Source organism: Anolis sagrei, chromosome 9 (assembly GCF_037176765.1).
Source record: "Anolis sagrei isolate rAnoSag1 chromosome 9, rAnoSag1.mat, whole genome shotgun sequence".
Taxonomy (NCBI): Eukaryota; Metazoa; Chordata; class Lepidosauria; order Squamata; family Dactyloidae; genus Anolis; species Anolis sagrei.
In genome coordinates, this window is record NC_090029.1 from 1,650,928 (window position 1) to 1,790,248 (window position 139,321).

Here is a 139,321-nt window from a genome sequence, read left to right on the forward strand (position 1 = left end):
TTCCCTTCCCTCCTTCCTCCTTCCCTTTCCTTTTCTCCATTGCTCCTGAAAGGAAAGGCAGGAAAGAGGTAAGGAAGGAAGGAAGGAAGGAAGGAAGGAAGGAAGGAAGGAAGGAAGGAAGGAAGGAAGGAAGGAGGGGAGGGAAAAGGAAATAAAAAGTGAAAGAAGCAAGAAAACAGTGAAGGAAGACATGAGACAAAGGAAGAAGTAGAGAAAGGGGGAAGGAAGGAAGGAAGGAAAGAGAGGAGGAAGGATGAAACCAAAGAGTGAAATAAGGAATGAAAGAAAGAGGTAGAGAAGGAAGAAAGGAGAGAAAGGGGAAGGAATAGGTAGGTGCCTCTCTTTCATAATAGTCCAGATATCTACCTCTACTTCGAAAATTCTTACTATAGGCCACAGCAACGCGTGGCAGGGTACAGCTAGTGGGGTTTATATATCCACTAGCTCAGTGTTTCTCAACCTTCCGAATGCCGTGACCCATGTTGTGGTGACCCCCAACCATAACATTACTTTCGTTGCTACTTCACAACTCCCATTTTGCTACTGTTACGAATCGTCATGTAAATAAGTATCTGATCTGCAGGATGTATTTCCATTCACTGGACCAAATTTGGCACAAATACCCAATACACCCAAATTTGAATACTGGTGAGGTTTGGGGAGGGATTATTTTTGTCATTGTAGTTGCTGGGATTTATAGTTCACCTACAATCAAAGAGCATTCTGAACTCCACCAACAATGGGAATCAGCCAAAGTTGGCATACAGAATTCCCATGACCAACAGAAAATACTGGGAGGGTTTGGTGGGCATTGACCTTCAGTTTGGGAGTTGTAGTTCACCTACATCCAGAGAGCACTGTGGACTCAAACAATGATGGATCTGGACCAAACTTGGCACAAGCACTCAATACGCCCAAATGTAAACCCTGGTGGAGTTTGGGGGAATAGACCTTGACATTTGGGAGTTGTAGTCACTGGGATTTATAGTTCACCTACAATCAAAGAGCATTCTGAACTCCACTAACAATGGAATTCAACCTGTCTTGGCACAAAGAATTCCCATGACCAACAGAAAATACAAGAAGGGTTTGGTGGGCATTGACCTTGAGTGTTGGAGTTGTAGTTCACCTACAATCAGAGAGCACTGTGGACTCAAACAATGATGGATCTGGACCAAACTTGCCACAAGCACTCAATACGCCCAAATATGAACACAGAGGGAGTTTGGGGGGGGGGGGGGGGATAGATCTTGACATTTGGGAGTTTTAGTCAACTGATCACTTTGATTAGCATATAATGGCCTGACAGTGCCTAGAGCAAACGTTTGTTGAGAGGTGATTAGATGTCCTTGTTTGTTCTGGCCATTATATGCTAATCAAGGTGGTCAGTTGAAACATTCACACCTAGCTCCATCAGGCAAGAGTCCTTTGTCCCACCCTGGTCATTCCACAGATATATAAATCCTTTTTTCTACTTCCAACAGACCTCACTACCTGAGGATGCTTGCCATAGATGCAGGCGAAATGTCAGGAGAAAATGCCTCTAGAACATGGCCATATAGCCCGAAAAGACCTACAACAACCCAGAGAGGAAACGATCAGGGACATCTAATCACCACTCAGTAAAAGATTGCCCCAAGCACTGTCAGGCCATTATATATGCTATTCAAGGTGGTCAGTTGAAACATTCCCACCTAGCTCCAGCAGACAAGAGTCCTTTGTCCCACCCTGGTCATTCCACAGATATATAAACCATTTTTCCTAGTTCCAACAGACCTCACAACCTCTGAGGACGCTTGCCATAGATGCAGGCGAAATGTCAGGAGAGAATGCCACTAGAACATGGCCATATAGCCTGAAAAAACCTACAACAACCCACTAATTAAGGTGGTCAGTTGAAACATTCACACCTAGCTCCAGCAGACAAGAGTCCTTTGTCCCACCTTGGTCATTCCACAGATACATAAACCCTTTTTCCTAGTTTCAACAGACCTCACTCCCTCTGAGGATGCTTGCCAGAGATGCAGGCGAAACGTCATTAGAGAATGCCTCTAGAACATGGCCGTATAGCCCGAAAAAAACCTACAACAACCCAATCAGGGACATCTAATCTCCTCTCAACAAAAGATTGCTCCAGGCACTGCCAGGCCATTATATGCTAATCAAGGTGGTCACTTGAAACATTCACACTTAGCTCCAGCAGACAAGAGTCCTTTGCCCCACCCTGGTCATCATTCCACAGATATATAAACCCTTTTTTCCTAATTCCAACAGACCTCACTCCCTCTGATGATGCTTGCCATCGATGCAGGCGAAACGTCAGGAGAGAATGCCTCTAGAACATGGCCATATAGCCCGGTAAAACCTACAACAGCCCAGCTTCCCATCTAGTTTGGAACTTTCCCTGCTTGTGTACAATTCTATTACAATTCTCTATCTGTTTGATTGTTGTTGTTGTTGTTGTGTGTCCTTTCCTTTGCCTTTTTCTTGTGCCTCCTCCACCCGGACCAACTCATCTTTCGATTCCAAATTTTCATTGTTTTTGTTGCAGGTTTGTTCCCCTTTTTCCTTCAATGAGTTTACTCCGTGTGTCCCCAAAATCTCTTCCTTTTTTGACTTGAGTGTCACAATCGTGGGAAGTCCAAAACACCTGGAGAAGGGGGACTGCAACTCCCACCATTCCGAATAGCCTCGGACCCTTTACTTTCCCCCCCACCGCTTAAGGAAGGGGCTGAGGCTGTTCGGAGTGGTGGGAGTTGTAGTCCAAAACACTTGGAGGGAGGGCCAAAGTTGGCCCATGCCTGAGATCAACGCAGCCGTACATTCCCTGCTAACGTCATGCCATGCCAGTCCCCTTTGACTCTATTGATCCCGGTGTGCCGCTTACCGACCTGCATTTGGACTTCCTCCTCGCACAATCCGGTCGAAGGAGGAAGAATAAAAACGCGGTTGGGAAAAAACAAACAAAGCAGAGTCTTTTCCTTTATGCAAGTTTGCAGAGAGTTTGCAGAGAGTCTCGCGATCCAGTCGCAGGAAAGGCGGCCTCCCCCTTCTCCCCGAAGTAAACGGGCTCCTCCGGCTGCGTTTCAGCTCCGTTCCGGGTCCCGTTCGTAGACATCAATGTGGCTCCCGACCCGCCCTTGCGGTAGATGTGTGTGGAAAAAAGAGGCTCGCCGCTCATAGCCGTGCGCATGGAGGAAGGGGTCGATTTCCTGGGAGCAAAGAACACGCTCTGTCACGTATCCACACTTAGTTGCCTAACCTAATTCCATTGCCGACCATATGTTTCGGAACGTTCACAGGGTCATAGACGGACCTTCATAGGGTCTTTTTTGGGGGTCAGGAGCGACTTGAGACATTATTTATTCATTCCCACCTAGCTCCAACAGACAAGAGTCCTTTGTCCCACCCTGGTCATTCCACAGATAGATAAACTCTTTTTTCTAGTTTCAACGGAACTCGCTACCTCTGAGGATGCTTGCCATAGATGCAGGCGAAACGTCAAGGACATCTAATCACCTCTCAACAAAAGATTGCCCCAGGCACTGTCAGGCCATTATATGCTAATCAAGGTGGTCACTTGAAACATTCACACCTAGCTCCAGCAGACAAGAGTCCTTTGTCCCACCCTGGTCATTCCACAGATATATAAACCCCTTTTCCCTAGTTCCAACAGACCTCACTACCTCTGAGGATGCTTGCCATAGATTCAGGCGAAATGTCAGGAGAAAATGCTTCTAGAACATGGCCATATAGTCTGAAAAAAACCTACAACAACCCACTAATTAAGGTGGTCAGTTGAAACATTCACACCCAGCTCCAGCAGACAAGAGTCCTTTGTCCCACCCTGGTCACTCCACAGATATATAAATCCATTTTCTTCATTCCAACAGACCTCACTACCTCTGAGGATGCTTGCCATAGATGCAGGTGAAATGTCAGGAGAAAATGCTTCTAGAACATGGCCATATAGCCCGAAAAGACCTACAACAACCCAGAGAGGAAACAATCAGGGACATCTAATCACCTCTCAGTAAAAGATTGCCCCAAGCACTGCCAGGCCATCAAATGCTAATCAAGGTGGTCACTTGAAACATTCACACCTAGCTCCAGCAGGCAAGAGTCCTTTTTCCCACCCTGGACATCATTCCACAGATATATAAACCCCTTTTCCTAGTTCCAACAGACCTCACTACCTCTGAGGATGCTTGCCATAGATGCAGGCAAAACGTCAGGAGAAAATGCTTCTAGAACATGGCCATATAGTCTGAAAAAACCTACAACAACCCACTAATTAAGGTGGTCAGTTGAAACATTCACACCTAGCTCCAGCAGACAAGAGTCCTTTGTCCCACCCTGGTCACTCCACAGATATATAAACCCATTTTCTTCGTTCCAACAGACCTCACTACCTCTGAGGATGCTTGCCATAGATGCAGGTGAAATGTCAGGAGAATCATAGAATCATAGAATCAAAGAGTTGGGAGAGACCTCCTGGGCCATCCAGTCCAACCCCATTCTGCCAAGAAGCAGGAATATTGCATTCAAATCACCCCTGACAGATGGCCATCCAGCCTCTGCTTAAAAGCTTCCAAAGAAGGAGCCTCCACCACACTCCGGGGCAGAGAGTTCCACTGCTGAACGGCTCTCACAGTCAGGAAGTTCTTCCTAATGTTCAGATGGAATCTCCTCTCTTGTAGTTTGAAGCCATTGTTCCGCGTCCTAGTCTCCAAGGAAGCAGAAAACAAGCTTGCTCCCTCCTCCTCCCTGTGGCTTCCTCTCACATATTTATACATGGCTATCATATCTCCTCTCAGCCTTCTCTTCTTCAGGCTAAACATGCCCAGTTCCCTAAGCTGCTCCTCATAGAGAATGCCTCTAGAGCATGGCCAGACAACAAAGGACTCTTGTCTGTTGGAGCTAGGGGTTAATATTTCAACTGACCACCTTGATTAGCATATAATGGCTTGACAGTGCCTAGAGCAAACTTTTGTTGAGAGGTGATTAGATGTCCTTGTTTGTTCTGGCCATTATATGCTAATCAAGGTGGTCAGTTGAAACATTCCCACCTAGCTCCAGCAGAGAAGAGTCCTTTGTCCCACCCTGGTCATTCCACAGATATATAAACCCTTTTTCCTAGTTCCAACAGACCTCACTACCTCTGAGGATGCTTGCCATAGATGCAAGCGAAACATCAGGAGAGAATGCCTCTAGGACCATGGCCATATAGCCCGGAAAAACCTACAACAACCCAATTATTTATTTATTTATTTGCTAGCCGTCCCCTGCCACGCGTTGCTGTGGCCTACTCTGGTGGTCATAGGGGTTCTGTGTGGGAGGTTTGGTCCAATTCTATCGTTGGTGGGGTTCAGAATGCTCTCTGATTGTAGGTGAACTATAAATCCCAGCAACTACAACTCCCAAATGTCAAGGTCTATTTCCCCCAAACTCTACTAGTGTTTACATTTGGGTATACTGAGAATTTGTGCCAAGTTTGGTCCAGATCCATCATTGTTTGAGTCCACAGTGATCTCTGGATGTAGGTGAACTACAACTCCAAAACCAAAGGACACTGCCCACCGGTTTTGGACTTGTAGTTCACCTACATCCAGAGATCACTGTGGACTCAAACAATGATGGATCTGGACCAAGCTTGGCAAGCATACTCAATATGTCCAAATGTGAACACTGGTGCAGTTTGGGGAAAATAGAATCTTGACATTTGGGAGTTGTAGTTACTGGGATTTATAGTTCACCTACAAATATCCAATATGCAGGATGTATTTTCATTCACTGGATCAAATTTAGAACAAATACCCAATACACCCAAATCTGAATACTGGTGGGGTTGCAGGGGGGATTGGTTTTGTCATTTGGGGGTTGTATTTGCTGGGATTTAAAGTTCACCTACAATCAAAGAACCCCTTGAAGCCCACCAACGATAGAATTGGGCCAAACTTATCACACAGAACTGCCATGACCACAGAAAATACTGTGTTTTCTGATGGTCTTTGGTGACCCCTCTGACACCCCCTCGTGACCCCTCCAGGGGTCCTGACCCCCAGGTTGAGAAACACTGCACTATACCATTATATTGTAGTGTTATTAGCAATATTATATGTAAATATATAATTATAATTATAATATTGTATTATTATTACTAGTATTATATTGTATTACATTATAGTATTATAAATATTATATGTATATACAATATACTATATCATATTATTAGTAAAGACAAGACAATTATTATTATTATTATTATTAGTAGTAGTAGTAGTAGTATGTTGCTTTCGGTTGGAGGCAGTGGGGCAGAACAGGGGCAGCTCAACCATTACGCAAAGTAAGCATTCACGGTATAGTTGATGTTGCCCAGGGGTGCTCTTGAGGCGCTCTTGGGGGAAAATAGACCTTGAAATATGCAAGTTGTAGTTACTGGGATGTATAGTTCTCCTACAATCAAAGAGCATTCTGAACTCCACCAATGATGGAATTGAACCAAATATGGTACACACAACTCCCATGACGAACAGAAAATATATATCAGTGATTGGTTGGGGGGGGGGGGGAATACTTGGGGTGCATGGCCTACCTTCTGGAGGCCCCTGAAGAGAGCCAGGTGTGACGGGGGTGTTGCAGAGGAGGAGTTTCCTGCAAATTCTGCCTGGAGCCATTGGAGGGGGGCGGCATAGAAGGCGTCCGCCTCGTCCTGGTAGTCGGCCCTTCCGTCCAGGTCCGGGGGGCATTGCAGGAAGCGCATCTGCAGCGGGCAGTGAATGTGGCTGGAAGAGGAGAAGCAGAGGGGCCCTCAGGGAAGGCAGGCAAGGAAGGTTTGGCCCCCTCCCCTCCTGCCCCTGGACCCCTCTGTGGCGAGAGAGGGAGACTATTTCTTTATTTAAGGAAAAACCTCTTTGCTCTTATACTGATTCAGTTTCCTCTTTTATCTTGGCTGGGACTTTCTGTGTGCTGTTTAACCTTTGTACAGGCACTGTACAAAGTTATAAATAAACTGTGTTACTTTGTTATACACACTTCTGTATAACAAAGTAACACAGTTTATTTATAACTTCTGGCTCCAACGCTTGTGGTTACATTTGCGTTTTGTTGCAATCTTGAGGCTTACAGTCAGTGTCATATACTTGGTTTACTTTTCTGAAATAGACTGTTTCACATTCACAAACATGTTACTTGCTTTACACACTCTTGACTGAAATTATATTTGGACTAAAGCACCACTGGCTTTCTTTATGTTCCTTAAAACTCATGCTCTATTTAACTAACTGCTTCTCAGAAGTCTTTAACGCATCTTCATAACTACTGATTTCTAACAGGCACTCAAAAACCAAGACAGATTCCTAACTCTTCTCTCAGACACACTTCTGTATAACAAAGTAACACAGTTTATTTATAACTTCTGGCTCCAACGCTTGTGGTTACATTTGCGTTTTGTTGCAATCTTGAGGCTTACTGTCAGTATCATATACTTGGGTTTACTTTTCTGAAATAGACTTTCAATGTTTCACATTCACAAACATGTTACTTGCTTTACACACTCTTGACTGAAATTATATTTTGACTAAAGCACCACTGGCTTTCTTTATGTTCCTAAAAAACTCGAAATCTATTTAACTAACTGCTTCTCTATATCAGAAGTCTTTAACACATCTTCATAACTGCTGATTTCTAACAGGCACTCAAAAACCAACACAGATTCCTAACTCTTTTCTCTCAGACACACTTCTGTATAACAAAGTAACACAGTTTATTTATAACTTCTGGCTCCAACGCTTGTGGTTACATTTGTGTTTTGTTGCAATCTTGAGGCTTACAGTCAGTATCATATACTTGGGTTTACTTTTCTGAAATAGACTTCCACTGTTTCACATTCACAAACATGTTACTTGCTTTACACACTCTTGGACTGAAATTATATTTTGACTAAAGCACCACTGGCTTTCTTTATGTTCCTAAAAAACTCGAAATCTATTTAACTCACTGCTTTTCTATATCAGAAGTCTTCAACACATCTTCATAACTGCTGATTTCTAACAGGCACTCAAAAACCAACACAGATTCCTAACTCTTTTCTCTCAGACACACTTCTGTATAACAAAGTAACACAGTTTATTTATAACTTCTGGCTCCAACGCTTGTGGTTACATTTGTGTTTTGTTGCAATCTTGAGGCTTACAGTCAGTATCATATACTTGGGTTTACTTTTCTGAAATAGACTTTCAATGTTTCACATTCACAAACATGTTACTTGCTTTACACACTCTTGACTGAAATTATATTTTGACTAAAGCACCACTGGCTTTCTTTATGTTCCTAAAAAACTCGTGCTCTATTTAACTAACTGCTTCTCTATATCAGAAGTCTTTAACGCATCTTCATAACTGCTGATTTCTAACAGGCACTCAAAAACCAACACAGATTCCTAACTCTTTTCTCTCAGACACACTTCTGTATAACAAAGTAACACAGTTTATTTATAACTTCTGGCTCCAACGCTTGTGGTTACATTTGTGTTTTGTTGCAATCTTGAGGCTTACAGTCAGTATCATATACTTGGGTTTACTTTTCTGAAATAGACTTTCAATGTTTCACATTCACAAACATGTTACTTGCTTTACACACTCTTGACTGAAATTATATTTTGACTAAAGCACCACTGGCTTTCTTTATGTTCCTAAAAAACTCGTGCTCTATTTAACTAACTGCTTCTCTATATCAGAAGTCTTTAACGCATCTTCATAACTGCTGATTTCTAACAGGCACTCAAAAACCAACACAGATTCCTAACTCTTTTCTCTCAGACACACTTCTGTATAACAAAGTAACACAGTTTATTTATAACTTCTGGCTCCAACGCTTGTGGTTACATTTGTGTTTTGTTGCAATCTTAGAGGCTTACAGTCAGTATCATATACTTGGGTTTACTTTTCTGAAATAGACTTTCAATGTTTCACATTCACAAACATGTTACTTGCTTTACACACTCTTGACTGAAATTATATTCTGACCTAAGGCAACACTAGCCTTCTTTATGTTCCTTAAAACTCGTGCTCTATTTAACTAACTGCTTCTCTATATCAGAAGTCTTTAACACATCTTCATAACTGTCTGTGCCTATTCTTCCCTACCTGCCATATGTAAACATAGAGCTATACACCAAAAAATTAACATAGAGTAGCAATTTCGCTACACCCTCCTCACCTGTAGAAGGGGGTGGAGTGGCAGGGCATCAGCATCATGACGGAGGGTGGATCCTGCTGCTCAGCTGAGGAGGAAGAAGGGCAGAGGTCCCGTAGGTGGGCCATGAGGTCCAGGGTTCCCCGCTGGTGCACCAGCCCCAGGTAGAGACCCAGCAGCGCATTGGAGGCCAGCAGGGCGCCGGCGGCCACCTTCCTCCTCCCCTTGCCCAGCCCGTGCAGCGCATGCCCTGCCAAAGGAGAAGGAAAGACAATCCGAGATGGAAGAGACCCCCGTGGGCATCCACTCCAACCCGCTTCTTTCTGCAGAAAATAAATAATAATAACAACAACAATAACACCCTCACATAGTCCTAAATGCTTGGGAAGTGTACGACTTGTGATTTTGTGATACGAAATCCAGCATATAGAGCTCGTTTGCTGTGACATACTCTGTTTTCGTGTCAGTAAAATAATAATAAAGGTACTGGGTGCAGTGCCTAAAGACCCTGGCCTGCACTTAAACACAATCGGCGCTGACAAAATTGCCATCTGACAGCTGCAGAAGGCCACCTTACTGGGATCTGCATGCGTTATTCGCCGATACATCACACAGTCCTAAACACTTGGGAAGGGATCCAATCCAATCCAACAGCCAGCAGAGTGATCTTGTTTGCTGTGGACTCATCTTGTTGTGTTTCAAATAAATAATAATAATAATAATAATAATAATTATTATTATTATTATTATTATTATATCTTTCTCCTTCCAACCTTCCCTTCTACCATTTTGTCCTTCCTTCTTTCTCGTTTTCCAACATTCCATCCTTCCATCCATCTCTCTTTCCTTTATCATTCCCTTCCGTCCTTCTCATCCTCCCTTCTTTCTCTTTTTCCTTCCTTCCTTCCATCCTTCCCTCTCTCCCTCTTTCTCCTTCCTTTCTTCCCCTTTGGCTTTCCTTCTCTTTCATTTATCCTTCCCTTCCATCCTTCTCCTCCCTTCCTTCCTTCACTTTTTCCATCCATTCTTACATTCCATCCTTTCGTCCTTCCTTCTCTTTCTCCCTCTTTCTCCTTCCTTCCCCCCCTTTGTCTTTCTTTCCTTCTCTTTCCTTTATCCTTCCCTTCCTTCCGTCCTTCTCCTTCCTTCTCTTTTTCCTTCCATTCTTCTATTCCACCCTTTCCTCGTTCCTTCCTTCTCTCTTTCCTTTACCATTCCCTTCCATCCTTCTCATCCTCCCTTCCTTCTCTTTTTCCTTCCTTCCATCCTTCCCTCTCTCCCTCTTTCTTTCTCCTTCCTTCCTTCCTTCCTTCCTTCCTTCCCCTTTGTCTTTCTTTCCTTCTCTTTCATTTATCCTTCCCTTCCATCCTTCTCCTTCTTCCTTCCTTCACTTTTTCCTTCCATTCTTACATTCCATCCTTTTGTCCTTCCTTCCCTCTCTCCCTATATCTCCTTCCTCCCCCTCCCTTTGTCTTTCTTTCCTTCTCTTTCCTTTATCCCTCCCTTCCGTCCTCCTTCCTTCCTTCCTCCCTTCTCTTTTTCCTTCCATTCTTCCATTCCACCCTTTCCTCGTTCCTTCCTTCTCTCTTTCCTTTACCATTCCCTTTCGTCCTTCTCATCAAGGTTATTTATTCTTTTACTCTGCTATTAGTATTATTTTATTACATTTATTATTTTACTCTATTATTATTCTATTTATTATTTTGCTCTATTATTACATTTAGAGTATTTTACCCTATTATTATTATTATTATTATTATTATTACATTTATTATTTTAACCTATTTATTATTATAATATTATTATGATTATTACATTTACAGTATTTTGCCCTGTTATTACTACAGTTATTATTTTACTTTATTATTACTGTTTTATTGCATTTTCATTATTTTTATTATATTTATTATTTTAATAAGTACATTTACATTGAAGGAGGTTAGAATAATGGTTTAATAAGAGTTGGGCAGTCTGATCTTAAATTACAGTTTTATGTAAATATTCAGAAACATTTAGCCTATTGATGCCTCAATTAATGTAATTTTATTGGTATCTATTTTTATTTTGAAATATGACCCATAGTGGGTGCATTTCCCACTCTCGGCTTATACTCGAGTCAATATGTTTTCCCAGTTTTTTGTGATAAAATTAGGTGCCTCGGCTTATATTTCGGTCGGCTTATACTCGAGTATATACGGTATATGTATAAACATCCCTTGCTTAGTTTCCAATACACCTCACAACTTCTGAGGATGCCCGCCGTAGATGTGGGCGAAATGTCAGGAGAGCATGCTTCCGGAACATGCTTGGAAAACACACAGCAGGGCAAAGTTTCTGGAGTTGAACAACGACTTTCAAAGTGAGGACCGCACAATTAAACAGGAACAGGAAAGACCTCACCTCTGAGGAAGCTTGCCATAGATGCAGGCGAAACGTCAGGAGAAATGCCTCTAGAACATGGCCATATAGCCCGAAAAAACCCACAAGAACTGAATTCCAATGTTGTTACACAGTGCATTTAAACCCAGCGCTTACCGCAGAAGAGCATGCAGAGCGGCAACACCGGGAGGAGGAAGCGGAACTCCTTGTGGCTCAAGGCGCTGCAAGCAAAGAGGGCGTACTGTGAGGGGCTGCCGGCCTCTCCCTGTTGCCCCCTCCGCCCCCAGCTTCCCCTTGCAAGGCCCACCTGTAAGCGGCCACCGTCCAGAGGATGAGGGCCAGGAGCAGGCGGTGGGGGGCCCTCCTCGGGGTCCGGAGGCATCCCAGGACGAAGAGGGGCAGGTGGGGCCCCAAGATGGCCGGCAAGCCCTGCGTGGCGTACCAGTGCCACGGGTGGGAGCCGTAGAAGGAGGCCGCACCCTGGAGCACGTTGAACCGCAGGAAGTTCAGCTGGACCACGACCCACTGCAGGAAGGAAGGAAGGAAGGAAGGAAGGAAGGAAGGAAGGAAGGAAGGAAGGAGGGAGCAAAGGGTTGAGAAGCCCATTTCTTCTTTGTGGTCTCTGTGAAATCGCACAATTTAGAGAAAACTACCCTAAAATATAGCTGGAGCTGACAGAGGGAGCTCATCCGCACTCTCCCGGGATTCCAACCTCCAACCTGTCGGTCTTCGGTCCTGCCGGCACAAGGGTTTAAACCCACTGCGCCACCGGGGGCTCGTATTTACAATAATAAGAAATAATTTCCGTTTAGAGAGATTGAGAACGGCCTTTCTTTGTCCATGTGGAAAATCGTCCTCCGGTAGCTCATGAAGCAAGAGCACACTCCAAACTCTCTCTCTCTCTCTCTGTAAGCACCTAAAAAATGTAACAGCAACCAAAACTCCCAGGCTCAGCTAGCTAGTAAAATATATCTTATTTTACAGTTGACACAGACACTAAATGATTTCTTACATGCGCCAACAGCCACCTTCCACACAGCTGAATAAAATACCACATTACCTGCTCTCAACCTGGGGGTCGCGACCCCTGAGAGGGTCAGGAGAGGGTGTCAGAGGGGTCGCTAAAGACCATCAGAAAACAGTATTTTCTGTTGGCGATGGGGGTTCTGTGTGGGAAGTTTGGTCCAATTCTATCGTTGGTGGTGTTCAGAATGCTCTTTGATTTTAGGTGAACTATAAATCCCAGTAACTACAACTCCCAAATGTCAAGGTCTATTTTCTCACATTACCTGCTCTGAACTGGAATATATGGCAATGTGGACTCAGAAAACCCACATCAAAGCAGATATTGTGGGATTTTCTGCCTTTATATTCTGGGTTATATGGCTGTGTGGAAGGGACCTGTGTTACATAGTAATACACGTTTCTCAACCTGGGGTTCGCGGCCCCTGAGGAGGTCACGAGGGGGTCTCAGAGGGGTCATAGAATCCTAGAATCCTAGAGTTGGAAGAGACCTCCTGGGCCATCCAGTCCAACCCCATTCTGCCAAGAAACAGGAACATTGCATTCAAATCACCCCTGACAGATGGCCATCCAGCATTTCCCAAAGGCGCGCTTACCTTGCCGTAGAATATCCGGTCAAGGACCAAAGAGCTGCCCAGAGTGACCAGGCTGTAAAGGAAGAGGAAGGAGGAGAAAATGGACCCTTGCTGTGAAGCAGCTAGAATCCCTGACCATTTGATGCAAAGTGTGGAGACCAAAATCCACATCTCAGCAACTGCAACTCCCAAATGTCAAGGTCTATTTTCCCCAACCAGTGTTCACATTTGGGCATATTGAGTATTTGTACCAAGTTTGGCCCAGTTCTATCATTGTTTGAGTCCACAGTGCTCTCTGGATGTAGGTAAGCTACAACTCCAAAACTCAAGGTTAATGCCCACCAAACCCTTCTTGTATTTTTCTGTTGGTCATGGGAATTCTGTGTGCCAAGACTGGTTGAATTCCATTGTTAGTGGAGTTCAGAATGCTCTTTGATTGTAGGTGAACTATAAATCCCAGTAACTGCAACTCCCAAATGTCAAGGTCTATTATCTCTAAACTCCACCAGTGTCCTCATTTGGGCATATTGAGTATTCAGGCGAAGTTTGGTCCAGATCCATCATTGTTTGAGTCCACAGTACTCTCTGGAGTAGGTGAACTACAACTCCCAAACTCAAGGTCAATGCCCACCAAACCCTTCCAGTGTGTTCTGTTGGCCATGGGAGAACTGTGTGCCAAGTTTGATTCAATTCCATCTTTGGTGGAGTTCAGAATGCTCTGTGATTGTAGGTGAACTATAAATCCCAGCAACTACAACTCCCAAACGACAAAATCAATCCAAAAGGCTGGACTCACCCCACGGAGAGGCAGCGGAGAAGGAGGAGGTGGAGGCGCCGCTCCGAGGTCTCGGTCCAGAAGTGCCAAAACAGCAATGGGGCCCAAAAGATGGCCGCTGTCGGGCGGATGATGAAAGCCACTGCTGCCAGGATCAAGTACCGGGCGCTAGGAAAGGAAAGGAGTTTGGGGTTGTTGCATTCTTTCTACGAGTGAGGAAAGCTAGCTCTCAGCCTCTAAGTAATCAGGAGGGACCTGGTTTCACAGCCTGCACAAACAGACAGCAGAGGTGTTGTTTTATTTTGCAGTGCTGTGTCATAAAATACCGACAGGTCTGTACAAAAATTACATTCTCTCTTTCCCTGACTCCCAGCAAATTCCCCGACCATTCGAGTGTGTTTACCTAAGGGTGAGTGGCTGGGACAGAACAGGAGTTCTTTTGGTATACCGTCCACCCCGCTACTCAACAGTCTCCATGCCTGAGCTAGCCTGGGCCCTGCCATATGCACAATGGAGGACCCTGGTAGGGCTGGGCGGTTTCGTTTCGTTAATTCGTAATTCGTTTAAAAAATTCTTTAATTTTTCAATTACAAAACGATAACGAACCAGTCTGGAGCAATTTTTTTAAAAAACGAATTTTTAAATCGTTTCGTAAATGTTTTGTATTTCATTATTGTATTCGTTTCGTTATCGTTTTGAGGTCGTTTCGTTATTATTTCCGCATGTCTGGGGCAAGTTTTATAGCTGTTTTTGGTTTAATTAAGCTTCAAAAGTTCCCCCTGTCCCATTTGGAGGTTTTTTAGCCTATTGCGCGGTCGCGTCTGCCATTAACGAATCGATTCGTTATTGTTTTGTAATTTTTTTCACATTTACGAAATTTCATAAATATAGGAAAATTTTGTAATTATTTTAAATAACGAAACGCAAAAACCCCCAAAAAATGAATAGATTTTAGAAACAATTTTTTCCGTTGTTACCCAGGCCTAGACCCTGGGTTTTGCTGCTGCTGGTAGACTATGCTACTATTATTTTACGGGGAGGGTCTTTTGTTTGCAAGCCCACTTGTCTTGCACTGCACCACGTCCAGAGCTTGGAAGCCTCGAGGCTATGACGAGGCAACCCTCCTGAACCTTGGACCATAATCCCCTCACCTGCTGCTCCCCGCTTTGGTGCCCGGCAAGGGATAGAAGGAGAGCGCGATGGTGCAGAGGGCAGCCTCCGTGGCGTTGGTCAGCGTCCGGGTGCAGCAGTACCAGGTGAACCAGGAGCAGAGCTGGCAGAAGACCTGCAAACCACGGCGGAGAAGAGATCAGTCTCTCTCTCAGAACGAAACCGTTTTCACCCCTGTGAGGTAGACCAGGTCTGGGCCAACTTGCCCCCCCCCCTTCCTCCAGGTGTTTTGGACTTCAACTCCCACAATTCCTAACAGCTGGGCTATACATTCAGACAGTCTCCTGCAGACTGCTTCAGACCTCAATCACACACTGGCTTGTAGGAGATTGCCCTAGAATCCTAGAATCCAAGAGTTGGAAGAGACCTCCTGGGCCATCATCCAGTCCAACCCCATTCTGCTAAGAAGCAGGAATATTGCATTCAAATCACCCCTGACAGATGGCCATCCAGCCTCTGTATAAAAGCTTCCAAAGAAGGAGCCTCCACCACACTCCAGGGCAGAGAGTTCCACTGATAAACAGCTCTCACAGTCAGGAAGATCATAGAATCTTAGAGTTGGAAGAGACCTGGTGGACCATCATCCAGTCCAACCCCATTCTGCCAAGAAGCACGAAAATTGCATTCAAAGCATCCCCGACAGATGGCCATCCAGCATCTCTTTAAAAGCTTCCAAAGAAGGAGACTCCACCACACTCCAGGGCAGAGAGTTCCACTGCTGAACGGCTCTCACAGCCAGGAAGTTCTTCCTCATGTTCAGGTGGAATCTCCTCTCTTGTAGTTTGAAGCCATTGTTCTATTGCGTCCTAGTCTCCAGGGAAGCAGAAACGAAGCTTGCTCCCTCCTCCTCCTCCCTGTGGCTTCCTCTCACGTATTTATACACGGCTATCATATCTCCTCTCAGCCTTCTCTTCTTCAGGCTAGACATGCCCAGCTCCTTAAGCCGCTCCTCATAGAGCTTGTTCTCCAGACCCTTGATCATTTTAGTCGCCCTCCTCTGGACACATTTCAGCTTGTCAATATCTCTCTTGAATTGTGGTGCCCAGAATTGGACACAGTACTCCAGGTAAAGTGGTCTAACCAAAGCGGAATAGAGCATGGGGAGCATGATTTCCCTAGATCTAGACACTAGGCTCCTCTTCATGCAGGCCAACATCCCATTGGCTTTTTTTGCCGCCACATCACGTTCCTGGCTCATGTTTAACTTGCCATCCATGAGGACTCCAAGATCTCTCGATCCAGGCCTCATTGTCCCCCATTCTGTCTCTTTGCATTTCGTTTTTTCTGCCTAAGTGGAGTCTCTTGCATTTGTCCCTGTTGAACTTCATTGTGTTAGTTTTGATAGATAGATGATATTCCCAGTGTGTACACACACACACACACATAATCCTTTGCAACTGTTAAAGCCTGACTCTCCTTTGCTCTACTGCTAAACCCCAGAACCTTCTAATCTGCTGAACTATTGCTGCTGATTTAGATTTGCAAGGGTGTCTCTGAAATTGCTCCACAGACCCTCCCACGCCACGCGCCACAAGAGAGGAAGGGACTCACCACCCACTGGGCCACTTCAGGGCCGTCCAGCCACTTCGCGAAGGAGTACAGCCTCACGTCGGCCACCGCCGCCAGCAGAGCCTGGGCGACACGAGGGAGCCAGATCTGCAAACAGGAGGCAAGGACTTAGGCACAACCTGCACAAGGCTGTAGCCCTCATCGAGGAGGACTGAGAGGCAGATGAGCAAGGGGAAAATCAATTGGCCCTTTTGCCTGCCACTCTTCCTCCCCTCCCATCCCCTCCCTTGTTAGCCTGATACTTCTAAAAGATATGCCTCTTTTTACCCGTGGCAAGGCTCTGCGTCCAGTTTGTTCTTCTCCTGTGAGCATGGAGAGAGGCAAGATGTCTGCTGTGAGTTAGTTAGTTCCTTAGGTAGCTAGGCCTTGTTGTAGTTTCCTATCTAGATATGGTGTTCTTTCACTAAAGTCTTTAAAGCTGGACTCTGCTTCTGAACTTCTGTTGCTCAATGACTCTACTGCTGGCATTAGAAGCTTCTGAACTGCCCCTTTTGGTCTTCTCTTGTGAACATGGAGAGAGAGAAAGAGGATGTCTGCTATGAGTGAGTGAGTCAGACTCAGTTTACCCTCCTATTTAATAATGCAGTTCTTTCAAAGATGGACTCTGCTCCTGAACTGCTAACACTCAATGGCTCTACTGCTGGCATTAGAAGCTTCTGAACTGCCTCTTTTGTTCTTCTCTTGTAAGCATGGAGAGAGAGAAAGAGGATGTCTGCTATGAGTGAGTGAGTGAGTCAGACTCTGTTTACCTTCCTATTTAATAATGCAGTTCTTTCAAAGATGGACTCTGCTGCTGAACGGCTAACACTCAATGGCTCTACTGCTGGCATTAGAAGCTTCTGAACTGCCTCTTTTGGTCTTCTCTTGTGAGCATGGAGAAAGAGAAAGAAGATGTCTGCTGTGAGTGAGTGAGGCCCTGCTTACTTCCTTATTGAACAATGTACTTCTTTCAAAACTTGACTCTGCTCCTGAATTGCTAACACTCCATGACTCTACTGCTAGAACTAGGAGCTTCTACACTGCCCGATTGCCTCTTTTCTTCTTCTCCTGTGAGCACAGAGAGAACATGAGGATGTCTACTGTGAATGAATCAGACCCTGTTTACCTTCCTATTTAACAATGTACTTCTTTCAAAGCTGGACTCTGCTCCTGAATTGCTAACACTCCATGACTCTACTGCTGGCACTAGGAGCTTCTGCACTGCCTGATTACCTCATTTCTTCTCCTCCTGTGAGCATGGAGAGAACACGAGGATGTCTACTATGAATGAATCAGACCCTGTTTACCTTCCTATTTAACAATGTACTTCTTTCAAAGCTGGACTCTGCTCCTGAATTGCTGATACTCAAAGGCTCTACTGCTGGCACTAGAAGCTTCTGAACTGCTGAACTGCTGCATTACTATTTTAGAATGCTTTTCTCCTTTTTATGGAAGTGACGCCATTCAGGGACCCTTCTTGCTCACTCACCAGGAGGTGGACGCTGTCCTTCCCGACGAGCTCCAGCCCCTTGTAGATGCCGGCAAAGAAGAGCGGGTAGAGAGCGCTGCGCAGGCCCTGGGCCCACTCCCAGGTCAGGAAGCCGTATGTGAGGAAGTCAAGGAAGGCATAGCTTCAGTGTGGCCTACCACGGACATTTGCAAGCAAGGGCAACTTAGCATCATCAGAACTCGGTGCTACTAAAAAGATACTGAATGCCTCAACACGCCTTTGGCAATGGAGCACACTTTTCCCGTGCTTTGGTGATAGAATCACCCAGATTACCTGTCTGAACGTATCTCCTGATATGAACCATCATGTAGCTTAAGATCGTAAGGAGAGACCCTGCTCTCGATCCCACCACTTTCGCAAACACGGTTGTCGGGGACGAGAGACAGGGCCTTCTCAGCAGTGGCCCCCCATCTGTGGAACTCTCTGACTAAGGACATCAGGTTGGTCACCTCCTTCTTGTCCTTCAGAAGACAACTGAAGACCTGGTTCTGGGGTCAGGCATTTGACTAGAGGGTAGCGGCAATATGGAAAGGAATTTTGGGATTTTTACGACATTGGATTCTTAAATGAATGTATTTATTTTATATTGAGCGAAGACAAGAGGGGAACAGAAGACATTTCCATATTGTCTTTACTAATAATATAATATAGTATATTGTATATACATGTAATATTTATAATATTATAATGTAATACAATACAATACAATACAATACAATATAACGGCGCTCCATGCAGTCATGCCGGCCACATGACCTTGGAGGTGTCTATGGACAACGCTGGCTCTTCGGCTTAGAAATGGAGATGAGCACCACACCCCAGAGTCAGACATGACTGGACTTAATGTCAGGGGACTACCTTTACCTTTACCTTACACTATAATACTAGTAATAATAATAATACAATATTATAATAATTATATATTCACATTACAGGTAATTCTACTAATAATATTCCAATATAATGGTATAGTGCAATATAGTAATCTATAATACTGATATTGTACTATGCTGATAATATAATATATTGTAATATAATATAATATAATATAATATAATATAATATAATATATCGTAATCCGCTCTGAGTCCACTTCGGGGTGAGAAGAGCAGCATAGAAATGCAGTAAATAATAATAATAATAATAATAATAATTTGAAAGGGTCTTTGAGTGAAATTTGCAAATGCTAAACAAGGCACTTTGAATGAAATTAACAGTAAAAGAGAAATATACCCTTTCTCGGTAGAAAAAGAGCAACACGGAAGAAAATGTTTTTGAGAGACAAGATGCGACATGTAGCGGTCATACAAAGTTCAAACTTACACAGTTGTGTTGTGGTTAAGCCAAAGGTTGTGGTTAAGCGCAGAGTCTGCAGGTACAAGAAGGTACTTTCCATCAAAAGGTCAAGGGAGAGGGGCTAGAAAGAGAGTACTTTCCATGACCAAAAAAAAAAAATGTTCTTGTTTACTTGAGGGTATATAACGGTGTACAAAAGCCAAGGGGGGTGCGGCAGTCTCTTGAAGGGTATCATCTGCGTGTGCTGCCAGGCTGTCCGCCTTCTTCATGAAGAAACTAAAATATATCTTGTTTTTTGATCTTTTTGGGGGGGGGGGGGGGACTGTCTCCTTCGTGACGTGGACCTAAGAAGACCCAATTTAGGGTCTCTAACAATTGAGTCACCAATAAGGCTGAGAAAGGCGGTATACAAGTATAGTAAGTAAGTAAGTAAATAAATAAATTAATAATTTAGTCACCGATAAGGCTGAGAAAGTATAGTAAGCAAGTAAGTAAATGTAACCGAATAAATAAATATATAAATATATAAAATTCAGAGGCTGGATGGCCATCTGTTGGGAGGGATCAGACTGTGACTTTCTTTCCTGAAGGCTTATTATTATAATATTAATATTATTAATAATAATTGAGTTGCCGATAAGGCTGAGAAAGTATAGTAAGTAAGTAAATATAATTGAATAAATAAATAAAATTCAGAGGCTGGATGGCCTTCTGTTGGGAGGGATCTGATTGTGACTTGCCTTCCTGAAGGCTTATTATTATAATATTAATATTATTAATAATAATTGAGTCAGTCACCGACAAGGCTGAGAAAGGCGGTATACAAGTATAGTAAGTAAATAAATAAATAAAATTCAGAGGCTGGATGGCCATCTGTCGGGAGGGATCAGACTGTGACTTGACGTCCTGAAGGCTTATTATTATTATAGTATTAATATTATTATTAATAATTGAGTCGCCGACAAGGCTGAGAATGGCGGTATAAAAGTATAGTAAGCAAATAAATAAATAAATAAATGTAAATAAATAAATAAATCAAGTAAATAAATTAATAATAATTTAGTCGCTGATAGGGCTGAGAAAGTATAGTAAGTAAATATAAATAAATAAATAAAAGTTAGAGGCTGGATGGCCATCTGTCGGGAGGGATCAGACCGTGACTGTCAACACCATCCCGGCCCCGCCCTCTTCCTAGCCTCGGCTCCCATTGGAGGAGTCATCCCTCCTCGGCCCCGCCCCCTTACTGGCCTCCGTTCCTATTGGCGGAGTGACACAATCCCGGTCCCGCCCCTTTCCTAGCCTCGGCTCCCATTGGCGGAGTAACAGTATCCCGGCCCCGCCCCTTTCTCAGCCTCGGCTCCCATAGGAGGAGTGATCCCACCTCGGCCCCGCCCCTTTCCTAGTCTGGCTTCCCATTGGCAGAGTAACACCATCCCGGCCCCGCCCCTTTCATAGTGTCGGTTCCCATTGGCGGAGTAACCCCAGCTCGGCCCCGCCCCTATAACAGGGGGCGTGGCCGGGATGGAGTGACTTCGCCCATAGGCGAGACTGGAAAGGGGGCGGGGCCGGAAGGCCCCGCCCCCTTTCCAGTCTCGCCTATGGGCGAAGTCACTCCATCCCGGCCACGCCCCCTTTTCTAGCCAAGGTTCCCATTGGTGGAAAAATCCGCCCATTTCCCCATCCTGAGTTCTCATTTGTGGAGCAACCCCACTGAGGCCCCGCCCCCTTCCTATCCCCGCTTCCCATTGGCCGCCTCAGCTAGGCCCCGCCCCTGGAAGGATATCCGAAGGCGGCCCGGTGCGCGACCTCCAGCGCCTGCCAGTACTCGTCCGGGACGAAGCTGGTCCGGACCAGGAAGCAGTTCAGGAGCCGCAGCGCCGCCAAGAAGAGGGCCAGCCTTACCCACGGCGTAGTAGGGGCGAAACTGGGGCGCTCCCCCTCAGGACCGCCAGGCGCGCACTTCCGCTTCCGGAGACGCGCTGCCGCCATCGCAAAGACTCAAAACTCAGATCTCGCGAGAGTTCAGAATCAAGGTGTACAGACTCAGATCTCGCGAGAGTTCAGGATCAAAGCGGTGAGAGCCTAACCAATCGCGATGGGGTGTGGGCGGAGCTTCTAAGACTCAAAACTCAGATCTCGCGAGAGTTCAGGATCAAGGTGTACAAACTCAGATCTCGCGAGAGTTAAGGATCAAAGAGTGAGAGACTAACCAATCGCGATGGGTCGTGGGCGGAACTTCCCGCAGCTGCTCCTGGTCGCCATCTTGGGTGTGTCGGGAGGAATCTATATCTGGAAGCCTCTCTTCCTGGAAGCGGCGAAGCGGAAGGAGAAAAGTCCTGACACGAAAGTGGAGCCCTAGCCCCGTGCACGTGTGAATGGCGTTCGTGGCCTATTTCGACGCGTGTCAGACGCCTGGGAGCTAGATTGGCCTGTCACGTGCCTCCCTGCCGCAAGGGACGCCGGGATTCGTAGTCCGGAAGCGACTGTCTCCTTCCTCCAGGCCTCTCTCTCTGCCCAAGGCGAATAAACCTATTCGGATGCTCTCTCTTTCTTTGCATTTTAAACACTATTAAATCCTGCTTTGACGTTTGTGATGTCTCTTTCTCAGATAATATTTATTTATTGATGGGTTGTTGTCGTTTTTTTTGGGCTGTATGGCCATGTTCTAGAGGCATTTTCTCCTGACGTTTCGCCTGCATCTATGGCAAGCATCCTCAGAGGTTGTGAGGTCTGTTGGAAATTGGGTTTATATATCTGTGGAATGATGTCCAGGGTGGGACAAAGGACTCTTGTCTGCTGGAGCTAGGGGTGAATGTTTCAACAAACAAGGCCATCTAATCTCAACAAAAGATTGCCCCAGGCACTGCCAGGCCATCAAATGCTAATCAAGGTGGTCAGTTGAAACATTCACTGTGTAATTCTGCTTTGACGTTTGTGTATTTTGTGGTGTGTCTTCCTCAGGTAATATTTATTTATTGATGTATTTCGTGTACTTTTACCCTGCCTTTCTCCCTTGGGGGACTCAGGGCGGCATCACACAAGCACCATACCATGCTGTCGAAGTAGAATTAAAGCATTAAAAACCATTACAATCCTAGAGTTGGAAGAGACCTGGTGGGCCATCATCCAGTCCAACCCCATTCTGCCAAGAGGCAGGAATATTGCATTCAAATCACCCCTGACAAATGGCCATCCAGCCTCTGCTTAAAAGCTTCCAAAGGAGGAGCCTCCACCACACTCTGGGGCAGAGAGTTCCACTGCTGAACGGCTCTCACAGTCAGGAAGTTCTTCCTCATGTTCAGATGGAATCTCCTCTCTTGTAGTTTGAAGCCATTGTTCCATTGCGTCCTAGTCTCCAAGGAAGCAGAAAACCCAAGCTTGCTCCCTCCTCCTCCCTGTGGCTTCCTCTCACATACTTATTCATGGCTATCATATCTCCTCTCAGCCTTCTCTTCTTCAGGCTAAACATGCCCAGCTCCTTAAGCCGCTCCTCATAGGGCTTGTTCTCCAGACCCTTGATCTGCTCCCTCCTCCCTGTGGCTTCCTCTCACATATTTATCCATGGCTATCATGTCTCCTCTCAGCCTTCTCTTCCTCAGGCTAGACATGCCCAGCTCCTTAAGCTGCTCCTCATAGGGCTTGTTCTCCAGACCCTTGATCATTTTAGTCGCCCTCTTTCTCTGGACACATTCCAGCTTAGAGTCAATATCTCTCTTGAATTGTGGTGCCCAGAATTGGACACAATATTCCAGGTAAAGTGGTCTAACCAAAGCGGAATAGAGGATGGGGAGCATGACTTCCCTGGACCTAGACACTAGGCTCCTCTTGATGCAGGCCAACATCCCATTGGCTTTCTTTGCCACCACATCACATTCCTGGCTCATGTGCAACTTCCTCCCCACGAGGACTCCAAGATCTTTTTCCCACGTCCTGCTCTCGAGCCAGGCCTCATCATCCCCCATTCTATCTCTTTGCATTTCATTTTTTCTGCCTAAGTGGAGTCTCTTGCATTTGTCCCTGTTGAACTTCATTGTGTTAGTTTTGGCCCCTCATCTCTCTAATCCAGGGGTCCTCAAACTAAGGCCCGGGGGCCGGATGCGGCCCTCCAAGGTCATTTTCCCGGCCCTCGCTCAGGCTCAACCTAAGTCTGTAAGCACACAACAACAACAACAATCCTATCTCATCAGCCAAAAGCAGGCCCACACTTCCCATTGAAATACTAACTGGAGGGAACCAAGGGATCTTTGCAGAGCTAATGGTCCGCCTGGTGACCAAAGCTATCTCTGTTCCATGACCAGGCTACGAGAGGTCAAGATAATGGGTTTCATCCAAGAATCCCTGGAACTGGGTGGCCACCACTCGCTCCAAAACCTTGTCCAGGAAGGGGAGACTGGAAATAGGCAGGTAGTGCTCCGGGATTGTGGGGCAGCTGGCTGAGTGTCAGCTGCATTAAGATCACTCTGACCAAAAGGTCATGAGTTCGAAGTCAGCCCGGGTTGGAGTGGGTTTCCAACCAATTGTGTAGCCTGTTGTCGACCTTCGCAACCCGAAAGACAGTTGCATCTGTCAAGTAGGAAAATTAGGTACCACCTTAAAGTGTGAGAAGGCTAAATTAGCTAATTTATGAGGCCATAAAGAAGACTCCAGCAAAGCATTCCAGCAGGGAAGCATGCGGGGAATGCGGAAGTGCTTCATCAGTGTCGCAGATGGACAAGGAAAGCGACAGCTCCCCTGGCGGCCAGAAAAAGTTAAATAGCCTCTGTGAATGTCTGTATATGTTTGTATGTCAAAAATTGGCACTGACTGTTTGCCATATATGTGTACACTGTAATCCGCCCTGAGTCCCCTGCCGGGTGAGGAGGGCGGAATAGAAAAGCTGCAAATAAATAAATGAAAATAGTTGTTAAACTGCCACTCTGAGTTTCATAGAATCCTAGAGATGGGAGAGACCTCCTGGGCCATCCAGTCCAACCCCATTCTGCCAAGAAGCAGGAATATTGCATTCAAATCACCCCTGACAGATGGCCACCCAGCCCCTGTTGAAAAGCTTCCAAAGAAGGAGCCTCCACCACACTCCCTCCGGGGCAGAGAGTTCCACTGCTGAACAGCTCTCACAGTCAGGAAGTTCTTCCTCATGTTCAGATGGAATCTCCTCTCTTGTAGTTTGAAGCCATGGCTCCCTTGCGTCCTAGTCTCCATGGAAGCAGTAAACAAGCTTGCTCCCTCCTCCTCCCTGTGGCTTCCTCTCACATATTGATACATGGCTATCATATCTCCTCTCATCCTTCTCTTCTTCAGGCTAAACATGCCCAGCTCCTTAAGCCGCTCCTCATAGGGCTTGTTCTCCAGACCCTTGATCATTTTAGTCGCCCTCTTTCTCTGGACACATTCCAGCTTAGAGTCAATATCTCTCTTGAATTGTGGTGCCCAGAATTGGACACAATATTCCAGGTAAAGTGGTCTAACCAAAGCAGAATAGAGCATGGGGAGCATGACTTCCCTAGATCTAGACACTAGGCTCCTCTTGATACAGGCCAAAATCCCATTGGCTGTTTTTGCCGCCACATCACATTCTTGGCTCATGTTTAACTTGTTGTCCATGAGGACTCCAAGATCTTTTCCACACGTCCTGCTCTCGAGCCAGGCCTTCCCCTTTCTGTATCTTTGCATTTCGTTTTTCCTGCCAAAGTGGAGTATCTTGCATGTTTCCCTGTTGAACTTCATTTTGTTAGTTTTGGCCCATCATCTCTCTCATCTGTCAAGATCCCTTTGACTCTTGCTCCTGTCCTCTGGACTATTGGCTATCCCTCCCAATTTGGTGTCGTCTTCAAACATGATGATCCTGCCTTCTAGCCCTTCATCTAAGTCATGAATGGAGACGTTGAACAGGACCGGGCCCAGGACGGAACCCTGCGGCACTCCACTTGTCACTTCTTTCACCACTCTTTATTTTCTCCCCCGTTGAATATTTCCAAACATTATTTCCTTGGGTTGTGGCGTGAGAGGGAAAGGGCCAAGGGGTCTTTGTGTTGGGCAAGCAGCGCAGGAGTCGAAGAGGAAGTGGTGCCGTAACACCAGAAGGAAGTGGGGTGACGAAGCAGCAACGGCAGCCAAGTCCCGGGGATGGAATGGTGTAGCCGCAACCTCTGCCTTGCATCCAATGGAGCCCTGCAGCTTTGGACAGGCCTCAGGCGGAAGGGAGCAGGGGGTGGGCGCGCAGGCAGGGCTGAGTTTCCACAGTGGTGGTGCTCCTCCTCTTGCTCCCCTTCCTTCCTCCCTCCTTTCCTGTGGTCAGAGGGAGGCCCCTTCTTGCAAGGGGAGGGCACTGGGGCTGGCACAGGAGCTCCCCATCACTTGACCAAGACAAGCCAGAAGCACATGACAAGCAGCTGAGAGTCATTCGGGGTTTCTCTCTGTCTGCCTGCCTGCTTGCCTGCCTGGTCTAGGGTTTGGGACCCACCGCTGGGCCCCCTCCCACCAAGAAGCAGGGCTGATGGACCGGACCCTGACCCAGAGACACATCGCCGCCATTGTCTTCCTCCGACCCTTCCTCTTCCTCCTGTAGATCCAACCTTCCGTCCATCCGTCCTTCCTTTCTTCCTTCCTCCCGCAGGTAAGGGAAAGTATGCCGTAAGGAAGGAGCAAGCTGGAAACTAGGGCTCTGAGCAATCCCATCTGACTTTTGGGAAGACCTTCCTGACCTTAAGAGGAGTTGTTCAGCAGTGGAACTCTCTGCCTCAGGATCTAATGGAGATTTTGAAGCAGAGGCTGGAAGCCATCTCTTGGGGGTGCCTTGATTGTGCTTTTCCTGCATGCAAGAAGGGGGTTGTGCTAAAAATAACAATATAATGAGATTTGTATTCCTGACCTTAAGAAGAGTTGTTCAGCAGTGGAACTCTCCGCCTCAGGATCTAATGGAGGTTTTGAAGCAGAGGCTGGATGGCCATCTCTCGGGGGTGCCTTGATTGTGCTTTTCCTGCATGCAAGAAGGGGGTTGTGCTAAAAATAAAAATATAATGAACTTTGTATTGTCGAAGGCTTTCATGGCCGGAATCACTGGGTTGTTGTAGGTTTTTTCGGACTATATGGCCATGTTCTAGAGGCATTCTCTCCTGACGTTTTGCCTGCATCTATGGCAAGCATCCTCAGAGGCTGTGAGGTCTGTTGGAACTAGGAAAAAGGGTTTATATGTCTGTGGAATGAGCAGATTGGGACAAAGGACTCTTGTCTGTTGGAGCGAGGTGTGAATGTTTCAACTGACCACCTTGATTAGCATTTGATGGCTTGGCAGTGCCAGGGGCAATCTTTTGTTGAGAGGTGATTAGATGTCCTTGTTGTAGGTTTTTTCGGGCTATATGGTCATGGTCTAGAGGCATTCTCTCCTGACGTTTCGCCTGCATCTATGGCAAGCATCCTCAGAGGTTGTGAGGTCTGTTGGAACTAGGAAAACAGGGTTTATATATCTGTGGAATGACCAGGGTGGGACAAAAGACTCTTGTCTGCTGGAGCTAGGTGGGAATGTTTCAACTGACCACCTGGATTAGCATTTGATGGCCTGGCAGTGCCTCTAGCATTCTCTCCTGACATTTCGCCTGCATCTATGGCGAGCATCCTCAGAGGTAGTGAGGTCACTTGCCATAGATGCAGGCGAAACGTCAGGAGAGAATGCCTCTAGACCATGGCCATATAGCCCGAAAAAACCTACAACAACCCAATAATGAACTTTATTTCTAACCTGCCCTATCTCCCCAAGGAGATTCTGGGCAGTTTCCAAACAAAAAAAGTGGCTAACATTCAATGCCTTCATGAAAACAAACGAAATCAAATGACCCGTTGGGTCTCTTCAATTCGATGATTCCTCTCTCCCCGTTTGCTCTGCGTCACAGCGAGGCCTCTGCTTCAGAGTGGGGTGGAGGCTTTGAAGCAGCGGCTGGATGGCCATCTTTCGGGGGTGCTTTGTTTGTGCTTTTCCTGCACAGAAGAAGGGGATTGGACTAGAGGGCCCATGGGGTCCCTAGGTAATTTTCAACTGTAAGCAAACAGTATTTTGGTGCCCCCCCCCCCCCCAACCAATCATTGATATATATTTTCTGTTTGTCATGGGAGTTCTGTGTGCCATATTTGGTTCAGTTCCATCACTGGTGGAGTTCAGAATGCTCTTTGATTTTAGGTGAACTATACATCCCAGAAACTGCTACTCGCATTGGCCTCTTCCAACTCTTTGATTCTATGATTCTATTCTATGATTCTATGATTAAGGCCTTCAATGACTAACTGCTTGCTTGCTGGACTGTAATTAAAAGTTGCTAATGAGAACTGAAAAGTAAACTCTGATAAGGACAGTGACAATGGTTCTTTCAAGTTAAGCAAATGTTTGCAACATTCCTTATGTTAAGAATCATAGAATCAAAGAGTTGGAGGAGACCTCCTGGGCCATCATCCAGTCCACCCCCATTCTGCCAAGAAGCAGGAATATTGCATTCAAATCACCCCTGACAGATGGCCATCCAGCCTCTGCTTAAAAGCTTCCAAAGAAGGAGTCTCCACCACACTCCCTCCGGGGCAGAGAGTTCCACTGCTGAACGGCTCTCCCAGTCAGGAAGTTCTTCCTCGTGTTCAGATGGAATCTCCTCTCTTGTAGTTTGAAGCCATGGCTCCATTGCGTCCTAGTCTCCAGGGAAGCAGAAAGGAAGCTTGCTCCCTCCTCCTCCCTGTGGCTTCCTCTCTCATTTATACATGGCTACCATATCTCCTCTCAGCCTTCTCTTCTTCAGGCTAAACATGCCCAGCTCCTTAAGCCGCTCCTCATACGGCTTGTTCTCCAGACCCTTGATCATTTGAGTTGCTCTCCTCTGGACACATTCCAGCTTAGAGTCAATATCTCTCTTCAATTGTGATGCCTAGAATTGGACACAATATTCCAGGTGCGGTCTAACCATTCAAGCTAAACATGCCTAACTCCTTAAGCCGCTCCTCATAGGGCTTGTTCTCCAGACCCTTGATCATTTGAGTCGCCCTCCTCTGGAAACATTCCAGCTTGTCAATATATCTCTTCAATTGTGGTGCCCAGAATTGGACACAATATTCCAGGTGCGGTCTAACCATTCAAGCTAAACATGCCCAGCTCCTTAAGCCGCTCCTCGTAGGGCTTGTTCTCCAGACCCTTGATCATTTGAGTCGCCCTCCTCTGGACACATTCCAGCTTGTCAATATCTCTCTTGAACTGTGATGCCTAGAATTGGACACAATATTCCAGGTGCGGTCTAACCATTCAAGCTAAACATGCCCAGCTCTTTAAGCCGCTCCTCATAGGGCTTGTTCTCCAGATCCTTGATTATTTTAGTCACCCTCCTCTGGACACATTCCAGCTTGTCAATATCTCTCTTCAATTGTGGTGCCTAGAATTGGACACAATATTCCAGGTATGGTCTAACCAAGGCGGAATAGAGCATGGGGAGCATGACTTCCCTGGATTCTAAACACTATAGAGGCCAAAATCCCATTGGCTTTTTTTGCCGCCACATCACATTCCTGGCTCATGTTTAGCTTGCTGTCCACGAGGACTCCAAGATCTTTTTCCCATGTCCTGCTCTCGAGTCGGTTCTGTGAGGGTGGCCCCTTCTCTCATGGGCCACTTCCCCCTCCGGCCTGGCTCCGTCCCTCTCTTCCCAGGACCGTAATGCTCTTAGTCGGAGGAGAGATCAAAGGCGACTTTGTTGGAGCTGCTCCTTAATCGAGTTCCCACCAGGCTGAGAAGAAAGCCCTTCTTTATGAAAGAGGGATCATATGATGTGGGACTGCCACTCGGACAGGCGGCTCGGCCGGGAAACCACAGAGAGGGATCCTGCCCTGGTTCCCCTTTGAAGTTTGCAAAGGCAAGACGGAGAAAGAGGAGAAGAAAGAGGAGAAGAAGGAGAAGTGTGTGGTGGAGAAGCGTGGTGGGTCAAAGGGAAAGGCTTTGCTTGGGCCCCTTTCCGCTCCAGGACGGGCTTGTCTTTGGTCTTTGAACATTAGGAAGAACTTCCTGACTGTGAGAGCCATTCAGCAGTGGAACTCTCTGCCCCGGAGTGTGGTGGAGGCTCCTTCTTTGGAGGCTTTTAAGCAGAGGCTGGATGGCCATCTGTCAGGGGTGATTTGAATGCAATATTCCTGCTTCTTGGCAGAATGGGGTTGGACTGGATGATGTCCCAGGAGGTCTCTTCCAACTCTTGGATTCTATGAGGCTGGATGGCCATCTGTCAGGGGTGATTTGAATGCAATATTCCTGCTTCTTGGCAGAATAGGGCTGGACTGGATGGCCCATGACTGTGAGAGCCGTTCAGCAGTGGAACTCTCTGCCCCGGAGTGTGGTGGAGGCTCCTTCTTTGGAGGCTTTTAAGCAGAGGCTGGATGGCCATCTGTCAGGGGTGATTTGAATGCAATATTCCTGCTTCTTGGCAGAATGGGGTTGGACTGGATGATGTCCCAGGAGGTCTCTTCCAACTCTTGGATTCTATGAGGCTGGATGGCCATCTGTCAGGGGTGCTTTGAATGCAATATTCCTGCTTCTTGGCAGAATGGGGTTGGACTGGATGATGTCCCAGGAGGTCTCTTCCAACTCTTGGATTCTATGAGGCTGGGTGGCCATCTGTCAGGGGTGATTTGAATGCAATATTCCTGCTTCTTGGCAGAATGGGGTTGGACTGGATGATGTCCCAGGAGGTCTCTTCCAACTCTTGGATTCTATGAGGCTGGATGGCCATCTGTCAGGGGTGCTTTGAATGCAATATTCCTGCTTCTTGGCAGAATGGGGTTGGACTGGATGATGTCCCAGGAGGTCTCTTCCAACTCTTGGATTCTATGAGGCTGGGTGGCCATCTGTCAGGGGTGATTTGAATGCAATATTCCTGCTTCTTGGCAGAATGGGGTTGGACTGGATGATGTCCCAGGAGGTCTCTTCCAACTCTTGGATTCTATGAGGCTGGATGGCCATCTGTCAGGGGTGCTTTGAATGCAATATTCCTGCTTCTTGGCAGAATGGGGTTGGACTGGATGATGTCCCAGGAGGTCTCTTCCAACTCTTGGATTCTATGAGGCTGGGTGGCCATCTGTCAGGGGTGATTTGAATGCAATATTCCTGCTTCTTGGCAGAATGGGGCTGGACTGGATGGCCCATGACTGTGAGAGCCGTTCAGCAGTGGAACTCTCTGCCCCGGAGTGTGGTGGAGGCTCCTTCTTTGGAGGCTTTTAAGCAGAGGCTGGATGGCCATCTGTCAGGGGTGATTTGAATGCAATATTCCTGCTTCTTGGCAGAATGGGGTTGGACTGGATGATGTCCCAGGAGGTCTCTTCCAACTCTTGGATTCTATGAGGCTGGATGGCCATCTGTCAGGGGTGATTTGAATGCAATATTCCTGCTTCTTGGCAGAATGGGGTTGGACTGGATGATGTCCCAGGAGGTCTCTTCCAACTCTTGGATTCTATGAGGCTGGGTGGCCATCTGTCAGGGGTGATTTGAATGCAATATTCCTGCTTCTTGGCAGAATGGGGCTGGACTGGATGATGTCCCAGGAGGTCTCTTCCAACTCTTGGATTCTATGAGGCTGGGTGGCCATCTGTCAGGGGTGATTTGAATGCAATATTCCTGCTTCTTGGCAGAATGGGGTTGGACTGGATGATGTCCCAGGAGGTCTCTTCCAACTCTTGGATTCTATGAGGCTGGGTGGCCATCTGTCAGGGGTGATTTGAATGCAATATTCCTGCTTCTTGGCAGAATGGGGTTGGACTGGATGATGTCCCAGGAGGTCTCTTCCAACTCTTGGATTCTATGAGGCTGGATGGCCATCTGTCAGGGGTGATTTGAATGCAATATTCCTGCTTCTTGGCAGAATGGGGTTGGACTGGATGATGTCCCAGGAGGTCTCTTCCCACTCTTGGATTCTATGAGGCTGGGTGGCCATCTGTCAGGGGTGATTTGAATGCAATATTCCTGCTTCTTGGCAGAATGGGGCTGGACTGGATGATGTCCCAGGAGGTCTCTTCCAACTCTTGGATTCTATAAGGCTGGGTGGCCATCTGTCAGGGGTGATTTGAATGCAATATTCCTGCTTCTTGGCAGAATGGGGTTGGACTGGATGATGTCCCAGGAGGTCTCTTCCAACTCTTGGATTCTATGAGGCTGGGTGGCCATCTGTCAGGGGTGATTTGAATGCAATATTCCTGCTTCTTGGCAGAATGGGGTTGGACTGGATGATGTCCCAGGAGGTCTCTTCCAACTCTTGGATTCTATGAGGCTGGGTGGCCATCTGTCAGGGGTGATTTGAATGCAATATTCCTGCTTCTTGGCAGAATGGGGCTGGACTGGATGATGTCCCAGGAGGTCTCTTCCAACTCTTGGATTCTATGAGGCTGGATGGTCATCTGTCAGGGGTGATTTGAATGCAATATTCCTGCTTCTTGGCAGAATGGGGTTGGACTGGATGATGTCCCAGGAGGTCTCTTCCAACTCTTGGATTCTATGAGGCTGGGTGGCCATCTGTCAGGGGTGATTTGAATGCAATATTCCTGCTTCTTGGCAGAATGGGGTTGGACTGGATGATGTCCCAGGAGGTCTCTTCCAACTCTTGGATTCTATGAGGCTGGGTGGCCATCTGTCAGGGGTGATTTGAATGCAATATTCCTGCTTCTTGGCAGAATGGGGTTGGACTGGATGATGTCCCAGGAGGTCTCTTCCAACTCTTGGATTCTATGAGGCTGGGTGGCCATCTGTCAGGGGTGATTTGAATGCAATATTCCTGCTTCTTGGCAGAATGGGGCTGGACTGGATGATGTCCCAGGAGGTCTCTTCCCACTCTTGGATTCTATGAGGCTGGGTGGCCATCTGTCAGGGGTGATTTGAATGCAATATTCCTGCTTCTTGGCAGAATGGGGTTGGACTGGATGATGTCCCAGGAGGTCTCTTCCAACTCTTGGATTCTATGAGGCTGGGTGGCCATCTGTCAGGGGTGATTTGAATGCAATATTCCTGCTTCTTGGCAGAATGGGGTTGGACTGGATGATGTCCCAGGAGGTCTCTTCCAACTCTTGGATTCTATGAGGCTGGGTGGCCATCTGTCAGGGGTGATTTGAATGCAATATTCCTGCTTCTTGGCAGAATGGGGTTGGACTGGATGATGTCCCAGGAGGTCTCTTCCCACTCTTGGATTCTATGAGGCTGGGTGGCCATCTGTCAGGGGTGATTTGAATGCAATATTCCTGCTTCTTGGCAGAATGGGGTTGGACTGGATGATGTCCCAGGAGGTCTCTTCCAACTCTTGGATTCTATGAGGCTGGGTGGCCATCTGTCAGGGGTGATTTGAATGCAATATTCCTGCTTCTTGGCAGAATGGGGTTGGACTGGATGATGTCCCAGGAGGTCTCTTCCAACTCTTGGATTCTATGAGGCTGGGTGGCCATCTGTCAGGGGTGATTTGAATGCAATATTCCTGCTTCTTGGCAGAATGGGGTTGGACTGGATGATGTCCCAGGAGGTCTCTTCCAACTCTTGGATTCTATGAGGCTGGGTGGCCATCTGTCAGGGGTGATTTGAATGCAATATTCCTGCTTCTTGGCAGAATGGGGTTGGACTGGATGATGTCCCAGGAGGTCTCTTCCAACTCTTGGATTCTATGAGGCTGGGTGGCCATCTGTCAGGGGTGATTTGAATGCAATATTCCTGCTTCTTGGCAGAATGGGGCTGGACTGGATGATGTCCCAGGAGGTCTCTTCCAACTCTTGGATTCTATGAGGCTGGGTGGCCATCTGTCAGGGGTGATTTGAATGCAATATTCCTGCTTCTTGGCAGAATGGGGTTGGACTGGATGATGTCCCAGGAGGTCTCTTCCAACTCTTGGATTCTATAAGGCTGGGTGGCCATCTGTCAGGGGTGATTTGAATGCAATATTCCTGCTTCTTGGCAGAATGGGGTTGGACTGGATGATGTCCCAGGAGGTCTCTTCCAACTCTTGGATTCTATGAGGCTGGGTGGCCATCTGTCAGGGGTGATTTGAATGCAATATTCCTGCTTCTTGGCAGAATGGGGCTGGACTGGATGATGTCCCAGGAGGTCTCTTCCAACTCTTGGATTCTATGAGGCTGGGTGGCCATCTGTCAGGGGTGATTTGAATGCAATATTCCTGCTTCTTGGCAGAATGGGGTTGGACTGGATGATGTCCCAGGAGGTCTCTTCCAACTCTTGGATTCTATGAGGCTGGGTGGCCATCTGTCAGGGGTGATTTGAATGCAATATTCCTGCTTCTTGGCAGAATGGGGTTGGACTGGATGATGTCCCAGGAGGTCTCTTCCAACTCTTGGATTCTATAAGGCTGGGTGGCCATCTGTCAGGGGTGATTTGAATGCAATATTCCTGCTTCTTGGCAGAATGGGGTTGGACTGGATGATGTCCCAGGAGGTCTCTTCCAACTCTTGGATTCTATGAGGCTGGGTGGCCATCTGTCAGGGGTGATTTGAATGCAATATTCCTGCTTCTTGGCAGAATGGGGTTGGACTGGATGATGTCCCAGGAGGTCTCTTCCAACTCTTGGATTCTATGAGGCTGGGTGGCCATCTGTCAGGGGTGATTTGAATGCAATATTCCTGCTTCTTGGCAGAATGGGGTTGGACTGGGTGATGGCCCAGGAGGTCTCTTCCCACTCTTGGATTCTATGAGGCTGGGTGGCCATCTGTCAGGGGTGATTTGAATGCAATATTCCTGCTTCTTGGCAGAATGGGGTTGGACTGGATGATGTCCCAGGAGGTCTCTTCCCACTCTTGGATTCTATGAGGCTGGGTGGCCATCTGTCAGGGGTGATTTGAATGCAATATTCCTGCTTCTTGGCAGAATGGGGCTGGACTGGAGGATGGCCCAGGAGGTCTCTTCCAACTCTTGGATTCTATGAGGCTGGATGGCCATCTGTCAGGGGTGATTTGAATGCAATATTCCTGCTTCTTGGCAGAATGGGGTTGGACTGGATGATGTCCCAGGAGGTCTCTTCCAACTCTTGGATTCTATGAGGCTGGGTGGCCATCTGTCAGGGGTGATTTGAATGCAATATTCCTGCTTCTTGGCAGAATGGGGCTGGACTGGATGATGTCCCAGGAGGTCTCTTCCAACTCTTGGATTCTATGAGGCTGGGTGGCCATCTGTCAGGGGTGATTTGAATGCAATATTCCTGCTTCTTGGCAGAATGGGGTTGGACTGGATGATGTCCCAGGAGGTCTCTTCCAACTCTTGGATTCTATGAGGCTGGGTGGCCATCTGTCAGGGGTGATTTGAATGCAATATTCCTGCTTCTTGGCAGAATGGGGTTGGACTGGGTGATGGCCCAGGAGGTCTCTTCCCACTCTTGGATTCTATGAGGCTGGGTGGCCATCTGTCAGGGGTGATTTGAATGCAATATTCCTGCTTCTTGGCAGAATGGGGCTGGACTGGAGGATGGCCCAGGAGGTCTCTTCCAACTCTTGGATTCTATGATTCTATTCTATGGTCTCTTGGAGGAACTGCTGAGCAGGCAAGAGGGTCAGGCGCCTACTCGGTTACTTGGGGGGCTTGGGTTGGGGGCCCCATCCCAAAGGAAAGGACACTTCCTGCTCCTTCTTCCTCCTTCACCCATAGAAGCCATCCTTCAGGAGCAAAAGATAACCCACGGCCGCTCTGCTTCCTTCCTTCCTGCCCAGGCCAGGGATCACACAAACTTGGGTCTGAGTAAGTAAATATACCCGTATTGACTCAAGTCTCAAATTTAATGTGCACCTCGATTTTCAAAACCTTGAAACCAAAGAAAGGATTTGCTGCTGAACTGAATGCACAACGGCAAAAAGTGCCCTAGAATCATAGAATCATAGAGTTGGAAGAGACCTCATGGGCCATCCAGTCCAACCCCATTCTGCCAAGAAGCAGGAATATTGCATTCAAATCACCCCTGACAGATGGCCATCCAGACTCTGCTTAAAAGCTTCCAAAGAAGGAGCCTCCACCACACTCCGGGGCAGAGAGTTCCACTGCTGAACGGCTCTCACAGTCAGGAAGTTCTTCCTAATGTTCAGATGGAATCTCCTCTCTTGTAGTTTGGCCATTACAGTTTCCGCCTGCTTAGAATTCCTTCTTCATACGTGCCGTAGAACGAATCTAGATGAATCGAGATGGGCTTGGTCGCCTTGGTGGATGATCTCTGCAGGGAGCTGGACAGGGGGAGTGTGACCCTGTTGGTTCTCTTGGACATCTCAGCGGCTTTCAATACCATCGATCATGGAATCCTTCTGGAACGACTCTCCGGGATGGGCCTCAGGGGCACGGTTCTGTCGTGGCTCCGGTCCTTCCTGGAGGGTCGGTCCCAGATGGTGAAGCTGGGAGATGCCTGCTCGGACCCCTGGCCTTTGACCTGTGGGGTCCTGCAAGGCTCTATTCTGTCTCCCATGCTTTTCAACATCTACATGAAACCGCTGGGAGAGGTCATCCGGAGTTTTGGAGTTGGGTGCCATCTCTACGCAGATGAGACACAACTCTACTACTCATTTCCACCTAACTCCAAGGAAGCCCCTCAAGTGCTGGACGAGTGCCTGTCCGCTGTGTCTATCTGGATGAGGAGGAACAAGCTGAAGATCAATCCCAACAAGACAGAGGTCCTCCTGGTCGATCGCAAACCAGACTGGGGTATAGGGTGGCAACCTGTGCTGGACGGGGTTGCACTCCCCCTGAAGTCACAGGTCCGCAGTTTGGGGGTCCTCCTGGACTCATCGCTTACGCTTGAGGCTCAGACATCGGTGGTAGCCGGGAGGGCCTTTGCACAACTAAGACTCATGCGCCAACTGCAACCATACCTCATGAAGGCAGATCTGGCCAGGGTGGTCCATGCCGTAGTCACCTCTAGATTGGACTACTGTAATGCACTCTACGTGGGGCTGCCCTTGAAAACGGCTCAAAAATTTCAGATGGTCCAATGGGTGGCCAATGGGAGTCCTCTTGGATTCAACACTTACGCTTGAGGCTCAGGCGTCGGCGGTGTCCGGGGGGGCTTTTCATAGAATCCTAGAATCAAAGAGTTGGAAGAGACCTCATGGGCCATCCAGTCCAACCCCCTGCCAAGAAGCAGTAATATTGCATTCAAATCACCCCTGACAGATAGCCATCCAGCCTCTGTTTAAAAGCTTCCAAAGAAGGAGCCTCCACCACACTCCCTCCGGGGCAGAGAGTTCCACTGCTGAATGGCTCTCACAGTCAGGAAGTTCTTCCTCATGTTCAGATGGAATCTCCTCTTTGCACAACTAAGACTTGTGCGCCAGCTGCGACCGTACCTCGCGAAGGCTGATCTGGCTGGCGTGGTCCATGCCTTGGTCACCTCTAGATTGGTCTACTGTAATGTGCTCTACGTGGGGCTGCCCTTGAAAACGGCTCAGAAATTCCAACTGGTTCAACGGGCGGTGGCCAGGATGTTAACTGGCACTCCTTACAGAGAGAGGTCAACCCTCCTGTTCAAGGAGCTCCATTGGCTGCCGTTTATCTTCCGAGCCCAATTCAAGGTGCAGGTGCTTACCTACAAAGCCCTGAACGGTTTGGGACCAGCCTACCTCTGTATGTGAACCCAACCGCTCCCTCCGTTTATCCAGAATGGGTGACGCCTGGCTTGAGAGCAGGACGTGTGAAAAAGATCTTGGAGTCCTCGTGGACAACAAGTTAAACATGAGCCAGGAATGTGATGTGGCGGCAAAAAAAGCCAATGGGATGTTGGCCTGCATCAAGAGGAGCCTAGTGTCTAGATCCAGGGAAGTCATGCTCCCCATGCTCTATTCCGCTTTGGTTAGACCACTTTACCTGGAATATTGTGTCCAATTCTGGGCACCACAATTCAAGAGAGATCTTGACAAGCTGGAATGTGTCCAGAGGAGGGCGACTCAAATGATCAATGGTCTGGAGAACAAGCCGTATGAGGAGCGGCTTAGGGAACTGGGCATGTTTAGCCTGAAGAAAAGGCTGAGAGGAGATATGATAGCCATGTATAAATATGTAAGAGGAAGCCACAGGGAGGAGGAGGGAGCAAGCTTGTTTTCTGCTTCCTTGGAGACTAGGACACAAGGGAGGAATGGCTTCAAACTACAAGAGAGGAGATTCCATCTGAACATTAGGAAAAACTTCCTGACTGTGAGAGCCGTTCAGCAGTGGAACTCTCTGCCCCGGGGTGTGGTGGAGGCTCCTTCTTTGGAAGCTTTTAAGCAGAGGCTGGATGGCCATCTGTCAGGGGTGATTTGAATGCAATTCCTGCTTCTTGGCAGGGGGTTGGACTGGATGGTCCATGAGGTCTCTTCCAACTCTTTGATTCTATGATTCTATGATTCTATGATCCGGAGAGGCCCTGCTCGCGATCCCACCTGCGTCGCAAGCGTGTTTGGTGGGGACGAGGGACAGGGCCTTCTCTGTGGTTGCCCCCCGACTTTGGAACGCCCTCCTCAAAGACATTAGACTAGCACCCACGTTGGCAGTCTTTAGGAAGAACTTGAAGACCTGGCTATTCCGATGTGCCTTTCTGGATTAGGATAACCCCCAGCACTACGTCCCAGAAGCACTTTATTAGAGTTTAAGATTCTCTGCACTTTGCACTTGCCCAGAATCCCAACATACCACATGTCACACCCAGCACTTTTTAACCTGTACCCATCACTGGCCCGGCCCTGGTTTTATTGCGTAATAGTGTAATGTTTTGTTATTGCTTATGTTTTTAATTTGCTTTGTCTTGTATTATTATTGTCTGTTGTTGTTGTGTTGAGGCCTTGGCCTTTGTAAGCCGCATCGAGTCCTTCAGGAGATGCTAGCGGGGTACAAATAAAGTTTAATAATAATAATAATAATAATAATAATAATAATAAGGCTTAGATGTTCTCCAGCTGGAGTTCTTTGGTCTTTAGGGCTGTTTCCCTGGAAATCTTTGGAGACTCTTATGACTGTTTCCCCCCGGAAAGTCTTGGATGCTCTTAAGACTGTTTCCCCCCGGAAAGTCTTAAGGGTTGAAGCTTTTGTACAGGGGAAGCTGTTCTGGAACGGGTGTTCCAGGGGCTCCAATTTTGTGTTTTGCACTGAGTGTTTGTTCATAGTCCTAAGTTGCAGGGACTTTGCAGATAGGTGGCTTCCTTTGGCTGCATTCATAGGGCAAGCCACCTGCCAATTATAGTTAGGATCTCTGATCCCGCCCCCTTTTTGCTTTTTGGAGGGAAGGGGCCATTTTTCAGTTAGTCACAGCAAGGGAAGCCAAGGCAGAGGATGCATACAGACGCTCCTCCTGTGCAAAGGCTTCGTCTTTTAAGACTTCCTGGGGAAAAACAGATTAAAGCCCTCTACAGATTCCCAAAGGGTTCCAGGGAACAGCTTCACAGCCCTGAGGATCTCCGGAGGGAGACGCAGTTCAGCCGGTAGCAGACCCAAACCAGTCGGGTTTAAGTTCACAGCAGCTTGGGAGGAGCTTTAAAGGGGAATTTTTCTGTTAAACAAAGTTTCTTGAAGATAGTGCCTGTTTCCTGTAAATGAGACTGCAAGATGCAACAGACTATTTAGAAATCTTACAATTCCTGCTTGTTCATTAATAAAGACTGTTGTATTTAAGTTCAAGTCTCCTAAAGCCTGCTTAATAGGGAAAGTTCCTCTAAAGGCTCCTTCTCGGGCTTCCCGCTGGACGCAAGCCTTGCATCCTCTCTTAGAAGCATTTAATTTCAGCTCCAGCGGCGACAGAACAGAAGCTTGCACACGTCCTGTACGTTAGCTTTCCTTGCTGAGACTAACTAAAAATGGCTCCCTTCCCTTCCCAATTGCCCTGAGCAAGGGGCGGGACCAAAACTTAACAATGATGGACAGGTGACTTGCCCTATGACTGCAACCAAAGGAAGCCACCTTTCTGCAGAACCTCTGAAACCCTGGACTGCAAGCAAACACTCAATACAAAGCAAATAAAGTTGGAGCTCCTGGTACAGCTGTACCAGCACACACACCATCATTTTGGGAAGGTAATTCAGCACAAAAGAGGTGAGCGTTAGATTCGAGTAAATAGTGGTATTTGGAGATGTCAGTTTTGCAAAAAGGAAGGGGCCGCTTTCCAGCCCCAAAGGCCCCTCTCCTCTTCCCAATGCAGGGTTTCCATTGGCTGACCCAAGGAAAGGGCAACCCTCCTCTTGGCTTGTCCCACAAAGGTGTTTTAGATACACACTGACTCTTGCCATTAGGAAGCAAGGCAGGTCTTTCCAGGGCAGGGACCCACCATCCAGGCAGACCGTGGCCTCTCTCTGGGCTCAAATGGCATTGGCTTTGCTGGCGCGAGGTTTTGGCCACTCCACCCTAGCCCTCCGCCTTCCAGAAAAGGAAGGAGGGACCGTGTGTGTTTTGGCACCAGGAACAGGAGCAACCAAGGGCCTGTTTTCTCCCCTCCCACACTGTTTGGCTTTCTCCTTGTGTTTATCAGAAAGGGCTTTCCCATCTAGTCCAACTCTGTTCAGCCACGCCAGAGTACACAAGTAAATAGCTCCTGAAAGAGGCCCATCCATCTAACCGATCTTGCAGCATCCGCAGCCCCCTCCAGTCTCTCTTTCCTCTGCTGGGTTTCTTCTTGTTTCCTTTCCAAGAGAGGGACGGTACACGAAGAAAGCAACCTGCAGATCCAGGACCCAAGCCCAACAAGAAAAGCGGCAGCAACAAGACTCAAGGCACGAAACCAACACTTTGCCTACTGCAAAGTTCTATCACACCAGTGCCTTCATTTATCTTACAACTCCCGGATGGCTGGCTTTCTCCTCCAGCAAAAGCATCCCCTCCACATTTCTTCCTCAGCTTGCCATCATTTTCAATGTTGGGTTCTTGTAGGTTTTTTCGGGCTATATGGCCATGGTCTAAAGGCATTCTCTCCTGACGTTTCGCCTGCATCTATGGCAAGCATCCTCAGAGGTAGTGAGGTCTGTTGGAACTAGGAAAAAGGGTTTATAAATCTGTGGAATGACCAGGGTGGGACAAAGGACTAATTCATCTTCTGGCTGATGTTGATATGGAGGTGCAGCAGTTCCTTGTCTGTGTTTGCGAGTTCGTTGCGGATGTTGTGAATTCTCTCTCGTAAGAGGTTGCGTTCCAGGCGGTCATAGATCCGGTGAGCCTGTGGTGTTTTGAAAGTCCTTTTGGCTGCGAGAAATTGTGGGATGGTATCTGTGTCTCTGCAGCGTAGAAGGAAAGTCAGGGAGCACAGTAGATGTGCTTTCCTGGTCCGTAGTTTTTCCAAAACAGATCTCACTACCTCTGAGGATGCTTGCCATAGATGCAGGTGAAACGTCAGGAGAGAATGCCTCTAGACCATGGCCACTCGAGGGGCTTCCTTGGAATTGGGTGGAAAGGAGTAGTAGAGTTGTGTGTCATCTGCGTAGAGGTGGCACCCAGCTCCAAAACTCCAGATGACCTCTCCCAGCAGTTTCATGTAGACGTTAAAAAGCATGGGAGACAGAATGGAGGTTTGGGACCAAGAAAACACACCTCACTACTTTTCCAAAACACACCTCACTACTTCTGAGGATGCGTGCCATAGATGCAGGTGAAACGTCAGGAGAGAATGCCTCTAGACCATGGCCATATAGCGCGAAAAAACCTACAACTCAATGATTCCGGCCATGAAAGCCTTTGACAATACATTGAACATCTCTACGGGGAGAAACTCTTCCAAGACACATGAAAATTGGAAAAACTAACGACCAGGAAAGCACATCTACTGTGCTCCCTGACTTTCCTTCTACACTGCAGACACAGATACCAACCCACAATTTCTTGGTCCCAAACTGTTCAGGACTTTGTAGATAAGAACCTACACCTTGAATTGGGTCCGGAAAATAAATGGCAACCAGTGGAGCTCCTTGAACAGGAGGGTTGACCTCTCTCTGTAAGGAGCACTAGTTAGCAACCTGGCTGCTGCCCACTGGACCATCTGGAATTTCTGAGCCGTTTTCAAGGACAGCCCCATGTAGAGTGCATTACAGTAGTCCAATCTGGAGGTGACTAAGGCATGGACCACCCTGGCCAGATCCGCCTTCACGAGGTACGGTTGCAGCTGGTGTATGAGTCTTAATTGTGCAAAGGCCCTCCCGGCCACCGCCGACACCTGAGCCTCAAGCGTAAGTGATGAGTCCAAGAGGACACCCAAATTGGGACCTGCGATTTCAGGGGGAGTGCGACCCCGTCCAACACAGGTTGCCACCCTATACCCCGATCCGGTTTACGATCGACCAGGAGGACCTCTGTCTTGTCGGGATTAATCTTCAACTTGTTTGTCCTCATCCAGACAGCCACAGCAGCCAGGAACTCATCCAGCACCCGAGGGGCTTCCTTGGAATTAGGTGGAAAAGAGTAGTAGAGTTGCGCGTCATCTGCGTAGAGCTGGCACCCAACTCCAAAACTCCGGATGACCTCTCCCAGCGGTTTCATGTAGATGTTAAAAAGCATGGGAGACAAGATAGAGCCTTGTGGGACCCCACAGGTCAAAGGCCAGGGGTCCGAGCAGGCATCTCCCAGCTTCACCATCTGGGAACGACCCTCCAGGAAGGACCGGAGCCACGACAAAGCCGTGCCTCCAAAACCCATCCCGGAAAGTCATCCCAGAAGTACACCATGATCGATGGTATCGAAAGCCGCTGAGATGTCCAAGAGAACCAACAGGATCACACTCCCCCTGTCCAGCTCCCTACGGAGGTCATCCACCAAGGTGACCAAAGCCATCTCGGTGTCGTGGCCAGGTAGGTAGAGATATAGATATAGAGGTAGGTAGATAGCTGAGATGTCCAAGAGAACCAACAACCAAGAGGGTCACCCTCCCCCTGTCCAGCTCCCTACGGAGGTCATCCACCAAGGCGTCCAAAGCCGTCTCGGTGCCATGGCCAGGTAGGTAGAGATATATAGAGGTAGGTAGATAGCTGAGATGTCCAAGAGAACCAACAACCAACAGGGTCACCCTCCCCCTGTCCAGCTCCCTACGGAGGTCATCTGCCAAGGCGACCAAAGCCGTCTTGGTGCCATGGCCAGGTAGGTAGAGATATAGATATAGAGGTAGGTAGATAGCTGAGATGTGCAAGAGAACCAACAACCAAGAGGGTCACCCTCCCCCTGTCCAGCTCCCTACGGAGGTCATCCACCAAGGCGACCAAAGCCGTCTCGGTGCCATAGCCAGGTAGGTAGAGATATAGATATAGAGGTAGGTAGATAGCTGAGATGTCCAAGAGAACCAACAACCAACAGGGTCACCCTCCCCCTGTCCAGCTCCCTATGGAGGTCATCTGCCAAGGCGACCAAAGCCGTCTTGGTGCCATGGCCAGGTAGGTAGAGATATAGATATAGAGTTAGGTAGATAGCTGAGATGTACTAGAGAACCAACAACCAAGAGGGTCACCCTCCCCCTGTCCAGCTCCCTACGGAGGTCATCCACCAAGGCGACCAAAGCCGTCTCGGTGCCATGGCCAGGTAGGTAGAGATATAGATATAGGGGTAGGTAGATAGCTGAGATGTCCAAGAGAACCAACAACCAAGAGGGTCACCCTCCCCCTGTCCAGCTCCCTACGGAGGTCATCCACCAAGGCGACCAAAGCTGTCTCGGTGCCATGGCCAGGTAGATAGAGATATAGATATAGGGGTAGGTAGATAGCTGAGATGTCCAAGAGAACCAACAACCAAGAGGGTCACCCTCCCCCTGTCCAGCTCCCTACGGAGGTCATCCACCAAGGCGACCAAAGCCGTCTCGGTGCCATGGCCAGGTAGGTAGAGATATAGATATAGGGGTAGGTAGATAGCTGAGATGTCCAAGAGAACCAACAACCAAGAGGGTCACCCTCCCCCTCTCCAGCTCCCTACGGAGGTCATCCACCAAGGCGACCAAAGCTGTCTCGGTGCCATGGCCAGGTAGGTAGAGATATACATATAGAGGTAGGTAGATAGCTGAGATGTACTAGAGAACCAACAACCAACAGGGTCACCCTCCCCCTGTCCAGCTCCCTATGGAGGTCATCTGCCAAGGCGACCAAAGCCGTCTTGGTGCCATGGCCAGGTAGGTAGAGATATAGATATAGAGTTAGGTAGATAGCTGAGATGTACTAGAGAACCAACAACCAAGAGGGTCACCCTCCCCCTGTCCAGCTCCCTACGGAGGTCATCCACCAAGGCGACCAAAGCCGTCTCGGTGCCATGGCCAGGTAGGTAGAGATATAGATATAGAGGTAGGTAGATAGCTGAGATGTACAAGAGAACCAACAACCAACAGGGTCATCCTCCCCCTGTCCAGCTCCCTACGGAGGTCATCCACCAAGGCAACCAAAGCCGTCTCGGTGCCATGGCCAGGTAGGTAGAGATATAGATATAGAGGTAGGTAGATAGCTGAGATGTACAAGAGAACCAACAACCAACAGGGTCACCCTCCCCCTGTCCAGCTCCCTACGGAGGTCATCCACCAAGGCAACCAAAGCCGTCTCGGTGCCGTGGCCAGGTAGGTAGAGATATAGATATAGAGGTAGGTAGATAGCTGAGATGTCCAAGAGAACCAACAACCAAGAGGGTCACCCTCCCCCTGTCCAGCTCCCTACGGAGGTCATCCACCAAGGCGACCAAAGCTGTCTCGGTGCCATGGCCAGGTAGGTAGAGATATAGATATAGAGGTAGGTAGATAGCTGAGATGTCCAAGAGAACCAACAACCAAGAGGGTCACCCTCCCCCTGTCCAGCTCCCTACGGAGGTCATCTGCCAAGGCGACCAAAGCCGTCTTGGTGCCATGGCCAGGTAGGTAGAGATATAGATATAGAGGTAGGTAGATAGCTGAGATGTACTAGAGAACCAACAACCAAGAGGGTCACCCTCCCCCTGTCCAGCTCCCTACGGAGGTCATCCACCAAGGCGACCAAAGCCGTCTCGGTGCCATGGCCAGGTAGGTAGAGATATAGATATAGAGGTAGGTAGATAGCTGAGATGTCCAAGAGAACCAACAACCAACAGTGTCACCCTCCCCCTGTCCAGCTCCCTACGGAGGTCATCCGCCAAGGCGACCAAAGCCGTCTCGGTGCCATGGCCAGGTAGGTAGAGATATAGATATAGGGATAGGTAGATAGCTGAGATGTCCAAGAGAACCAACAACCAAGAGGGTCACCCTCCCCCTGTCCAGCTCCCTACGGAGGTCATCCACCAAGGCGACCAAAGCCGTCTCGGTGCCATGGCCAGGTAGGTAGAGATATAGATATAGAGGTAGGTAGATAGCTGAGATGTACTAGAGAACCAGCAACCAACAGGGTCACCCTCCCCCTGTCCAGCTCCCTATGGAGGTCATCTGCCAAGGCGACCAAAGCCGTCTTGGTGCCATGGCCAGGTAGGTAGAGAGATAGATATAGAGTTAGGTAGATAGCTGAGATGTACTAGAGAACCAACAACCAAGAGGGTCACCCTCCCCCTGTCCAGCTCCCTACGGAGGTCATCCACCAAGGCGACCAAAGCCGTCTCGGTGCCATGGCCAGGTAGGTAGAGATATAGATATAGAGGTAGGTAGATAGCTGAGATGTGCAAGAGAACCAACAACCAAGAGGGTCACCCTCCCCCTGTCCAGCTCCCTACGGAGGTCATCCACCAAGGCGACCAAAGCTGTCTCGGTGCCATGGCCAGGTAGGTAGAGATATAGATATAGAGGTAGGTAGATAGCTGAGATGTACTAGAGAACCAACAACCAACAGGGTCACCCTCCCCCTGTCCAGCTCCCTATGGAGGTCATCTGCCAAGGCGACCAAAGCCGTCTTGGTGCCATGGCCAGGTAGGTAGAGATATAGATATAGAGTTAGGTAGATAGCTGAGATGTACTAGAGAACCAACAACCAAGAGGGTCACCCTCCCCCTGTCCAGCTCCCTACGGAGGTCATCCACCAAGGCGACCAAAGCCGTCTCGGTGCCATGGCCAGGTAGGTAGAGATATAGATATAGGGGTAGGTAGATAGCTGAGATGTCCAAGAGAACCAACAACCAATAGGGTCACCCTCCCCCTGTCCAGATCCCTATGGAGGTCATCCCCCAAGGCGACCATAGCCGTCTCGGTGCCATGGCCAGGTAGGTAGAGATATAGATATAGGGGTAGGTAGATAGCTGAGATGTCCAAGAGTACAAACAACCAAGAGGGTCACCCTCCCCCTGTCCAGCTCCCTACGGAGGTCATCCACCAAGGTGACCAAAGCCGTCTCGGTGCCATGGCCAGGTAGGTAGAGATATAGATATAGAGGTAGGTAGATAGCTGAGATGTCCAAGAGAACCAACAACCAACAGTGTCACACTCCCCCTGTCCAGCTCTCTACGGAGGTCATCCACCAAGGTGACCAAAGCCGTCTCGGTGCCATGGCCAGGTAGGTAGAGATATAGATATAGAGGTAGGTAGATAGCTGAGATGTACTAGAGAACCAACAACCAACAGGGTCACCCTCCCCCTGTCCAGCTCCCTATGGAGGTCATCTGCCAAGGCGACCAAAGCCGTCTTGGTGCCATGGCCAGGTAGGTAGAGATATAGATATAGAGTTAGGTAGATAGCTGAGATGTACTAGAGAACCAACAACCAAGAGGGTCACCCTCCCCCTGTCCAGCTCCCTACGGAGGTCATCCACCAAGGCGACCAAAGCCGTCTCGGTGCCATGGCCAGGTAGGTAGAGATATAGATATAGAGGTAGGTAGATAGCTGAGATGTACAAGAGAACCAACAACCAACAGGGTCATCCTCCCCCTGTCCAGCTCCCTACGGAGGTCATCCACCAAGGCAACCAAAGCCGTCTCGGTGCCATGGCCAGGTAGGTAGAGATATAGATATAGAGGTAGGTAGATAGCTGAGATGTACAAGAGAACCAACAACCAACAGGGTCACCCTCCCCCTGTCCAGCTCCCTACGGAGGTCATCCACCAAGGCAACCAAAGCCGTCTCGGTGCCGTGGCCAGGTAGGTAGAGATATAGATATAGAGGTAGGTAGATAGCTGAGATGTCCAAGAGAACCAACAACCAAGAGGGTCACCCTCCCCCTGTCCAGCTCCCTACGGAGGTCATCCACAAAGGCGACCAAAGCTGTCTCGGTGCCATGGCCAGGTAGGTAGAGATATAGATATAGAGGTAGGTAGATAGCTGAGATGTCCAAGAGAACCAACAACCAAGAGGGTCACCCTCCCCCTGTCCAGCTCCCTACGGAGGTCATCTGCCAAGGCGACCAAAGCCGTCTTGGTGCCATGGCCAGGTAGGTAGAGATATAGATATAGAGGTAGGTAGATAGCTGAGATGTACTAGAGAACCAACAACCAAGAGGGTCACCCTCCCCCTGTCCAGCTCCCTACGGAGGTCATCCACCAAGGCGACCAAAGCCGTCTCGGTGCCATGGCCAGGTAGGTAGAGATATAGATATAGAGGTAGGTAGATAGCTGAGATGTCCAAGAGAACCAACAACCAACAGTGTCACCCTCCCCCTGTCCAGCTCCCTACGGAGGTCATCTGCCAAGGCGACCAAAGCCGTCTCGGTGCCATGGCCAGGTAGGTAGAGATATAGATATAGGGATAGGTAGATAGCTGAGATGTCCAAGAGAACCAACAACCAAGAGGGTCACCCTCCCCCTGTCCAGCTCCCTACGGAGGTCATCCACCAAGGCGACCAAAGCCGTCTCGGTGCCATGGCCAGGTAGGTAGAGATATAGATATAGAGGTAGGTAGATAGCTGAGATGTACTAGAGAACCAACAACCAACAGGGTCACCCTCCCCCTGTCCAGCTCCCTATGGAGGTCATCAGCCAAGGCGACCAAAGCCGTCTTGGTGCCATGGCCAGGTAGGTAGAGATATAGATATAGAGTTAGGTAGATAGTTGAGATGTCCAAGAGAACCAACAACCAAGAGGGTCACCCTCCCCCTGTCCAGCTCCCTACGGAGGTCATCCACCAAGGCGACCAAAGCCGTCTCGGTGCCGTGGCCAGGTCTGAAGCCAGACTTTGACTGATCCAGATAGTTGATGTCAATCATTGTAATGCTCACCACAGTTCATACCTTCTAGTGCAGGTCTGGGCAAACTTCGACCTTCCAGGTGTTTTGGACTGCAACTTCCACGATTAATAACAGCCTACCAGCTGTTAGGAATTATGGAGGTTGGAGTCCAAAACTCCTGGATGGTTGAAGTTTGCACAAGTCTGTTAGAGTGGTTTGTTTGTTTTCTTCTTATGTGGGCAGTGAAGACAATATACATCTTCTGGTTTCATGATCCTTGTGCCCATAAGCAGCCCTGGTTGGCTGCCAAGAGGTGACACGTAAGCCCCAGGCCTCCTCCTCCTCCTCCTCCTCCTCCTCCTCCTCCTGTGTGCAAAGCAGGTGGAGGAGAGGAAGGAGGGAGGGAAGGAGGGAAGGAGGGAGGGTTGCTCCAGAGGCCAGGAAGAGGGGAGGATGCACCCCTGGCCAGACTTAGCGGCATCTGGCAAGTGGCCTTCTGTGGTGGAAGAGGAGGAGGAAGGTGAAGAGGGAGAAGACAGGTGAGTGGAGAGATGGCAGGGCAGTGTTATGGGGCAGCAGAGATGGGGATGGGCAGAAGGGGCACCCTCCCTTTGTTGCCAACCAGCCTTTGGCAGCTCCTGGCAACACAGAGGAGGCCCCGCCGTTGAGCTCCACCACCTGTCTCTTGGCTGCTGTGCGGGCCTTGTTGCCCTCTTCTCACGTCTCACTTAGAATCCTAGAATCAAAGAGTTGGAAGAGACCTCCTGGGCCATCCTCCAGTCCAACCCCATTCTGCCAAGAAGCAGGAAAACTGCATTCAAAGCACCCCTGACAGATGGCCATCCAGCCTCTGCTTAAAAGCTTCCAAAGAAGGAGCCTCCACCACACTCCCTCCGGGGCAGAGAGTTCCACTGCTGAACGGCTCTCACAGTCAGGAAGTTCTTCCTCATGTTCAGATGGAATCTCCTCTCTTGTAGTTTGAAGCCATTGTTCCCTTGCGTCCTAGTCTCCAGGGAAGCAGAAAGGAAGCTTGTTCCCTCCTCCCTTATTTATTTATTTATTTGCTATACTTGTATACCGCTGTTTCTCAGCCTAGCCAAAATACCTTTCGGACCGCATCTTGGCCTACGAGCCCACGAGGACCTTGAGATCGTCTGGGGAGGCCCTTCTCTCGATCCCGCCTGCCTCACAGGCACGTCTGGCGGGGACGAGAGAGAGGGCCTTCTCGGTGGTGGCCCCCCGGCTGTGGAACACCCTCCCTGCAGACATCAGACAGGCGCCCTCCCTTATGTCCTTCCGAAAAGGCCTTAAGACATGGCTGTTCGAGAAGGCATTTAATTAGTGCTATAATAGTGTGGTAAAGCTGACTGGAATGGAAAAAGGAATACGAGATTGGTTATGATTCCACTATGAGACGAAGCGGATTTTTAGTGTAACTTTATAATTGTTGTATTGTTAATATGTTGTTCTGCAACTGCCTTTTTGTAAATTGCCTTTTTCTGTATGTTGTACACCGCCATGAGTCGCCCTAAAGGGCTGAGAATGGCGGTTAACAAGTGCACCAAATAAATAAATAAATAAATAAATAGTTGGCGACTCAACGCGGTTTACAACAAAATATAACAATCAACAGTATACAGTTTAAAACTATAAAAGCATAATACACAATTCACATATCAATAACAATCCAATTCATCTCCTGACTAAAATCGTGATCCAGTTTCGTCGTCCATATTGCCGGTCCTTTAATCATTACATTCATTGCACTGAGTTAACCAAATGCCTGTTCGATCATCCAGGTTTTTAATCTTCTTCAGAATACCATCAATGAGGGGGCTGACCTTACCTCCATGGGAAGGGCGTTCCATAGCCGAGGGGCCACCACAGAAAAGGCCCTGTCTCTCATCCCCGCCAGCCGCACCTGTGAAGCAGGCGGGATAGAGAGCAGGGCCTCCCCAGAAGATCTTAGGGTCCTGGCGGGCTGATAGGCTGAGATACGTTCGGATAGATAAGTTGGGCCAGAACCGTTTGGGGCTTTAAAGGCCAACGCCAGCACTTTGAATTAAGCCCGGTAGCAGATCGGCAGCCAGTGGAGCTGGTGCAGCAGAGGAGTTGTATGCTCCCTGCGCTCCGCTCCAGTTAGTATCATGGCTGCCGAACGTTGGACTAATTGGAGCTTCCGGACCGTCTTCAAAGGCAACCCCACGTAGAGAGCGTCCTCCCTGTGGCTTCCTCTCACGTATTTATACATGGCTATCATATCCCCTCTCAGCCTTCTCTTCTTCAGGATAAACATGCCCAGCTCCTTAAGCCACTCCTCATAGGGCTTGTTCTCCAGACCCTTGATCATTTGAGTCGCCCTCCTCTGGACACATTCCAGCTTGTCAATATCTCTCTTGAATTGTGGTGCCCAGAATTGGACACAATATTCCAGTTAAAGTGGTCTAACCAAGGCGGAAGAGAGCATGGGGAGCAGGACTTCCCTAGATCTAGACACTAGGCTCCTCTTAATGCAGGACAACATCCCATTGGCTTTTTTTGCCGCCACATCACATTGTTGGCTCATGTTGACTTGCTAGGGCCGTGAATTTATTCCGCCTGGGACCAGGGCATGCTGGGCACAAGAGGGACCTTTACGCCAAGGCTCCTGCTACATCTCCACCACGGCTGCTACCAGTAGGTACCTTCGGGTGGTCTCCGACTGTTCCTTTTGGTTTCCGTGACCGAATGGAAGTTTGAACCTTGGTCTCCAGGATGGTCCAAGTGACCCTATGGCCATTTTCTGGGGGTCGCGAAACTGCATTGGCTGGTCATGCCCCCTCCAACCCCTAATTTTCCCTCCAACCCCACCAGTATTCAGATTTGGGCATATTGCGTAACGTAAGGTAAAAGTTTTCCCCTGACATTAAGTCCAGTTGTTTCCAACTCTGGGAGTTGGTGCTCAATTTCTAGTCCAAAGAGCCGGTGTTGTCCATAGACTCCTCCAAGGTCATGTGGTTGACATGACAGCATGGAGCGCTGTTGTTGGGTATTTGTGTCAAATTTGGTCCAGTGAATGAAAATACATCCTGCATTTCAGATATTTACGTTATGATTCATAACAGTAGCACAATTACAATTAGGAAGTAGGAATAATAATAATTTTATGGTTGGGGGTCACCACAAAGTGAGGCACTGTATTAAGGGATTGCGGCATTAGGAAGGTTGAGAACCACTGTTCTAGGCTGATGGGTGCCTTCACTCAGAAATGGCTCCCAGCAGGGATTGGACAGAGCGTGAAGCATGAGGTGGCTGCGATGAACACCTGTTGAATCCCTGCCTAGCTGGGCAGCCGGAGGCAGGGCTCCTACCGGCCACTCATCCGTCACCTGAAATCACAAAGAGGGTGGAGATCTCTTGTTCAATATTTGCCAAGGAGGAGGAGGAGTACAGCGATGAAGGACCCATTCCCAGCCAAGCCTAGCAGTGGACGGGTCCTATGGGGAATCCAGTGCCACTAAAGTGGACATGTATTTATTTATTATTCAAACTTATATGCAGCCACTCCCCTGGGGCTCGGAGCGGCTTACGAGAACAGGCTAAAATCTAACACAATTTAAAAACTATTTAAAAACAGCAATATCAAAGATCAAAGGCCTGTTGAAACAAATATGTCTTACATGCCCTGCGGAACGCTAAGTCCCGCAAGGCACGGACTTCGGGTGGCAGAGTATTCCAGAGTGATGGTGCCACTGCTGCAAAGGCTCTGCGTCTGATTGCTGTTAGACGCAAAGTCTTGACACTGGGAATTTCCAACAAATCTTGGTTCTCAGAGCGGAGGGATCTCTGGGGTTGGTAGGGGGTGAGGCGGTCCCTCAGGTCCATCGGCCCCAGACCATGCAAGGCCTTCAAGGTGAGTCCCATCCCTTTGGAAGTGATCCGGTGCTCAATGGGTAACCAATGCAGCTGCAGGAAGATTGGGGTGATGTGGCATCTCATCGGAATTCCCGCAAGAAGCCGAGCAGCTGCGTTTTGTACCAACTTGAGCTTCTGGATCACCGACAGAGGAAGGCCAATGTAGAGGGTGTTACAGTAGTCCAGTCTTGAGATGACCGTAGCCTGGATCACCGTAGCTAGGTAGGTAACCAATGCAGCTGTAGTAAGATTGGGGTGACGTGGCATCTCATCGGGATTCCCGCAAGAAGCCGAGCAGCTGCATTTTGTACCAGGTTGAGCTTCCGGATCACCAACAGAGGAAGGCCAATGTAGAGGGTGTTACAGTAGTCCAGTCTTGAGATGACCGTAGCCTGGATCACCGTAGCTAGGTAGGTAACCAATGCAGCTGTAGTAAGATTGGGGTGACGTGGCATCTCATCGGGATTCCCGCAAGAAGCCGAGCAGCTGTATTTTGTACCAACTTGAGCTTCCGGATCACCAACAGAGGAAGGCCAATGTAGAGGGTGTTACAGTAGTCCAGTCTTGAGATGACCGTAGCCTGGATCACCGTAGCTAGGTAGGTAACCAATGCAGCTGTAGTAAGATTGGGGTGACATGGCATCTCATCGGGATTCCCGCAAGAAGCCGAGCAGCTGCATTTTGTACCAGGTTGAGCTTCCAGATCACCGACAGAGGAAGGCCAATGTAGAGGGTGTTACAGTAGTCCAGTCTTGAGATGACTGTGGCCTGGATCACCGTAGCCAGGTCGTCCCTGGACGGAGAGGGGGCCAGCCGTCTAGCCTGCCGCAGGTGAGAAAGAAGGTGGTTCTGCTCAGGGCGGAGACCTGGGCCTCCATCCTCAGCAGAGGGTCCAAAAGGACTCCCAGACTCTTGACCAACGAGGACGGGCGTAGCGCCTCGCCATCCAGGGTAGGCAGCTGGATATCTCCACTGCCCGGTTGAGCCAGCCATAGGATCTCCGTCTTTGCCGGGTTCACCCTCAACCTGCTGGCACGCAGCCATCCAGTCACGGCCTCGAGGCACTGATCGAAATAATCGGGTGCAGACAGGGGCGGCTCATCCATTACGCGAAGTAAGCGGTCGCAGAACACTTTTTTTTTGCCAGGGGCGCAGAGGCGCCTCTGTAAATGCCCCTCGACTGCCACTTGAGTTCAGCTGGCCTTCCATCTTCAGCACCAGCTGAGTGTCATCAGCGTACTGGTCACACTCCAGCCCAAAACCTCGAACCAGCTGAGCAAGTGGTCGCATATAGATGTTAAACAAGAGAGGGGAGAGAATGGCCCCCTGAGGAACCCCACAAGAGAGAGAGGGGACCTCTCAGAGACCAGGCCTCCCCTCTCCACTTGCTGTCCATGGTTGTGGAGAAAGGTGGACAGCCAGTTTAAAGCTCTCCCCCTGACTCCAACAGCAGCAAGGCGGTGGGTCAAAAGATTGTGGACAACTGTGTCAAATGCTGCTGTGAGATCCAATAACACAAGCAGCGCCGACCCGCCCGGTCAAGCTGGCATCGAAGGACATGAAGCCACTTTCCCTCCACCTTCCTGACTCCTCTTCCTTTCTGTTTTTTCTTCCCCAAAGGCTGCCGTTGACGTTCTCACTATGTCTGATGGGGACTACGATTACCTCATCAAATTCCTAGCCCTAGGGGACTCGGGCGTCGGGAAGACCAGCTTCCTCTACCAGTACACCGATGGCAAGTTCAACTCCAAATTCATTACGACGGTGGGCATCGACTTCCGAGAGAAGAGAGTGGTGAGTCTCTCTCTCCCCCCCCCCCCCCCCCCCATTCCGAAAGTTCTTAATGCCTCTGGGGCCAACTCTGCTTTGGGTGGTTGTAGGTTTTTCCGGGCTGTATGGCCATGTTCTAGAGGCATTCTCTCCTGACGTTTCACCTGCATCTATGGCAAGCATCCTCAGAGGTAGTGAGGTCTGTTGGAAGTAGGAAAATGGGTTTATATACCTGTGGAATGACCAGGGTGGGACAGAGGACTCTTGTCTGCTGGAGCTAGGGGTGAATGTTTCAGCTGACCACGTTGATTAGCATTTAATGGCTTGGAAGTGCCTGGGGGGATCTTTTGTTGAGAGTGATTTGATGTTCTTGCCATACATCAAGGGAACCACTGACCGCATAGGGAAGCTGATGAGGAAACACAACATACAAACCACCTACAGACCCACCAAGAAAATCCAACAATTGCTACGTTCAGCAAAGGACAAGAGGGATCTTCTCACCTCTGCAGGAGTCTACCGTATTCCATGCAGCTGTGGACTACATAGGGACCACCAAACGCAGCGTGGCCCAAACACGAATCAAGGAACATGAAAGGCACGGCAGACTCCTTCAACCAGAGAAGTCAGCCATAGCGGAGCACCCGAGGAACCAACCTGGACACAGCTTGTGTATTTCAGTGGCTTCTCTGTGAGGTCTGACATGGTGGTTGTGAGAGTGGTCCAGCATTTCTGTGTTCTCAAACAATATGCTGTGTCCAGGCTGGTTCATCAGGTGCTCTGCTATGGCTGACTTCTCTGGTTGAAGGAATCTGCAGTGCCTTTCGTGTTCCTTGATTCGTGTTTGGGCCACGCTGTGTTTGGTGGTCCCTATGGAGACTTGTCCACAGCTGCATGGTACACAATAGACTCCTGCAGAAGTGAGAGGATCCCTCTTGTCCTTTGCTGAACTTTGCAGACTCCTTCAACCAGAGAAGTCAGCCATAGCAGAGCACCCGATGAACCAACCTGGACACAGCATATTATTTGAGAACACAGACATGCTGGACCACTCTCACAACCACCATGTCAGGCTACACAGAGAAGCCATTGAAATCCACAAGAAGCATGTGGACATTTCAACAGAAAGTAAGAAACCATGAAAATGAACAAAATCTGACTACCAGTATTAAAAAACTCAAAAATTACAACAGCAAAACAGCAGAGAGTAAACAATCAGGCACATCAAATCACTCTCAACAAAAGATTCCCCCCAGGCACTTCCAAGCCATTAAATGCTAATCAAGGTGGTCAGTCGAAACATTCCCACCTAGCTCCAGCAGACAAAAGTCCTTTGTCCCACCCTGGTCATTCCACAGATATATAAACCCATTTTCCTACTTCCAACAGACCTCACTCCCTCTGAGGATGCTTGCCATAGATGCAGGCGAAACGTCAGGAGAAAATGCCTCTAGAACATGGTCATATAGCCTGGAAAAACCTACAACAACCCAGTGATTCCGGCCAAGAAAGCCTTCAACAATACATTGAACAACTCTGCTGTTGCTGCTTTCTGGGGATCCTTGGCTCTGTGTTGACATGAAGGCAGCGATCCAAGAGCGTGAGGCTCCAGTAGCCTTTTAATTGGACGTTGCGCTCTTCGGTTCACCCTAAACGCTGTCCCAGTCGGCCTTCAGCCATGCATTTCTGGATTCCCCTGCCTTGGCCTGGCGCCCATCTTCCCTGGACAGCTGCTGCCTCCTATTGCCATGCCGAACCTGCTCCGGCTGCCCGCTTTCCATATTAATATCCCGTTCCGGCCGAGTAGCAAAGGCTGTAATGAGAGCTTGTTGACGCGAGGAAGTGGTGGCGCTCTGTCGTTTGCAAACAACCTGAAGCGCTGCCAAGGAAAGGCGTTGATGAATGGCTGGTGTGTGTTCGCTCCGTTATCTGATTGTACTTCTACAAATGTAATTACGCCTGAATCTGGGCCGTTGCAGTGGCCTTGGCTTCCTCACCAGATGCTTGCCCTTCGGGCCCACTAATGTGCCATGAGGTGCATATGTGGAGCATGTGTCTGTCTGTCCTCTTGCAATGGTTGCCCCTTCCGCTATGCTCTCAATGCACCCGACTCCCCTCTCTTCTCAATGGGACCCCTGAATGGGCATGGGGTGTGTGTGTGTGGATGAGAGATCATCTATATACATAAAAATGCTCTGTGTGTCACGAGTACCTTAAAAACAAAAGAATCAAAGAACGAAATCACACCAAATTTGGCAACAAAATGTCTCACAACACAAGGAGTGACCATCACTCAAAAAATTATGATTTTGTCATTTGGGAGTTGTAGTTGCTGGGGTTTATAGTTCACGTACAATCAAAGAGCATTCTGAACTCCACCAACGATAGAATTGAACCAAACGTAGCACACAGAACTCCCATGACCAACAGAAAATACTGGTAGGGTTAGGTGGGCATTGACCTTGAGGGTTGTATTTCACCTACATCTAGAGTACACTTTGGACTCAAACAATGGTGGATCTGGACCAAACTTGGCATGGATACTCAATATGCCCAAATGGTGAACAGTGGTAGAGTTTGGGGAATACAGACCTTGAGATTTTGGTAGTTGCTGGGATTTATAGTTCACCTACAATCAAAGAGCATTCTAAACCCCACCAATGATAGAATTGAGCCAAATCTCACACACAGAACCCCCATGACCAACAGAAAATACTGTGTTTTCTGATGGTCTTTGGCGATCCCACTGACACCTCCTCATGCCCCTCCCCCCCCCAAGGCAGGGGCGGCTCATCCATTACGCGAAGTAGGCGGTCGCAGTACACTTTTTTTGCCAGGGGAACAGAGGCGCCTCTGTAAATGCCCCTCGACCGCCACTTGAGGAGCACCCCCTCGGCTCACAACACCTCTAGCAGTACGGGGGGAGCCTCGGCTTTTTTACCTCGCTGCCGGGTGATCCTCTTCCCGAAGGGGCCGGGCCCTTGAGCAGAGCCAGCGCTCAATCGTTCTCCACGTTCGATCCCTTCCCCATGACCGGCTCCCTTTCCTGATACCCCAGCGCTCCACCCGACTCCTCTCCTCTCCCCAATCTGCGGGTGGGTCAAGGGGCAGAGCCGTCGCGCCGCACTTGCTCCCTTGCCTGACCCACTTTGGGTCCAGAGGCGTGTCTGAAGACCCCAGCGTACGCACCAAAAGTTGCCTCTTCTCCTGACTTTCTCCTCAGCCATTGGGACCGAGAGAGAAAGAGAGAGAGAGAGCCCCTCCAGCTGGAGGTATCTCCCACCTCCGCTTACCATTGAAAATTACCTAGGGCCACCTCTGCCCCCAGGGGTCCTGACCCCCAGGTTGAGAAACACTGTCATAGAATAATAGACCTGGAAGAGACCTCGTGGGTCATTCAGTCCAACCCCCTGCCAACAAGCAGGACAATCACGTTCAATGCACCCTCAGCAGATGGCCATCCAGCCTCTGCTTAAAAGCCTCCGTAGAAGGAGCCTCCACCACACTTTGGGGTGCTGAACAGCAGATTTGGGATGGCAAGCAGGAAAGGCTTCTGAGCCACAAGAATCCTTCTCTTCTTCCTCCTTTCCGGAACAGGTGTACCGCTCCAATGGGCCGGATGGAGTGAGTGGCCGTGGGCAGAGGATACACCTGCAGCTGTGGGACACGGCTGGGCAAGAAAGGTATGACGGAAGGGGTGGAGGAAACACCACAACATTGCGGCACATCAGGGAAAGGGTGGTGGGGAAGGGCACAGACAGAGTGGGAACCCCACAAATTCCTTGCCAAGGAGGCTGATCTCCTTGCCTTCAAGCAGAGCACTGCTTTGGGGTCAAGCGGAGGTGGCGAAAGGCCATGGGGGTCACTCTGCTTCTGCCAGATTATACTGAGCCGAACCCTCCATCCGTAAAGCCTTCAGCCGTGGCGCCTTTGAAGTCGGGGCAAAAGATTTCAGGCTCATTTCTTTTAGATCTTCTGGGGAGGCCCTGCTCTCGGTTCCACCTGCTTCACAAGTATGGTTCAGCGTCCTTGGCTGAAGAGCTGGCTGGGTTCTTCAAGGACCCAAGACCCTTTCCTTTTTCAACCCACACTGTTCTATTCCGGCTTGCACAGGTTCCGCAGCTTGACCACAGCCTTCTTCAGGGACGCCATGGGCTTCCTCCTCCTCTTCGACTTGACCAACGAGCAAAGCTTCCTCAATATCCGGAACTGGATGAGTAAGTCTCAAACCACCACCCCCTTCCCTCCCAGTGTAACCAGTATCATTCCAGGGCTGGAAAGCCATTGGAGTGGGGCTCTGGCATGGGGCAGGTCCATAACACATTTATTTATTTATTTATTTACAGAATTTCTATTCCGCCCTTCTCACCCCGCAGGGGACTCAGGGCGGATTACAGTGTACACATATATAGCAATCATTCAATGCCAACTTTTGACATACAAACATATACAGACATACACAGAGGCTAATTAACTTTTTCTGGCCGCCAGGGGAGCTGTTGCTTTCATCGTCCATCTACGACACTGATGAAGCACTTCCGCATTCCCCACATGCTTCCCCGCTGGAATGCTTTTGCTGGAGTCTTCTTTATGGCCTCATAAATTAGTTAATTTAGCCTCCCCACACTTTAAGGTGGTAACTAATTTTCCTACTAGACAGATGCAACTCATTCAATGCCAATTTTGACATACAACATATACAGACATACACAGAGGCTATTTAACTTTTTCTGGCCGCCAGGGGAGCTGTCGCTTTCATCGTCCATCTGCGACGCTGATGAAGCACTTCCGCATTCCATGCATGCTTCCTCGCTGGAATGCTTTGCTGGAGTCTTCTTTACGGCTTCATAAATTAGTTAATTTAGCCTCCCCACACTTTAAGGTGGTAACTAATTTTCCTACTTGACAGATGCAACTCATTCAATGCCAATTTTGACATACAACATATACAGAAATACACAGAGGCTATTTAACTTTTTCTGGCCGCCAGGGGAGCTGTCGCTTTCATCGTCCATCTGCAACACTGATGAAGCATTTCCGCATTCCCCGCATACTTCCCCGCTGGAATGCTTTTGCTGGAGTCTTCTTTATGGCCTCATAAATCAGTTAATTTAGCCTCACCCTTCTCACCCCGCAGGGGACTCAGGGCGGATTACAGTGTACACATATATAGCAAACATTCAGTGCCAATTTTTGACATACAAACATATACAGACATAGACAGAGGCTATTAAACTTTTTCTGGCCACCAGGAGACCTGTCGCTTTCATCGTCCATCTGCGACGCTGATGAAGCACTTCCGCATTCCCCGCATGCTTCCCCGCTGGAATGCTTTGCTGGAGTCTTCTTTATGGCCTCATAAATCAGTAAATTTAGCCTCCGCCCTTATCCCGCAGGGGACTCAGGGCGGATTACAGTGTACACATATATGGCCAATATTCAATGCCAATTTTTGACATACAAACATATACAGACATGCACAGAGGCTATTTAACTTTTTCTGGCCACCAGGAGACCTGTCGCTTTCATCGTCCATCTGCGATGCTGATGAAGCACTTCCGCATTCCCCGCATGCTTCCCTGCTGGAGTCTTCTTTATGGCCTCATAAATTAGTTAATTTAGCCTCCCCACACTTTAAGGTGGTACCTTATTTTCCTACTTGACAGATGCAACTGTCTTTCGGGTTGCAAAGATCGACAACAGGCTTCACACAATTGGTTGGAAACCCACTCCAACCCGGGCTGGCTTCGAACTCATGACCTTTTGGTCAGAGTGATCTTAATGCAGCTGACACCACAGTCCTGGAGCATGTCCCATGTAAGAGGGTGGCACCCCAAAGGACATGGCGCTCCTGTGAGGTGGTCCAGGTTGGCCTTTGAGACCCAAAGGCCCCCCTGAACTTCCTTTCCTCCCTCTGACATTGTCCTCGTCCTGCCCGTTTAGCCCAGCTGCAAACACATGCCTATTGCGAGAACCCAGACGTGGTCCTGTGTGGGAACAAAAGCGACCAGGAGGAGCAGCGGGCCGTGAAGGATGAGGATGCCAAGGCCCTGGCCGAAAAATACGGGTAAGTGTCCTCCCCCTTCCTACCTTACAATTCTGATGGGCCACCCTGCCTCCAAATAGCCCTCTCTGTGTGTCTGTGAGCTTTGCTTGCTGGGAAGCTTAGGGAGGAACGCGTGCCCATCCCATTCCCCTCTCTCTCTTAGGGTCACCTCTCTCTTCCCTCAAAGAGGAGCATGTTTTGGGGAGGGAGGTCTTTGGGCCCCAAGATGCCCATCTAGAGAGTCATACAAGGTGTTGTCGGGGGACACCTGTTCAACCCCACAACCATTGTCTTGTGGGGTTCATCAGGGCTCTATATTGTCCCCCATGCTGTTTAACATCTACATGAAGCCGCTGGGGGAGATCATCCGGAGTTTCGGGGTACGGTGTCATCTGTACGCGGATGATGTCCAACTCTGTCACTCCTTTTCACCTGCGACTAAGGAGGCTGTCCAGGTCCTGAACCGGTGCCTGGCCGCTGTGACGGTCTGGATGAGGGCGAACAAATTGAAATTGAATCCAGACAAGACAGAGGTCCTCCTGGTCAGTCGCAAGGCCGAACAGGGCATAGGGTTACAGCCTGTGTTGGATGGGGCCGCACTCCCTCTGAAGACGCAGGTTCGCAGCTTGGGTGTGACCCTGGACTCATCGCTGAGCCTGGAACCCCAGGTTTCGGCGGTGACCAGGGGAGCATTTGCACAGCTAAAGCTTGTGCGCCAGCTGCGCCCGTACCTTGGGAAGTCTGACTTGGCCACGGTAGTCCACGCTCTGGTTACATCCCGTTTAGACTACTGCAACGCTCTCTACGTGGGGTTGCCTTTGAAGACAGCTCGGAAGCTCCAACTAGTCCAACGCTCGGCAGCCATGATTTTAACAGGAGCGGAGCGCAGGGAGCATACAACCCCCCTGTTGCGCCAACTCCACTGGCTACCGATCTGCTACCGGGCTGAATTCAAAGTGCTGGCGTTGGCCTTTAAAGCCCTAAACGGTTCCGGCCCAAGCTACCTATCCGACCGCATCTCTGCCTATGAACCCACCAGGACTTTGAGATCTTCCGGGGAGACCCTGCTCTCGATGCCGCCTGCTTCTCAAGCTCGGCTGGCGGGGACGAGAGATAGGGCCTTCTCGGTGGTGGCTCCTCGGCTGTGGGACGCCCTTCCTACGGACATTAGACTAGCACCATCTCTAATGGTATTCCGCAAAAAGGTGAAGACCTGGATGTTTGTGCAGGCGTTTGAGTAATTTAGTGCAATCTGGTAATGGAACATAGGAATGGAACAATGGACGACGAACCTGGACTACGCTTGGATGATGAGAAGATGGGGTACGGTGGTTTTTTGTAATAATTGTGCATTGTCATTGCTTATTGGTAATTTATGGATAATGTGTTAAGTCAATTGTTATAAGTTGTATGGAACCACTGCTGTTTCTACTGTTTTTACTGTTTGTGAACCGCTGTGAGTCACCTTCGGGCTTGAGATACAGCCGTATAGAAGCAAAGTAAATAATAAATAATAATAATAGAGAGTCATACAAGCCAATCATAGAGTTGGAAGAGACCTCGTGGGCCATCCAGTCCAACCCCTGCCAAGAAGCAGGAAAATCGCATTCGAGTCAGAGAAGGGCATTTGCGAAGCAAAGCAACCAGGTAGTTCCAACAGCAGATGTGCATGGGTCATATGTTTCCATTTCTTTGGGCCGAAATGGGGAAAGTTCCAGTTTTGGAGGACACTTCCCAGAATGCCCTGTGCCCTGGCCAAACCCAGCTGGGGTCAGTGTCAATATGTATAGAGCAGCAATAGTAAACTTCAGCCCTTCAGGTGTTTTGGACTTCCACCAACTGTTAGGAATTGTGGGAGTTGAGAGTCCAAAACACCTGGAAGGAGGGCCAAAGTTGGCCCATGCCTGGCACAGAGAAACATTTATGGACCCCCTTCCAAGGGCAAAAGCTGCATGGCAGTCTAAGAATAGGCCCAATGATCTTCTCCCCAGAGCAGCGGTTCTCAACCTGGGGTCCCCAGATGTTTTTGGCCTTCAACTCCCTGAAATCCTAACAGGTAGTAAATTGGCTGGGATTTCTGGGAGTTGTAGGCCAAAAACATCTGGGGACCCCAGGTTGAGAACCACTGCCCCAGAGCTACTGTCCATGGCCTGGGGCCACTTTCAGAGCCAGCCAGCCTTGATTTGGGCGTTTGCATACACTCTCAATGGGGCGGTAGCCTCATTGGGAACCCACGCCCTGAAGGGCCTGACGTGTTCCTTCAGACGCAAAGTCTGTGGGCGTCGGTGCTTGGGCGGGTCTATTTGTTTGCCAACTGAGGCAACCCTCCATGTGTCAGGTTTATTTATTTGTCGTTTCAGTGCAACCAGTCAATTATATTACATTTCTAACACAACAAAGCAAACAAACAGAGAAAATACAAAATGTGTGAGTTTGGTCGTTGATTAAATGTCCTTTGACCAGTATGTGGCCCCTTGGAGTGCCTCTGGTGTTGCTGCAAGAAGGTCCTCCCTTGTGCATCATGTGGCAGGGCTCAGGGTGCGTTGCAGCAGGTGGTCAGTGGTTTGCTCTTCTCCACACTTGCATGTCGAGGATTCCACTTTGTAGCCCCATTTCTTAAGGTTGGCTCTGCATCTCGTGGTGCCAGAGCGCACTGTTCAGCGCCTTCCAAGTCACCCAGTCTTCTGTGTGCCCAGGGAGAAGTCTCTCATTTAGTATCAGTTCTGGGTTTGAGCCTGCCACTTTTGGACTCTCGCTTGCTGAGGTGTTCCGGCGAGTGTCTCTGTAGATCTTAGAAAACTATTTCTAGATTTCAGTCGTTGACGTGCTGGCTGATACCCAAACAGGGGATGAGCTGGAGATGTCTCTGCCTTGGTCCTTTCACTATTGGCTGCCACTTCCCAGCGGATGTCAGGTGGTGCAATACCGGCTAAGCAGTGTAATTTCTCCAGTGGTGTAGGGCGCAGGCACCCCGTGATAATGCGGCATGTCTCATTCAGAGCCACGTCCACTGTTTTAGCATGGTGAGATGTGTTCCACACTGGGCATGCGTACTCAGCAGCAGAGTAGCACAGCACACAGGCACTGTGTCTGGTTGTGATCCCCAGGTTGTGCCAGTCAGCTTTTGTATGATATTGTTTCTAGCACCCACTTTTTGCTTGATGTTCAGGCAGTGCTTCTTGTAGGCCAGAGCACGGTCCAGAGTGACTCCTCCCAGGTATTTGGGTGCGCTGCAATGCTCCAGTGGGATTCCTTCCCAGGTGATCTTCAGAGCTCGGGATGCTTCTCTGTTCTTGAGATGAAAGGCACATGTCTGTCTTTTAGATGGAGTAGGGATCAGCTGGTTTTCCCTGTAATAGGCAGTAAGAGCACCTAGAGCTTCGGAGAGCTTCTGTTCAACCATCTTAAACCTCCCTGCTTGAGCGGTGATGGTATGATCATCAGCATAGATGAAACTCTCTGTCCCTTCTGGCAGTGGCTGGTCATTTGTGTAGATGTTGAACATGGATGGAGCAAGCACGCTCCCCTGAGGCAGGCCGTTCTTCTGTTTCCGCCCTCTGCTTCTCTGGCCCTGGAACTCAACAAAAAAGCTGTTTTGTAGCAGGTTTCCTATGAGGCGGGTGAGATGGTAGTCCTTTCTGATATCCATCTCAAAGCTCCTTGCTTGAGCAGTAATGGCATGATCATCAGCATAGATGAAACTCTCTGTCCCTTCTGGCAGTGGCTGGTCATTTGTGTAGATGTTGAGCATGGATGGAGCAAGCACGCTCCCCTGAGGCAGGCTGTTCTTCTGTTTCCGCCATCTACTTCTCTGGCCCTGGAACTCAACAAAAAAGCTCCTGTTTTGTAGCAGGTGGGTGAGGTGGGCGTCTCAAAGCTCCTTGCTTGAGCAGTAATGGCACGATCATCAGCATAGGTGAAACTCTCTGTCCCTTCTGGCATGTATCAGGTGAGGGATAGAGATGCCCAAGAAAGGAGATGCAAGCATTTTTGATTCCTGCATCCACAGAGGCAGGCCAGCCCTTCCCTCTTTCCCTTCCTCTGACTGCTTACTTCTGTCTCTCTCTGCAGGATCCCGTACTTCGAGACCAGCGCGGCCAGTGGGGCCAACATCGGCAAGGCCATCGAGACGCTGCTGGACCTCATCATGAAGCGCATGGAGCGGTGCGTGGACAAGTCCTGGATCCCGGAGGGGGTGGTGCAGTCCAACGGGCACGGCTCCCCGGAGCGCCTGGGCCAAGAGCCAGAGAAGAGCAAGTGCGGCTGCTGAGCGGCCCACTGGGGGCGGATCCAGGGCTCCGTCCGACCCCTTTGCCGGACGCTCCTGCCTGCCCTGCGCATAGAAGAAGTAGCCTTTGTGAGAAGCCTTGGAGCCTGCTTTCGAACGATGCCAACTGTGGCTTGGCTTCCGTTCCCTTGTCCCAAAGCCTGCCTGCTTGTTTCTGAGCAGGAAGTCCCCAAATCCTCCGGTAAAGCCCCAGAATGTATCACTAAATGGGCAGGTTGGGAGCGAGAGGCGGTACAGCCCTTTTGGTCCCTCGACCTGAGCGCTCAGCATCATAATCTGGATCAGAGAGAGATTTGGGTTCATACCAAGTGCCAAAGTAAAAGTAATAGCATCCCTTTTTAAAATACATACACACACACAAAGATAGCCCACAGAGGAGTCCGCTTTCTTATCTTAGCAGGGACAGATTTGAAGGGTTGGCCAATGCTTCCCACTCAATGCCTTTGGAGAAAACGTGCCTTAGTTCACAGCTGGATGGGAATGCCTTGGCTGGCTGTTTCAGTGAGGCTGCTGTTGTCCCTTTGCCCTCTTTATTCAATGGCTGCGGGCTTCCATTGTTGAGGATCCGTACCCTCAAAACTCATAGTAGATTAAAATACGAGGGGTATTTTTTAAGTAAGATCCGTTTTGTTGTAGGCACTAGTAGTTTGCATGCATACTGCAACGAGCGCGTGCGTCGTGTACCGGCATGCCTCGGGAACAACGGTGCTCAGTTTCCGCTCAGTAGCTCACCTGTACGGTTCTGTTCTGTGCTTTGAAAATGTTTAAGACTCTCAACTCACCCTCCGCATGTGAGGTTCGCTCAGTGATACGGTTTTGGTCAGCAAGGAACCTGCCTGCTGCAGAAATTCTTCGACAGATTTGTGAAGTGTACGGTGATACTCTTATGAGTGAAAGCAAAGTGCATAAGCGGGTACGACAATTCAAAGATGGCCGTGACAACGTCCATGGTGAATATTGGAAGGGTTTGGTGGGCACTGACCTTGAGTTTTGGAGTTGTGGTTCACCTACATCCTGAGAGCACTGTGGACTCAAACAATGATGGATCTGGATCAAACTTGGCACGGATATTCAATATGTCCAAATGTGAACACTGGTGAAGTTTGGGGGAAACAGACCTTGACATTTCGGAGTTGTAGTTGCTGGGATTTATAGTTCACCTACAATCAAAGAGCATTCTGAAGCCCACCAACGATAGAATTGGGCCAAACCCCCCACACAAAATGCCCATGTGGGCCACAGCAACGTGTGGCAGGGAATGGCTAGTTCGGGGAAAATAGACTTTGACATTTGGGAGTTGTAGTTGCTGGGATTTATAGTTCACCTACAATCAAAGAGCATTCTGAAGCCCACCAACGATAGAATTGGGCCAAACCCCCCACACATAACGCCCATGTGGACCACAGCAACGCGTGGCAGGGAATGGCTAGTTCAGGGAAAATAGACCTTGACATTTGGGAGTTGTAGTTGCTGGGATTTATAGTTCACCTACAATCAAAGAGCATTCTGAACCCCACCAACGATAGAATTGGGCCAAACCCCCCACACAAAACGCCCATGTGGACCACAGCAACGCGTGGCAGGGAATGGCTAGTTCCGGGAAAATAGACCTTGACATTTGGGAGTTGTAGTTGCTGGGATTTATAGTTCACCTACAATCAAAGAGCATTCTGAAGCCCACCAATGATAAAATTAGGCCGAACTTCCCACACAGAACTCCCATGACCAACAGAAAATACTGTCTGTGATGGTCTTTGGCGACCCCTCTGACACCCCTTCGTGACCCCTTCAGGGGCCGACCCCCAGGTTGAGAACCATTGCATTAAGACCTTGAGTTTGGAGTTGTAGTTCACCTACATCCTGAGAGCACTGTGGACTCAAACAATGATGGATCTGGATCAAGCTTGGCACAGCCATCTTTGAATTGTCGTACCCACTTGCGCATTTGCTTTCACTCATAAGAGTATCACCGTACACTTCACAAATCTGTCGATGGATTTCTGCAGCAGGCAGGTTCCTTGCTGACATGTGAGCGAACCTCACATGCGGAGGGTGAGTTGATAGTCTTAAACATTTTTAAAGCACAGAACAGAACTGTACAGGTGAGCTACAGAGTGGGAACTGAGCACAGTTGTTCCCGAGGCATGCTGGTACATGGTTGCGGTATGCGCGCGAACTACTAGTGTCTACAACAAAACGCACCTTACTTAAAAAATACCCCTCATACAATAGATATTTTGGCCAAAGCTGTTGGGTACAACTCAAGCTGAGGTACAACTCAGCCTTTTTATAGTAGAGGTTTCTAACATTTCTAAACCAGCTACCTCTTTCCAACTACACCTTTACTTCCTTCATCCTTCTTTTGGGCACCTCTTATCTATCCAGCTTCACAACTGGTATGGCTGACCTCGACTGTTTGCTTGTTGTCAGCAGTGGTCCTTCTTCAAAATACTGCCTTCTGTCTTCATTCTATTTTATTGCATTTCTCCAAAATTCACCCTTTTTTTTCTTCCTTCCTCCCTTCTAAGTTCTCAACCTTCCTAATGCCATGACCCCTTAGTACAGGTCCTCATGTTGTGGTGACCCCCAACCATAATGTTATTTTCATTGCTACTTCACAACTGTAATGTTGCTACTATTATGAATCGTAATGTAAATATCTGATATGCAGGATGTATTTTCAGTCACTGCACCAAATTTGGCACAAATACCCGATACACCCAAATCTGAAACTGGTTGGGTTGGGGGAAAATAGCTTTTGAAACCATAAAAATGAAAAAAATCTGGCTAACAGTATTAAAAAACTCAAAAATTACAACAGCAAAACAACAGAGAGTAAACAATCAGGCACATCAAATCACTCTCAACAAAAGATTCCCCCCAGGCACTTCCAAGCCATTAAATGCTAATCAAGGTGGTCAGTTGAAACATTCACACCTAGCTCCAACAGACAGGAGTTCTTTGTCCCACCCTGGTCTTTCCACAGATATATAAACCCAATTTCCTAGTTCCAACAGACCTCACTACCTCTGAGGATGCTTGCCATAGATGCAGGCGAAACGTCAGGAGAAAATGCCTCTAGAACATGGCCATATAGCCTGGTAAAACCTACAACAACCCAGTGATTCCGGCCATGAAAGCCTTCGACAATACATTAAAATAGCTTTGTCACTTGGGAGTTGTAGTTGCTGGGATTTATAATTAATCTACAATCAAAGAGCATTCCGAATTCCACCAATGATGGAATTGAATCAAACTTGGCACGCAGAATTCCCATGACCAAGAGAAAACACTGGGAAGGTCTGGTGGATGTTGACCTTGAGTTTTTGGAGTTGTAGTTCACCTACATCCAGAGAACACTGTGGACTCAAGCAATGATGGATCCGGATCAAACTTGGCACAAATACTCAATATGCCCAAATGTGAACACTGGTAGAGTTTGGAGATGTAAGGCTGTAGGTTTTATATAGCAATATTAAATGATCACTCACAAGCTGGTTTTGCTTGGAAATGAATATATTGCTTGTATCTCTGCAGCAAAGAAATAGACCATGCCATTTGGGAGTTGTAGTTGTTGGGATTTATAGTTCACCCACAATGAAATAGTGTTCTGAACCCCACCAACAATAGAATTGGACCAAACTTCCCACACAGAACCCCCATGACCAGTGTTTCTCAACCTGGGGGTCGGGACCTCTGAGGGGGTCGCGAAGGGGTGTCAGAGAGGTCGCCAAAGACCATCAGAAAACACAGTATTTTCTGATGGTCATGGGGATTCCATGTGGGAAATTGAGCCAATTCTATCGTTGGTGGAGTTCAGAATGTTCTTTGATTGTAATGAACTATAAATCCCAGCAACTACAACTCCCAAAAGTCAAGGTCTGTTTTCCCCAGGCTCCACCAGTTTTCACATTTGCACATATTATTTGTGCCAAGTTTGGTCCAGATCCACCATTGCGTGAGTCCACAGTGCTCTCTGGATAAAGGTGAACTACAATTCCCAAACTCAAGTTTAATACCCACCAAACCCTTCCAGTGTTTTCCGTTGGTCATGGGAGTTCTGTGTGGCAAATTAGGTTCAAATCCATCACTGGTGGAGTTCAGAATGCTCTTTGATTATAGGTGAACTATAAATCCCAGCAACTACAACTCCCAAATTACAAAATCAATCCTCCCCCAACCTCACTAGCATTTACATGTGGGTGCATTGGATATTTGTGTCCAGTTTGGTCCAGTGAATGAAAATACATCTTGCATATCTGATATTTACATTATGATTTATAATAGTAGTAAAATGATGGTTATGAAGTAGCAACAAAAACAATGTTATGGTTGGGGGTCACCACAACATATGGAACTGCATTAAGGGGTCATGGCATTAGGAAGGTTGAGAACCACTGCCCATGACCAACAGAAAATACTATGTTTTCTGATAGTCTTGGGCGACCCCTCTGACACCCCACAGGGGTCCCGACCCCCAGGTTGAGAAACACTGCTCTAAGTCATAAAAGTACTGTCTCTTGAACCATTTCCCGACTTTTATCTCCTTAATTTCCTAGCTGTGCTGCTATTTTGACTGGCAGATAATTTCCGCTTCCTTTTCAACTCCTCCAATTCTGTCTTGGCCTTCTCTGGCTTTCTCAATAACGTCCCATCCTCTCCACCATCACTCTCTCCAGCAGCACCGGCTGCACCCGAACGGACGGAGGTGGGAGCCACAGAGGGCACAGTGAAGGGCTCGCTTTGCCATCAACGACATAGAAATTCCCTCCTGGCGAAGAATGCTGTGGGGCTTCCGAACACGATCCGGCCCCAGGAGAGGAAGGGGAGTCGGGAGAAGGCAATGAGCCCTTTGTGACGTACTGCGGACCTTTTCTAGCCATCCAGTCACTCACAAGGCATTCCCAGAAATAAACCCTTTAGTTCAGTGGTTCTCAACCTTCCTCATGCCACGACCCCTTAATCCAGTTCCTCATGTTGTGGTGACCCCCAACCATCAAATTGTTTTCGTTGCTACTTCATAATTGTAATTTTGCTACTGTTACGAATCATAATGTAAATATCTGATCTGCAGGATGTATTTTCATTCACTGGACTAAACTTGGCACAAATACCCAAATTTGACTACTGGCAGGGTTGATTTTGTCAATTGGGAGTTGTAGTTGCAGGGATTTATAGTTAACCTACAATCAAACAGCATTCTGAACTCCGCCAATGATGACATTGAACTAAACTTGGCACACAGAACTCCCATGACCAACGGAAAATACTGGAAGGTATTGTCGAAGGCTTTCATGGCTGGAATCACTCAGTTCTTGTGGGTTTTTTCGGGCTATATGGCCATGTTCTAGAGGCATTTCTCCTGACGTTTCGCCTGCATCTATGGCAAGCATCCTCAGAGGTGAGTTCGCCTCTGAGGATGCTTGCCGTAGATGCAGGCGAAACGTCAGGAGAAATGCCTCTAGAACATGGCCATATAGCCTGAAAAAACCCACAAGAACTGAATACTGGAAGGATTTGGTGGGCACTGACCTTGAGTTTGGGAGTTGTAGTTCACCTACCTCCAGAAACTCAAACAATGATGGATCTGGACCTAACTTGGCATGAATATTCAATATGCCCAAATGTAAACACTAGTGGAGTTTGGGGAAAATAGACCTTGACATTTGGGAGTTGTAGTTGTTGGGATTTATAGTTCACCTACAAAGTGCATTCTGGACCCACCAACGACAGAAGTAGTCCAAACTTCTCACACAGAACTCCCATGACCAATAGAAAATACTGTTTTCTGATGGTCTTTGGATATGATAGCCATGTATAAATATGTGAGAGGAAGCCACAGGGAGGAGGAGGGAGCAAGCTTGTTTTCTGCTTCCCTGGAAACTAGGACGCAATGGAACAATGGCTTCAAACTACAAGAGAGGAGATTCCATCTGAACATGAGGAAGAACTTCCTGACTGTGAGAGCCGTTCAGCAGTGGAACTCTCTGCCCCGGAGTGTGGTGGAGGCTCCTTCTTTGGAAACTTTTAAACAGAGGCTGGGTGGCCATCTGTCAGGGGTGATTTGAATGCAATATTCCTGCTTCTTGGCAGGGGGTTGGACTGGATGGCCCATGAGGTCTCTTCCAACTCTTTGATTCTATGATTCTATGACCCCTCTGACACCCCCTTGCGACCCCGCTGGGGGTCCTGGCCCCCAGGTTGAGAAACACTGCTCTATAACCTATAAAAATTATTAAAAATTGAAAAGATAAGATTTTTTCAAACCCTTCAGTCTTTCCACGTCTCTCTGGCCGCAAAAGGTCCACCGCATTTCCCTATACCCCAGGCTCCATAATGTTGTCCCACTATGCCACGTCTCTCTGGCCACTAAAGGCCCGCTGTCTCACTATTTCATGTCTCCCAGGCTCCAAATGGGACTATTTCAATGTCTCTCCTTCGACGCCATGTTTGTTATTGTTCTTCTGACAGGACTGAGTCACCCTGTAGAAGAGAAGGATGTTCCTACACAGGCTTAGAATAGGACACTTCACTACCGCCTGTTAGGAACTTTGGGAGTTGGGAGTCCAAAACACCTACGAGTCTGGCCTCAAAACCGGCATACTCCACTTAGGCAGAAAAAACGAAATGCAAGGATATAGAATACAAGACAATACCTGGCTTGCGAGCAGTACGTGTGAAAAAGATCTTGGAGTCCTCGTGGACAACAAGTTAAACATGAGGCAGGAATGTGATGTGGCGGCAAAAAAAGCCAATGGGATTTTGGCCTCAGGCATCAAGAGGAGCCTAGTGTCTAGATCTAGGGAAGTCATGCTCCCCATGCTCTATTCCGCTCTGGTTAGACCACTTTACCTGGAATATTGTGTCCAATTCTGGGCACCACAATTCAAGAGAGAGATTGACAAGCTGGAATGTCTGGAGAACAAGCCCTATGAGGAGCGGCTTAAGGAGCTGGGCATGTTTAGCCTGAAGAAGAGAAGGCTGAGAGGAGACATGAGAGCCATGTATAAATATGTGAGAGGAAGCCACAGGGAGGAGGAGGGAGCAAGCTTGTTTTCTGCAGCCCTGGAGACTAGGACGCGGAACAATGGCTTCAAATTCCATCTGAACATGAGGAAGAACTTCCTGACTGTGAGAGCCGTTCAGCAGGGGAACTCTCTGCCCCGGAGTGTGGTGGAGGCTCCTTCTTTGGAAGCTTTTAAACAGAGGCTGGATGGCCATCTGTCAGGGGTGATTTGAATGCAATATTCCTGCTTCTTGGCAGAATGGGGTTGGACTGGATGGCCCATGAAGTCTCTTCCAACTCTTTGATTCTATGATTCTATAACTTCCTGTGAGAGCCGTTCAGCAGTGGAACTCTCTGCCACGGAGTGTGGTGGAGGCTCCTTCTTTGGGAGCTTTGAAACAGAGGCTGGATGGCAATCTGTCAGGGGTGATTTGAATGCAATAGTCCTGCTTCTTGGCAGAATGGGGTTGGACTGGATGGCCCATGAAGTCTCTTCCAACTCTTTGATTCTATGGCTGACTTCGGCTTTTGGTTGTCAGCAATGGTCTGTATCAGAATTACGGCATCCACGAGGTCCTTTGTCCTTTCAACAGGCCCTTCTCCAAATAGGCCTCTTTCTTGGGACGCAAAAGGCCCACCGCCCCTCCATTTTGTTGCTGTTGAGGGTACAAGTGGGCCTAGGCTGCGTCTCTCTGGCCGCAAATGGCCCACCGTATTTCCCGGTATCCCAGGCTCCATAGTGGTTCAAAGACACGTCTCTCTGGCCACTAATGGCCCGCTGCCTCTCTATTTCACTGTCTCCCAGGCTCCAAATGGGACTAGGCCGCATCTCTCCTTCGACGCCATGTTTGTTGTTGTTGTTCTGACAGGACTGAGTCAACTTGTGTTCCTTCCTTCCCTCCTTCTGTTCTTCCCTGGGAATAAAGATGAAGCACAGCCCGAAGTCTGCCTCCCTGTCTTGCTTTCTGAGGGGATGATGGGACTCGCAGTCAAGCAAGAACACGCGCCCTGACTGGTCTCTCAGGCCTGTGTTTCTCTCACACCGCGCATGCGCGCCCGTAACCGCCTGGCGCGTTTCCCTCCTTCCTCCGCAAGAGGGCTCCTTGTTGCCTTAAGGATGTGTATCTCTCACACCGCGCATGCGCACTTGAAGCCGCCTCTGAAGTTTCCCTCTTGCCGTAAGAGAGTTGCGTTGTATCACACTGCGCATGCGTGCTGGTACTCTTCCCTCCTTCCTCCGCAAGAGGGCTCCTTGTTGCCTTAGGAATGTGTATCTCTTACACCGCGCATGCGTACTTGAAGCCGCCTCTGAAGTTTCCCTCTTGCCGTAAGAGGGTTGCGTTGTCTCACACTGCGCATGCGTATTGGTGCTCTTCCCTCCTTCCTCCGCAAGAGGGCTCCTTGGTGTCTTAGGGATGTGTATCTGTCACACCGCGCATGCGTGCTTGAAACTTCCTCAGAAATTTCCCTCCTCTTGCCGTAAGAGGGCTGCGTTGTTTCACACCGCGCATGCGTACTTGAAGCAGCCTCTGAAATTTTCCCTCTTGCCGTATGAGGGCTGCGTTGTCACACACTGCGCATGCGTGCTGGAAGCCGGCTTCCTCCGCAAGAGGGCTCCTTTAGGGATGTGTAGCTCTCACACTGCGCATGCGTACTTGAAGCCGCCTCTGAAGTTTCTTGTAAGAGGGCTGCGTTGTCTCACACCGCGCATGCGTACTGGAAGCAACCTGTCGCTTTTCCCTCTGGTGCCTCAGGGCTGTTTCTCTCACACCACGCATGCGTGCTTTTCCCTCTTCCTTCCGCAAGAGGGCTCTTTGGCCTCTCAGGGTTGTATGTCTCTCACACCGCGCATGCGTGCTCGAAGCCGCCTGGCTCTTTTCCTTCTTCCCTCCGCAAGAGGGCTCTTTGGTACCTCCGCGCTCTCCATCTCTCGCTCTTTGTGTCACACTGCGCATGCGTGCTGGGCTATTCCTCCTTCCGCCGGAAGGGGGCGCAGGAAGCGAGACGGACTGAGGGACTTCCTTCCGGCTGGGCGGCCTTTCCGGTCCCGGTTTCCCCTTCGGCCATGCGCGTGGAGCGGTGCTACTTCTGCTCGGGGCCGGTGTACCCGGGGCACGGGGTGCTCTTCGTGCGCAATGACTGCAAGGCGTTCCGCTTCTGCCGCTCCAAGTGCCACAAGGGCTTCAAGAAGAAGCGCAACCCCAGGAAGGTGCGATGGACCAAGGCCTTCCGCAAGGCCGCCGGGAAGGAGCTGGCCACGGTGAGCGGAGCCTCCCTCCCCCGGCAGAACCCTCCCCACAGAGGGCCAGCCAGATTAAGATCCTAGAGTTGGGAGGGAACCCCCAAAGGCCACCCAGTCCAACCCCCTTCATCTAGGAAAGGCACCACCTGATCCCTCCCGACAGATAAGCAGCCAGTCCCTGCTTGATGATAACAACAATAATAGAATCTTAGTTTCGGAAAGGACCCAAGTGACCACCCAGTCCAACCCCCTTCATGCAGGAAAGGCACCACCTGATCCCTCCCAATAATAATAATAATAATAATAATAATAATATCTTAGAGTTGGGAGGGATCCCCAAAGGCCATCCAGTCCAGCCCCCTTCATCCAGGAAAGGCACCACCTGATCCCTGCCAGAAGATGGGCATCCAGCTCTTGCCTGATGATGATGATAATAATGATAATAATAATAATAATAATAGAATCGTAGTTTTGGAAGGGACCCCAAGAGACCACCCAGTCCAATCCCCTTCATGCACAATCTGATCCCTCCCAACAGATGGTCATCCAGGCCCTGCCTGATGATGATGACGATAATAGAACCCTAGTTTTGAAAGGGACCCAAGAAGCCAGCCAGTCCAACTGCCTTCATCTAGGAAAGGCACCACCTGTTCCTTCCCAATAATAATAATAATAAGATCCTAGCGTTGGCAGTTCAACCCCCTTCATCCAGGAAAGGCACCGCCTGATCCCTCCCGGAAGATGGTCATCTGGGCACTGCCTGATGATGATTATGATAATAATAATAATAATAGAATCGTAGTTTTGGAAAGGACCCCAAGAGACCACACAGTCCAAGCCCCTTCATGCACAATCTGATCCCTCCCAACAGATGGTCATCCAGGCCCTGCCTGATGACGATGACGATAATAGAACCCTAGTTTTGAAAGGGACCCAAGAGGCCAGCCAGTTCAACCCCCTTCATGCAGGAAAGGCACCATCCGATCCCTCCAGACAGGTAACCATCCAGCCCCTGCTTGATGATGATGACAATAATAGAACCCTAGTTTTGAAAAGGACCCAAGAGGCCACCCAGTCCTTTCTGTGTTCATGCAGGAAAGGCACCATCCGATCCCTCCAGACAGATAACCATCCAGTCCCTGCTTGATGATGATGACAATAATAGAACCCTAGTTTTGAAAGGGACTTAAGAGGCCACCCAGTCCAACCCCCTTCATGCAGGAAAGGCACAATCTGATTCCTCCCAATAATAATAATCATAAGAACCTAGAGTTGGGAGGGACACCCAAAGGCCATCTAGTCCAACCCCCTTCATGCAGGAAAGGCACCACCTGATCCCTCCCGGAAGATGGTCATCTAGCTCCTGCCTGATAATGATGATGACGATAATAGAACCCTAGTTTTGAAAGGGACCCAAGAGGCCAGCCAGTCCAACCCCCTTCATGCAGGAAAGGCATGTGAAAGACACACCATGGGGGGTGTTAGGTGTCTTGTGTCCAAATTTGGTGTCAATTCATCCAGTGGTTTTTGAGTTGTGTTAATCCCACAAATGAACATTACATTTTTATTTTATTTTTATTTTTATTATATATATATATACACACACACACACATATCTATATCTACAGTATATCTGTTTTTATATATATTATCTGTTTACTTGTGGTAATATTCCCTCATCCTCACTGACCCTCATGCCCCACTTTTTAAGATGTTGTAAATAATAGAACTTTGCATTCTTAACTAATGTTTTTTTTTTTAAAAGAAAAAGCCGTAGAGTCCAATCTTTTTTTGCCAGGCAGGAAAAGCACCATCCGATCCCTCCCGACAGATGGCCACCTAGCCTCTGTTGGGAAATCTCCAGAAAAGAAGAGACTTTCTCACCCAATGCTTTGTTGTTCAGGCCTCAGTCCCAGGACACCTTTTCTGGATTTTGAATTTGGAGCAGGATGGAAGACTGGGCGGGCAGAGAAAAGTGGAGAAGCCTTTTGGGGTACTGTCATGGAAGTCGGTTGCCTCTCATTAACTCCTTGCCTTCTGTCCACACAGGATAATTCATTCGAGTTCGAGAAGCGGAGAAATGAGCCGGTGAAATACCAGAGAGAGCTTTGGAACCAGACAGGTATGCTGTGAGCTCATCTTTTCATATTACCCAAGACTTGGGAGAGACCCCAAGGGCCATGCAGTTCTGTGTTTGAGCCTGCCACTTTTGGACTCTCGCTTGCTGAGGTGTTCCAGCGGGTGTCTCTGTAAATCTTAGAAAACTATTTCTTGATTCAAGTCGTTGGCGTGCTGGCTGATATCCAAACGGGGGATGAGCTGGAGATGTCTCTGCCTTGGTCCTTTCACTATTGGCTGCTACTTCCCGGCGGATGTCAGGTGGTGCAATACCGGCTAAGCAGTGTAATTTCTCCTGTGGTGTAGGGCGCAGACACCCCTTGACGATGCGGTATGTCTCCTTAAGAGCCACATCCACTGTTTTAGCGTGGTGAGATGTGTTCCACATTGGGCATGCATACTCAGCAGCAGAGTAGCACAGCGCAAGGGCAGATGTCTTCACTGTGTCTGGTTGTGATCCCCAGGTTGTGCCAGTCAGCTTTCGTATGATATTGTTTCTAGCGCCCACTTTTTGCTTGATGTTCAGGCAGTGCTTCTTGTAGGTCAGAGCACAGTCCAGAGTGACTCCTCCCAGGTATTTGGGTGCGCTGCAATGCTCCCGTGGGATTCCTGGAGAAATTACACTTGGGAGAACTAGGACACAAGAAATGTATTGTTTCTGCTTTGCCTAATGTTATCTATAGTCCACCTGCCTGTCTGACCTCCTCTGCTTAGCATCCGTAACCATGCACTTGTCCTGAAACGAAGCTTAAGAAAAATGAAATTTACTTACTTCCAGTATTGTCAAAGGCTTTCATGGCTGGAATCACTGGATTGTTGTAGGTTTTTTCCAGGCTATATGGCCATGTTCTAGAGGCATTCTCTCCTGACGTTTTGCCTGCATCTGTGGCAAGCATCCTCAGAGGTAGTGAGGTCTGTTTGAACTAGGAAAAACTGTTTATATATCTGTGGAATGACCAGGGTGGGACAAAGGACTCTTGTCTGCTGGAGCTAGGCGGGAATGTTTCAACTGACCACCTTGATTCGTATATAATGGCCTGACAGTGCCTCTAGCATTCTCTCCTGACGTTTCGCCTGCATCTATGGCAAGCATCCTCAGAGGTAGTGAGGTCTGTTGGAACTAGGAAAATGGGTTTATATATCTGTGGAATGACCAGGGTTGGACAAAGGACTCTTGTCTGTTGGAGCAAGATGTGAATGTTTCAACTGACCACCTTGATTAGCATTTGATGGCCTGGCAGTGCCTGGGGCAATCTTTTGTTGAGAGGTGATCAGATGTCCTTGATTGTTTCCTCTCTGTTGTTTTGCTGTTGTAAATGCTGGACCACTCTCACAACCACCATGTCAGGCGACACAGAGAAGCCATTGAAATCCACAAAAAGCATGTGGACAATTTCAACAGAAAGGAGGAAACCATAAAAATGAACAAAATCTGGCTCCCAGTATTAAAAAAAAATCTAAAATTACAACAGCAAAACAACAGAGAGGAAACAAATCATCAAATGCTAATCAAGGTGGTCAGTTGAAACATTCACACCTCGCTCCAACAGACAAGAGTCCTTTGTCCCACCCTGATTATTCCACAGCTATATTGTAAGGGTTCACGGGTTTAGGGTGCGGGGTCCCTTTTCGAAGAAATCCACAGAGTCCAATTGGTTCATGTAATACACCATTTATTCAAGTTTTTTTTTTTTGTTGTGTCAGGAGCAACCGCTCCTGTTGTGAGAGAATTGGCCGTCTGCAAGGACGTTGCCAGGGGACGCCTGGATGACTTTTGATGTTTTATCATCATTGTGGGAGGCTTCTCATGTCCCCGCATGAGGAGCTGGAGCTAATAGAGGGAGCTCATCCGCCTCTCCCCGGATTCGAACCTCAAGCTGATCAGCATGAGACGGACAGTCATCACTTCTGTATGAGCTTTCAAAGACTGCTGCCCCCTCCTCTGTTTCTGCTGACCTTTATACTCAAGTAATAGCTCATGGAAAGAACTCTTTTTCCATCCCCCCCCCTTGACTTTTTGATGGAAAGTACCTTCTTGTACCTGCAGACTCTGCGCTTAACCACAACCTTTGGCTTAACCGCAACACAACTTCCTATGTAAGCTTGAACTTTGTATGTATGATTTCCTAGTTCCAACAGACCTCACTACCTCTGAGGATGCGAAATGTCAGGAGAGAATGCCTCTAGAACATGGCCATATAGCACGAAAAAACCTACAACAACCCAATATATATATATCTTACTTGAAAGGAAACTTCCCAAGCCTCCACTGGGATAAGAATCTTACAATATTTTCTCCTCTCAAAGCTCTTAACAAGCAATGTGTATTTATTCAAAGGTGACCTAATTGTCCATTTGTCGTAATCGTTCTCTTCTTTCCGGCAACGTGTTTTTAATCACTCAACGCTATTATGGCTCAGTGTATATTAATATTAATAAGCTTTTAAAGAAACCAATACATCACAACCGGACTCGAGGGAGGGAGGGAGGGCTGAATTGCGACTTATTTGAATGTGACGACAATGTTTTCTCTCCTTCTAGTGGAGGCGATGAAGAGAGTGGAGGAGATCAAGCAGAAGCGTCAAGCCAAGTTCATCCTGAACAGGTACTGATTATGTTTTAGTGTTTGCGTATTTGTATATTTTAAATTGTATGGCAATGCTTTTATGTAAAGCTGCTTTGAGTCTTTGGGAGAGATAAGGCGGGTTATTATTATTATTATTATTAATAATAATAATAATAATAAATCTATTTATTGTATTGTCGAAGGCTTTCATGGCTGGAATCACTCAGTTCTTGTGGGTTTTTTCGGGCTATAGGGCCATGTTCTAGAAGCATTTCTCCTGACGTTTCGCCTGCATCTATGGCAAGCATCCTCAGAGCTGACCTCACTTCTGAGGATGCTTGCCATAGATGCAGGCGAAACGTCAGGAGAAATGCTTCTAGAACATGGCCCTATAGCCCGAAAAAACCCACAAGGACTGAGAAATTTATTTATTATTTATTTATTATATGCCGCCACTCCCCTGGGGCTCGGAGCAGCTTACAAGAATGGCTAAATTCTAACACAATTCAAAAACAATTTAAAATAATTTAAAAACATCAATATCAAAGATCTAAAGCCCGTTGAAACAGGTCTGTCTTCCATGCCCTGCGGAAAGCTGATAAGTCCCGCAAGGCACAGACTTCAGGTGGCAGAGTATTCCAGAGTGATGGTGCCACTGCTGTGAAGGCTCTGCATCTGCTTGCTGTTAGACACAAGGTCTCGACACTGGGGACTTCCAATAGATCCTCAGAACGGAGGGATCTCTGGATTACTGCAATGCGCTCTACGTGGGGCTGCCCTTGAAGACGGCTCGGAAACTTCAATTGGTCCAGCGGGCAGCAGCCAGGATGTTAACCGGGGCCCATTATCAAGAGAGGTCTACCCCTCTGTTTAAGGAGCTCCACTGGCTGCCATTTATTTTCCGAGCCCAATTCAAGGTGCAGGTGCTCACCTACAAAGCCCTGAACGGTTTGGGACCATCCTACCTGCGTGACCGCATCTCCATCTACGAACCCACACGCTCACTCCGATCATCTGGGGAGGCCCTGCTCGTGATCCCACCCACGTCGCAAGCGCGTTTGGTGGGGACACGGGACAGGGCTTTCTCTGTGGCGGCCCCCCGACTTTGGAATGCCCTCCCAAAAGATCTCTGTCAGGCCCCTACCTTAGCAGTTTTCAGAAGGAACCTAAAAACCTGGCTGTTCCGATGTGCCTTCCCAGATTAGGAATTTCCCAAGTCCTAGAAGCACCTTAGCACAACCGATGTTACTGCACACCGCACCTTTTTAATCCATGTTCCTCCTGCCATCTCAGCATTTTAACCCCTGTACCCCATTGCGCCGGCCGAACCAGTTTTAATTGTGTCCTGAGGTAGTTATTGTTGTTATTTTGCTTGATTGTTTTGATTTGCTTTGTTTATTATTGTGTTATGTTTTATTGTATTGTGTTTTGAGGCTCTGGCCTGTGTAAGCCGCATCGAGTCCTGCGGGAGATGCTAGCGGGGTACAAATAAAGTTAATAATAATAATAATAATCTCTGGGGTTGGGAGGGGGTGAGGCGGTCCCTCAGGTAAATCGGCCCCAGACCGTGCAAGGCCTTGAAGGTGAGTCCCATCCCTTTGAAAGTGATCTGGTGCTCAATGGGTAAGATTGGGGTGATGTGGCATCTCATTGGAATTCCCGCAAGAAGCCGAGCAGCTGCATTTTGTACCAACTTGAGCTTCCGGATCACCGACAGAGGAAGGCCAATGTAGAGGGCGTTACAGTAGTCCAGTCTTGAGATGACCGTAGCCTGTATCAACATAGCGAGGTCGTCCCTGGACAGGGAGGGGGCCAGCCGTCTAGCCTGCCGCAGGTGAAAGGAAGAGTGCGGTTCTGCTCACGGCGGAGAGAGACCTGGGCCTCCATCGTCAGCAGAGGGTCCAAAAGGACTCCCAGGCTCTTGACCAATGAGGACGGGCGTAGCGCCTTGCCATCCAGGGTAGGCAGCTGGATATCCCCACTGCCCGGTCGACCCAGCCAGAGGATCTCCGTATTTGCCGGATTCACCCTCAACCTGCTGGCACGCAGCCATCCAGTCACGGCCTCGAGGCACTGAGGGAAACAATCGGGTACAGACAGGGGTGGCTCATCCATCCTCAGCACCAGCTGAGTGTCATCGGCGTACTGGTCACACTCCAGCCCAAAACCTTGGACCAGCTGAGCAAGTGGTCGCATAGAGATGTTAAACAACAGAGGGGAGAGAATGGCTCCCTGAGGAGGAACCCCACAAGAGAGAGAGGGGGGACCTCTCAGAGACCAGGCCTCCCCTCTCCACTCGCTGTCCACGCTTGTGAAGGAAGGAGGGGAGCCAATTCAAAGCTCTCCCCCTGACTCCAACAGCAGCAAGGCTGTAATATGTAATATGCTGTTGGGCTTGGCCTCATGTAAGCCGCCCCAAGTCCCCATTGGGGAGATGCTAGTCCAGCGCGCGGCAGCCATGTTACTAACAGGAGCGGGACGCAGGGAGCATACAACGCCCTTGTTGTCCCAGCTCCACTGGCTGCCGATCTGCTACCGGGCCCAATTCAAGGTGCTGGTGTTGGCCTACAAAGCCCTAAACGGTTCCGGCCCAAAATACCTTTCTGACCGCCTCTCGACCTATGAGCCCACGAGGACTTTGAGATCATCTGGGGAGGCCCTTCTCTCGATCCCGCCTGCCTCACAGGCACGTCTGGCGGGGACGAGAGATAGGGCCTTCTCGGTGGTGGCCCCCCGGCTGTGGAACGCCCTCCCTGTAGACATCAGACAGGCGCCCTCCCTTATGGCATTCCACAAGAGTCTAAAGACATGGTTATTTGAGAAGGCGTTTGACTAAGTGCTACAACTATTGGTAATGACAATCGGAACGGAATATGGATAACGAGTTTGGTTTATGATTCTACAATGAGACGGCGCGGATGATTTAGTGTAATGGTATTATTGATTGTTATGTTGATTTTGTTGTGATATTGTCTATTGTAAACTGTTTTTATACGTTGTACACCGCTGTGAGTCGCCCTAGGGCTGAGAACGGCGGTCAACAAATGCAGTAAATAAATAAATAAATAAATAAATAAATAAATAAAATGGTGGCGGGGTATTAAATAAAGATTATTATTATTATTATTATTATTATTATTATTATGTATTTTACTGTGTTGTTATTGTGTTTTGGTTTTACTCTATTGTAATATGCTGTATTATTGCAATATACTTTATTGATTGTAGGTGAACTATAAATCCCAGCAACTACAACTCCCAAATGACAAAATCAATCCTCCCATCCCAACCCCACCAGTATTCAAATGTGGGCATATCGGGTATTTGTGCCAAATTTGGTCCAGTGAATGAGAATACATCCTGCAGATCAGATATTTACATAACGATTCATAACAGGAGCAAAATTACAATTATGAAGTAGCAACGAATATAATTTAATGTTTGGGGGGTCACCACAACATGAGGAACTGTACTAAGGGGTCGCGGCATTAGGAACGTTGAGAACAACTGTCTTAATGGGTAGTTGAGCATGTCCTCTTCTTCTTCCTTGTCTCCCCTCACTTCAGGTTAAAGAAGGGCAAAGAGCTGCAGAAGGCCCAGGACATCAAGGAGGTCAAGCAGAACATCCACCTCATCCGGGCTCCACATGCAGGTAGGTAGACTTTGCGGGGAGGATGCATTTAGGTACTCCGTGATGCCTGGGTTAGGTCATTTGTAACCCTATATATTACAAAAAGGCACTCCCTGCTTTTATTTTTATGAACGCTCCCATTAGAAAATGTGGGTGAACTACAATTCCCAAAAATCGTATGTTAATTCCCCCCCCTCCCCCCCAAAAAAACCCCCATGCTGGGTCCGTGTGCCAAGTTTGATCCAGATCTGTTGTTGGCTGGGTCCAGGATGTGGGTGAACTACAGTTCCCAGAATATAAGGTCAGGCACCCCCGAACTCTGCCGGTATTCAAAGCTGGCCATATTGGTCTGTATTTATGTATTTACTAGCCGTTCCCTGCCACGCGTTGCTGTGGCTCACATGTCGAATCGCCGTTCCAGTCATTGTCTTTCCAAAATGCTGCATACGTTTACTTCTACTGTCCGAAGGCCTGCTCCCAAAACCATGATTTTAATTTTTTTCTAAAAAACAGGAGGGAGGGAGCGGATCTCACCTCATTTGGGAGTGTGTTCCATAAGTAGGGGGCCACAGCCAAGAAGGCCCTGTCTCTAGTCTCCGCCAGGCGCATCTGTGCTGTTGACGGGAGCAAGAGCAGGGCCTCCCCAGATGATCTTAGGTTACGAGATGGGACATAGGGGTGGATGCGTTCAGGTACTTGGCCTGATTACATTCAGGGAAGGAAAAGCATTGAGCAATATGTTTTATAGCAGTGTTTCTCAACCTGGGGGTCGGGACCTCTGGGGGGGTCACGAGGGGGTGTCAGAGGGGTCGCCGAAGACAATTAGAAAACACAGTATCTTTTGTTGGTCGTGGGGGTTCCATGTGGGAAGTTTGACCCAATTCTGTCATTGGTGGGGTTCAGAATGCTCTGTGATTGTTGGTGAACTATAAATCCCAGCAACTACAACTCCCAAATGTCAAGATTCTATTTCCCCCAAACTTCACCAGTGTTCACATTTGGACATATTGAGTATTCGTGTAGAGTTTGGTCCAGATCCATCCTTGTTTGAGTCCACAGTGATCTCTGGATGGAGGTGAACTACAACTCCAAAACCAAAGGACACTGCCCACCAAACCCTTCCATTATTTTCTGTTGGTCATGGGAGTTCTGTGTGCCAAGTTTGGTTCAATTCCATCGTTGGTGGGGTTCAGAATGCTCTGTGATTGTAGGTGAACTATAAATCCCAGCAACTACAACTCCCAAATGTCAAGATTCTATTTCCCCCAAACTCCACCAGTGTTCACATTTGGGCAGATTGAGTATTCGTGTAGAGTTTGGTCCAGATCCATCCTTGTTTGAGTCCACAGTGATCTCTGGATGGAGGTGAACTACAACTCCAAAACCAAAGGACACTGCCCACCAAACCCTTCCATTATTTTCTGTTGGTCATGGGAGTTCTGTGTGCCAAGTTTGGTTCAATTCCATCGTTGGTGGGGTTCAGAATGCTCTGTGATTGTAGGTGAACTATAAATCCCAGCAACTACAACTCCCAAATGTCGAGATTCTTTTTTCCCCAAACTCCACCAGTGTTCACATTTGGGCATATTGAGTATCCGTGTAGAGTTTGGTCCAGATCCATCATTGTTTGAGTCCATAGTGATCTGTTGATGTAGGCGAACTATAACTCCAAAACCAAAAGACACTGCCCACCAAACCCTTCCAGTATTTTCTGTTGGTCAAGGGAGAACTGTGTGCCAAGTTTGGTTCAATTCCATCGTTGGTGGGGTTCAGAATGCTCTTTGATTGTAGGTGAACTATAATTCCCAGCAACTACAACTCCCAAATGTCAAGATTCTATTTCCTCCAAACTCCACCAGTCTTCACATTTAGGCCTATTGAGTATTCGTGTAGAGTTTGGTCCAGATCCATCATTGTTTGAGTCCACAGTGCTCTCTGGATGTAGGCGAACTACAACTCCAAAACCAAAGGAACTATAAATCCCAGCAACTACAACTCCCAAATGACAAAATCAATGTTTTTTTTAGTGACGGTCCCTCCCTAGGTTAGTAGGTGTCTTGTGGCCAAATTTGGCGGCAATTCATCCAGCAGATTTTGAGTGATGATGTCACTCAAAACGCACAGAACATTTATATATATATAGATAGATAGCGAGAGAGAGTTTCTGGGATCCTTGTACCTGTTTCCCGGTTTTCCCGGGAATTTTTGAGAAGTGCTGGAGATTGTTTACATTGGAGAACGGCGTCTTTAACCTTCCTTTCTTGTTGTTTCCAAAGGCAAAGCCAAGGAGCTGGAAGAGAAGATGGTCCAACAGTTACAGGACACGGTGGAGATGGAAGATGCCTCCTAGGAAACCTCCGTCTCTCTCGGTTGTCTTTGCGTCCTGGCCAGCCATTGCTTCTGTGCTTCCAACTGGATGCTGTTGACTCTGTTCTGGGGGGCCGACCGTTGGGTAAGAGAACGATACATGTGCAGGCGGGACGGAGAAGGAAGCTTCCTCTGAAAGTTTGGAGACCTGTCCACTTCCTACTTCGAGCAGGCCAAATAGCACATGAAATAAAACCGCTCTGTGAAAAAAAACACAAGCCTGGTGCCTGCTTATTTATTATTTACTAGCCGTCCCCTGCCAGGCGTTGCTGTGGCCCAGTCTGTTGATGTGGAAAATCAAGTAATGAGAAAGTATTGGTTTCTAATATACGTAATTCCTTTCTGCTTGTGAGTAAACGGTATTTCTTCTTGTTTCTTTGTCAGTGTTGATGTGGAGAGTGTCTGGTTTGCCCACTCTGAAACATGCAACATATCATTGTCCTTCTTTAAGGGTCCCTTTCCAATCTAGGATACTATATCTCTGTGTGTGTGTGAGAATCATATATATCTATTAGGGCTGGGCAACCACGGAAAAATTTGTTTCTAAACTCAATTCATTTTTTGGGTTTTTTTGCGTTTCGATATTTAAAAGAATTCCGAAATTTTTCTTTAAAAAAGTTCGATATTTACGAAATTTCGTAAAATTACGAAACAAATACGAAACGAATACGAATCGATTCGTTAATGGCGGACGCGACCGCGCAATACGCTAAAAAAACTCCATATGGGACAGGGGGAACTTCTGAAGCTTCCCTCTCCCTCTGTTGTTGACTGTTGGTGTGATAATTATATTTTTTCACTGATAAAACAAACAACAACTATAAAACTTTCACCAGACATGCGGAAATAATAACGAAACGATTTCAAAACAATTACGAAACAATTACGAAACGAATTGAAAAATTCGTTTCGATTTTTAGTTGCTCCTGAATGATTCAATATCGCTTCGTTATAAAAAAAATAACGAATTAATAACGAATTACAAAATTAACGAACGAAACCGCCCAGCCCTAGTGGAAAATAAAGTAATGAGAAAGTGTTGGTTTCTAATATACGTAATTCCTTTCTGCTTGTGAGTAAACAGTATTTCTTGTTGTTCCTTTGTCAGTGTTGATGTGGAGAGTGTCTGGTTTGCCTACTCTGGAACAGGCAACATATCATTGTCCTTCTTTAGGGGTCTCTTTCAAATCTGTGATACTATATCTATGTGTGTGTGAGAGAATCATATCTATCTATATATTGATGACTGGATGGCTCTTTCTCAGGAGGGCTCTGGTTACATTTTCTTGCCCTGGTGAAGAGAGTTGGACTGGATGGCCTTAAGTATTTTCTGTTGGTCATGGGGGGTTCTGTGTGGGAAACTTGCCCCAATTCTGTCATTGGTGGGGTTCAGAATGCTCCTTGATTGTAGGTGGACTATAGATCCCAGTAACTAAAACTCGCAAATGTCAAGGTCTATTTCCTCCAAACTCCATCTGTATTTATATTTGGGCATATTGAATATTTGTGCCAAGTTTGGCCCAGATCCATCATTGTTTGAGTCCACAGTGCTCTCAGGATATAGGTGAACTACAACTCCCAAACTCAAGGTCAATGCCCACCAAACCCCTCCAGTGTGTTCTGTTGGTCATGGGAGTCCTGTGTGCCAAGTTTGGATCAATTCCATCAGTGGTGGAGTTCAGAATGCTCTTTGATTATAGGTGAACTATAAATTGCAGCAACTACAACTCTCAAATGTCAAAGTCTATTTCCCTTAAACTCCTTCTGTGTTCATATTTGGACATATGGAATATTCATGCCAAGTTTGGTCCAGATCCGTCATTGTTTGAGTCCACAGTGCTCTCTGGATGTGGGTGAACTACAACTCCAAAACTCAAGGTCAATGTTTAGGACAGTGGTTTTCAACCTGGGGGTCGGGACCGTGAGGGGGTGTCAGAGGGTTCACATTTGGGCATATTGAGTATTTGTGCCAAGTTTGGTCCAGATCCATCATTGTTTGAGTCCTCAGTGCTCTCAGGATGTAGGTGAACTACAACTCCCAACTTAAGGTCAGTGCCCACCAAACCCTTCCAGTATTTTGTCTTGGTCATAGAAGTTCTGTGTGCCATGTTTGGTTCTATTCCATCATTGGTGGGAGTTCAGGATACTCTTTGATTTAGGGTGAACTATAAATCCCAGTAAGTACAAATCCCAAATGTCAAGGTCTATTTCCCTTAAACTCCATCTCTGTTCATATTTGGGCATATGGAATATTCGTGCCAGGGTTGGTCCAGATCCATCATTGTTTGAGTCCACAGCACTCTCTAGATGTAGGTGAACTAGAACTCCCAAACTCAAGGTCAATGCCCACCAAACCCTTCCAGTATGTTATGTTGATCATGGGAGTCCTGTGAGCCAAGTTTGGTTCAATTCCATCGTTGGTGGAGTTCAGAATGCTCTTTGATTGTAGGTAAACTATAAATCCCAGCAACTACAACTCCCAAATGACAAAATCCTAATTTTTTGAGTGATGGTCACTCCTTGTGTTGTGAGACGTTTTGTTGCCAAATTTGGTGTGATTTCGTTCATTGGTTCTTTTGCTTTAAAGGTACTCATTATGCACAGAGCATTTTATATATATATAGATTAGAATTCCAATAGGAAGCGAGGGTTTGGTTTAGGCTGATGAGATAGGATTGTTGTTGTTGTTGTGTGCTTTCAAGTAGCCTCATAGGAAACCTGCTACAAAACAGGAGCTTCTTTGTTGAGTTCCAGGGCCAGAGAAGCAAAAGTCGGAAACAGAAGAACGGCCTGCCTCAGGGGAGCGTGCTCGCTCCATCCATGTTCAACATCTACACCAATGACCAGCCACTGCCAGAAGGGACAGAGAGATTCATCTATGCTGATGATCGTGCCATCACCACTCAAGCAGGGAGCTTTGAGACTGTAGAACAGAAGCTCTCCGAAGGTCTAGGTGCTCTTACTGCCTATTACAGGGAAAACCAGCTGATCCCTAATCCATCTAAAACACAGACATGTGCCTTTCATCTCAAGAACAGAGAAGCATCCCGAGCTCTGAAGATCACCTGGGAAGGAATCCCACGGGAGCATTGGAGCCAACCCAAATACCTGGGAGTCACTCTGGACCGTGCCTGACCTACAAGAAGCACTGCTTGAACATCAAGCAAAAAGTGGGCGCTAGAAACAACATCATACGAAAGCTGACTGGCACAACCTGGGGATCACTACCAGACACAGTGAAGACATCTGCCCTTGCGCTTTGCTACTCTGCTGCTGAGTATGCATGCCCAGTGTGGAACACATCTCACCACGATAAAACAGTGGATGTGGCTCTGAATGAGACATGCCGCATTATCACGGGGTGTCTGCGCCCTACACCACGGGAGAAATGACACTGCTTAGCCGGTATTGCACCACCTGACATCCGCCGGGAAGGAGCAGCCAATAGTGAAAGGACCAAGGCAGAGACATCTCCAGCTCATCCCCTGTTTGGGTATCAGCCAGCACATCAACGACTTAAATCTAGAAATAGTTTTCTAAGATCTACAGAGACACTCGCCGGAACACCTCAGCAAGCAAGAGTCCAAAAGTGGCAGGCTCAAACCCAGAACTGATACCAAATGAGAGACTCCCCCCTGGGCACACAGAGGACTGGGCGACTTGGAAGGTGCTGAACAGACTGCGCTCGGGCACCACGAGATGCAGAGCCAACCTCAAGAAATGGGGCCACAAAGTGGAATCCTCGACATGCGAGTGCGGAGAAGAGTCAACCACTGACCACCTGCTGCAATGCACCCTGAGCCCTGCCACATGCGCAATGGAGGACCTTCTTGCGGCAACACCAGAGGCACTCCAAGGGGACAGAGACTGCTCAAAGGACATTTAATCCACTACCAAGCTCACAAGTTTTGTATTTGTCCGTTTGTTTGCTTTGTTCTGTTAGAAATGTAATATAATGGACTGCTTGCTCTGACACAACAATTAAAAACAGCCGCGTAGGGTGCTGAGAAGTATCACGACAAAATGGAGATCTGAACCCGGTCTCCCTTGGCCCGAGACATCATCACAAAGGCTATTCCCTTTCCATTTTTGAGGCGTAATCCAGAAAGCGGGCAGGGAAGGGAGGAAGGAAAGCGGCAGAGAGAAAGAGGCCTTTGGCGAAGCTGGCAGAAAACACGACGCAAGGAGAGAGCGTGAAATAACTCATTTTGGGCAACCAGGGAGCCTGGAAAATGCCATTTAGGAGCAAGCGCGTTGTATCTGCAATCCATCTTTGTGCAAATTAATTTGTTTTCAAGGCCCTATTAAGGGTGTCGGTGCAGCTCGATAATCCTAATCCAGTTGGGAAAGCAGAGCAAGAGCAGCAGCTGCCTGGGTCGCGAGAGGAGAAGGGCCATCCATTCCTTTCTATGGCATGTGCCTTCTCCTTTCCATGGCCTAGACCAGGGGACCTCAAACTACAGCCCGCAGGCCAGATACGGCCCTCCAAGGTCATTTACTCGGCCCTCGCTCAGGGTCAACCTAAGCCTGAAGCGACTTATTTATTTATTTGTCGTGTCAGAGCAGCAAGTCCATTATATTACATTTCTAACAGAACAAAGCAAACAAACAGAAAAATACACAACTTATAGAATCATAGAATCATAGAATCATAGAGTTGGAAGAGACCTCATGGGCCATCCAGTCCAACCCCATTCTGCCAAGAAGCAGGAATATTGCATTCAAATCACCCCTGACAAATGGCCATCCAGCCTCTGCTTAAAAGCTTCCAAAGAAGGAGCCTCCACCACACTCCGGGGCAGAGAGTTCCACTGCTGAACGGCTCTCACAGTCAGGAAGTTCTTCCTAATGTTCAGATGGAATCTCCTCTCTTGTAGTTTGAAGCCATTGTTCCGCGTCCTAGTCTCCAAGGAAGCAGAAAACAAGCTTGCTCCCTCCTCCCTGTGGCTTCCTCTCACATATTTATACATGGCTATCATATCTCCTCTCAGCATTCTCTTCTTCAGGCTAAACATGCCCAGTTCCCTAAGCCGCTCCTCATAGGGCTTGTTCTCCAGACCCTTGATCATTTTAGTCGCCCTCCTCTGGACACTTTCCAGCTTGTCAACATCTCTCTTGAATTGTGGTGCCCAGAATTGGACACAATATTCCAGATGTGGTCTAACCAAAGCAGAATAGAGGGGTAGCATTACTTCCTTAGATCTAGACACTATGCTCCTATTGATGCAGGCCAAAATCCCATTGGCTTTTTTTGCCGCCACATCACATTGTTGGCTCATGTTTAACTTGTTGTCCACGAGGACTCCAAGATCTTTTTCACATGTACTGCTCTCGAGCCAGGCGTCACCCATTCTGTATCTTTGCATTTCATTTTTTCTGCCAAAGTGGAGTATCTTGCATTTGTCACTGTTGAACTTCATTTTGTTAGTTTTGGCCCATCTCTCTAATCTGTCAAGATCGTTTTGAATTCTGCTCCTGTCCTCTGGACTATTGGCTATCCCTCCCAATTTGGTGTTGTCTGCAAACTTGATGATCATGCCTTCTAGCCCTTCATCTAAGTCATTAATAAAGATGTTGAACAGGACCGGGCCCAGGACGGAACCCTGCGGCACTCCGCTCGTCACTTCTTTCCAAGATGAAGAGGAAGCATTAGTGAGCACTCTCTGTGTTCGTCCACTTAACCAATTCCAGATCCACCTCACCGTAGTTTTGCCTAGCCCACATTGGACTAGTTTCCTTGCCAGAAGGTCATGGGGGACCTTGTCAAAGAAGGCCTTCCTGAAATCCAGGTACGCTACATCCACGGCATTCCCCGCATCTACCCAGCTTGTAGCTCTATCGAAGAAAGAGATCCGATGAGTCTGGCATGACTTGTTTTTGATCAATCCATGTTGACTATTAGCGATGACTGCATTTGTTTCTAAGTGTTTGCAGACCACTTCCTTAACAATCTTTTCCAGAATCTTGCCCGGTATCGACGTGAGGCTGATCGGACGGTAGTTGTTTGGGTCATCCTTTTTTCCCTTCTTGAAGATTGGGACCACATTGGCCCTCCTCCAATCTGCTGGAACTTCTCCCGTTCTCCAAGAACTCTCAAAGATGGTTGCCAATGGTTCCGAAATGACTTCCGCTAGTTCCTTCAATACTCTGGGGTGTAGTTGATCTGGCCCCGGGGACTTGAACTCATTAACTTGTGAGTTTGGTAGTGGGTTAAATGTCCTTTGAGCAGTCTCTGTCCCCTTGGAGTGCCTTTGGTGTTGCCGCAAGGAGGTCCTCCCTTGTGCATCATGTGGCTGGGCTCAGGGTACATTGCAGCAGGTGGTCAGGGGTTGTCTGGAGTGTCAGTCACTCCAGACAAGACAAAAAAAAAGTGTGGTGAGATGAGTTCCACACTGGGCATGCGTACTCAGCAGCAGAGTAGCACAGCGCAAGGGCAGATGTCTTCACTGTATCTGGTTGTGATCCCCAGGTTGTGCCAGTCAGCTTTCCTATGATATTGTTTCTGGCACCCACTTTTTGCTTGATGTTCAGGCAGTGCGTCTTGTAGGTCAGTCGTTGGCGTGCTGGCTGATACCCAAACAGGGGATGATGCCTTCACTGTGTCTGGTTGTGATCCCCAGGTTGTGGCAGTCAGCTTTCGATTGATATTGTTTCTGGCACCCTCTTTTTGCTTGATGTTCAGGCTGTGCTTCTTGTAGGTCAGTCGTTGGCGTGCTGGCTGATACCCAAACAGGGGATGATGCCTTCACTGTGTCTGGTTGTGATCCCCAGGTTGTGCCAGTCAGCTTTCGTATGATATTGTTTCTAGCACCCACTTTTGGCTTGATGTTCAGGCTGTGCTTCTTGTAGGTCAGTCGTTGGCGTGCTGGCTGATACCCAAACAGGGGATGATGCCTTCTCTGTGTCTGGTTGTGATCCCCAGGTTGTGCCAGTCAGCTTTCGTATGATATTGTTTCTAGCACCCACTTTTTGCTTGATGTTCAGGCTGTGCTTCTTGTAGGTCAGTCGTTGGCGTGCTGGCTGATACCCAAACAGGGGATGATGCCTTCACTGTGTCTGGTTGTGATCCCCAGGTTGTGCCAGTCAGCTTTCGTATGATATTGTTTCTAGCACCCACTTTTGGCTTGATGTTCAGGCTGTGCTTCTTGTAGGTCAGTCGTTGGCGTGCTGGCTGATACCCAAACAGGGGATGATGCCTTCTCTGTGTCTGGTTGTGATCCCCAGGTTGTGCCAGTCAGCTTTCGTATGATATTGTTTCTATCACCCACTTTTTGCTTGATGTTCAGGCTGTGCTTCTTGTAGGTCAGTCGTTGGCGTGCTGGCTGATACCCAAACAGGGGATGATGCCTTCACTGTGTCTGGTTGTGATCCCCAGGTTGTGCCAGTCAGCTTTCGTATGATATTGATATTGGCTTGCTGGCTGATACCCAAACATTAAGAACAATGGAATGTAAAGACACGCAACCCATCAGCCGCCAAGCAAGAGGCTTCACGCGTCCTTGTGCGACCTCTCATGCAGTTTGTGCCGGATCCCTGCGATTTGTTTCCAGAGCCAGAGCGCAGTTTCCCTGGCATCGGCTTCCCTCCGCTTCTGCGTTTTTCGAGGGGGACGTGAATATTTCATGGCTCTGGAGGAAAGCCTCGCACGGATCAGCTGTTTAATATTTAAAGGGATGACGGGCCGGGTGATGAATCATCGCCGTCGCTCCAGGAATGGGAGGACGGGAACAGCGAGGGGTGGGCAGGGGGCTCCTTCCTTGCCCTGCGGTGCCAGGCTGTCATCCCAATCCAAGCGGAAACAGCAGGCAGAGAGTCAGCCTGACAGGAGAACAGTGTGTCTGCGAGGAAGGCTTCGTCAACAGGAAAGAAGGCAGTGTGCCCCCAGCTAAGGGACCCCCGAAGCAGTCTCCTTTGGAGGGAGGTGGTGGCAGGAGACGGGCACAGAGGAGGGGAGCCACCAAGGATCTCGGCATTCACTCGGAGCCTTGGAGCTGCGGGATGACCGGGAGGGCCAGTCCGTGCCACTTGGGTTCAGCCACTTCTTGGCATGCAAGACACAATGCCAGACGAACATGATCCCAGGAGAAAACATATCATCAAAGGCTTCCACTTCTGGAATCCTAGAATGAAAGAGTTGGAAGAGACCCCCTGGCCTTCAGAAACAAAAGCCATTAGCGGTTACGGAAACCTCCCGCCAAAGACACACTTGCATGGATAAAAGAAGGAAATTTTTATCTCTAGCATCGGAAGATGGCCCACTAGAGTAAAGAATTGTTTGACAAAAGTTTCTGTAAGATAAGGGGAAATCTTCCCCTCTGCTTTTGTTTAAAGACCCCAAATTTTTATCTGTACATCAAGACCTCCTGGGCCATCATCCAGTCCAACCCCATTCTGCCAAGACCAGGAATATTGCATTCAAATCACCCCTGACAGATGGCCATCCAGCCTCTGCTTCAAAGCTTCTAAAGGAGGAGCTTCCACCACACTCCGGGGCAGAGAGTTCCACTGCTGAACAGCTCTCACAGTCAGGAAGTTCTTAAAATCCTAGAATCCTAGAGTTGGAAGAGACCTCCTGGGCCATCATCCAGTCCAACCCCATTCTGCCACGAAGCAGGAATATTGCATTCAAATCACCCCTGACAGATGGCCATCCAGCCTCTGCTTAAAAGCTTCCAAAGAAGGATCTTCCACCACACTCCGGGGCAGAGAGTTCCACTGCTGAACGGCTCTCACAGTCAGGAAGTTCTTAAAATCCTTGAATCCTAGAGTTGGAAGAGACCTCCTGAGCCCTCATCCAGTCCAACCCCTTTCTGCCAAGAAGCAGGAATACTGCATTCAAATCACCCCTGACAGATGGCCAGCCAGCCTCTGTTTCAAAGCTTCCAAAGAAGCCTCCACCACACTCTGGGGCAGAGAGTTCCACTACTGAACGGCTCTCACAGTCATAGAATCCTAGAATCCAAGAGTTGGAAGAGACCTCCTGGACCATCCAGTCCAACCCCATTCTGCCAAGAAGCAGGAATATTGCATTCAAATCACCCCTGACAGATGGCCATCCAGCCTCTGTTTCAAAGCTTCCAAAGAAGGAGCTTCCACCACACTCCGGGGCAGAGAGTTCCACTGCTGAACGGCTCTCACAGTCAGGAAGTTCTTCCTCATATTCAGATGGAATCTCCTCTCTTGTAGTTTGAAGCCATTGTTTCGTGTCCTAGTCTCCATGGAAGCAGTAAACAAGCTTCCAAAGAAGGACACTCCACCACACTCCAGGGCAGAGAGTTCCACTGTTGAACGGCACTCACAGTCAGGAAGTTCTTAAAATCCTAGAATCCTAGAGTTGGAAGAGACCTCCTGGACCATCCAGTCCAACCCCATTCTGCCAAGAAGCAGGAATATTGCATTCAAATCACCCCTGACAGATGGCCACCCAGCCTCTGCTTAAAAGCTTCCAAAGAAGGAGCTTCCACCACACTCCGGGGCAGAGAGTTCCACTGCTGAACGGCTCTCACAGTCAGGTTCTTCCTCTCTTGGAGTTTGAAGCCATGGCTCCATTGCATCCCAGTCTCCAGGGAAGCAGAAAACAAGCTTGCTCCCTCCTCCCCCCTGTGGCTTCCTCTCACATATTTATACATGGCTATCATATCTCCTCTCAGCCTTCTCCTCTTCAGGCTAAACATGCCCAGCTCCTTAAGCCGCTCCTCATAGGGCTTGTTCTCCAGACCTTTTATCATTTTAGTCGCCCTCCTCTGGACACATTCCAGCTTGTCAATATCTCTCTTGAATTGTGGTGCCCAGAATTGGACACAATATTCCAGGAAAGTGGTCTAACCAAAGCGGAATAGAGCATGAGGAGCATGACTTCCCTAGATCTAGACACTAGGCTCCTCTTGATGCCTGAGGCCAGAATCCCATTGGCTTTTTTTGCCGCCACATCACATTCCTGGCTCATGTTCACCTTCCTCCCCATGAGGACTCCAAGATCTTTTCCACACGTCCTGCTCTCGAGCCAGGCCTCCTCATTCCCCATTCTGTCTCTTTGCATTTCGTTTTTCCTGCCCAAGTGGAGTATCTTACATTTGTCCCTGTTGAACTTCATTTTGTGAGTTTTGGCCCATCATCTCTCTAATCTCTAATCGTTTTGAATCCTGCTCCTGTCCTCTGCAGTCTTGGCTCTCCCTCCCAATTTGGTGCCATCTGCAAACTTGATGATCATGCCTTCTAGCCCTTCATTTTTTCTGCCTAAGTGGAGTATCTTGCATTTCTCCTTGTTGAACTTCATTTTGTTAGTTGTGGCCATTCATCTCTCTAATCTGTCAAGATCCCTTTGAATCCTGCTCCTGTCCTCTGGAGTCTTGGCTCTCCCTCCCAATTTGGTGTCATCTGCGAACTTGATGATCATGCCTTCTAGCCCTTCATTTTTCCTGCCTAAGTGGAGTATCTTGCATTTATCCTTGTTGAACTTCATTTTGTTAGTTTTGGCCATTCATCTCTCTAATCTGTCAAGATGGTTTTGAATCCTGCTCCTGTCCTCTGGAGTATTGGCTCTCCCTCCCAATTTGGTGTTGTCGGCAAACTTGATGATCCTGCCTTCTAGCCCTTCATTTTTCCTGCCTAAGTGGAGTATCTTGCATTTATCCTTGTTGAACTTCATTTTGTTAGTTTTGGCCAATCATCTCTCTAATCTGTCAAGATCATTTTGAATCCTGCTCCTGTCCTCTGGAGTATTGGCTCTCCCTCCCAATTTGGTGTTGTCGGCAAACTTGATGATCCTGCCTTCTAGCCCTTCATTTTTCCTGCCTAAGTGGAGTATCTTGCATTTATCCTTGTTGAACTTCATTTTGTTAGTTTTGGCCAATCATCTCTCTAATCTGTCAAGATCATTTTGAATCCTGCTCCTGTCCTCTGGAGTATTGGCTATCCCTCCCCATTTGGTCCCGTCTGCAAACTTGATGATCCTGCCTTCTCGCCCTTCTGGAATCAGAGGTGTTGTTGTGTGGTTCCCAGGTTGTATGGCCAATGTGTTCTTGCAGCATTTTCTCCTTTCTTCATTTCGCCTGCATCTACGTCTGGCATCTTCGTTAGAGCCGATCTGGAGCCCCCGGTGGCACAAGTGGTTAAACCAGGGGTCCTCAAACGTTTTACACAGAGGGCCAGGTCACAGTCCTTCAAACTGTCAGAGGGCCGGATTATAATTTGAAAAAACATGAATGAATTCCTAGGCACACGGCACACATCTTATTTGTAGTGCAAAAACACCTAAAATAATACAATAATTAAAATGAAGAACAATCTTAACAATCATAAACTTATTAGTATTTCAATCACCCACGGATTGAGGTTCTGGGTTTGAACCTGCCACTTTTGGACTCTCGCTTGCTGGGGTGTTCCAGCGAGTGTCTCTGTAGATCTTAGAAAGCTATTTCTTGACTTAAGCCGTTGGTGTGCTGGCCAAACAAGGGATGAGCTGGAGATGTCTCTGCTTTGGTCCTTTCACTATTGGCTGCTCCTTCCCGGCGGATGTCAGGTGGTGCAATACCGGCTAAACAGTGTAATTTCTCCAGTAGTGTAGGGCGCAGACACCCTGTGATAATGCGGTATGTCTCATTTATTTATTTAACGTGTCATCCGAAACCAGATTTCTAACATTTCTAACAGAGCAAAACAAACAGACAGATTAAAAAAAGAAAACACAAATTTTGCAAACTTGGTAGCTGATTAAATGTCCTTTGACCAGTATCTGGCCACGTGGAGTGCCTCTGGTGTTGCCGCAAGAAGGTCCTCCCTTGTGCATCATGTGGCAGGGCTCAGGGTGCATTGCAGCAGGTGGTCAGTGGTTTGCTCTTCTCCGCACTCGCATGTCATGGATTCCACTTTGTGACCCCATTTCTTGAGGTTGGCTCTGCATCTCGTGGTGCCAGAGCACAGTCTGTTCAGCGCCTTCCAAGTCGCCCCGTCTTCTTATGTGTGCCCAGGGGGGAGTCTCTCATCTGATATCACCCACGGATTGAGGTACTGTGTTTGAGGCTGCCACTTTTGGACTCTCGCTTGCTGAGGTGTTCCAGCAAGTGTCTCTGTAGATCTAAGAAAACTCATTAAGGGCCACATCCACTGTTTGAGCGTGGTGAGATGTGTCCCACACTGGGCATGTGCACTCAGCAGCAGAGTAGCACAGCGCAAGGGCAGATGTCTTCACTGTGTCTGGTTGTGATCCCCAGGTTGTGCCAGTCAGCTTTCGTATGATATTGTTTCTAGCACCCACCTTTTGCTTGATGTTCAGGCAGTGCTTCTTGTAGGTCAGAGCACATTCCAGAGTGACTCCTCCCAGGTATTTGGGTGCGCTGCAATGCTCCAGTGGGATTCCTTCTTCAGAGCTCGGGATGCTTGTCTGTTCTTAAGGTGAAAGGCACATGTCTGTGTTTTAGATGGGTTGGGGATCAGCTGGTTTCCCCTGTAATAGGCAGTAAGAGCACCTAGAGCTTCGGTTCAACCATCTCAAAGCGCCCTGCTTGAGTGGTGATGGCATGATCGTCAGCATAGATGAAGCTCTCTGTCCCTTCTAGCAGTGGCTGGTCATTTGTGTAGATGTTGAACATGGATGGAGCAAGCACGCTCCCCTGAGGCAGGCCGTTCTTCTGTTTCCGCCATCTGCTTCTCTGGCCCTGGAACTCAACAAAAAAGCTCCTGTTTTGTAGCAGGTTTCCTATGAGGCAAGTGAGGTGGTCGTCCTTTGAGATACTATACATTTTTCTCAGGAGGAGGTGGTGGTTGACAGTCTCATAGGCTCCTGACAGGTCTATGAAGACAGCTCCTGTGATCTGCTGCCTTTCAAAGCCATCTTCTATGTGCTGAGTCAGGTTCAGCGCTTGCAATGTGCAGCTTTTGCCTTTCCTGAAGCCAGCTTGCTGTGGGATCAGACATGGGTCTATTTTTTCTGTAATTCTATGCAAAATAGGTCTTTCCAGAGCTTTGTAGAGGTGGCACAAATAGGGAGATTGGTCTGTAGCTTTTTGGGTCATGACGGTCTTTGCCTGGCTTCAAGACGGCGATGACTCTTGCTTTCCTCCAGATTTTGGGGATCTGACAGGATGCAGTGCAGTTGTCCATCAGCTCCAGCAGCCAGCGCCTTGCTTTTGGACCAAAGTTCTTGATTTGTTCCATCCGTAGTTCATCCAGGCCAGCTGCTTTGCCATTCTTACATTTATTGAGAGCCATGTCCAATTCAGTAGATTCAAACCCCATTCTGTTTTTTCTATAAAAATGGCATTTATTTCTGTACACGCATGCTTAGCTTGGCGAATGATTGCCGCTTTGCATCCTTTTCAGCTGAATCGCTAATAAATCATCTCGGTGGCGCTTTCTTCAACTTTGGGGAGATTCTTTTTGGGAACTTAGGGAAAATAAATTGCTTAAAATTAGGCTTCTCTTTGCTCACCAACGTAGTGATCCCTCTTTGTTGGGGCCGCAGGGTCTCTCCTCCTGGGGTAGACCCTTCTAAAGTTCCTATCGACTTCAGAAGAACTGACAGGAAGGCAGGAAATACCAGCAGCCTTCAAGGGACCTTCTATAGGCTCCCTCCAACACTTAGGCCTCGGGGCATGTGCAGAGTGCAGTCCCAACATCATCATCTGTGACCAAGATCACTTCTGACGATCCTTCGGGTTCCTCTGGATCAGAGACCAATGCACAGCCTTTTATTTCTGGGCTCGGAGAAAGAAATATGACGCCCGAGGCGCTCCTTTTGCTCCTGGCCCCGTATATTATTTCCCTCTTGTCCTTTGCTACGGGTTTATAGCTGCTGCTGGAACATAAATGGCTATTGATCCGAAGTCGTACAAGGAGGACCGCTTTGGGAGCCAGAGGAGCTTGGCAGCTGCAGCGCCTGGCCTCTTCCTTTCCTTCCTCTCTCTGGCCTCCCCAATTCTGAGGGAACCTTCCTCGTGGCTGATTTATTCACCATCTCAATCCTCAGGGAGATAATTCCCACGGCTGGCCCTCTGCCCCTTCTTCCAGGCAGGGCTTCCAGGTGGAAGGAAGGAAGGAAGGAAGGAAGGAAGGAGAGTGGGAGCTAGGGAAGGAAGGAAGGAGGGAGGAGGGAGGAAGAAAGGAGGGAGGGAGCTAGGCAAGGATGGAGGGAAGGAAGGAAGTTAAGGAAGGAAGGAGGGAGGGAGCTAGGCAAGGAGGGAGGGTAGGAAGGAAGGAAGGTCGGAAGGAGAGAGAAGGAAGGAAGAAAAGAAGGAAGGAAGGAAGGAGGGAGGAAAGGAAGGAGGGAGGGAAGGAAGGAAGGAAGGAAGGAAGGAAGGAAGGAGGGAGGGAGGGAGGGAGGGAGGGAGGAAAGGAAGGAAGGAAGGTAGGAAGGTAGGAAGGAGGGAGGAAAGGAAGGAAGGAAGGAGAGAGGGAGGGAGGGAGCTAGGCAAGGATGGAGGGAAGGAAGGAAGGAAGGTCGGAAGGAGAGAGGGAAGGAAGGAAGGAAAGAAGGTAGGAAGGAAGGAGGGAAGGAAGGAAGGAAGGAAGGAAGGAAGGAAGGAGGGAGGGAGGGAGCTAGGCAAGGATGGAGTGAAGGAAGGAAGGTCGGAAGGAGAGAGGGAAGGAAGGAAGGAAAGAAGGTAGGAAGGAAGGAGGGAAGGAAGGAAGGTAGGAAGGAGGGAGGAAAGGAAGGAAGGAGGGAGGGAGCTAGGCAAGGATGGAGGGAAGGAAGGAAGGAAGGTCGGAAGGAGAGAGGGAAGGAAGGAAGGAAAGAAGGTAGGAAGGAAGGAGGGAAGGAAGGAAGGAAGGTAGGAAGGAGGGAGGAAAGGAAGGAAGGAAGGAGGGAGGGAGCTAGGCAAGGATGGAGGGAAGGAAGGAAGGAAGGTCGGAAGGAGAGAGGGAAGGAAGGAAGGAAGGAGGGAGGGAAGGAAGGAAGGAAAGAGGGAAGGAGGGAGGAGGGAGGAAGAAAGGAGGGAGGGAGCTAGGCAAGGATGGAGGGAAGGAAGGAAGGTCGGAAGGAGAGAGGGAAGGAAGGAGGGAGGGAAGGAAGGAAGGAAGGAAGGAAGGAAGGAAGGAAGGAAAGAGGGAAGGAAGGAAGGAGGGAGGGAGGGAAGGAAGGTAGGAAGGAGGGAGAAAAGGAAGGAAGGAAGGAGGGAGGGAAGGAGGGAGGGAGGGAAGGAGGGAGGGAGGAAGGAAGGAAGGAAGGAAGGAGGGAAGGATTCTATGAATCCATGTGACAAGACCCCCTTCCCCTTGAAAACAGTCCACGATCCCCCTTGGAAGAGGCTGTTGTTGTTGCTGCCGGGAGCAGAGGCAGAGTTCGCTCTGTGCCGTCCGCCCAGAGGATATAAAAAAATTAAACTGATATGTGCTTCTCTCTATGTCTGAGCGAACTGCAGGTGTCTATCTTTGGAAGCTTGAGATATTCAGCAATTGAGACTATTACTGGTTTTAAACATGAAAAAAGGATATTTATTTATACAAAGTCCTTGAAGACTTGGCACAGTTCATCACAGTTTCAAACAAACAGTCAATAAATAAAACTACAGAGATATTCTTTCTTTTCTTTAGTTACAGAGGTAACTCTTTTCTCCAAATGGCAGATAAGATCTTGGAATCTTAACACCCTAACCTTAAGCTGTTGTGGTTTAGGAAAAAGCAGGGTTTTTCCCTATCTATAACTTAAGGTTAGTTCTGGAGACAAAGCAGTGAAGACTCTCTCTATAACTATGTAACTCAATCTTCTCAATTAAGCTTATCTATCTATAATATCTCAATACAGCTCAATATACAATCTACTATCTATATTAACTCAATATAGCTTAATACTGATCTATAATGTATAGTTTTTGCAATGGTTTTCCCAGAGCGACCTGCCTAACGATCAGCACGTCTGAAGTCTTTCCTCTAAACTGAAAAGGCAGGGGAGATTCCAAAATGGAGATCTCTTCCCTGGGAGAAAAGGCGGTCCCTGGACCTTAAAAAAAAACCCTTTCTGAACCAATAGCTGCAAAGGAGGCCTGCAGACTCTGATAGTATTAATGAAGTCGAGCATGCCCCCCCTCCCCCAACAAGGGATGGTGACTTATAGTTCTGCAAAGGACAAAGGTAGGGGTTAAGTCTTGGTCAATTTGCCAAGGCCTTAACAACAATGAGGACCTCATGAGACTTCGGGAATAGCTAGACCTTGGGGTCTCTTCCTCTCTTGAGAGCTGTAGTTTTCCAAGGACCATGGGACCGGCTTCCATCCCAGTGCTGCAGGGCCTTGTGTCTTGGCCCAGTGGAACTCCATAGACTCCCTTTGGTGGCTTTTTGAATTCTGCTACATTCCTGGACTTCACTCTCTTCAAGGACTTGCTCTCTACCCATGAACTTTCTTCAAGACAACTTATGGATTCGTGCTGTGTCCAGATATCGTCTGGTATTATTAATTTTTCTCTGGGGCCCTGGATGGGAAGATACCTGCAAATGATTTCCCTGTGTATAATTTCTATATGATTTTTATGTTTCCTTGTATCCCTGACCCTTTGCCCCTTCTCCCTCCAAAGAAAAATGTAAGGGAACCCCCTGGCCTTCAGAAACAAAAGCCATTAGCGGTTACTGAAACCTCCCACCAAAGACACACTTGCATGGATAAAAGAAGGAGATTCTTATCTCTAGCATCGGGAATGGCCCACTAGAGTAAAGAATTGTTTGACAAAAGTTTCTGCAAGATAAGTGGAAATCTTCCCCTCTGCTTTTGTTTACTTAGCATTAACCTCAGGCTGCCCTAATTGTTCTCCTGTCTCACAGCCAGGAAGGATCTGGATATGTTTACATATGTTGATTCACAACACTCAAAGCAGCCCTGCTTGAGCTTTTTGACTCGCCGGCCACATGGCATTTCCTTTGTTTAAAGATCATCCTGCTGTCGCCACCAGGTGGCAGAGGTCTCCCCATTGGATCCTACGTACCACTGGAGCTTCCTAATTGGTCCAGAGGCACCGGGGGTGGGAGGGCCGCCTCCCAGCTGTTCGCCCATCGCCCAATCATGGCGGGGAACAACAGGGAAGCCGGGGCGGGGAGTTTGAACTCTGCAACTTTGAATTTGCTATAAATATGACTGTATTGGTGTACTCCCCTTATGCTTAGCTTTGGCGAATGATTGCAGCTCTGCATCCGTTTCAGCTGAATCGCATTAAACCTCGATGGCTTTTCTTCAACTGGTGAGACTTTTCATTAGGAAATCAGGGAAAAATATAGGATGCTTCTCTGTCTCGCCAGGGAAAAAGAACTCTTTGGTGAGTCTAATTGGTCTCTGCCTCCTGGCAAAGACCCCTAAATTTTAGCTCTATAACATTAACCTTTAGGGCTCTTGCAAACCTGCAGTAGTCCTGGGAGAAAATGCAAGAGGAAGCAACCTCAAGCAACTTTAAAGTAAGGCAAATCAGGCTCCTGGGAGACGGAACACGCTCCTTGTGCCTTTGCCGCTTGCGCAGTTTCCTCGGGGACCCGGGCGGGAGCTGTGGCTTTGAGAGAGTCAGCAGTTCGTAAGCGGCTCACTCCGAAGAGTGCAAAAACTCTTCCTCGGCTAAAATAATAAATCTCAGGCCGCAATCTGGACCGCCAAACTTCTCAGGTGCTTAGTCTGCATCTTCTGCATCTTCTGTTACAAAAGGAATCGTCAGTCGTTCAGTTTATGGTGGGTTTGAAAAGCAAAGGAAGTGACAGCCGGAGTGACAGGCAAGCGGCTGCCGGAGGGCCCTGAGACGGAAGGAAGGAGGCAGCCAAGCAAGGCCCCAGGGAGGGATATATATCTATATATATACATGTGTGTATGTATGTGTGTGTGTCTGCCTCTGCCACAGAAACCTCGTTCCCGATTAACGTCCGGAACAGCACAAAAGGAAAGGACAAGACAGATTAATACGGGGAGACAGAGAACTTTGCCACATCTCTGGGCACATCACGGGCTGCCCTCCTGATGCACGCCTGCCTGCCGCGGGGAAACAAGGAAGTCGCGGAGTGGGAGCGAGGAACCACTTTGCTTCTCCGACGACGACCCTTTGGGGTCTGCATTTCATGCAAAGGCACCAGAGGAAGTGCCAGAAGCCTTTGCCCGACTGGAAGGATGCCTTCTCAATCTCAGAGACCTTGGGGGATGCCAAAGGTGCTTCCGGTCTGCTCCAAGGTAAAAGGCTCTGGGGCCACTGTGCAGAAGGCCTGGCCTCCCCAGTTCACACCAGGCCAGCCCAAAAGGTTCGTACTGTGTGAAGAAGACCTTCCACAAAGTCCCCCATGACCTTACAGCAACCAAACTACCTCACAAACAGAATGGGAAGGCTTTATTTCTCAAAGCATACAGTGCGGTTACAAAACAAAGTTCCAACTGACAGTTTCTTTCCCTCGAGCCTCCTATCCCTCACCATGGCCCCTCCTCTTATTTGCTCCCATTTCCATGGAAACCCATTTCCTTGTTTCAAGCATGCACAGGCCAGGGCAGACCGTCCTGGGCCCGGTCCTGTTCAACATCTTTATTAATGACTTAGATGGAGGGCTAGGAGGCATGATCATCAAGTTTGCAGACGACACCAAATTGGGAGGGAGAGCCAAGACTCCAGAGGACAGGAGCAGAATTCGATCAGAAAACGATCTTGACAGATTAGAGAGATGATTGGCCAAAACTAACAAAATGAAGTTCAACAGGGACAAATGCAAGATACTCCACTTAGGCAGAAAAAACAAAATGCAGAGACAGAATGGGAGACGATGAGGCCTGGCTCGAGAGCAGGACGTGTGGAAAAGATCTTGGAATCCTTGACAGATTAGAGAGATAAAGGGCCAAAACTAACACAAAGAAGTTCAACAGGGACAAATGCAAGATACTCCACTTAGGCAGAAAAAACGAAATGCAAAGAGACAGAATGGGGGACGATGAGGCCTGGCTCGAGAGCAGGACGTGTGGAAAAGATCTTGGAATCCTTGACAGATTAGAGAGATGATGGGCCAAAACTAACACAATGAAGTTCAACAGGGAAAAATGCAAGATAATCCACTTAGGCAGAAAAAACAAAATGCAGAGACAGAATGGGGGACGATGATGTCTGGCTCGAGAGCAGGACGTGTGGAAAAGATCTTGGAAACCTTGACAGATTAGAGAGATGATGGGCCAGAACTAACACAATGAAGTTCAACAGGGACAAATGCAAGATACTCCACTTAGGCAGAAAAAACGAAATGCAAAGAGACAGAATGGGGGACAATGAGGCGTGGCTCGAGAGCAGTACGTGTGCTTGGAGTCCTCATGGACAACAAGTTAAACATGAGCCAGGAATGTGATGTGGCGGCAAAAAAAACCAATGGGATTTTGGCCTGCATCAATGGGAGCATAGTGTCTAGATCTAGGGAAGTCATGCTCCCCATGCTCTATTCCGCTTTGGTTAGACCACACGTGGAATATTGTGTCCAATTCTGGGCACCACAATTCAAGAGAGATATTGACAAGCTGGAATGTGTCCAGAGGAGGGTGACTAAAATGATCAAGGGTCTGGAGAACAAGCCCTATGAGGAGCGGATTAAGGAGCTGGGCATGTTTAGCCTGAAGAAGAGAAGGCTGAGAGGAGATATGATAGAAATGTATAAATATGTGAGAGGAAGCCACAGGAGGGAGCAAGCTTCCATGGAGATTAGGACAAGGAACAAGGGCTTCAAACTACAAGAAAGGAGATTCCACCTGAACATGAGGAAGAACTTCCTGACTGTGAGAGCCGTTCAGCAGTGGAACTCTCTGCCCCGGAGTGTGGTGGAGGCTCCTTCTTTGGAAGCTTTGAAACAGAGGCTGGATGGCCATCTGTCAGGGGTGATTTGAATGCAATATTCCTGCTTCTTGGCAGAATGGGGTTGGACTGGATGATGGCCCAGGAGGTCTCTTCCAACTCTTTGATTCTAGGATTCTAGGATTCTAGGATTCTATGATTCTGGATGATCTCCCCCAGCGGCTTCATGTAGATAGTAAATAGCATGGGAGACAGTATAGAACCCTGCGGTCATGGGGAAGGGATCGAACGCGGAGAACGATTGAGCGCTGGCTCTGCTCGCACACCCAGTAGCCGGGTGGAGCAGGAACGAGAGGGGTGAGGCGAGGCTCAAGGGCCCGGCCCCTTTGGGAAGAGGATCGCCCGGCAGCGAGGCACGAAATCCGAGGCTCCCCCCCGGACTGCTAGGGCTGTTGTGAGCTGAGGGGGCACTCCTCAAGTGGCAGTCGAGGGGCATTTACAGAAGCGCCTCTGCGCCCCTGGCAAAAAAAAAGTGTTCTGCGACCACTTACTTCGCGTAATGGACGAGCCGCCCCTGCCTGTATATTAGCTTTCAAGAACAGAGAAGCATCCCGTGCTCTGAAGATCACCTGGGAAGGAATCCTACTGGAGCATTGCAGCGCACCCAAATACCTGGGAGTCACTCTGGACCGTGCTCTGACCTACAAGAAGCACTGCCTGAATATCAAGCAAAAAGTGGGTGCTAGAAACAACATCATACGAAAGCTGACTGGCACAACCTGGGGATCACAACCAGACACAGTGAAGACATTGCCCTTGCGCTGTGCTACTCTGCTGCTGAGTACGCATGCCCCGTGTGGAACTCATCTCACCACGCTAAAACAGTGGATGTGGCTCTTAATGAGACATGCCGCATTATCACGGGGTGTCTGCGCCCTACACCACTGGAGAAATTACACTGCTTAGCCGGTATTGCACCACCTGACATCCGCCGGGAAGTGGCAGCCAATAGTGAAAGGACCAAGGCAGAGACATCTCCAGCTCATCCCCTGTTTGGATATCAGCCAGCACGTCAACGACTTAAATCTAGACATAGTTTTCTAAGATCTACAGAGACACTCGCTGGAACACCTCAGCAAGCGAGAGTCCAAAAGTGGCAGGCCCAAACCCAGAACCTGATACCAGATGAGAGACTCCCCCCTGGGCACACAGAGGACTGGGCGACTTGGAAGGCGCTGAACAGACTGCGCTCGGGCACCACGAGATGCAGAGCCAACCTTCAGAAATGGGACTACAAAGTGGAATCCTCGGCATGCGAGTGTGGAGAAGAGCAAACCACTGACCACCTGCTGAGCAAACCACTGACCACTGACCAAGTCGCCAGATACTGGTCAAAGGACATTTAACCAACTACCAAACTCACAAGTTGTGTATTTTTCTGTCTGTTTGCTTGTTCTGTTAGAAATGTAATATATAATGGACTGGTTGCTCTGACACGACAAATAAATAAATAAAATAAATACTGAGACTAACTAAAAAATGGCTCCTTTCCCTTCCCAATTGCCCTGAACAAGGGGCGGAACCAAAACTTAACGATGATGGACAGGTGGCTTGCCCTATGACTGCAACCAAAGAGTCCCTGAAACCTTGGACTGCAAGCAAACATTTAATACAAAGCAAATAAAGTTGGAGCTCCTGGTACGGCCGTACCAGCACAGTTGCAATGCCGCCAGCTTCGTCAAGGAGAGCCAAGGAAGGCTGGCCGCTCACTCTGGGCTTCCATCCACACTCTTTGTTCCTTGAAAGTGGCAGAGCGGCCAGGCAGTCGGCTCCCGGCCCCTCGAATCCGGCGACTTCTATTATGTCTACAAGAGCCAGGCGGCTCTGCTCTTTCTCCCTGGGAAAATCAATACTTGTCTCCTCTTTTATGCAGCACAAGACAAATCCATTCCTGGCCAAGGCACGGAAGAAGGGACATTAATCAGTTGTTTTGCTCGGTTGAAACCCCGCTCGGAGGCCAGAAACAAATCCTCCGCTGCCTTTGAAAGCGTTTCTGCGGGAGCTGCACACTTTTTTGTACACATTTTGATTGTGATATCTATCTTTATAAAAGTAACAAACAATCTTTGAGATTCAACGATCAAAACACAGGTATTGTTTCCCCAGTCCCACCACCTCCTCATTGCCACCCGTGAACTTCCAACACGACACCATATAATAACAATGTATATAAATAAATGAAAGCGAGGTGGCCATTAGTCTTAGAATTTTTATTTATGAAACTGTGCTCCTTTGAACCGCGGATACGGAAACCCATCGGGTCTCCGTATCCGCGGGTCAACGGATCGCTTTGAAGTTGGTGTCATTCTTCCCCCAGGAGAAGAATGACACCAACTTCGAAGCAATCCGTTGACCCGCGGATACGGAGACCCGATGGGTTTCCGTATCCGCGGTTCAAAGGAGCACTTCGAAGTTGGTGTCATTCTTCCCCCAGGAGAAGAATGACACCAACTTCGAAGCAATCCGTTGACCCGCGGATACGGAGACCCGATGGGTTTCCGTATCCGCGGGTCAACGGATCGCTTCAAAGTCGGTGTCATTCTTCCCCCAGGAGAAGAATGGCACCAACTTCGAAGCCATCCGTTGACCCGCGGATACGGAGACCCGATGGGTTTCCGTATCCGCGGTTCAAAGGAGCACGGTTTCATAAATAAAAATGTCATGTTCGTTTGTGATATTAACAGAACTCAAAAGCCACTGGGGGAATTGACACCAAATTTGGACACAAGACACCTCTCAGGCCAACGAGTGACCAGCACTCATAAAAACACTGAAAAACACAGCAGAAGGGACTTAAAAAACAAAAAAAACCCAACATTACAACACATGTGCAAAACCACATATATACACACATATATGCATACACACACAAAACACATACAAAGAAAGGACGAAGTAAGGGAGAGAAGGCGGGATGGAAAGAGAGCAGGAAGGAAGGAAAGAAGGGTAGAGAAGGAAGGAGGGAGAGAAGAAGGGCAAGAAGGAGGGAAGGACAGAAAGAAGGAAAAAGAAAGGTAGAGAAGGAAGGAGAGAAAGAGGAAGAGAAAGAGGGAGAGAAGAAGGGAAAGGAGGGAAGGAGAGAAGTAAGAAAAAAAGGAAGGGCAGAGAAGGGAGGGAGGAGAGAAAGAGGGAGAGAAAGAGGGATGGAGAGAAGGAAGGAAAGAAAGAAGGGTAGAGAAGGAAGGAAGGAGAGAAGGAGGGAAAGAAGGAGGGAAGGAGAGAAGGAATGAAAGACAGAAGGGTAGAGAAGGAAGGAAGGAGAGAAGGAGGGATAGAATGAAATCAAAAAGTGAAAGAGGGAAGGAAGGAGAGAAGGGATGAAAAAGAGAAAGAGGGAAGGAAGGAAAGAGACAAGACAGGATGGAACCAAAGAGCAAAGGAAGCGAGAAAAGAAACAAGTAGAGAAGGAAGAAAGAAGAAGGGAAAAAAAGAGGGAAGGAAGAGAAAGAAAGAAAGAAGGAGAGAAAGAGGGAGGGAGAAAGAGGGGTTGACCACAGCAATGCGTGGCGGGTACAGCTAGTCTATCTAAATAAAATTCCAAGGAGGCCCCTCAAGTGCTGGACGAGTGCCTGGCTGCTGTGTAGATCTGGATGAGGAGGAGCAAACTGAAGATCAATCCCGACAAGACAGAGGTCCTCCTGGTCAATCGTAAACCGGATCGGGGTATAGGGTGGCAACCTGTGTTGGACGGGGTTACACTCCCCCTGAAGTCACAGGTCCGCAGTTTGGGCGTCCTCTTGGATTCATCACTTACATTTGAGGCTCAGGTGTCAGCGGTGTCTGGGAGGGCTTTTGCACAATTAAGACTTGTGCGCCAACTTCGACCATACCTCGCGAAGGCTGATCTGGCCGGGGTGGTCCATGCCTTGGTCACCTCTAGATTGGATTACTGTAATGCACTCTACGTGGGGCTGCCCTTGAAAACGGCTCAGAAATTCCAACTGGTCCAACGGGCAGCGGCCAGGATGCTAACTGGGGCTCCTTACAGAGAGAGGTCAACCCTCCTGTTCAAGGAGCTCCATTGGCTGCCGTTCATTTTCCGAGCCCAATTCAAGGTGCAGGTGCTTACCTACAAAGCCCTGAACGGTTTGGGACCATCCTACCTGCGTGACCGTATCGCCGTTCATGAACCCACGCGCTCACTTCGTTCCTCCGGAGAGGCCCTGCTCGTGATCCCGCCTGCGTCGCAAGCGCGATTGGTGGGGACACGAGACAGGGCCTTTTTTGTGGTGGCCCCCCGACTCTGGAACACCCTCTCCAAAGATTTTAGACAGGCCCCGACATTGGCAATCTTTAGAAAGAACTTGAAGACCTGGCTGTTCCGATGCGCCTTCCCAGAGTAGGAAATCTCCACTACCAAGTCCCAGAAGCACCTTATCAGAACCAATGACTGCTGCACATCGCACATCGCACTTGCCCTGGAAGCCTTATATACACCTCCTGTCACATCAGCACTTTTAATTCTTGTACCCATTACTTTGGCCTGGCCCAGTTTTTATCATGTTTTAGTGTATTGCTTTTGCCTGTTGTTTATTTGCTTTATCCTGTTTTTAATTGTTCGATTTGCCGAGTTTGTATTGCTATGTTGTGTGTTGAGGCCGTGGCCTGTGAAAGCCGCATCGAATCCTTCGGGAGATGCTAGCGGGGTACAAATAAAGTTTAATAATAATAATAATAATAATAATAATAATAATAATAAGTGCACAGTACACATTGCATTTTGCCAGGGATCTTCTTAGTCCCACTGGAGATGTTGCCATAATCACCATGTCGTCAGCGTAAAGCAGGATGTTAATAGTTAATAGTAGGCCTGGGTAATGCAAAAATTTGTTTCTAAAATCGATTTGTAATTGGGTTTTTTTTTTGTTTCGATATTTAAAATAATTACAAAACTTTCCCAAAAAAAAGTTTCGGTATTTACGAAATTTCGTAAATATTTACAAAACATTTTGTAAAGATGGCGCCCTTTTTTTTTCAATATTTTTTCAATATTTTTTAAATTTAATTATTAATTTAGTAGAATAGGGATTAATTATTATTAATTATTATTAAGGAGGGAAGGCAGGCACTCACTCTGGCGGGCCCTCTCGCTCGCCGCTCGCTCGCCCCTCTCGCTCCAGCAGACAAGAGTTCTTCCTCCCACCCTGAACATTATTCCACAGATATATCAACCCCACTTGCCTAGTTTCCAACAGACCTCACAACCTCTGAGGATGCCTGCCATAGATGTGGGTGAAATGTCAGGAGAGAGTGCTTCCACCCCTCTCGCTCGCCGCTCGCTCGCCCCTCTCGCTCCAGCAGACAAGAGTTCTTCCTCCCACCCTGAACATTATTCCACAGATATATCAACCCCACTTGCCTAGTTTCCAACAGACCTCACAACCTCTGAGGATGCCTGCCATAGATGTGGGTGAAATGTCAGGAGAGAGTTCTTCCGCCCCTCTCGCTCGCCGCTCGCTCGCCCCTCTCGCTCCAGCAGACAAGAGTTCTTCCTCCCACCCTGAACATTATTCCACAGATATATCAACCCCACTTGCCTAGTTTCCCAACAGACCTCACAACCTCTGAGGATGCCTGCCATAGATGTGGGTGAAATGTCAGGAGAGAGTGCTTCCGCCCCTCTCGCTCGCCGCTCGCTCGCCCCTCTCGCTCCAGCAGACAAGAGTTCTTCCTCCCACCCTGAACATTATTCCACAGATATATCAACCCCACTTGCCTAGTTTCCAACAGACCTCACAACCTCTGAGGATGCCTGCCATAGATGTGGGTGAAATGTCAGGAGAGAGTGCTTCCGCCCCTCTCACTCGCCGCTCGCTCGCCCCTCTCGCTCCAGCAGACAAGAGTTCTTCCTCCCACCCTGAACATTATTCCACAGATATATCAACCCCACTTGCCTAGTTTCCCAACAGACCTCACAACCTCTGAGGATGCCTGCCATAGATGTGGGTGAAATGTCAGGAGAGAGTGCTTCCGCCCCTCTCGCTCGCCGCTCGCTCGCCCCTCTCGCTCGCCCCTCTCAGCAAGCATCGGCAGGCGGCCATCTTACGTATTTCCGAAATGGACGGAAATACAAAATTTTTTGGCGCCTGCCGTTTCGATATTTTAAAACACTTCCAGGTTAAAAAAAATGTTTTGTAATCGTTTCGTAATTCAAAAATTAACGAATTTTTTAACGAATTACGAATTAACGAAACGAATTGACCAGCCCTAGTTAATAGTTCCAGACAAGACAGAGGTACTCCTGGTCAATCGCAAGGCCGAACAGGGCATAGGGTTACAGCCTGTGTTGGATGGGGCCACACTCCCCCTGAAGACGCAGGTTCGCAGCTTGGGTGTGACCCTGGACGCATCGCTGAGCCTGGAAACCCAGGTTTCGGCGGTGACTAGGGGAGCATTCGCACAGCTAAAGCTTGTGCGCCAGCTGCGCCCATACCTTGGGAAGTCTGACTTGGCCACGGTAGTCCACACTCTGGTTACATCCCGTTTAGACTACTGCAACGCTCTCTATGTGGGGTTGCCTTTGAAGACAGCTCGGAAGCTCCAACTAGTCCAACGCTCGGCAGCCATGATTGTAACAGGGAGCATACAACCCCCCTGTTGCGCCAACTCCACTGGCTACCGATCTGCTACCGGGCTGAATTCAAAGTGCTGGCGTTGGCCTTTAAAGCCCTAAACGGTTCCGGCCCAAGCTACCTATCTGACCGCATCTCTGCCTATGAACCCACCAGGAGTTTGAGATCTTCCGGGGAGACCCTGCTCTCGATCCCGCCTGCTTCTCAAGCTCGGCTGGCGGGGACGAGAGATAGGGCCTTTTCTGTGGTGGCCCCCCGGCTTTGGAACACCCTTCCCATAGAGGTACGATCAGCCCCTTCGCTGATGGTGTTTCGGAAAAGATTGAAGACATGGATGTTTAAACAAGCATTCGGTTAATCCGTTGTAACGAATTGTGATGACTAAGGATTGGTTATACACGGACGATGAATTTTGGATTACGATTCCAGTTATGAGATGCATAGGATTGTTATTGGTGGCCCAATAATTTGTACTGTATATGTGTTTTATGCTTTCAACTGAATATTGTTTTTTAAATGTTGTAAACCGCGATGAGTCGCCGATTTAGGCTGAGATATTAGCGGTATACAAGTGCATTAATAAATAATAAATAATAAATAGTTCTGGACAAAACTTTAGGACCATGTAGACTGTCAGAGGATAATGTATTTACGATGTCATTTATATAGAAGTTATATAGACTGTGTTATAAGTGGTGGCAGCGGCGTGATTTGTATTCTGGAGTTATAATCATACACCCTGATGTTGTTATACCTTTTCACACATGGTGTTTGTGGAGGACATTGGCGGGGCTTGGGAGACATGTTCATGGCGCTTGCTGCAACCTGCAATGTCCTTGGAGGGAATGCGTTGGTGGCGCCTCCACACTGTGGGTTCAATTGTGTCCAATTCTGGGCACCACAATTCAAGAGAGATATTGACAAGCTGGAATGTGTCCAGAGGAGGGCGACGAAAATGATCAAGGGTCTGGAGAACAAGCCCTATGAGGAGCGGCTTAGGGAACTGGGCATGTTTAGCCTGAAGAAGAGAAGGCTGAGAGGAGATATGATAGCCATGTATAAATATGTGAGAGGAAGCCACAGGGAGGAGGGAGCAAGCTTGTTTTCTGCTTCCTTGCAGACTAGGACGCGGAACAATGGCTTCAAACTACAAGAGAGGAGATTCCATCTGAACATGAGGAAGAACTTCCTGACTGTGAGAGCCATTCAACAATGGAACTCTCTGCCCCGGAGTGTGGTGGAGGCTCCTTCCTTGGAAGCTTTTAAACATAGGCTGGATGGCCATCTGTCAGGGGTGATTTCATAGAATCATAGAATCAAAGAGTTGGAAGAGACCTCATGGGCCATCCAGTCCAACCCCCTGCCAAAAAGCAGGAATATTGCATTCAAATCACCCCTGACAAATGGCCATCCAGCCTCTGCTTAAAAGCTTCCAAAGAAGGAGCCTCCACCACACTCCGGGGCAGAGAGTTCCACTGCTGAACGGCTCTCACAGTCAGGAACATTTGAATGCAATGTTCCTGCTTCTTGGCAGAATGGGGTTGGACTGGATGGCCCATGAGGTCTCTTCCAACTTTTTGATTCTATGATTCTATGATTCAAGCTCTTTGTGGAGACAGGAGGCTCTCTGTGGAACTGGACATCTCTGCCACAGACACACATTTTCACTTTTTCAATTTTATTATTTATTTATTATATTATAATAATTTTTATTATATTATATTACTTATTATATTACTAAATTATATTAATTATATTACTAACGACTAATGACTATCTTAAGTAACAAATACAAACAGAACTACAAATGCCTACCAACAATACTAAAAAAATGACTACAAGAAATGACTACAAGAAAAACTTCCAAACAGCTGACCGTTCCAAAGCTGGATCTGGATGGTCAGTTGTCCATGGCTCGTGATGGAAAATGCCTTCAAAGATCCTTACGAAGCCCTTCCTTCTCTCAGTTGTTTCACAAGCTGCATCTCCTTCTCAATCAGCTCCTTCAACTCCTGTTGGATTTGACCATTTTCAGTGTAAATCCTCTTTGTGGCCTTCAAGATTGCCACCACTTTCTCCATAATGGATTCAGATGTTGTTCTATTTGGAGACTTCTGCCTGTGTGATGTTGACCGGGCAGCAGAACCAGCCCGCATTTGCATCCACAATTTGAGCTTCCCCAGTTCTTCCTGGACTTTGGCCAACTTGACGGCTGCCGAGTTAGACGTGGTTCTTGGCAACGTGGAGGCCGTGGGCGGATGGGTCGCGATGACTTCCACCTCCTTCCACAGATCTTCCTTGACTTTGGCCAACTTGATGACGGCCAAGCTAGGGGTGGTTCTTGGCAACGTGGAAGCCGTGGTTGGAGGGGTTGCGATGACTTCCACCTCCTTCGCCAGTTCTTCCTGGACTTTGACCAACTTTACGGCTGCCGACTTAGAGGTGGGTACCTCCACCGGGATGGTGATTGGCAAGGGCATGGGCGGAGGAGTTGCGATGACTTCCACCTCCTTCCGCTTCTTCTTCTCGATGGTCTTGGCCAACTTCCTCTCCAGGCTCACCACTATCTCCAGAGCCTCTTTCAGGTAGCGCTCGGCTATCTCAGTCTTGATGCCAAGTTCTGGGTCTTCTTTAGTAGATGGTGGGACATGCCTTAGGATCTTGATCAGGGCATCTATCAAGTGCATGATGTCTGCGCCAGAAGGTTTATGCTCTGGGATGTCCATGGGTTTTCTTTCCTTGATCTGAGACTCGCGAATGAATTTGGGTTTGTTCAGGTGTAATTTTTGAACCTTCTTTGAAGACCTCAGTGGAGCGCCCAAGGCTATGTTTGTGAACTGATTGAAATTATTACTTGTCACCACGGTCTTAGGTGGAGGGGAAGAATAGATATCGATCGTTGCACTCACCACGTGCTCGGCAACTTTTGGAGGTATCTCCTCTGCCATGGCAGGCGTGTCCGGACGCAGAATGACATTGGCATTGCCATCGTCCTGGGCCTTCCAGGATGATATGCTCCCTTCTCTGACGGTCGTTGTCCTGTGCAACAGGATGGTGGCAAATGCATCGTTGCGAGGCCTCCAGAAAGCTGTCGTCATCGTGGTGTGATCTAATTGAATGTCTGTTTCCTCCAAAGATGACAATAGCTCTGAAAAGCAGAAAGTCAGGCTGTGTAAGTGACAGATGGATACCTCAAGTTGTCATAATAATAATTATTATTATTATTATTTATTTATTGATGTATTTATTTACTGCACTTGTAGACCGCCGTTCTCAGCCCTAGGGTGACACACGGCGGTGTACAACATATAAAAACAATTTACAATAAAGGCAATATCACAAACAACAATAACAACATCACTATCAATAATACAATTACACTAAATCATTCGCGACGTCTCATCATAGAATCACAATCCAATCTCGTTTTCCATATTCCCTTCCAATCATCATTGCCAATTGTTGTAGCACTTAGTCAAACGCCTTCTCAAACAACCACGTCTTTAGTCTCTTGCGGAATGTCATAAGGGAGGGTGCCTGTCTGATGTCTACAGGGAGGGTGTTCCACAGCCGGGGGGCCACCACCGAAAAGGCCCTGTCCCTCGTCCCTGCCAGACGTGCCTGTGAGGCAGGCGGGATCGAGAGAAGGGCCTCCCCAGACGATCTCAAGGTCCTCGTGGGCTCATAGGCCGAGATGCGGTCAGACAGGTATTTTGGGCCGGAACCGTTTAGGGCTTTGTAGGATAACACCAGCACCTTAAATTGGGCCCGGTAGCAGATCGGCAGCCAATGGAGCTGGAACAACAAGGGCGTTGTGTGCTCCCTGTGTCCCGCTACTGTTAGTAACATGGCTGCCGCGCGCTGGACTAGCTGGAGCTTCCGGGCCGTCTTCAAGGGCAGCCCCACGTAGAGAGCGTTGCAGTAGTCAAGGCGGGATGTGACCAGAGCGTGTACTACCGTGGCCAAGTCAGACTTCCCGAGGTACAGGCGCAGCTGGCGCACGAGCCTAAGCTGTGCAAATGCTCCCCTGGTCACCGCTGAAACCTGGGGGTCCAGGCTCAACGACGAATCCAGGATCACACCCAAGCTGCGAACCTGCGCCTTCAAGGGGAGTGCGACCCCATCCAACACAGGCTGTAACCCTATACCCTGTTCGGCCTTGCGACTGACCAGGAGTGCCTCTGTCTTGTCTGGATTCAATTTCAATTTGTTCGCCCCCATCCAGACCGTTACAGCGGCCAAGCACCGGTTCAGGACCTGGACAGCCTCCTGAGTAGCAGGTGGGAAGGAGTGACAGAGTTGGACATCATCTGCGTACAGATGACACCGCATCTGTATAATAATAATAATAATAATAATAATAATAATAATCCAGATGAAACAATAGATCCCATCCTCAGCTGCTGCTGATGAGGAGAAATTGGAAAAATAGACATTTATTGATTTATGTAAAAATTGTATGTATTTTATACAGGGGCGGCTCTTCCATTACGCGAAGTAAGCGGTCGCACAACACTTTTTTTTTGCCAGGCGTGCAGAGGCGCCTCTGTAAATGCCCCTCGACCGCCACTTGAGGAGCGAGCGCCCCCTCAGCTCACAACAGCCCTAGCAGTCCGGGGGGGGGGGGGGGAGCCTCGGCTTTCTTGCCTCGCTGCTGGGCAATCCTCTTCCCAAAGGGGCCGGGCCCTTCAGCCTCGCCTAGCCCCTCTCGTTCCTGCTCCACCCGGCCACCAGGTGCGCGAGCAGAGCCGGCGCTCAATCGTTCTCCGCGTTCGATCCCTTCCCCGTGACCGGCTCCCTTTCCCGATCTCCCGGCGCTCCACTCGCCTCCTCTCCTCTCCCCAATCCGTGGGTGGGCCAAGGGGCGGAGCTGCCACGTCTGGCCCGCTTCGGGTCCGGAGGCGTTTCTGAAGACCCCAGCAGGCGCACCAAAAGTCAGCTCTTCTCTTGACTTTCTCTTCAGCCATTGGGACCAAGAGAGAGAGAGAGAGAGAGAGAGAGACCCTCCGGTTGGAGGGATCTCCCACCTCCGCTCCCTCCTTTGTTTTTGCGCCTACCTTCAGGAAAGGTGGGCCTCTCCACCTCTCTCCTTCTCTCTCTCTGGAGGCATGTCTGAAGACCCCAGTGTGCGCACCAAAAGTCTCCTCTTCTCCTGACTTTCTCTTCAGCCATTGGGACCAAGAGAGAGAGAGAGAGAGAGAGAGACCCTCCGGTTGGAGGTATCTCCCACCTCCGCTCCCTCCTTTGTTTTTGCGCCTACCTTCAGGAAAGATGGGCCTCTCCACCTCTCTCTTTCTCTCTCTCTGGAGGCGTGTCAGAAGACCCCAGTGTGCGCACCAAAAGTCTCCTCTTCTCCTGACTTTCTCTTCAGCCATTGGGACCAAGAGAGAGAGAGAGAGAGAGAGAGAGAGAGAGAGAGAGCCCCTCCGGCTGGAGGTATCTTCCACCTCCGCTCCCTCCTTTGTTTTTGCGCCTACCTTCAGGAAAGGTGGGCATCTCCACCTCTCTCTCTCTCTCTCTCTCTCTCTCTCTCTTGGTCCCAATGGCTGAGGAGAAAGTCAGGAGAAGAGGTGACTTTTGGTGCACACGCCGGGGTCTTCAGGCACGCCTCCGGACCCAAAGCGGGCCGGGCAAGGGAGCAAGTGCGGCAAGTGTAGTTACTGGGATGTATAGTTCACCTACAATCAAAGAGCATTCTGAACTCCACCAATGATGGCATTGAACCAAATATGGCACACAGAACTCCTACTGTTTGCTTACCTTTGAAAATTACCTAGGGCCGCCTCTGACTTTATAAGCACTGAAATATATAGAAAAATCAAGCTCTCTCTCTCTGTATTAGAAAGAATGCTGACAAGACAAGCAAACTGCTGTCCAGGCACAGCAAGAGGGAGGGGGAACATTCGAGGAGAGAGAGATAAGTCCGAGAAGCAACAGGCTGGTACTAAGTAAGGAGCACCTCTTGACAGGTCAGAGAGGGCCCCTTGATTGATGAAGCTATGCTTGCTCTTTAGAAACACAGACATGCTTTTTGCACCCTATGAACCATCAAGATTGTTAAGATCGTCTTGAGGAGCCCTGCTCTCGGTCCCACCATCCTTGCAAGTGCGCTGGTGGGGACGAGGAACAGGGCCTTCTCGGTGGTGGCCCCTCGGCTCTGGAACTCCCTCCCACTGGAGATTAGAACTGCCCCTTCTCTCCTGACTTTTAGGAAAAAGGTGAAAACCTGGCTCTGGAAACTGGCATTTGACGAGTGAGTCAATAACTCGTGGGAATATGGATGGATGGTGATGAACAACGATTTTATTGTGACGACTTGGCCATTGTAATTATATGATTGTATTTTTGGTATTTTAATGTGTTAGTGTATTACGGAATGTGATGTTTTTAAACGATTGTTTGTGATACTATTGTTGGAAACCAGCCTGAGTCCCTCCACGGAGGTGAGAAGACCGGTATACAAAAGTTCTAAATAAATAAATGTTGGAAGTTAGAATTTGATATTCTTATGATGCTAAGATGACGCAGTGAATGATGTAAATGTATGTAGAAGCATGTTTCTTTGTTTGCTTGATTCTGAAACCTATAAAAAGCAGTCAGCCCCTTGATCGGGTGCTCTGGTTTGCTTTGGGATGCAAGTCCACTCCAGGGCCCCAGCTGGAAATAAATCCATACTTTTTAGTCCTCCGGAACTCTCTTTGTCTCATTTTCCTGAAACCTTCTCCCTGCCATTTCACTGCAAGAAGATTGCGCAGACAGACTACAAGCAGAGGCATAACACCGTTGCTCAGATGATCCATTAGAACTTGTGCCACGAAGACCATCTGCCTGCGACAAAGAACTGGTGGGATCACAAGCTGGAAAATGTTACAGAGAATGAACACGTCAAGCTACTCTGGGACTTCCGGATTCAGACAGACAGAGTTCTAGAGCACAATACTCCTGACCTCACAATCGTGTTAAAAAACAAAGTATGGATTGTCGATGTGGCAATCCTGGGTGACAGGTCAGAGATTTGAATCCGGGGAGAGCGCAGATGAGCTCCCTCTGTTAGCTCCAGTTCCCCATGCGGGGACATGAGAGAAGCCTCCCACAAGGATGGTAAAACATCAAAACATCCAGGTGTCCCCTGGGCAACGTTATTGCAGACGGCCAATTCTCTCACACTGTTAGAGACCCTAAATTGGGTCTTCTTAGGTCCATGTAGTCATGGGAACACGTAAAGAAGGAGACAGTCCCAAAAGAGATAAAAAAACAAGGTTTGTTTTAATTTCTTCATGAAGAAGACGGACAGCCTGGCAACATGCGCAGATGCTACCCTTCAAGTGACTGCCGCCTCTGCTTGGCTTTTTACCACCAGTATATAACCTCAAGTAAACAAGAACATTTTTTTTTGCCATGGAAAGTACCCTCTTTCCAGTCCCCTCCCTTGACCTTTTGATGGAAAGTATCTTCTTGTACCTTCAAAAAACAACCTTTGTTCTTAACCACAATACAACTTCTGACCTCTCCATGTCACATCTTGTTTCTTAAAAACATTTTCTTCTGTGTTGTTCTTTTTAAGTCAGAGAAAGGGTATGTTTCTCTTTTGCTGTTAATTTCATTCAAAGCCCCTTGCTTAGCATCCTTCAACACCAGAACCGACTTGCAGTTTCTCAAATCGCTTATGAGAAACTAAAGAAAAAGGGGGGCTCTTTTGCCTGGTTCCCATTGGATTCTTCTAACCCTCTCATAGAATGACTGCACACATCAAACCAAGAGACCCAATGCCCACATTCCTTCGTAGCCTAAGCTGCAGCCATTTGTGTTGTAAGGGATGCAAAGGCTGATAGACAAGCAAGGCCAACAGAGAGGAAACCAAACTAGGCTTGGTTGATCAAGAAAAAATTTGGTTCTAAACTCGTTTCGTTTCTAGGGTGCGCTAGCGTTTCGAAATTCTGAGGACTTCCGAAATTTAAGATTTCGAGATTTCGAAATTTCCGAAATTTCGTAAATTACAAATCGATTCGTTAATGGCGGACGCGATTGCGCAATATGCTAAAAAAAACTCCAAATGGGACAGGGGGAACTTCTGAAGCTTCCCTCTCCCTCAGTTGTTGACTGTTGTTGTGATAAAACAAACAACTATATTATATTATATTATATTATATTATATTATATTATATTATTATATTGTTGTATATTAAATTATAATATTATATTATATTATTGTATATTATATTATTATATATTATATTATTATTATTATTATATTATATTATATATTATTATAATATTATTATATTATATTATATATATTATATACTATTATTATACTATTATATTATTTTATGTTATATTATATTATTATATATTATTATATATTATTATTATTATATTATATTATATATTATTATAATAATATAATATATATAATATAATAATTTATTATATTATATATATTATATATATTATTATTATATTATTATATTATTTTATGTTATATTATATTATTATATATTATATGATATTATTATTATATTATTATATTATATATTATAATAATAATATAATATATATAATATAATATAATATAACAATTTATTACATTATATTATATATAATATTATATTATATTATATTATAATATTATTATATTATATTATTATAATATTATAATATTATATATTATAATAATAATATAATATATATAATATAATAATTTATTATATTATATTATATATTATATTATTATTATATATTATAATATATTATATTATAATATATTATATATATTATATTATATTATATTATATTATAATATACAATTATAATATAATCTAATAATAATATATTGTCGAAGGCTTTCATGGCCGGAATCACTCAGTTCTTGTGGGTTTTTTCGGGCTATATGGCCATGTTCTAGAGGCATTTCTCCTGACGTTTCGCCTGCATCTATGGCAAGCATCCTCAGAGGTCTCTGAGGACCTCTGAGGATGCTTGCCATGGATGCAGGCGAAACGTCAGGAGAAATGCCTCTAGAACATGGCCATATAGCCCGAAAAAACCCACAAGAACTAATAATAATATAGTAATATAATATAGTAATATAATATAATATACAATATAATGCACCAGACATATGAAAATAATTACGAAATAATTACGAAATAATTACGAAAAAATCGTTTCGATTCTTAATTACTCCTCACACTATTCCTGCATGGCTCGATATTGGATCGTAAGCTTATTTAGATACGAATCAATAACGAATAACGAAATTAAAGAACTGGATCGCCCAAGCCTAAACCAAACAGTTGACAGTTTTGCCTCAAATCCCTTTGTTTTTCCGCCCTGAAACAAAGAGCAAGGCTAACTCTGTTGGGCAAGAGGCGCATTGTCCAACATCTCCATCCTGTGGGAATACCTTTCTCGGTGCAACAAAAAAGGCACAAAACATAAACACAGACACAATACTTGAGGAGGGATGGGATTGCGCTTTTCCTGAATGCCAGGGGGTGGACTGGATGGCCCCTGTGGTCTCTTCCCACTCTAGGATTCTATGATTTGCAAAAAATGTCATGGAAGTGGAAGAGAACTTACTCAGGTTCTCTGGTTCCTCCGCTGGTTCAACCGATGCCTGCACAAGGAAAAAGACAGTCAACTCGAGCCATTTCCATGGGATTGTGATATTATTGTCGCAGCAAGCTTTCCCAAATTTGCCACAAGCCTGAATGAAGTGTTCCGTCTCCCAGGAGCCTGATTGGCCTTACTATATAGTTGTATATTTTATTTTAGTCCAGAGGAGGGCGACTAAAATGATCAAGGGTCTGGAGAACAAGCCCTATGAGGAGCGGCTTAGGGAACTGGGCATGTTTAGCCTGAAGAAGAGAAGGCTGAGAGGAGATATGATAGCCATGTATAAATATGTGAGAGGAAGCCACAGGGAGGAGGGAGCAAGCTTGTTTTCTGCTTCCTTGGAGACTAGGACGCGGAACAATGGCTTCAAACTACAAGAGAGGAGATTCCATCTGAACATTAGGAAGAACTTCCTGACTGTGAGAGCCATTCAGCAGTGGAACTCTCTGCCCCGGAGTGTGGTGGAGGCTCCTTCTTTGGAAGCTTTTAAGCAGAGGCTGGATGGCCATCTCCCAGGGGTGATTTGAATGCAATATTCCTGCTTCTTGGCAGGGGGTTGGACTGGATGGCCCATGAGGTCTCTTCCAACTCTATGATTCTATGATTCTATGATTCTATGATTCTATGCTTGAGGTTGCTCCCTCTTGCATTTTCTCCCAGGGCTGCTGCAGCTTTGCAAGAGCCCTTGAAAGTAAACAGTATCAGAGTCTGCAAAGCCAGTCTGCAGGCCTCCTTTGCAGCTATTGGTTCAGAAAGGTATCTGTTTGGGTCTAAGGACCGCCTTTTCTCCCAGGGAAGAGATCTCCATTTTGGAATCTCTCCTGCCTTTTCAGTTTAGAGCAGTGTTTCTCAACCTGGGGGTCGGGACCCCTCAGGGGGTCGTGAGGAGGTGGCAGAGGGGTCACCAAAGACCTATCAGAAAACAGTATTCTTTGTTGGTCATGGGGGTCTCTGTGTGGGAAATTAGGTGCAATTCTATCATTGGTGTGGCTCAGGATGCTCTTTAATTGTGGGTGAACTGTAACTCCCAGTAACTACAACTCCCAAATGTCAAGGTCTATTTTCCCCAAACTCCACCAGTATTCACATTTGGACATATTGAGTATCCTTGCCAAGTTTGGTCCAAGTCCATCATTGTTTGAATCTACAATGCTCTTTGGATGTAGGTGAACTACAACTCCCAAACTCAAGGTCAATGCACACCAAACCCTTCCAGTGTGTTCTGTTGGTCATGGAAGTACTGTATGCCATGTTTGGTTGAATTCCATCATTGGTGGAGTTCAGAATGCTCTTTGATTGTAGGTGAACTATAAATCCCAGTAAGTACAAATTCCAAATGTCAAGGTCTATTTTCCCCAAACTCCACCAGTATTCACATTTGGACATATTGAGTATCTCATATTTGGGCATATGGAATATTTGTGCCAAGTTTGGTCCAGGTCCATCATTGTTTGAGTCTACAGTGCTCTTTGGATGTAGGTGAACTACAACTCCCAAACTCAAGGTCAATGCACACCAAACCCTTCCAGTGTGTTCTGTTGGTCATGGAAGTACTGTATGCCATGTTTGGTTGAATTCCATCATTGGTGGAGTTCAGAATGCTCTTTGATTGTAGGTGAACTATAAATCCCAGTAAGTACAAATTCCAAATGTCAAGGTCTATTTCCTCCAAACTCCATCTGTGTTCATATTTGGGCATATGGAATATTTGTGCCAAGTTTGGTCCAGGTCCATCATTGTTTGAGTCTACAGTGCTCTTTGGATGTAGGTGAACTACAACTCCCAAACTCAAGGTCAGTGCCCACCAAACCCTTCCCTTATTTTCTGTTGCTCATGGGAGTGCTGTGTCCCAAGTTTGGTTCTATTCCATCATTGGTGGAGATTCAGAATGCTCTTTGATTGCAGGTGAACTATAACTCCCAGCAACTACAACTCCCAAATGACAAAATCATGAAAATAATGTTATGGTTGGGGGTCACCACAACATGAGGAACTGTATGAAGGGGTCGTGGCTTTAGGAAGGTTGAGAAACACTGGTTTAGAGGAAAGACTTCAGACGTGCTGATGGTTAGGCAGGTCGCTCTTGGGAAACCATTGCAAAAACTATACATTATATATTGTGCATTGTATATTAAGCTATATTAAGTTAATATAGATAGTTTGGTGGGCAGTGTCCTTTGGTTTTGGAGTTGTAGTTCACCTCCATCCAGAGAGCACTGTGGACTCAAACAATGATGGATCTGGACCAAACTCTACAAGAATACTCAATATGCCCAGATGTGAACACAGGTGGAGTTTGGGGAAAATAGAATCTCAACATTTGGGAGTTGAAGTTGCTGGGATTTATAGTTCACCTACAATCAAACAGCATTCTGAACCCCACCAACAATGGAATTGAATCAAACTTGGCACACAGTTCTCCCATGACCGACAGAAAATACTGGGAGGGTTTGGTGGGCAGTGTCCTTTGGTTTTGGAGTTGTAGTTCACCTCCATCCAGAGAGCACTGTGGACTCAAACAATGATGGATCTGGACCAAACGCTACACGAATACTCAATATGCCCAAATGTGAACACAGGTGGAGTTTGGGGAAAATAGAATCTCGACATTTGGGAGTTGTAGTTGCTGGGATTTATAGTTCACCGACAATGAAATAACATTCTGAACCCCACCAACGATAGAATTGGGCCAAACCTCCCACACAGAACCCCCATGTGGGCCACAGCAACGCGCGGCAGGGGACGGCTAGTTATAGATAAATAGAAAAGCTATTGAGAAAGTATTGAGTATTGAGAAAGAACTATTGAGTTAGATAGATAGTATTGAGCATTTGCCTCTAAAGCTAATTTTGAACAATAGATAGGGGGAAAAACCTGTAACTTTGATGAACTGTGCCAAGTCTGCAAGAACTTTGTATAAATAAATATCCTTTGTTGATGTTTAAAACTAGAAATAGCCTCAGTTGCTGGAATTGCAGCAGTTACAGGAAAGCTTCTCAATATAGACACCCGCAGTTCACTCAGACATAGAGAAAAGCACGTCATAGTTTTATTTTTTATAGTGTCAGAGTGGACGGCACATGAAGCTTTCCAAATGCGAGAGGGTTTGGTGTCATGTGCCTTCCAGTCATTCCTGGCTTCTAAGGCAGCCCTTCTCATGGGGTCTCTTAGCATGATGGCTTCCGAGGTGGTTGGGGGTTGGCTTTTCTCTAGGGCCAAGAGTGGGGGACTTGCCCAAATGGGTTTCGACAGCCAAGCGCGGGCTCCTGAGTCTGCATCTAAACCGTTGACAGAGAGAGAAATCTCACTTTCCTACTGAGGATGCCTGCCATAGGTGTGGGCAAAACGTCAGGAGAGAATGCTTCTGGAACATGGCCAGACAGCCTGGGAAACTCACAGCAACCCATGGAAGCCATTTGCTTCCAGAGATGAACTGAGCATGAAACCATTCCCATGGATGTTCCTTCCCAGAAAATGCCTTGACGTGAGAATCTCCAAAATGCAACCCGCTTGAGCGATGATTACCTTCCGATGGTGACCACGGTGAGGATGCTGGTGCGGTCCTGGAGAGAGAAAGGATCGTGGTTGTGATTAGTCCATTTCTTGGATTCGGAGGAAGACTCCATATCCCAGGCCAGGTTCCTCCTGAGCCTGGATCTACATTGCCAGAGAATCCCGTTTCTGAATCCCAATTATCTGCTTTACGCTATGTCATAAAAAATGGAAAACAAGTGATGTTCCTGGTTTGAAAGTGTCATTTCCTGTTTAATTGTGCGGTCCTTCCTTGGAAAGTATGTAGTGGTTATGGTGCGGAAACTTGGTTGTTTTTGTGGTTGCCCCAAAGTATGTTGAATTGGTTGAATCACAGAAGAGACCTGGTGGACCATCCCGTCCAACCCCATTCTGCCAAGAAGTGTGACAATCGCATTCAAAGCCCCCCCGACAGATGGCCATCCAGCCTCTGTTTCAAAGCCTCCAAAGGAGGAGGCACCACCACACTCCAGAGCAGAGAGTTCCACTGCTGAACAGCTCTAACAGGTTTGGAAGAGACCTCGTGGGCCATCCCGTCCAACCCCATTGTGCCAAGAAGTGTGACAATCGCATTCAAAGCCCTCCCGACAGATGGCCATCCAGCCTCTGTTTCAAAGCCTCCAAAGGAGGAGGCACCACCACACTCCAGAGCAGAGAGTTCCACTGCTGAACAGCTCTAACAGGTTTGGAAGAGACCTCGTGGGCCATCCCGTCCAACCCCATTCTGCCAAGAAGTGTGACAATCGCATTCAAAGCCCCCCCGACAGATGGCCATCCAGCCTCTGTTTCAAAGCCTCCAAAGGAGGAGGCACCACCACACTCTAGAGCAGAGAGTTCCACTGCTGAACAGCTCTAACAGGTTTGGAAGAGACCTCGTGGGCCATCCCGTCCAACCCCATTCTGCCAAGAAGTGTGACAATCGCATTCAAAGCCCCCCCGACAGATGGCCATCCAGCCTCTGTTTCAAAGCCTCCAAAGGAGGAGGCACCACCACACTCTAGAGCAGAGAGTTCCACTGCTGAACAGCTCTAACAGGTTTGGAAGAGACCTCGTGGGCCATCCAGTCCAACCCCATTCTGCCAAGAAGTGTGACAATCGCATTCAAAGCCCTCCTGACAGATAGCCATCCAGCCTCTGTTTCAAAGCCTCCAAAGAAGAAGACACCACCACACTCCGAGGCAGAGAGTTCCACTGCTCAACAGCTCTAACAGTGACAATCGCATTCAAAGCCCTCCCGACAGATGGTCATCTAGCCTCTGTTTCAAAGCTTCCAAAGGAGGAGGCACCACCACACTCCGGGGCAGAGAGTTCCACTGCTGAACAGCTCTAACAGGTTTGGAAGAGACCTCGTGGGCCATCCCGTCCAACCCCATTCTGCCAAGAAGTGTGACAATCGCATTCAAAGCCCCCTCGACAGATGGCCATCCAGCCTCTGTTTCAAAGCCTCCAAAGGAGGAGGCACCACCACACTCCAGGGCAGAGAGTTCCACTGCTGAACAGTTCTAACAGTGACAATCGCATTCAAAGTCCTCCCGACAGATGGCCATCCAGCCTCTGTTTCAAAGCCTCCAAAGGAGGAACCTCCACCACACTCCAGGGCAGAGAGTTCCACTGCTGAACAGCTCTAACAGTCAAGAAGGTCTTCCTCATGTTCAGGTGGACTCTCTTTGTTCCGTCTCCCAGGAGCCTGATTTGCCTCACTTTAGAGTTGCTTGAGGTTGCTTCCTCTTGCATTTTCTCCCAGGGCTGCTGCAACTTTGCAAGAGTCTTAAAAGTTAATAGTATCAGAGTCTGCAGGCCTCCTTTGCAACTATTGGCTTAAAGAGCAGCCCTTTGAGTTTAGGGACCGCCTTTTCTCCCAGGGAAAGATCTCCATTTTAGATTCTCCCCTGCCTTTTCAGTTTGAGGAAAGACTTCAGACGTGGGTTGTTGTAGGTTTTTCCGGGCTATATGGCCATGTTCTAGAGGCATTCTCTCCTGACGTTTTGCCTGCATCCATGGCAAGCATCCTCAGAGGTAGTGAGGTCTGTTGGAACTAGGAAAAAGGGTTTATATATCTGTGGAATGACCAGGGTGGGACAAAGGACTTTTGTCTGCTGGAGCTAGGGGTGAATGTTTCAACTGACCACCTTGATCAGAGTGGCTGAACCAGAGAAGTCAACCAGAGAAGTCAACCATAGCAAAGCACCTGATAAACCAACCTGGACACAGCATATTATTTGAGAACACAGAAATGCTGGACCACTCTCACAACCACCATGTCAGGCTACACAGCTGAAACATTCGCACCTAGCTCCAGCAGACAAGAGTCCTTTGTCCCACCCTGGTCATTCCACAGATATATAAACCCATTTTCCTGACTTCCAACAGACCTCACTACCTCTGAAAATGCTTGCCATAGATGCAGGCGAAACGTCAGGAGAAAATGCCTCTAGACCATGGCCATATAGCCCGAAAAAAGCTACAACAAGCCAATGATGGATCTGTACCAAACATGAATGCTCAATATGCCCAAATGTGAACACTGGTGGAATTTGTGAAAAAAATTGACCTTGACATTTGGGAGTTGTAGTTGCTGGGATTTATAGTTAACCTACAATCAAAGAGCATTCTGAACCCCAGCTATGATAGAATTGGGACATCTAATCACCTCGCAACAAAAGATTGCTTCAGGCACTGCCAGGCTATCAAATGCTAATCAGGGTGGTCAGTTGAAACATTCACACCTAGCTCCAGCAGACAAGAGTCCTTTGTCCCACCCTGGTCATTCCACAGATATATAAACAGACCACCAGACTTCCAACAGACCTCACTACCCCTGAGGATGCTTGCCATAGATGCAGGCGAAACGTCAGGAGAGAATGCCTCTAAACATGGCCATATAGCCCAAAAAAACCTACAACCCATTCCCACCTTGCTCCAGTAGACAAGAGTCCTTTGTCCCACCCTGGTCATTCCACAGATATATAAACCCATTTTCCTAACTTCCAACAGACCTCACTACCTCTGAGGATGCTTGCCATAGATGCAGGCGAAACGTCAGGAGAAAATGCCTCTAGAACATGGCCATATCGCCCAAAAAAACCTACAACAACCCACTGAACAAAATCTGGCTACCAGTATTTTAAAAACTCTAAAACTACAACAGCAAAACAACAAAGAGGAAACAAACAGGGACATCTAATCACCTCTCAACAAAAGATTGCTCCAGGCACTGCCAGGCTATCAAATGCTAATCAGGGTGGTCAGTTGAAACATTCACACCTAGCTCCAGCAGACAAGAGTCCTTTGCCCCACCCTGGTCATTATTCCACAGATATATAAACAGACCTCCGGACTTCCAACAGACGTCACTACCTCTGAGGATGCTTGCCATAGATGCAGGCGAAACGTCAGGAGAAAATGCCTCTAGAACATGGCCATATAACCCGGAAAAACCTACAACCCATTCACCCCTAGCTCCAGCAGACAAGAGTCCTTTGTCCCACCCTGCTCATTCCACATATATATAGACCCATTTTCCTACTTCCAACAGACGTCACTACCTCTGAGGATGCTTGCCATAGATGCAGGCGAAACGTCAGGAGAAAATGCCTCTAGAACATGGCCATATAGCCCGAAAAAACCTACAACCCATTCACCCCTAGCTCCAGCAGACAAGAGTCCTTTGTCCCACCCTGTTCATTCCACATATATATAGACCCATTTTCCTACTTCCAACAGACCTCACTACCTCTGAGGATGCTTGCCATAGATGCAGGCGAAACGTCAGGAGAAAATGCCTCTAGAACATGGCCATATAGCCCGAAAAAACCTACAACCCATTCACCCCTAGCTCCAGCAGACAAGAGTCCTTTGTCCCACCCTGCTCATTCCACATATATATAGACCCATTTTCCTACTTCCAACAGACCTCACTACCTCTGAGGATGCTTGCCATAGATGCAGGCGAAACGTCAGGAGAAAATGCCTCTAGAACATGGCCATATAGCCCGAAAAAACCTACAACCCATTCACCCCTAGCTCCAGCAGACAAGAGTCCTTTGTCCCACCCTGCTCATTCCACATATATATAGACCCATTTTCCTACTTCCAACAGACCTCACTACCTCTGAGGATGCTTGCCATAGATGCAGGCGAAACGTCAGGAGAAAATGCCTCTAGAACATGGCCATATAACCCGGAAAAACCTACAACAACCCAAAGTTTGGGCAGTTTAATCAACTTTTTCCAATTTTCTCAATGACAGAACCAATTAGGAAACAGCATTTACAACCCAGGAACAAAAATCCTTATCTGAGTCTACACTGCCATACAATCCAGTTCCAAAGAGATTGTCTGGATTCAGAAACTGGATTCTGTGGCAGTGTAGACGGGGCTGGAGATGTTCGGAATCGAGGGCCCCTCTTAAGGTTGAAGCCAAGCCATGGAGGGGACCCCACAGACGTCTCGCCTTCCTCCCCGAAGCCACTCACTGGTAATCGGGGCCCCTTCCAGTCCTGGTGCCAGAACCATCCAGGTTCCCAAGAGCAACATCTGCAATGTCAACGGTGGAACCAACTGCGTTCGCGCTGAGAACGTTCTCGGCATTGCTATGCTTGGCAACATGCTCCTCATGTCACCTCCTCTAGCTCCGCTTTCTTCTCAAGGTGCCTTCACCTTCTGGCCTCCTGGGCTCAGGAAGGAAAGCCAGCCCTGCCCATCCATTGTGACACAAGGAGAGAACCACGCTGTCATTGCCGTGGAAATGGTGACAGGAGAAGGACAGCAAGGGTCGGAAATCCATCCCAACCTTGGGTGAGTCTTACACAACTTGGAAAGTTGAATCCATGGATGGAGAGTGTTCTGTTGCGCGCTGGGTCTGTAACGGCTGTACCTTTTCTACAGGACGTATACTTTAAGCCCAGCGGGAAGCCAGGGCGCCTCAGAGAGAGGTTCTCAGGGATTTTTCTGAACTGATAGTCTTTAGAGCAGTGTTTCTCAACCTGGGGGTCGTGACCCCCAGAGGGGTCGTTGGGCCATTTTCGGGGGGTCGCGAAGCTACCTTGGTTGGCTCCGCCGCCTCCAAAATGGCTGCTGACCCCCTGTGCCAGATAAAAAGCTAGCATTCGTGGTCAGCCCCCCCCCCCCCCCCCGTCCAGCCCCCACACCTTTCCCAGCTCGGAAGGGTGCGGGGGCCAGGCGGAGGGCTGCCCAAATTGCAAGGTCGTGTGGGCAGCCTTTCTACCCGGCCCTTGCTATTTATGCTGGAGATCAAGGGTCTGGAGAACAAGCCCTATGAGGAGCGGCTTAGGGAACTGGGCATGTTTAGCCTGAAGAAGAGAAGGCTGAGATATGATAGCCATGTATAAATATGTGAGAGGAAGCCACAGGGAGGACGGAGCAGATCAAGGGTCTGGAGAACAAGCCCTATGAGGAGCGGCTTAAGGAGCTGGGCATGTTTAGCCTGAAGAAGAGAAGCCTGAGAGGAGATATGATAGCCATATATAAATATGTGAGAGGAAGCCACAGGGAGGAGGGAGCAGATCAAGGGTCTGGAGAACAAGCCTTATGAGGAGCGGCTTAAGGAGCTGGGCATGTTTAGCCTGAAGAAGAGAAGTCTGAGAGGAGACATAATAGCCATATATAAATATGTGAGAGGAAGCCACAGGGAGGACGGAGCAGATCAAGGGTCTGGAGAACAAGCCTTATGAGGAGCGGCTTAAGGAGCTGGGCATGTTTAGCCTGAAGAAGAGAAGCCTGAGAGGAGATATGATAGCCATGTATAAATATGTGAGAGGAAGCCACAGGGAGGAGGAGGGAGCAAGCTTCCTTTCTGCTTCCCTGGAGACTAGGACGCAATGGAGCCATGGCTTCAAACTACAAGAGAGGAGATTCCATCTGAACATGAGGAAGAACTTCCTGACTGTGAGAGCCGTTCAGCAGTGGAACTCTCTGCCCCAGAGTGTGGTGGAGGCTCCTCCTTTGGAAGCTTTTAAGCAGAGGCCGGATGGCCATTTGTCAGGGGTGCTTTGAATGCAATATTCCTGCTTCTTGGCAGAATGGGGGTGGACTGGATGGCCCATGAGGTCTCTTCCGACTCTTTGATTCTATGAGATCAGAATGCTCCTTGATGGCGGGGGTGCTATACATCCCAGTAGCTCCCAAATGCCAAGGTCTATTTTCCCCAAACCTCTCCAGTATTTTCTGTTGGTAATGGGAGTTCTGTGTACCAAGGTTGGTTCAATTCCATTGTTGTTGGAGTTCAGAATGCTCTTTGATGGCAAGGGAACTATACATCCCAGCAACTGCAACTCCCACATGTCAAGATCTGTTTCCCCCAAACTCCACCAGTGTTCATATTTGGGCATACTGAGTATTTGTACCAAGTTTGGTCCAAATGCACAGCCGTTTGTGTTCACAGTGCTCCCCGTATGTAGGTGAACTACATCTCCCCAAAATCATTATCTATTCCTCCCAACCCCTTCCAGTCTTTTCTGTTGGCCATTGGGGTTCTGCGTGCCAAGTTTGTTCCAGGTCTATAATTTGTGAGAGTCTCAGTGGTCTGTGGAAGTCAGAGCTGAATCGGCTGAAGGTACTGCAAATCCCATCATCCATTGTCCATACTCCCCGAGCATATTGTTTTTGTGATCAATCACTATGCTTTAATTATGTTCAATTTGTAACAATGAAAATACATCCTGCATATCAGATATTTCCATTATGCTTCATAAGAGTAGCAAAATTACCGTTATGAATATGGTTGGGGGTCACCACAACACGAGGAACTTCATTTAGGGGTCACGGCATTTGAAAGGTTGAGAACCACTGCTTTAGAGCCTTGAATGATACAACAAAGTCTTTATTATGGAACAAACAACCAATCTTCAATGGTTCAAACAACACTTCAAGGCTTTCTTAGTCTAGTCCTCAATGGACTTTGAAGAACTCTACTTTCTCTGTAGGAAAAAAACCCATTTAACCTCTCCCGGGCTGTTTACTATCTATGCCTCATCGGTGTGGGTCCTACTACTGATTCCAAATGCGTCTGGGTATCGAGTAGACCTTCCAGCTGAGGCTTGTAGATATTTCAGATGGAGTTCCGTGGATCTGTAGTGCTGTCCTCCCTCGGAGAATTCTTTGAGAACTTCAGGGCTAGGTTCTTGTGGATTTTTTCGGGCTATAGAGCCATGTTCTAGAGGCATTTCTCCTGACGTTTCGCCTGCATCTATGGCAAGCATCCTCAGAGGTTGTGAGGTCTGTTGGAATTAGGACAATGGGTTTATATATCTGTGGAATGGCTGGGGTGGGGCAAGGAGCTCTTCCCTGCTGCAGTTAGGTGTGAATGTTTAGCTGATCACCTTCATTAGCATTTGAAGGCCTGCCTGAGCCTGGGAAAATCTGTTGCTGGGAGGTGTTAATCTGTGCCTGGTTTTTTCCTCTCTGTTGTTTAGCTGTTATAATTTTAGAGTTTTTTAATACTGGTAGCCAGATTTCCCTCTGGTTGCTGTGAGGCTGAGAGGCTGTGAGCTCTCCGCCAGAGCCTTGGGACCTTTTCCCTGGAATTTCTGTTTCTGTTTCATAGAATCATAGAATCCTAGAATCAAAGAGTTGGAGGAGACCTCCTGGGCCATCATCCAGTCCAACCCCATTCTGCCAAGAAGCAGGAATATTGCATTCAAATCACCCCTGACAGATGGCCATCCAGCCTCTGCTTCAAAGCTTCCAAAGAAGGAGCCTCCACCACACTTCGGGGCAGAGAGTTCCACTGCTGAACGGCTCTCACAGTCAGGAAGTTCTTCCTCATGTTCAGATGGAATCTCCTCTCTTGCAGTCTGAAGCTATTGTTCTGCATCCTAGTCTCCAGGGAAGCAGAACACAAGCTTGTTCCCTCCTCCCTGTGTCCAGAGCAGGGCGACTAAAATGATCAAGGGTCTGGAGAACAAGCCCTATGAGGAGCGGCTTAAAGAGCTGGGCATGTTTAGCCTGAAGAAGAGAAGGCTGAGAGGAGACATAATAGCCATATATAAATATGTGAGAGGAAGCCACAGGGAGGAGGGAGCAGATCAAGGGTCTGGAGAACAAGCCCTATGAGGAGCGGTTTAAGGAGCTGGGCATGTTTAGCCTGAAGAAGAGAAGGCTGAGAGGAGACATGATAGCCATGTATAAATATGTGAGAGGAAGCCACAGGGAGGAGGAGGGAGCAGATCAGGGGTCTGGAGAACAAGCCCTATGAGGAGAGGCTTAAGGAGCTGGGCATGTTTAGCCTGAAGAAGAGAAGGCTGAGAGGAGACATGATGATAGCCATGTATAAATATGTGAGAGGAAGCCACAGGGAGGAGGGAGCAAGCTTCCTTTCTGCTTCCCTGGAGACTAGGACGCAAGGGAACAATGGCTTCAAACTACAAGAGAGGAGATTCCATCTGAACATTAGGAAGAACTTCCTGACTGTGAGAGCCGTTCAGCAGTGGAACTCTCTGCCACGGAGTGTGGTGGAGGCTCCTTCTTTGGAAGCTTTTAAGCAGAGGCTGGATGGCCATTTGTCAGGGGTGATTTGAATGCAATATTCCTGCTTCTTGTCAGGGGGTTGGACTGGATGGCCCATGAGGTCTCTTCCAACTCTTTGATTCTAGGATTCTATGATTCTATGATGTTCTTGAGAAAAGAAGCTTTTTTACGGGACGAGCTGGTCTACGTCCTATAGCAGTGATGGTGTGTCAAAGTTCACCAAAAAGCAAGCATTACTTGGGTGGGGTGTCACTTTGAGAGAGAAAAAACCCCTATAATTTCGCGATATTACAGTTTAAATAACAAAAATGTATAATAATAATAATAATAATAATAATAATAATAATAATAATATATGGTGGGAAATTGCACCCGTAACTCAGACTCTCGCCTCTCCCAGCTCCCTCTTCCCCTCACTTTTCTCAGTAATGATGGTCACTTAGAAATCCAAAACACCCCAGAACAGTAAATTGGATGATGGTTGCTGTGATTATGTGGTTGCTGGGGATGGAGATCACAGGGCCCCCAGAGATGTGTCCCCACGGCATTCCGCTGCTCCCTGCTACCCCAAAGATTCCGTAACGGCCTAACTGGAAGTTCCAGAACTAGACGCTAAACTACTGCAAATGTTTTATCCTCGGCTTCTGCACCTGGCCATGCAGGAGCCAAGGAGTGGATTCCACAGGTGAGGGGCCACCACCGAGAAGGCCCTGCTCCTCGTCCCCACCAGCCTCACTTGTGATAGAGGAGGGGTCGAGAGCAGGGCCTCCCCAAATGATCTCAGATCCCGAGGTGGGACGTAGAGGGAGATGCGTTCGGACAAGTATGCTGGATCGGAGCCGTATAGGGTTTTGTAGGTCAAAACCAGGACTTTGAATTGTGCTCGGAACTGGATCAGCAGCCAGTGGAGCTGACATAGCAGAGGGGTGGTATGCTCTCTGTATGATGCTCCGGTGAGTAATCTGGCTGCCACCCGCTGGACTAACTGAAGTTTCCGAACAGTCTTCAAGGGCAGACCTAAACTTCTCTGTATGCAGCGACATGCAGCCACGTGTCATCGAAAATGTCTATGCGTGTCAGTGCTGATACGCATGTCATAGGTTCGCCATCACGGTCCTATACTTCAGCTTCCTTATGAGAGACTGCCCAAAAAATGGCTCCTTTCCCTCCCAGAGCCCTGAACAAGGGGCGGAACCAAAGCTTAATTATGATGGACAGGTGGCCTGCCCTATGACTGCAAACAGATAACAGAAAGAAAATAAAGTTGGAGCTCCTGGTACAGCGGTACCAGCACAGTGAGTCTCTGGAGACACAGAATCATAGAGTTGGAAAAGACCTCATGGGCCATCCAGTCCAACCCCATTCTACCAAGAAGCAGGACAATTGTGTTCAAAGCACCCCCAACAGATGGCCATCCAGCCTCTGTTTAAAAGCCTCCATAGAATGTCCTCCACCACACTTAGGGGTAGAGAGTTCCACTGCTGAACAGCTCTCACAGTCAGGAAGTTCTTCCTCATGTTCAGATGGAATCTCCTTTCTTGTAGTTTGAAGCCATTGTTCCGCGTCCTCGTCTCCAAGGAAGCAGAAAACAAGCTTGCTCCCTCCTCCTCCCTGTGGCTTCCTCTCACATATTTATACATGGCTATCATGTCTCCTCTCAGCCTTCTCTTCTTCAGGCTAAACATGCCCAGCTCTTTAAGCCACTCCTCATAGGGCTTGTTCTCCAGACCCTTGATCATTTTCGTCGCCGTCCTCTGGACACATTCCAGCTTGTCAATCTCTCTCTTGAATTGTGGTGCCCAGAATTGGACACAATATTCCAGGTAAAGTGGTCTAACCAAGGCGGAATAGAGCATGGGGAGCATGACTTCCCTAGATCTAGACACTAGGCTCCTATTGATGCAGGCCAAAATCCCATTGGCTTTTTTTGCCCCCACATCACATTCCTGGCTCATGTTCCCCTTCCTCTCCACAAGGACTCCAAGATCTTTTCCACACGTCCTGCTCTCGAGCCAGGCCTCATCGTCCCGCATTCTGTCTCTTTGCATTTCGTTTTTTCTGCCTGAGTGGAGTATCTTGCATTTGTCACTGCTGAACTTCATTTTGTTAGTTTTGGATGGGCAAATCCCTCTGGCTGCTTCCCAAGCCAGTCATCACCGGACCCATTGTTTATGTATATGCAGAGATAGGTGAGTTCTTGTGTCAACCCATATAAACCCAAACCTGTTTGTCAAGTCATACTGTTCACTTGAAGCTGAGAGAGTGCTGCCTGTAGAAACAGAAACTCAGAGAATGTACATTTGTTAAATCCTTTGATTGCCCAAGATCATCACCTTTTCTTCCAGGAGCCTCGCACCTTTGCTTTCGGAAGTTCTTCTCTTTGTTTGACATGGAACTGGACATTTAAGTTCAACAGAAGCCCATCAACATATATAACACAGGTACAATCCACCGCATAAGAAGTTACATGAGCTGTTTGTGAAATCCCCAAAACACCTGTCAGGTTGCGTGGATTTATATATAGGCTTCTCCTCCGTTCCCCAGAAGCGAGATTTGTCTCCATGGGAAATAAGCTCCTTCATTCCTCTCTCAAACAGAACCAAAGTCCAGCACGAAGCAAGGAAATCTTACTCAAAGAAAAGGATATTATGAGCTCTCTTTTTGACACGAATCCAAAGCTTAGCATCTAAGCCTCAGTGGCACCTGAGACATTCCAAATTTCACCTCTAAATTGCCATGTGGCCGTGTTCTAGAGGCATTCCCTCCTGGCGTTTCACCTGCATCTACGGCAAGCATCCAGAGGTTGTGATGTCTGTTCAGAGGCGGCCCTAGGTAATTTTCAATGGTTAGCAAACAGTATTTTGGTGCCCCCCCCCCCCCCAACCAATCATTGATATATATTTTCTGTTCGTTGTGGGAGTTCTGTGTGCCATATTTGGTTCAATTCCATCATTGGTGGAGTTCAGAATGCTCTTTGGTTGTAGGTGAACTATACATCCCAGTAACTACACTTGCCGCACTTGCTCCCTTGCCTGGCCCGCTTTGGGTCCGGAGGCGTGCCTGAAGACCCCGGCGTGTGCAGCAAAAGTCACCTCTTCTCCTGACTTTCTCCTCAGCCATTGGGACCAAGAGAGTGAGAGTGAGAGTGAAAGAGAGAGAGAGAGAGAGAGAGGGGTGGAGATGCCCACCTTTCCTGAAGGTAGGCGCAAAAACAAAGGAGGGAGCAGAGGTGGGAGATACCTCCAGCCGGAGTCTCTCTCTCTCTCTCTCTCTCTCTCTCTCTCTCTTGGTCCCAATGGCTGAAGAGAAAGTCAGGAGAAGAGGCGACTTTTTGGTAGGTGGAGATGCCCACCTTTCCTGAAGGTAGGCACAAAAACAAAGGAGGGAGTGGAGGTGGGAGATACCTCCAGCCAGAGGGGCTCTCTCTCTCTCTCTCTTGGTCCCAATGGCTTAAGAGAAAGTCAGGAGAAGAGGCGACTTTTGGTGCGCACGCTGGGGTCTTCAGACACGCCTCTGGACCCGAAGCAGGCCAGGCGTGGTGGCTCCACCCCTTGGCCCCTCCACCCCTTGGCCCCTTGGTGGCTCCACCCCTTGGATTGGGGAGAGGAGAGGAGGAGGGTGGAGTGCTGGGGGATCGGGAAAGGGAGCCAGTCATGGGGAAGGGATCGAATGTGGAGAACGATTGAGCGCTGTCTCTGCTTGCGCACCCGGTGGCCGGGTGGAGCAGGAACGAGAGGGGCGAGGCGAGGCTCAAGGGCCCGGCCCCTTTGGGAAGAGGATCGCCTGGCAACGAGGCAAGAAAGCCAAGGCTCCCCCCGGACTGCTAGGGCTGTTGTGAGCTGAGGGGGGGGGCACTCCTCAAGTGGCGGTCGAGGGGCATTTACAGAGGCGCCCCTGGCAAAATAAAGTGTTCTGCGACCGCTTACTTCGCATAATGGACGAGCCGCCCCTGGGTCTGTTGGAACTAGGAAAAAAGGGTTTATATATCTGTGGAATGGCCAGGGTGGGACAAAGGTCTCTTGTCTGCTGGAGCTAGGTGTGACTGTCTCAACTGACCACCTGTATTAGCATTTGATGACCTGGCAGTGCCTCTAGCATTTTCTCCTGATGTTTCGCCTGCATCTATGGCAAGTATTCTCAGAGGATCCTTCCTTCCATTCTCTCTCTCTCTTCTCTTCCTTTTTAGCCTCCCTCCATTCTTCCCTTTTTTTTTCTACCTCCCTTTTAAACTAATTCCTTTTACTCCCTTCTTTTCTTCCTCCCTCCTCCCTTCCTTTTCTCCCTCCTTTCTTCTCTCATTCTCTCCCTTTTATGTCCCTTTTCTCCCTTAGTCCCTTTCTTTCCTTTTTTTCTCCCGCTCTCCTTCCTCCGTTTCTTTTTCCTCCCTCCTTCTCTCATTCTTTTACTCCCCTTCTTCCTTTTCTCCCTCCTTTTCTTTCCTTCCTCCCTCCCTTCTTTTCTCTCTCCCTCCTTCACTTTTCTTTCTTTTCTACTAATTCCTTTTATCCCCTTCTTTTCTTCCTCTCTCCTCCCTTTTCTCCCTCCTTTCTTCTCTCATTCTCTCCCTTTTACGTCCCTTTTCTCCCTTAGTCCCTTTCTTTCCTTTTTTCTCCCACCCTCCTTCCTCCTTTTCTTTTTCTCTCTCCTTCTCTCATTCTTTCCCTTCTTTCTTTTCTCCCTCCTTTTCTTTCCTTCCTTCCTCCTTTCTCTTTTCTCTCTCCCTCCTTCTCTTTTCCTTTCTCCTTCCTTCCCTCCTTCTCTTCTCTCCCTCTGTTCATTCCCCACCTTCTTTCCTTCCTCTTTCCTTCCTTCCCTCCTCCTCTTCTCTCCTTCTCTCCCTCCTTTCATTCCCCACCTTCTTTCCTTCCTCTTTCCTTCCTCCTCTCCTTCACCCAAAAGGAGAAGAGTAAATCAAGACAACGGGAAGAGACGGGGCAGTTTCCTCTTGCTTTATTTTACAATTTCTCATGAAAGGTATGTACAGCCACATGGAGGTTATACTTCAATTGGTTTTTATTGTCTTGTTGGGTTTTGTGTTGTTTTGCCTCCGTGCAGGACACACAGGCACAAGTTGCATAAGTAGAAACCTTCCAAACATCTTTTTATGAAAAACCAAAAGTAAGAAAGAAAGCACTTAACTGAGACCCCTTCTGCCCAGCTAAGGATGGAAAATGTCAGACCACACCCCAAAAAAGAAAAGAAAGAAAAAAGAGAAGAGAATATCATTTCTCGGGGAGGAGGGGGTCTCCGCATGGAAGCCCCCTCCCCATTGACCTACTTCACCCTTTCCATTAACCCTGTATTGTCCAGCAGCAGCAGTTGCACCACAAAGGGCCCCTCCTGACCCATTGGCGGCTATTGGGGGGACGGGGCGGGACCCCCTTTTCCTGCCCAAAGGAGAGAGACCCCCCCTGAAGGAAACCCTGAGCCAGTCGCCTCTCGAACCCTTTGCCCCCTTTTCTCCTTCCTCCAAAGACACCTGTCCCACATCATTTGCCTCCTCTTCCTTCTCCTCCTCCTCCACCTCCTCTTCCTCTTCCTCCTCCTCCACTACCACCTCCTCCTCCACCACCACCTCTTCTTCCTCCACCACCTCCTCCTCCTTCTCCTCTTTCTCCTCCACCACCACCTCCTTCTCCACCACCACCTCCTTCTCCACCATCTCCTTCTCCACCACCTCCTTCTCCTCCTCCACCTCCTCTTCCTCCTCCACCTCCTCTTCCACCTGCTCCTCCTCCACCACCTCCTCCACCACCACCTCCTCTTCCTCTTCCTCCTCCTCCTCCACCTCCTCCTCCACCACCTCCTCCTCCACCATCTCCTCGTCCTCCTCCTCTACCTCCTCCTCCTCTACCTCCTCCTCCTCCTCCAACACCTCCTTCTCTTCCTCCTCCACCTCCTTTTCCACCTCCTCCTCCTCCTCCACCACCTCCACCACCACCTCCTCTTCCTCTTCCTCCTCCTCCTCCACCACCTCCTCTTCCTCCTCCTTCTCCTCCTCCACCTCCTCCTCCTCCACCTCCTCCTCCACCACCTCCACCACCTCCTCCTCCACCATCTCCTCCTCTACCTCCTCCTCCTCTACCTCCTCCACCATCTCCTCTTCCTCCTCTACCTCCTCCTCCACCTCCTCCTCTTCCTCCTCCACCTCCTCTTCCACCTGCTCCTCCTCCTCCACCTCCTCCTCTTCCTCCTCCACCACCACCACCACCACCTTCTCCTCCTCCTCCACCACCTCTTCCGCCTCCTCCTCTTCCTCCTCCTCTTCCTCCTCCTCCTCCTCCTCCTCCGCTGCTTGGGGACACCCCGTTCCCCATTCACTTCACAGGAAGAGGCGACCCACCTGCCCCTGCTTGCCATAAATGGGGAACCTGGGCTTCCTCTTGCCTCCGTAGTGGGGCCCCCTTGGCAGTTTGGGGAAACAACGAGACCCCCCAATGGGGCCGAGGGTGGGCTGAGGGGGGGGGGGGATTCTACTTCACAGTGATAAATACATGAGAAGTTTTGGGGGGCAAAACAAAGGTCCGCACCAAACATTTCCTTCTCTCTTATTTTCTGTTAAAGTTAGTATGCAAAAAATCATTTCAGCAATTTATAAAATTACAAACCCCTTTTTTTTTTCCTCTGGAAGGAACGGCACCGGTTAAGTTATGGTAGAAAAAAAACTTGTTCCCCCCCCCCCCCCCTTCTTCTTCTTCACTTGGGGAGCGAAGGTTCAAATGGAGCTTGCATAAAATGGAGAGCCGTCCGGAACCGGACGACACGACCCCACAAAAAAGGAGGGCGAACGGACAGACGGACGGACGGAGGAAGTGGACGGAGGAAGGGGACGACGCGACAAAAAAGCAACACTTCCGAACGGCGCCGAGAGGCCCGCTCGCTCGCTCGCCCGCTTCCGTTTTGGCACTTTGTTCGAGACAACAACAGACTCGTTTTCCGCGGAAACTCCCGACAAAGTCCGCGAGAAAAGAGAGCGCTTTTTTTTACGTTTCCGGCAAAACACAAGAGACAGAGCAAGGTAAACATTCCCACAGCGGACTGGCACACGCATGCATGGGTCGGGCGGGCAGACCAGCGGAGCCGCCTCTCTCTCCTCTCAGGCGGTGTCTTCCGGGGAACGCGTCTCCGTCTTGAGCCGGACGAACTCCTTGGCCACGTCGTCGTGGGTCCTCTGGGAGAGGATGCGCAGGATGGTCAGCCCCGTCTCGTCCGTGCGCAGGCTCCGGCGCAAAGGGTGCCAGGCCGCGGTGGGGCCCCTGTCGGCCGCCAGGCTGCGCAGCTGGAAGACCGACATGCCGATGACGCGGTCCTCGCGGGCAAAGCAGTAGTCCTTCACCACCAGGTGCACCTCGTAGGACCCCGGGCGCTCCTCCTTGCCCACCACGCTGGAGAGAGAGAGAGAGGGAGGAAGGAGAAGGACACACAATGGGTTGTCTTGTGTCCAAGTTTGGTGTCAATTCGTGCAGCGGTTTTTGAGTTCTGTGAATCCCACAAACGAACATGACATTTTTATGTATATAGATTACTAGCTGTACCCGCCACACGTTGCTGTGGCCAACTTTCCCTCTTTCTCTCCTTACCCTCCTTCCTTCACTCCCTCTTTCCTTCCTTCCTGTCTTTCCTTCTCTTCTTCCTTCCTTCACTCCCTCTTTCCTTCCTTCCTTCCATCCTTCCTTCCTTCCTTCCTTCCTGTCTTTCCTTCTCTTCTTCCTTCCTTCACTCCCTCTTTCCTTCCTTCACTCCCTCTTTCCTTCCTTCCTTCCTTCCTGTCTTTCCTTCTCTTCTTCCTTCCTTCACTCCCTATTTCCTTCCTTCCTTCCTTCCTTCCTTCCTGTCTTTCCTTCTCTTCTTCCTTCCTTCTCTACCTCTTTCCTTCCTTCCCAGAACATGACATTTTTATTTATATAGATTACTAGCTGTACCTGCCACGCGTTGCTGTGGCCATCTTTCCCTCTTTA

The 139,321-nt window shown here is 48.2% G+C and overlaps 4 protein-coding genes across 7 annotated transcripts in view; 2 read left to right on the forward strand and 2 right to left on the reverse strand.

Annotated features, from left to right (window-relative positions):
• Positions 1 to 3,001: 3,001 nt before the first annotated feature.
• PIGB (phosphatidylinositol glycan anchor biosynthesis class B) lies at positions 3,002 to 22,017 on the reverse strand. Its single transcript, XM_067471208.1, has 11 exons — positions 21,255 to 22,017; positions 18,155 to 18,272; positions 16,669 to 16,773; positions 15,099 to 15,232; positions 13,969 to 14,115; positions 13,194 to 13,245; positions 11,882 to 12,099; positions 11,731 to 11,795; positions 9,220 to 9,445; positions 6,596 to 6,785; positions 3,002 to 3,212 (listed from the first exon to the last, which is right to left on the reverse strand). Exons 1-11 carry the CDS (start codon positions 21,458 to 21,460, stop codon positions 3,087 to 3,089), a joined length of 1,587 nt encoding a protein of 528 aa, XP_067327309.1. The 5' UTR covers positions 21,461 to 22,017; the 3' UTR covers positions 3,002 to 3,086.
• A 3,609-nt stretch (positions 22,018 to 25,626) lies between these two features.
• Positions 25,627 to 64,177, forward strand: RAB27A (RAB27A, member RAS oncogene family). 4 transcript variants are annotated; one of them, XM_060755834.2, is made up of 6 exons: positions 25,627 to 26,084; positions 52,967 to 53,140; positions 56,714 to 56,799; positions 57,230 to 57,333; positions 59,060 to 59,183; positions 63,234 to 64,177. In XM_060755834.2, the coding sequence occupies exons 2-6, from the start codon at positions 52,988 to 52,990 to the stop codon at positions 63,430 to 63,432; spliced, it is 666 nt and encodes a 221-aa protein (XP_060611817.2). In that variant the 5' UTR covers positions 25,627 to 26,084; positions 52,967 to 52,987; the 3' UTR covers positions 63,433 to 64,177. The 4 variants fall into 4 exon arrangements, with proteins under 4 accessions (XP_060611817.2, XP_060611816.2, XP_060611819.2 ...); XM_060755833.2 differs by lacking the exon at positions 25,627 to 26,084 and adding an exon at positions 29,212 to 29,409; XM_060755836.2 differs by lacking the exon at positions 25,627 to 26,084 and adding an exon at positions 35,101 to 35,192.
• Positions 64,178 to 72,468: 8,291 nt separating this feature from the next.
• Positions 72,469 to 83,695, forward strand: RSL24D1 (ribosomal L24 domain containing 1). The gene is made up of 5 exons (XM_060755837.2): positions 72,469 to 72,716; positions 74,748 to 74,820; positions 77,358 to 77,421; positions 80,949 to 81,034; positions 83,290 to 83,695. Exons 1-5 carry the CDS (start codon positions 72,522 to 72,524, stop codon positions 83,361 to 83,363), a joined length of 492 nt encoding a protein of 163 aa, XP_060611820.2. The 5' UTR covers positions 72,469 to 72,521; the 3' UTR covers positions 83,364 to 83,695.
• Positions 83,696 to 138,039: 54,344 nt separating this feature from the next.
• Positions 138,040 to 139,321, reverse strand: part of UNC13C (unc-13 homolog C) — a 134,452-nt gene continuing 133,170 nt past the window's right edge. The window contains exon 33 of the mRNA XM_067471209.1: positions 138,040 to 138,748. Within this exon, the coding sequence (XP_067327310.1) occupies positions 138,460 to 138,748 (289 nt within the window). The 3' untranslated portion in view covers positions 138,040 to 138,459. The remainder of the gene's footprint in view (positions 138,749 to 139,321) is intronic.

Excerpts from the sequence above, each read along its gene's own strand:
- RAB27A (XM_060755833.2), top strand. The coding sequence starts at position 29,242 with ATGAAAGAGGGATCATATGATGTGGGACTGCCACTCGGACAGGCGGCT. Across the intron at positions 56,800-57,229 it reads GACACGGCTGGGCAAGAAAG|GTTCCGCAGCTTGACCACAG; the intron begins GTATGACGGAAG and ends CGGCTTGCACAG. Across the intron at positions 57,334-59,059 it reads CAATATCCGGAACTGGATGA|CCCAGCTGCAAACACATGCC; the intron begins GTAAGTCTCAAA and ends CTGCCCGTTTAG.
- PIGB (XM_067471208.1), bottom strand. The coding sequence starts at position 21,460 with ATGGCGGCAGCGCGTCTCCGGAAGCGGAAGTGCGCGCCTGGCGGTCCT. Across the intron at positions 9,446-11,730 it reads GCTCTGCATGCTCTTCTGCG|GGCATGCGCTGCACGGGCTG; the intron begins GTAAGCGCTGGG and ends CTCCTTTGGCAG. Across the intron at positions 3,213-6,595 it reads TCTTCAGGGGCCTCCAGAAG|GAAATCGACCCCTTCCTCCA; the intron begins GTAGGCCATGCA and ends CTTTGCTCCCAG.
- RSL24D1 (XM_060755837.2), top strand. The coding sequence starts at position 72,522 with ATGCGCGTGGAGCGGTGCTACTTCTGCTCGGGGCCGGTGTACCCGGGG. Across the intron at positions 77,422-80,948 it reads GCCAAGTTCATCCTGAACAG|GTTAAAGAAGGGCAAAGAGC; the intron begins GTACTGATTATG and ends CCCTCACTTCAG. Across the intron at positions 81,035-83,289 it reads CATCCGGGCTCCACATGCAG|GCAAAGCCAAGGAGCTGGAA; the intron begins GTAGGTAGACTT and ends TTGTTTCCAAAG.